The 143090-nt window shown below is 50.8% G+C and overlaps 1 protein-coding gene across 1 annotated transcript; it reads left to right on the forward strand.

Annotated features, from left to right (window-relative positions):
• The first annotated feature begins 4391 nt into the window (after positions 1 to 4391).
• Positions 4392 to 76949, forward strand: VWA5B1 (von Willebrand factor A domain containing 5B1). The gene is made up of 23 exons (XM_039509567.1): positions 4392 to 4520; positions 18260 to 18377; positions 18851 to 19037; positions 19799 to 19960; positions 20386 to 20605; positions 21457 to 21602; positions 22052 to 22183; positions 22676 to 22800; positions 32862 to 33038; positions 42596 to 42706; positions 44406 to 44608; positions 46903 to 47017; positions 50221 to 50406; positions 51771 to 51966; positions 53226 to 53419; positions 57499 to 57721; positions 59550 to 59867; positions 63420 to 63557; positions 64712 to 64846; positions 70046 to 70120; positions 70840 to 70909; positions 72660 to 72783; positions 73290 to 76949. The coding sequence occupies exons 1-23, from the start codon at positions 4501 to 4503 to the stop codon at positions 74055 to 74057; spliced, it is 4143 nt and encodes a 1380-aa protein (XP_039365501.1). The 5' UTR covers positions 4392 to 4500; the 3' UTR covers positions 74058 to 76949.
• Positions 76950 to 143090: the final 66141 nt, after the last annotated feature.

Raw genomic sequence — 143090 nt, forward strand, 5'->3', positions numbered from 1 at the left:
AGATAGGTCTCCCCGGTACACTCAGTAGTACCCTCTCCACAGAGACTGTCAACAAGAGTGACAGTTAGTAGCTATTTTTGTGATTTATGCTGTTATGTCTGTTAGAAAATGAACTGAGACTTATTCCACAAGGACAATCGGAGCAAAGATTGTGTCTTGCTATTTGTGCAGTGCCTACCACAATGGAGGCCTGATCTCTGGGAGGGTTTCTAGACTTTATTGTCATATAACTAATAAATAACTCCCATCCCTTGCTAATTACAGGCTATATTTGAACCACTAAGCTAGAGGGGAAAGACTCTATAGATCACTCCTATTTCTGCGAGCTACCCAGGCCCATTGGTTAGCTGTATCTATATGCACTGATTTCATTTTAATCACCGGTGATCCTGTAAAATGGAATGGGGGAATCCTCATTTGCAGATGTGTAAAATCTGGGGGAGAAGGGAAGCGAAGGTTACTAATTTGTTGCCCCTTACCATCACCACTGCCTCTTGTAGATGGTGATTTTTCAGAGCATGCCAAGACTAGAAAAACTGCATTACATACAAACCAGGTGCTTGTCTATCCAGCAAGAGCCAGGAATTTTTTTCAATACCCCAAACCACCCAGCGATCTGACACAGATTGTGTTTGGAATATACAAACATTAGGGACCTATACGGCTTATACATGTAACAGTGAAGCATGATTTAATTAAATGAGCACTGGGCAGGAAGCCAGGAAAGTCTGCATTCTAATTCTGGCAGTGCCACTGACTCATTATGTGTCCTTGAGACAATCATATAACATCTCCACCCCCTAGTCTGTAAAAGGGGGCTGGAAATGCTTTTCTACAAGGCGGAGAGTCAGGGGTTGATTTTCAGAGATGCTCCACACTCACAACTGCACAGGGCAGGCAAATGGTGAATTAATAATAATAATCATTCCTAGGTCTAATATAGAGCTTTACATCAGTAGATCTCAAAGAGCCTTACACAGGAGGTCAATATCATCATCTCCATTTCACAGGTGGGGAAACTGAGGCACGGAGAAGTGACGTGACTTGTCCAAGGTCAGCTAACAGGCCAATGGCCAATCCACTCTGTCAGTTCTTTTGAGTCCCAGTCCAGTTATCTATCCACTAGGCCACACTGTCTCCCCTACAACTTTTGTTTTTATGCTAAACTCTGTCCATTGTATTGTTATCTCATCCTCCCAATTCATCTCTACCCCACTGGCCACCTATTGTGACCTCTCTGATACCGAGAGTTTACATTCCCTGGGACAGGCTTGTCTTCTTTGTTGTTTGTACAGTGCCTAGCGCGAGGGCCCTTTATCCTTGATTGGGTTTCTGTGGCAATAGAAATAAACAATAGCGGTAATAAGCACCAAATAGGTCCAGGTGAGTGCTGGATGCTCAGTGCGTCTGAAAATAAGGAAATGAATGTTTGTCCAGAGCTTTGGAAGTACAAAGCACTAAGAGTCATGACTGATTATTATCCCTCATTATGAAATGTTTGCTACACCCTAAAATAATTGGTTTAACCCATTCCAGGTATATGAATCAAATGCTTTTTCCAGCTGGATTTCATGCATAAGAAGGATCAGCAACAAGCATCGGAATTGCACCCTCTCCATCGTCTCCCCGACACCAGCACACGCTAACGCGCAACGTTCTGCTAGTAACAGAAGAAGGAGGAGAGCAAAGAACAACATCTCAGCAAATGAAGGAGGGGGGGCCCCCACATCAAATTCCAGTCTGTTTTATAAATAAATATGGCACGGGTGCCAGCTTGGTTGGTATGGATCCCAGTGATTTTCTTCTGACATATGTTAGTTCCTCTGTTTGAGCCAAAAGACTTAGTAAGCAAATATTTAGCAAGCATTTGGAACGTGTGACTTGGGCTGGCTCTAGGAGATTACTTATTTATCTAATAAAGGATATCAACTGTCATGCTTCAGGGCATAAGCCAGCTTCTAACGGATGGGAGCTCAGAAGAAAACTTCTTCTAAGGGCAGTTTATTCCATAATCGCCCACTAAATTTGTTGCATTTTCCTCTGAATCATATTGTTCTGGCCACGGTCAGTGACCAGATATTGGATTAGACAGACCACCGGTGTGATCCATTATGACAGTTCTGGTTTTCCTGTGATACAGGCACAGACATACACCTGGAAATGGAGGGTGAGAAAGTGAGAGAGCCCTAGAATCAGGGAGAGACGAGGAGTGCTGAGAAACAGAGACACGGGGACATCGCCCCAGAGAGATGGTCTTGCACAGAGAACACCATGGTGCATAAAGAATCTATCCTAGAGGGGCCCAATCAGTTAAATGGACAGTTTTTATTTGCAAGGCTTGTCACAGGCCAGGAGATATAAACTGGTCAATTTTCTCAGGAAAATCCATGTTTTCATTACAGTGTGAGCAGCATCCATTTAAATTTCAAAGTTCTGAAGAACAGCATCTCATTGACCATTTGCTCCTAATCCATCCAGGGTAGCTCCAGCAATAGCCTCATGAAACCATAGGTGGGTTGGAGAATCTAGGCTTGCCCCAGGGCTCACTTAGGGCCTGATCCGAAGCCCATTGGAGTTAGTGGAATAACTTCCATTGATGTCCGCACGCTTTGGATCAGGCCCTTACACTGTTTTTTCTCCCCTGATTTTAGCAGAAGTACTTCTGATTCACCCAGGTATTAAGAGAGAAAAACCAGCCCTTCCATATATCTCTGTTGCATCTGAGACTTTTTAGTCCAAAAGGAAACACAGGGATGTTGAGGTAACGTCGTCAGTGATACTACACTTGATCTGAGCTCAAAGAACTTCCTTTCAACTTCCTTCAATGTGTAATACTATTTAATTTATATTACAGTTCCACCTAGGTGCTATAGAGACACACCGTAAGAGGCCTTCCCTGCCCTGATGAGCTTCCAGTCGAAACAGTAAAGACATGCAAAAGGTGGGAAGGGAACTAGAAGCAGGGGTGCCAGAACAATTTGTATAGTGGGGATGCTGAGAGCCATCGAACCAAACTGTAAACCCTGTATAGAACGGAAACCACTTCAAGCCAAGGGTGCAGCCACACCCCGAGCACCCCTAGTTCCAGCACCTATGAAGCACAGACAGGTGAAGCGACTGGCCTAAGATCAAACAGCAAGGCCATGGCAGAGCCGGGACTAGCATCCAGGTCCCCTAACTCCCAGGCAGGCGGCCTATTAAGTGGGTCACCATTTTGGGTGTCAGGAGAAATGGGTTCGACTCGCAGCTGTACCACTGATCTGCTGCATGATCGTGGGCAAGTCGTTTCCCCTCCCTGTGTCTGTTTCCCCTCCTATCTTTTGTCGGATTTGCTCTGTAAGCGCTTCAGGGCAGGGACAGCTTGTTTATACAGTACCCAGCACAGAAGGGCTCCAATCTTGGCTGCGGCCTCTAGGTGGAATAGAAATAATTTCTGCTGATGGAGAGGATGCCTTGGATCTCATGTGTGCCCCACAATCCTCTGCTTTGCCTGCTGAGGTGCCGCCTTAGAGTGGCCACTGCATCCCACGCAAAGGATTCTGGGACAGGTCTAGGAAGCAAAGAGTGGCTGCTGCAGCTGACTGAGCCGAAGCCAGGAGACACAGAATACGGACGGGACGGCATAGGGTTTCAGAAGAAAGCAGGGAACAGTGTGGCGAGGGAAGGAGGGAAGATCTTATTTTTTGCCAAACTTCATGGTCTCAAGACAGTCTCAGAGGAGGCCAGTAATGGCCGACACAGCCTGCTTGGGAGGATTTATAACACTTTTATTTTAAAAGGCTAAGGGAGAGTGTTGGCCGTGGGAGGGGCGGAGAAATGTAATAAAGGAATGTTTGGGGTTTTTTTTCCTGTTAGATTGCTATGAAAAAAACTCACCCTTGGGAGAGAAGTGCCTCGATCCGCGATTCTCGTTTGGGCACTGCGCTGTGATACAGTCTCTTGGTAACTTTTCGATTTCAAGGGCAATATTTGTCTGCTGTAACTTTCTCAACCAGCCTGCCTTCTTGCTTATCTTATCTTTCCAGATGCCATGGTCAGAAGAGGTACCTTAGAGAACCATGGGTACATTAGCTCTATCGGCCTCATCTCCTCTGGCTACACAGATGTGTGAATGCTGCAGAGAGAGAGACTGGCCATTTTGACACACAAATGAGTGTCAGCTCCTTGTCCCTTGCAGCTACGGAGCTAAATGCTCCCAAACAAGGCAGAGAGAAATGATGCAAACTGGAGATTTGCTCCATGTCCTTAAGAGATGGGATGGGGGGGGGGGGGGGAGAAGGCGCTGAGAATGACAGTGGTGTGTGTACAGGGTGATTGTCATGGTTACCTCTCTGACAAAACAAATGGCACCACTTAAGGATGGTCACCCAAAGAACCCTGGAAAAGTGTGTGTGAATCAGCTGGAGCTGGGTCCCTGCGATGTGAAGCAGAAGCCTTGGCAGGATCCCAGCCAGCCCGCAGGAGCTGGAGGGGAACGGTGGAGCTTGGGCAGAGGGACACATGTTGCTGCAGCTTGCAGGGTAAGGCAGCCCCAGAGGACTTAGCTGTGGGGTGTGGGGGTAGCAATGGAGCCCGGACCCCCCCGGGAGCATGGGCAGGACGCGCACTGGGGGGGTGGGGGGGGCTGGCTGGGATAGCTAAATGCCACATGTTGCTGAGGTTTCTTCGTGTGCAGAGCTCGCCTCCCCCCCCCCCCGCGCCCCATGCCTGTCTGCCTCCTGATCGGGCTGGCTCGCTGGCTTCCAGAGACAAAAGGCGGCTGAAGCGGAGCCTGCTGCCGCCTCCCCGCTTGGCCGGCCTCTCTGGGCAGCCGCTCGCCCCAGCAGCCGGGCTTGGACCATGGCCGGAGCCGGCGGGCGCGTGTGAAGTTCATCCCGGCCCCCCCACCCCTCCTCCCTCCAGCCAAGGTAGGAGAAGCAGCCGGCTGCTTTCCGCGGCTTCCTTCCGCGCCCGCTCCCGGGGCGCGCTGGCCGCTGCGCAGGGCCCGGGGGGGGGGCGCATTTCCCAGGCGCTGCGCGGTGCCTCGTCGCAGCGCGCAGCGCCGTGCTGTTAAAAATCCCGGGCACAATATTTCTGCGCGCACGAAATGCGCAAAGTGCCGCTCTCCTGCCCTGCCTCTCCCCGCTGCAGGGCACGGACGTGCTCCCGGCCCCCCGGGCCGGGCGACAGACCCGGCCGGGGGGGGTGACAACCGGCGGGGGGGGGGGGTCGGAATATGGGGAGGGGGAAGAAAAGCCCAACGGTCTCTTCGCCTTCTGCCCCCCTCGCTGGGCGGAGAATTAACTTCACTAGCCCCTGCGGGGGGGGGTGTGTGTGGGGGGGGGGAGAGGTTAGATTCACTAGCCCCTGCTGGTGTGTGTGTGTGTGGGTGGGAGAGGTTAGATTCACTAGCCCCTGCTGGGGTGTGTGTGTGTGGGTGGGAGAGGTGAGATTCACTCCCCCCTGCTGGGGTGTGGGTGTGTGTGTGTGAGAGTCACTAGCCCCTGCTGGGGTGTGTGTGTGTGTGTGGGGGGAGAGGTTAGATTCACTAGCCCCTGCTGGGGTGTGTGTGTGTGTCTGTGTGGGGGGAGAGGTTAGATTCACTAGCCCCTGCTGGGGTGTGTGTGTGGGGGGGGGGGAGAGGTTAGATTCACTAGCCCCTGCTGGGGTGTGTGTGTGTGTCTGTGTGGGGGGAGAGGTTAGATTCACTAGCCCCTGCTGGGGTGTGTGTGTGTGTCTGTGTGGGGGGGGAGAGGTTAGATTCACTAGCCCCTGCTGGGGCGTGTGTGTTGGGGGTAGATGGGGAGCCGCCGGGTGCTGCGCAGGGCATCGCTGGCGCTCCCTGTGGTGCACAATGACCTTGCCAGGGCACAGCAGGCAGCGCAGCAGGGGGTTTGCATTACACAGCTCTGGGGACAAGCCGTGGGAGCCAGCCCAGGGCGGCGGAGCGGGGCAGGGCTAGGGAGGGAAGGCAGCCCAGCCCCACCACACAGTGCAGCTAGGCTTGGCTCCTGCAGCACTTGGCCAGCAGCCCCCCAGGGCCAAGGGCTTTACTTGCAGGGGGGCTTGATTTGCTCCATCCTCCCTCAGGAACCCTCTGCCCCTGCCAGCTGCTGCGGGCCGCTGGGGCCAAAAGCTGGCTTCCCCCTGCAGCGACTAGGGCCCGGCTTCTGCACGAGCGTGCCAGCACCCCGCTGCCATCCAGCGCGGCGTGGGAATGCTGCCCAGCAGGTTTTTAAATCCCCACCCTGGCAAGCTGGCTTGGCAGCCCTGAAAGCTGAACCCAGGGCCTGGGCAGGACAGGCACAGCCCATAGGCAACAGCTGATGGAGCTTCTCCCCCCAGCTAGGGAGCCTCACCTCTGTCCTGAAGAGACCCCCCCCCCCACAGGGATGAGAGCACAGGCCCATCTCTTGGGCCCTCTCAGGCCCTGAGTGCTTTGCTTAGACCAGCCTTCCAGGGGGCCAGTTAGCACCAATGTTGGTGGCCGCTGATCCAGGGGGACGAGTGGCTCCATCCTTGGTGCTAAGTGATGGTTGAAGGGACAGTCTCCCGTGCATCTGAGGCCCGGGGCTTTCTGCCTGCATCCCGGACGAGCTGGCTGCACAGGGCGCCTGTTCCCGCAGGATTATGTGCAGGTCCCTGGCTCTGGGAACCAGGAGCTCAGAGCACCAGGTTGGCCCCCCAGGACAGAGATGAATGACACCCGCTGTGCTTGCAGAGAGCATGTTGCAGCCCAGCAGAGACAGCCGGCGGGCGGCAGCAGCCTAGAACCCCCCTGCTAGGTCCGGGCAGGGCTGCTGGATGGTTGGGACTGGGGAGCAGGGGCTCCTGGGGAGGCTGCAGATTGCTCCTGAAAATCTGCTGGCAAAGACTCGCTTTCCCACCTACGGTCTCGGGCCACCTGGGGCAGGGCTGGCGATGAAGGGCCAGACACCCCCCCCACACACACATCCTCATGGGCTCTAGTGCCTGATGGGCATACAGGTGCGTGTAAGGCCACCCCCCCGCCAGCTTGTAAGTGTCATAACAGACCTGGCTCTTGCCTCAGCCCAGGGCAGCCTTCCAGCAGGGCGCACGTCTGGAGTGGGGCTTCTGCCTGGGAAGAGAGACATTGAAGTCAGCCAGGAACCGTCTCTGCGGGGCTCTTCCTAGGGCTGTTGCTGTGGGATACAGCCTGGCAGTGACCCTTCCCAGGGAGCCCACCGCTTTTCCCTATGAAGCAGGGCCTGGGATAGATCTAGGGGAGAAGATGCCTAGGGTTAAATAATCCCGTGCTTCAAGTGCCTCTTCCACCAACCATCCTCACCGCTGGCTCGCAGCACATGGGAAACAAAGCACCGAGTCCTGGCCCTGCCCCTTCCACCACGTCCAGCAACTTGAGGAGAGGAGGCCAAGCTGCCATAGCACTGAAGGGGAGGCCTGCAGCTGCTGCAGCCTGCTGCTCTGCCCATCAGCGCCTGCCTGCCCCACCCCTCCCCATCCCACCTTGGAATCTGAAGAATCACTACTGGGAAAGAGCCTGGAACATGTGCAGCTTCTGACCTCAGTCAGTGGCGATCCACTCCCCAGATCAGGCAGGGGACCCATCACCAGGCTGGCCAACCCACCCAGCACCATAGGGGACAACATGCATCACCAGCTGACCCAGAAAACTTTTAAGGGAGCCCTGTGTGGTTACGGTTTTGTCAGCACATCACCATATTCCAAGACCCACCACTAGAATGCAGCCCCTGCCTGGGAGGTGAAACGCAGCAGCTGTTTTTAACAGCACACGGCAACACAGAGATAGCAGATCCAAGCAAAACTACAAGGCGAGGCTAAGGCTGTGTCTACACTGCAAGCGAAGGCACAAGTAGGCCTACCCGCGCTCGCTCTACCCTGGCTAATAAGAGTAGTGTAGGCAGAGCAGCAGGGGCTAACCAGCTCACCCAGGGGTGCTCTGGTGTCTAGCCTGTGCTGGAGTGGAGCCCCTGCTGCCGCCTGCACACTACCATTACCCATGCTAGCCTGGGTGTCCCTACCCATACTACAGTCACAGCTCCATGCACGTTGCAGTCCTGCCCTAAAGGTAGGTCTACACTGGAGCTGGAGATGTAGTTTCCAGTTGAGGTAGGTATTAGCTAGCACTGATTGGGCTAGTGTGCTGAAAAGGGCAGCTGCACAGGTGGCAGGACAAGCGAGCTGCCCCGGGGGCAATCCCCAGGTATGTACTGGGGCACTAACTCACCCTGCCACCCCCTGTGGCCAGGGCTGAACTGCTATTTTTAGCGTGCTAGCTGGATCCGAGCTAGCATGGGTGTGTCTACCTGAACTGGAAATGAGACTTCCAGCTCCACGTTTCACTGGGCGTCTGGCAAGGCTGGACCTTGCTTACCTCCGACTTCTGACAAGGACAAATGGCTGAAGGGAACATCCTGTGCTATATAGCAAAGGCACCACTTGGCATCCATGCTGGCGGCCGCGAGGGTCTGAGTGGCTTTGGAGACCAAACCTCTCTCATCCCTAGGGGGCAAGCTTTCCAAAAGAGGGTTGGGGTGCATTGGCCTGGCAGTGGTGGGAAGCTTATGCAATTATTGCTTATGTTTTACTGGTTCTGCAGATGAACAGGTCTTCATTTTCCAGTTCCATCCCGTGGGAATAGCCACTGAATTCACTTTGACATGATAGTAATAATGAATGGCCATAATCCATCAGGTCCGTTCTGTTTTTAGTCTAGACAACAGAACCCAGGAGAGATGCTCATAGATCACAAGAACTGCCCGATTGTAATCATCCTGACAAGCCACTGGATGTCAGTGTTGATTGATACAAATGAAGCTGAAGGAATATTTACCCAGCGGAAGAAAACTGGTCTCTCTCTTCATCAAAGCAGCTTGAATGTGGAGGAGATCTGATCTCCTCACATCTCAGGGCTATGCCTGGTCTGTTCCTGGACAAGAGACCTCCGAGGAAACCCATATGTTCCAGTTAATTAAGCCACTGTTCCCTTAGTCATTATTGATCCAGTCCCCCAGCCTGGCATTAGGGAGGTGGTGTGCTGTCATGGGGCTCATCTTTCTGAAAAGATTTACAATGGAGGTCCCGAGTGCTTGTGGTCATTAAACATCCCAATGAACTTTTTGCAACAGTGGGAGCGATAGCCGTGGTATCTTGGCCTATTTCTGGCTGGGTTGTTACATTCCACCTGGCTAAAATTTCCCCTGTCGTTTCAATTGGATGCAGTATTTTTCACCTACAGCCTTAAACTGTTGCATAGCATTCTTATGTGCTGTTAAAGAGCTTCTGGGTTCCACTGTAGGAAGGGCTGCATTTCTGTGATGTGGCACACGGCCCTTCTCCATTTAATTCCAACTGGGGGGAGGGGGGTTCGTTGAAATAGTTACTCCTGAGAGTAGAACTCTGGTTCCCAGAGCTCAGCAGGGAGATGCGGCTGTAGCCTGTGTGGAGCCCAGAAAAGGTGTGGCAACATAGTGGCTTGTGGCAGGAGCCAGTCGGGCATTGCGTGGCTTAGTTCATGCACAGAGACAGTTTAATATCAGATCCGCTCTGGTGTTCAGACTCTCTGACCTTCTTATTACTTATATTACAGTAGCACAGAGGAGTCAGTCAGGATCAGGCTGCATTGTGCTAGGTGCTGGATAAGTATTCATGAAGACAAGGCCCTTGTGCGATCAGGGTCTTCTCCATCTTTGCCTCCCCTGATGCTACAGGCTGGGGGCAGCAGTGGGGAAATGCTGAAGGCAGCAGGATGCATTTTTGGAAGGGGGGTTGATTTAGGGTCTAAAAGTCCCGTCCTGTCCCATCATCCCGAGCGCAGACTAGCAGAATAGTCTCACTTTAAATGCGAGCTCAGTTGCAAATATTAAAAAGTTATCAATTGATTATTAACGCTGCCGTTCCAAAGCTGAGAGGTCAGCCTGGATGCAGTTACAACCAACCCCCGGGTCAGTTCTCCCTGCCATTCCTAAATTCTGACATCCTCCCCGACAGGACCCAGACTGGGGTGCACAGTGGCTGGCTTAGCCTGCAAGCAGGACCAGCCATTCAGAGAGCAGCAGCCACCATGGCAAAAGCATAAAACATAAGGGAATGTTCCTGCAAGCAACCCCATATTGGCTGCCTGAGGAGTCACACGCCATTGTATCTACCGGCCCATTCGCTAGGCTGTGGCATCATTATTATTAACTGTACTGCAGTAGTGTCTAGGACCCATTGTGCAAACATAGAAACAAACAAACAAAAAGACTAAGTTCTTTTGTGCAAGGACCAAGTGCTCTTGCCTACCTGCAATCACAATCCAGTCTGTTTTTCTCTTGACATTTAATGCAAGCAAACAAGCCCTAAAGAGATCGATCTACCCTCTCTCTTTAATAGAGTAGACATTTAGGAGCAGATTTTTAAAGGCTTAAAGATGCAGATGGGATTTTCAAAAGTGCACCCATCTGCATCTGTAAGCAACTAACCTTTAAAAACCTGGCCCTTAGAACCTGATCCAAAGCTCACTGCAGTCACTAGAAAGACGTCAATGACTGGCAAAGGCCCTCGCTGCTGTGCAAAGTGGGCATAAACCACTACTTTCAAGCTTGTTAGTGTGTAATAAAATTTATTCTTGAAAACAAGGCTCTGTACTTTGCACGTCACTGCTGCCCTTCTCGCTTATCAATCCATCAAGCCACACGCCCATAAAACTCCCCCACCTGAAGAACATCCATCCACCATAAAACCATCCAGAGTGTCAACCTGCCACATGAAAAGCACAATAACTCACACCTCCATCAAACTCCCTCACCATTATGTATGCAGAGGATCAGACCATTAACAATACAGGAAAAGGCACCTCAGCAACATCACTGCATCCAGGAGTTTGCCTGACAAACCACAAGTGAATCTGCACTTCACTGCCCCACTGGCAGTTCCTCACCATCAGTTTGAAAGCGGATTCATGGAACATGCCTGATGTATGGAGCATGCTGGCCGGCCGTGTATAGGGAATGCCAGTCCAGCTGCTGGAGCACTGTAATCTTCATTTACTTTTTGTTATGCAAAAAGTAGCAGGTAGATATGACGATCCCTGTGTTAGTCAATGGACATTCATTGCTGATCAGACATCCCTACTTTACTTTTGGTTACAGCTGTGCCGATAACTGATCTTTCAGTTAGTTCACTGGCTGAACTGAAAAACTGAAGTAGAAAAACCAAAGCAAGTTTTTGGCCAACTTAAAAAAAAATGTTTTGGGTCAAATGCAATGTTTTGGATGTTTTTGATCTTTATGTAATCTTTTTTGTTTAAAAAAATTTGAAGTCAATTTCAAGACAAATAGATGTGGCAAATTGAAAATTTTTGCTTAGAAAATGTCAAAACAAGATTTTTGTTTGTTTGTTTGGACTGAAACAATTCAGTGAATTTGTATCAAATTCACAGAATTTTGCAGTTGACCCAAATCTGCATTTTTTGGAACCCCCTCCCAAAGCCAAATTTGAATGAAACTTTCCCCCCCAGCGCTACACTCAGTCTTTGCTGTGTGCGTAAGTGAATCTGTATCTCCTGGCGGATGCGTAATTAGGGGAGCACGGTAAAAGGGAGCATGCAAGGACACAACCAGCTCAGTATTTTTGGGTGGAACAGGGCTGCCTTTTGCTCTCCTGGGGAAGGTCAGCTATCAGGCCAGCTCAGTGTCTGGAGTACAGACAAGGCCAGAAGGTACCAATCGTAGGGCTCAGACAGCAAAGTGCAGAGCACAGAAGCAGAGAGCACAGTGGGAAGCATGGTAGGCAGAATTCCTAGCTAGCGGAGAGCAGAGTGTGGAGGGCAGTTTCTCATCCACTGCTCCTTACCACATCACTACAAAATCCTTGCAGTGCTGTCTGACTGAGGACTTCAGAGAAGGGTAGAATCATCCTTCCCATCATTTTCCTGTATAAAAATTCTCTCTTTTGGTCCTCCTCTCCGGTGCATACACTTGATGGCGTGCTTGACACAATCTGCAGCACGCAGTCGTTCCATTCAGCTGTGATCAGCTGCACGGTGCCTTGCAGAGCAGCTTTTGGCATCGTCTCTTTGCTGTACTAAGGGCCTTCGAAGGTGAAGCAGCGGAAAGAGTCGTCGGCGCGATTCCTTGGTTACGATGCAGCGTTTGTGCCTCTAGAGTCCTAATGCAGGTCTGAGGAGGTGCCCCTCACAGATGAGAGCAGCTTGAGGCAGATAATAACCAGTCCCCTCCTAGACTGGCTACGGAGGCAGCGTGGCCTAGTGGATCGGGCATTAGGCTGCGAGGGCTTGTCTTCACGTACAGCGCTACAGTGGTGCGGCTGTAGCACTTTAGTGAAGACGCTACTATGCTAATAGGAGAGCTTCTCCCGTCGGCGTAGTTAATCTACCTCCCCAAGAGGTGGAAGGTCGGTATAACTACATAGCTCAGGGGTGTGGATGTCTCATCGTTATACTCATGTAGACTTGGCCTGAATCAAGAGCCCCGTGTTCTAAAACTGGTTCCGCTGGGTGCCCTTGGCTGAGTCACTTTCCCTCTCTATGGTCTGTTCAGACGGTGAACTCTTCGGGGCAGGGACTGTCTCTCGCCGTGAGTTTGTGCAGCACCTAGCGCACAGGGGATTTCTAACAACAATAACAAGGCAGCAATGGACAGGCGGGGAAATGGTCAAACAGAGAGGTGGTGGGGCCGTTAGGTAACCCAGGGATCTGCTGCCCTGTGCAGCAGGGACTCCTCTGTTTTCCAAGATCCTAAATGCTTCATCCGGGTTGGGAGGAGAGGAGCCACCGACCGAGCCTATTCAAAACACACTAACAGCCCCCTCCCTTGAGCACATAACAGAAGGTTTGAATGTGTTTGCAGGTGGATCTGGTGCCTCTTTCCAAGGAGAGCTGGTAACCCGCAGCCCTAGCATGCCAGTGCCTTCCTGCAGGCAGTGGATCTAAACAGCCGTGTATACAGCAGGGGATGGAGGAATCTCAGTGTTCTAAGAGGCTTGGCATGAATAACTGCCCATAGCTAGTCCCAGTGTCTCTGGAGCTCCATCTCCACGGTTCTCCCAATAGACCCTGACTCTCTTCTCAACCGTCTCATTGCCCCCAGCTCTCCCCACACCTCTCCAGTGGGTTCCCAGCTTCCTTACAGCGACCAGATTCTCCAAGTGACAAACCAGGACAGTTGCTGCCGGGGAAAAGGGATGTACAGAATCAGACAGGAAGGTTTTGGCTGGGGGAGGGAAACCAGTGGGCTCATGGAGGAGGTGGAAGAAATACAGGTTGGCTCCCAGTGCCGGGTCAATCTGAATACTTGCACCTGTCGCTCCCAAATTCAGACCTGGCTGCAGCTTGAGCATCCCCCTCATAAGAGGCAGGACTTGGGTGTCCTGCCTAGAAAGGGGTTTCTTTAGTGAGGCTGTTGGACACAGACAGACCTGGTGGTTCTCTCTGGTTCCCTAGCTCCCAGGCTGGGCCTGCAGAAAGGAGGCCCGTGTGGTGGGTGTGGGCCTGAGGCATTGTCTATTCCAAGCCTCTCGGGCCTGGCTAGTGAAACATGTTCATGTTTCAGTTCTGGTAACAGCCACAAAGGCGGCTCATCCCCTGGAAGAACAAAGCCCCTTGTAGCTACTGGTGTGACCTGGGAGGGAGGGGGACGGGACGAGGAAGGGAAGCCAGTAGGAGCCTAATGAAAAAGAGACCGCTTGGGAACGACGGATGGGGCACGCGGGTTTGAAGCCGGCTACGGGGATGCTGTCGCTGCTGCCCACTTGACTGTGAACGAGCCCAGGAGTGTTTTGCTCTGCTGGGTCCTGGGGGATGAGAAACCCTTCTCTTCTGAGAGCCATTGAGCCCTTGTCAATGGCTCTGAGTGCTAGGAGCACTTAGTTAGCACTCAGCCACCCACAGCTGCGGCGGGGAGCAGAGCCACCGCAGGCAGGCAGCGTGGTGTCTGCTCCGGGGGGGTTATAGCTCCACGCTAGTAGGATTCACCAGCCCTCGCGGCCACCAGGAAAGGTTGGGAAAAGCAGAGAGACAGCCTGGAAGCCTTTTCATGCCTAGCTACAGAAGGGACTCTCAGCGATGGGTGTGCAGGAAGAGCAGCGGGGTGGGGGGGATGTAGGTGGAGCTGGGAGGACCCTCCCCCCCTACTTCTCATCACCTTCTCCCCGCTCTTCAGGAGGAAGGCCTGTGGCGAAGGCAGTGGCCTGGAATGCAGAAGCTCAGCTTAGCCACTGACTCCACGTGTGAGAGTCACTTGCTCGCCCAGGGTGCATCTAAACTGCGATTAGACGCCCACGGCTGGCCCAAGCCAGCTGACACGGGCTCGAGGGTCCCAGAGCTCACGCTGCAGCCTGAGCCCATGTCTACACCCACGTTAAACAGCCCCACGATGCCTAACTGCAGGGTAGACACCTCCTCAGTTCCCCCGCTGTAAAGCCAGGAGGAGGAGGAGGAGGATCTCTCGTGGAGGGGTCACTCCCCAGCCAGTCCATCCCCTCATGGCCAGCATGACACAGCAGCCTCTGCTACAGTAGCACCTCCTGTCAGAGACCCCGTGGCCATTTGCCCCTTCTCAGGACTCACCCTCCAGGCAGAGCACTTACAGTCCCCATCCCTACAGAGACCAATAACCAGGCAGTCTAATGACCTGATGCCAGGCCTTCAGCCCCACCCTGGGCCCAGCAGCCCATAACCCCTTGCAGCAGGAGGGCTTTTTACACCCCTTTTCCTGCCGGCAGGGAGGAGAACACAGACCTGCCCTCTCCTCCGGGCTCCAGCCCAGGGACCCTGTACTCAGCAGCTAAGGTCTGCTGCCTCAGCCTCATTGCTGCTTTCCTGGGCCCTTTCCTACCTTCATCTGCCTCTGGCCCATTTCCCAGAGCAGCTCCTTCCAGTGCTTTGTCGGGAGCAGGGTGGGGGTGCCAGCCACTCCCTGCCCACTTCACAGCTGAGACAGAGTCCTCTTCAGGCTCCCTGGCAACCGCTTTGAGCTTGGTCTGCAGCTCTGACCCCAGCGGTTGATGGTCTGCCAATGAGCCACAGCTGAGAAGGTCTCTTAACCCTTTATTAGCGGTTGCAGGGTGGGGTTTATAGGTCCCATCACACCTCCCTTTCTCCCAGGCTTGTCTATATGGATTGTAAGCATTTAGCCCAATGGGGCCCTGAGGCTGCCCGCAGCTCCTAAGTCCTGTCACGTAATAACAACTATGGCCCCCAGCCTTCTCCCCAGATGGGATTGTTATTGTTTGCGTCGCCATGGTGCCTAGGAACCCACGTCCTGGCTCAGGGCCCCGCCGTGCTAGGTGCTGTGCGAACACAGAACAAAAGAGACAGTCCAGGCCCCAGAGAGCTGACACTCTACGTGTGCCCTTGAGAACCCACCTACGTTCTCCCCCAGCAGTAGAATCCCGGCTGTCCCGCTTCTCTGAGGGAGCTGGGGAGAGTGTTCATTGCAGACCCTCGTGCACCGCCACGCTGGCCAGAGCACTTTGATTATTGCTCTCAGGGACTGTGAATCAGCAAAGCATAGCGCTAGAAGTTGTGAGGGATGCAGCTAATATAAATGATCTCATCCTCTTCTAAGCCCCCGCACTTGTCGTTGTCTCACGTCCTCTGTCTGGCCCTTTGGGAGGATGAGAGACAAGGCCGCTACGGAGCAAATGTCCCCTGTAGCTCTTCTTGACTCTCTAACACAGCCTGTGCTGCCTCCTAGCACCTCACCGCACAGGGCTCCTATGTGCTGGCTGGGGTTAAGCAGGCACAGAAGACACTGTTGGCTATGCTACAGCTGCTCCTTCCTCGGGGGAAGCTCCTTCCCAGCTTCCACCTGGCCAGAAGAGGAGGCCAGGTGCTTGATTCCGACCTCACCCCACTTAGCCTAGTGTAAATCAGGAGTAGCTCTGCTGAAACCAATGAAGCTGCACTTGGATAAGTGAGGGGGGAATCAGGTCTCAGGACTGGAGACTGAACCCACCTCTCCAATGTGGCACAGCAGAGAAATCCCATCCGCCAGGCCTGGCTTACTCCTCTGTCCTCCTTTCTAACCTGTCTCCTCCCTTCTATTTTCCTTTTTCACTCAGTTCTTTCTTCCATTTTCCTCCCTTACGGCAGCCTCCTTCCTCCCCGACCTGGCAGATCTCACTTCCCCAATATCCTGACTGGCCTTTGCTATCTGGAGATGGTGTGTCTGGATAGCTAGATTATTCTCAGTATCCCAGCACAACTATTCTGGCTTTTCCCCCTGCCGGCTTTATAGCATCTATCAGATTAGCTTGGAGGATCCTTGCACACAGCAGGCTCCTGGGTTTCTTAGGGTATGTTCTCCCTGAAGTCCTGGTATGTGATTGCAGCCCATGTAGACACACCCCTTAGGGTGCAGCCAGGCTGGAAGAATCATGGTCCTATTGAGCACCCAGCTCCCAGTGACTGGTGGCTCCTTTACACAAATGCCACTAACTTTCCACAGTCTCTGGCTCACTCTCTCACACACGCAGGCACAAGCAAAGTTTTCTTTCCGAGCAGAGACACTGATCTGCAGCTTCTCTGGAGGGTTAGGCAGCAGGGGAGCACCTATGCTTCCCACTGCACATTTCCCATGGAAAGTGGGAGATCGTGGGTGGAGCAGGGCCCTGGCAATCGAAACTGGGTTTTATTTCCAGGTCTGACACAGACTCTGTAGCCCAGGGATAATAGAACCTGCATCACAGGAAGGTTCTGAAGTAAGGTCTGAGTTTGAGATCCTCAAATGGGAGGTGTCCTTATTGTTACTGTTAGTTTCTCATTATATTTTCAGAGTCTTGCTGTCCCTTAATAGCACTCATTTAAAAAAGAACTAGATAAACTCATGGAGGATCGGTCCATCAATGGCTATTAGCCAGGATGGGCAGGGATGGTGTCCCTAGCCTCTGTTTGCCAGAAGTTGGGAATGGGCGACAGGGGATGGATCCCTTGATGATTACCAGTTCTCTTCATTCCCTCTGGGACACCTGGCATCAGCCACTGTCGGATGACAGGATACTGGGCTAGATGGTCCTTTGGTCTGACCCAGAATGACCATTCTGATGTTCTTACTAAGTAGCCCCATCCTGGTAAAGGCCTTATTAACCCCAGGGTTCCCATAGCTCCATCTTGCTGGCCTCATGTGTTCTGTACCTCATCTTGGTTAGCCTTCGCTAGTACTTAAAGTCCCATATCCTCATCTCAGCCACTCCTAGTGGACCCCTGTTAGTCCACTAGTCCCACTCTAGTTGGCCCAGCTTAGCTCTGCTGCTTTTCCACTCAAAGGCATGGGTGAGCTCCTGGCCCTAATGACTTGTTGTATTTGCCTTTCGGGACATTTGCCTCTAAAGGTGCATTTCATAACACAGAGTCGGCCAGGAAATCGATGTCGTTCCCTGCGGCTGGCTCCCCCTTGGTCAGACAGAGCATTGTGTAAATCATCCAGAGCCAGCCAAGGAGCACTCAGGCTGCAGCTATCCCTGGGAATTCCTGACCGTGAGCGAGTCTGGGGAGTTCTGGACAGAAAGGTACCTGCAAGATCCTTATCTGAATTCCTCTGCCAGTCAGGCTGACAGACATGTTGGGAGAAGATTAGCTAAAGCGGAGGTTATTGAGAACAGTTGCAAGGAAAATTTAATTAACAGAAGCATTAGAGGCAACAACTTTAAGGAAGAACAGCTCTGCTAAGGAGGCAATGATCTGAGTCAGACTTTGCAGGAGTGATATGGAGACAGGGGGAGTGTGGAAGAGGAGTCATTGCATTTGCCTTGAAATGCAGGGGGGAAAAGGGAATTAAAATAGCCAGCATTGTGTTGTTGTCTGGTAATGGGCAAAGAAATCATAGGCCGAAAAGAATATCTGTCTATCTCCATACGGTTCTTTCTTTCATGAGAACTTTCATGGTTGTAGTTTGTTATCATGGAGAAACTTTACAATTTCAATGAAAACAAAAGCCAGAGGGGTGTGTGTGAGAAAGTTACCCAGTTCTGCTATAGGCAGAAGCACAGCCGCTGGAAGGAAGTTTGATCCTGCCCCTGAAATACCAGCATGCCCTTGGTACAGTCCATGCAGATTTAACTTCAAGATGTTCCCAGGTATTGGAGCGAATGGGGATTCACGGTGTCTTTCCCATCATGGTGGGAACGGTTTACTCATCTCCACGCCATGGGCTGACTTGGTCGTTCACCGTCACCGGTGAGGAAGTGAATTCCTCATTATCAAGCGGGAACAAAGTTTTTCTCTAGCACCCAAGTGTACAGGCGAAGAACCATTGCCATTTTCACCCTCCACCAGATCCACGAGATGCACGCCACCGTTGGCAGAGCAAGGGGCTGAGGCAGCAGTGCCAAATCCAGGACCATCAGTTATCCCTACAAGTCCTCCTTGCCCATTAGAAAAGACAACGTTACAGGTGCAGCTTGGGGCAGAAGGGTCCCGGGGTGGGTGGGGGGAACATGCCACTAACACCCGTCCCACTTTGCACTGCTGTGGCTCATCCTCACCGTGCAAAGGGAAGAGAGGGAAGCTCAGCAGAACGAGATTAGGAACCAGCGGTGTTTGTTGCCTGGATTCCTGTCTTCAGCCCCGAGACCCCTTCAGTTCCACCTTTTGCTATGAACTCTGTACAGGCCCTTGGAGGCAGATCCGGCTGGGGAAGGTGCAGCCTGCCCTGCACACTGGCTTCTGGGACAGTCATGTATTTGCAGAGCCCTTGAGGCTGCAGATGCTGCTGGGAGGCTGCATGATTGTTAATGCCGCCAAGGGCCTGTATCCGAGCTGCAGCTCTGCTGCCTGTCCCCAAGGCTGTCTGAGGCACTGGGACTGTTTTGGGCTCCAGCAATCAGGGCTCTTTCAGGTGTCTCACGTCCTCCCCCCTCTCTCCAGTCTGCTGCAGGTCCTGACACCCAAGCTACCCCAGAGCCCATAAGCAGGATGCCAGGGCTCATTAACCGGACAAGCAGCTCCCCCCTCCCACTCACAGCCTCCGAGGTCACCTCTTGCGTCAGCGGCTATGCCTTTGGGATGACCGCCTCCCTGACCTACGGCAACCCGGAGGCCCATCCTTTTGAAGGTAAGGTTCCGTTCCCTGGTGTGCAGGCAGCATGGATGGTGCTCAGGGGTCAGTATGGGACACTGGTCACTGCTGGTGTTAATATCAGCCTGAGTCCGGCTCAGCAGCCTCCCCGTTACGGACAGGGTACAATACTTGCTACTGGTGCAATCGTAGGGCCAGATTCTCTCCTGAACTGAGAACCGCTTGGCATAATGGAGGGTATTGGGGAGTCAGTTACAGCCACCTGATTCTCAAGACATAGCAGCTCCAGCCACGTCCCCAGCCCTCGCATAGTTTAGAGCAGCCTAAAGGCTCCTCTAACTTACAACTGCTGGCTACGGTCCCTAAGGGACCATACGCCTGCTGAGAATTTGTGAAGAAGAGCTGCATTCCAGCCTGCCCCTTCTCCAGCCCACATCCCTGCCCTCCCCTGGCATGTGCCAAAGTGGGTGAGGCATGCTTGGAGTAGGAGCCAGCTGAGCTCTCCTCCGCTATCAGAAGACAGCTCAGCAGAGGACCTGTGGCCAAATTCTGGCCTCTTTGAACGGCAAAGGTGCTGGAGCTGGGAGAGGATTGGGTCCCTAGCGTGTTTTTTCTTACAGTTCCAGGCTTCTTGCCTCTCGCAGTGTTTGCTCCTGCCGCTGGTGGTGCCAGAGGAAGGAACCTTTAACAGGGTGTGTCTCCTCCTGGCCACCACACCAGAGCACAGGACCGTTGGTGGGGAGTGGTTGGAAACCTCACCCCTAGGGTGGCTGTTCTAAGAGCCTTCCCTTTGGCAGGTCTCTTTGTCTACCCACTGGATGAGTACACCACCGTGGTTGGGTTCGAAGCTGTTGTTTCCAGGCGGGCTGTGACCGTGCAGATCAAAGACAAAGCCAAGATAGACGACTGTTACTTGGACTGCGGGAGCCTCCCCAATGGAAGAGCGCAGGATGGCAGCGGTAAGGAGACCCTTGTGATTTGCAAGGTCCGGGGGAGGAGTGGGCAGGGGAAGAGGAATCCAGTTGCTTTTAAAGGCTTCATTAGTTCTGGAAGCTCCAGCATACGAGTCTAGAAAGACCCATTAAATTCAGGGAGCTTTGGATCAGGCCCTGTCTGAGTCGCAACAAAGAGACAAGCAATTCTCCTTCCCTGATCCCAGCCCAGAGCAGGATGGCTGCGGAAGCCCTTCTAATGCACCTGATGCTATTGGGATGTTGCTGTGGGTTGTCACTCTGGGGACAGGAAAAGCCATTGCATGCACTTACCACTGGCAGCAGGGGCTGGTGCAGGAGGAGGGAGACCTGGACAGTGAGGTGGTCTCAGAGAGGAGCATCCTCTCTGGCATCTACCCAGAGCGTCTCTCCCCCGTGACCTCTCCCTGCAGGAAGGATCGTGCTGGATGAGGATTTGGAGCGAATCGCCTTTGTGGCCAACCTGGGCGTGATCCCTCCGCTGAAAAGCGTGTCCGTCTTCATCAGCACCTCCTCGGAGCTGCAGACTCTCCCGAGCGGTGCTGTGAGGGTCCTTCTCCCAGCCGTGTGCGTCCCCAAGGTGCCCCCGTGCGGCGCGGAAAGCACCAGCCTCTCTGGACATCAGCTCCGAGCGTAAGGGGGAGCCAGAGTCTCCGAGTGGGTTTGATTTTGAGGAGTGGCCCAGATGCTGTGGTGCTGAGTGAATTTAGGGTGACCAGACAGCAAGTGTGAAAAATCAGGACCGGGGTGGGGGGTAATAGGAGCCTATATAAGAAAAAAGACCCCAAAATTGGGAGTGTCCCTAGAAAATCGGGACATCTGGTCACCCTCAGAGGGATGCAGAAATGCCCCCATTCCTCCAGCGGCCTTCTCTGGAGTAGCCCCGGCCTCCTATCTATACCTCCAGGGGGCTGAATGGCTGTAGGGTTGGGCTTGAATTCCTCCTAGATTGTTAGGAGCTGAAGGCCACGTGCCATTGGAACGTTTCTGTGAAAGCCCATTTCCCCCAGCTCAGCGGCCCCCACCGTATCTTATCAGCAGCCTCCCTTGCAACAGACTGGTTGATTGGCAACACCCGCAGCTCCCCACTTCTGTCCTCAGCTCCCCTCTTGTGCCCCAGCTGCCCCTCTTTAGCCATCTCCCCGTCCGTCTCTCCTTTCCCAGCTCCCATCTTCATCTTCTGATCTGCCTTGCTCTGTGCCCCGCCGGTGCCCCTGCTCACCCAACAGGCTGCTGGGGATGAGTCCAAGGAGCTGAGATGCACGTGCTCCTGGAGCTGAGCTGGAGAGGCGAGAAGTTCGGGCTGGCGGGTTGCTGTCTAGGCCCACAGCCCTGCAGAAACGAGCTGCTGGCTGCATTGGGAGCTGCCGAGGGAGGCAGGGAAGCTGCCAGTTGCTTTACCCCCAGCCGCGGGGCTGTGTTTGCAGTGCAGGGCATGGGGCAGGCCCCGGGTTTGCAGCTCTGACTTGGTGCCCTCTCCTCAGCAGAGATCGACATTCCTGCGGAGCTGGGAGCCCGGATCCGGCTAACAAGTTCTGTCTGGCCCAGCTGCTGGAGAGCGAGGCCACCAACCCCACTGAGTACGAGTTCAGCTTCCACCTGGAGATCCGGGGGCCCTGTGTCCTCGCAGGTGAGAGCACCAGGGCTGCCGCTTGACAACCCCCTCTAAACATTGACAACAGCCCCCCCAGACAGAGTCGGTTTCAGCACGATAACCCTGCCATGGCACCAGCTGTTTGTCTGCCAGCTGCAGCGCTGATGAGTGGGTGAGACCATCTCCCTCCCGGCACTGATTGCTATTTCTTCCTGGGGCTGCACTTCTGCAAATGACGCTTCAGCACCCTGCCCTGTCACATGGTACATTGGGCACCTGGGTGCAGGCAGGAGACCAGGCACATTAGCACACGCAGATCCTTACTCAACCCTCTGGTTCTATTACACCGTGCCCCCTCCCCCATCTCCCCACGCCAACTCTCTCTGCTTTCCCCCTCTGAGCCCCAGCTCCCCCTGAATTCCAGCTTCGCTGAACAGCTTCTCCACCCACTTCATACCTGCGTCGCATCCCCCTTTCCTGTGCAGGAGTCGAAAGCCCAACACACGAGATCCGAGCTGACGCTGACCCCTCTGCCCGCTCCGCCAAGAGCATCGTGATCACACTGGCCAACAAACACACTTTCGACAGACCGGTGGAAATATTAATCCACCCGAGCGGTAGGTGGCCTGTGTTTTCTGTCCGCCGTTCGCCCCCTTTCTGGGGGTCCCTCCCATTCCGTTGTCTGGGCAGCAGGTGCCATTAGTTCTGTCTTTGCACATTGGAGGTAAATGCTCCTCTCGTGGTAAACGTTGAGCCATCTATGTGAACTAAACCTCTGAACCTGCTGGGACGTGCCCATTCCTGTCCCATAGTCCCCAGATGCCGATGTAACCCACACACCTCCTGGGTGTGGTGTCTGTCCCATCTAGTGGCACCGAGACCACTTCGCGAGAGGTATTAATGAGTTTGCTCTACAGCCTTAGCTAAGGGCCATATGGCTTGAGGCTCATGCACTAAGCTCCAGAGGCCCCAGGTTCGATCCCGCCCGCCGACACGTGGGGTCTGTCGGTGTTACACCAGCTCGAATGCTGCAGCCTCCCAATTCTGTCCCTCGGCATCTCTTGCAAACAGTCTAAGGCTGTTCTCTGCTTGTCCCTCTGACCTTCCAGAGCCCCATATGCCTCATGTCTTGATGGAAGAAGGTGACATGACCCCTACAGCATATGAGCAACACCTGAAGGGGAGAAATGATTTCATTAAAGGGACCAAGAAGGACCCCAGTGCCGAGAAAAAGGTAAGAAGGAAAAGGAGTTTGCCAGTAGCAGAGGTTTTATCCAGGACTGGAGAGGACCTTGCCATGTGGGGTTAGAAGAGGCAGCAGCAGCATGGGGTTCCTCTGGGAATGGACCACAGGGCTCTGGTTACATGTTCATCCCAACACAGATCACATGGGACCAGTAATCCCTGCAGTCCAGTAACCTGCCTGCGAGGGTGCAGAGTTAGCTCAGGGGGTCTGAGTGCCTGGGTTAGCCTAGCCCGGGTGCGAACATCCCCACAGCAAAGCCTTGCCCCAGGACTGTGTCCTCACTGTTTCTGCACTCACCATGAGTGTCTGGGGGCAGAGCCCATGGAGCCTTGTGCTGAGATGCTCTAGGATCTCTTCCCAGACAGTTGTGTCAATTGCAGGAAACTTTGCCCTTCGTGGGGGAACTGTGGGAAGGCACCGGAGGACTCTCAGTACTCAAGTAATTTAGCTTGTGTTACTGCAAAGTGTGTGGCTTCCAGCCGGAGTTAAAGCAGAACCCAGGCTCTAGCCCCCTCCCCCTCAGCTCCCCCAAGCCCGATCAGCTAGCCAGGGCTTAAAGCACCTCCTAACCTGGGCAGAAGGTTTTTGTGTGTGGACTGTAGAGAGCCTTGGCCCGGGATAAAACCCAGGTAAGTGCTTGGTTTAACTCTGTTGTGAAGACATGCCCGAACAGGGGCTTAAGGTTGATGAAGGCAGAAAAATTCTGTAGCACTCCTGATTAACTGAGCATGGGGTGAAACTCCGTCATAGAATTAGTGTTTATAACCATTAGTATAGTATTATAGTATATTATAAATATTGAGTTATAGTATTGTTATAGTATTAACTCCATTACTTATAATCATAACAATTTAGTTATAATGACAAACACCTTAGATTGCGAAACAAATAGTCACTGTGTCTGCATAGGTGGTCGGCTCCAGTGCGGAATGGGTAACAGCATGCACAAATGGCTACCTGTGGTCATGTCCCTTTAATGCAATTCTTTGATTTGCGTACACAGTCATGGCACATTGACATGCAATGTAGCTGTGCAGGGGGTGTCAATTGGTATTGGGGGTACTGAGTGCTTCTGAAAATCAGGTCCCAGGTGCCTCAAGTCAAAGACCTAACTCGGAGGCATCCAAAATCAGTGGCCACTTTTAAAAATTGCTGTCCAAGGTCACACAGGGCGACACTATCAGTACCGGTGATGTAACCTATCCTAGCGCCCGGTCCCACGTGTCCTGGGCCTCTTCAGGCTGTCACGACGACAGTTTTCTGGGTGGTTGTTGTGACTGTTCATTACATGTAAGACATGTTGACAATTTTCTTGTAGTTCTTTTCTTTCCTGTGCAATCAGATGCAATGATTAGAGCCTCGTCTGTAGTACGCTGCAGGCTTCTCCTGTAATTCCGTTCTGAGTGTGGCAGGTGGAAGGATACGAACCTCCCACGCTGCTGCTCAGACGCCTGCCTGATTATTCTGTCTTGAGCCTGTCAAATTATCCAGTGGGTGTCTGACTCCAGAACCATTTTCCAATATGAATCCCACCTGCATGCCTGGGGGGACTGGAGGCGTGATCACACTGGGAACAGAGCAGCTAAGTATGGCTGGTGCCATAGCAATATATGGTTACACAGGGCTTTCCGTCCCCTATAGACATGATTTAGTCTCTAACGGAGGAGCCATTGAGTTGAGTGTCCTGGTAGATTACAGGCTAGAATTGCCGCTCCTGAGAGCATGACATTGAGCACCTCTTTGCTTAAATGAATGAACATGGATACTTCAGCATTAATTTCCCTTCTTCATTTTGTTATGCAAATAGTTTGAATTGGATTATGAGACAACTGCTCTGGAATCAATTGGCAGCTGATGAGATCTGATGAGTTTATTGTAATTGGATAAGGATGAAGGGAGTGGGGGGGAAGATATGGGACGGATGAAACATCTTCCCCAGAGCAGCTCTGACTCAGGGTGTGTCTACACTGCAACGTAAACCTGGCTCCGACTCAGGCTCAAGTTCTAATCCCCCTTCTGTCTACACACAAATCTCTCAGACTTGGGCTCAGACCCAGAGTCCTATGACCCCCTCAAGGGTGGAAGCCCATCAAGGTGGTATCCAGGTTTCAAGCCCTATTGTTTTGCAGTGTAGATACGGTCCCCCTCCCAGGCTCGGGTCCCTGGAGTCCACCAAAAGTATCCCACAATTCAGTGGGCCGACTTCCTTTGTCTTCTCTCTTCCACGAATTGCCAGTCAACTCCAGGGAAATGGAAGCACCCCAACCTTGCTCTAGTACAGCAGCTCGGCATTTAACCCTTCCATTTTATTCTGACCTCTGAGCTGCAGCCACACCCTAGGAGAACCTTCGGCATTTGCAGTGGATCCCGACCAGAAGTCCTTCACAGAGCGCACTGCCCCGTGGGCGCAGGAACACCGCCAGATTTCGGTTAGTCTCTGGAGTGAGGCTAGCAAAACAACTGATTTTAGTCAAAGTACCGGGAATGACCATTCATACCCCCAAAGAGCGAAGAAGCTGGCAAGGCTGGAAATTTACCGGACCGGTGACCAGTGCAGGGAATGGAGTAAGTGGCTCAAGACGAAGTACCTGAAAACCAGGGACCGCAACTGCACTTCTGGCAGCTCGCTGACACTGTGCCCATTTTGTGATGAGTTTGATCAAGTGCTGGGGACGGCGTCGAGCACCAAAGCCACTGGTGGGGCCTGATCACCTGGTCAGGACGGTGCCCTGTGAGCCCCAGAAGCCAGCACAGAAATCGATGGGAGCCAGCAGGAGGTGCCGAATGAGGCAAATGAAGTGACGCTGCTGATTAAATGGATCCCAGAGGAGGCTTTGCCACAGGAGCAGCTACAGCACATCCTGGGGCCAGCCTCAGTGGAGCTTTTTCATGCCCCCCCAGCGGAACAGCCCGCTACGGAACTGGCCGCACAAACGGGAGAGAGCGAGAAACTGCCTGTGAGCCTGGTAAGTTTCTGGCTCCATTTTTGTGTTTACTAATATAGGAATGGGAGGGATTTCCCTTCTGTGAACCAATGCAAAAGACTATACACCCTGGGTAGCAACGTGCATCCACTAATGGTGGATTGCATGCCAGGGCCCTGGCATCCTTCCCCAGGGGCGGCTCTAGACATTTCACCACCCCAAGCACGGCGGCATGCCGCGGGGGGCGCTCTGCCGGTCCCGCGGCTCCGGTGGACCCTCCGCAGGCATGCCGCCGAAGGCAGCCTGCCTGCCGCCCTCCCAGCGACCGGGAGAGCACCCCCGCGGCTTGCCGCCCCAGGCACGCGCTTGGCGTGCTGGGGCCTGGAGCCGCCCCTGTCCTTCCCCTCCCGCACCCACCGCTACGTGGAATTCAAACTGGAGACCGAGAAATGCAAACAGTAAAACAAGCACGTAGAAGTGACGTTTTCCTGGGAAGGTGCACGTTTTTGCTAGTTCATTCTGGTTTGTTAAAATAAGAGCCTTATATTACCTTCCCTGTATGTTCGCCACTCGGCCCTAACCCACGAGGTGACAAGCCACCCGAAGAGACAGAACTGTACAGGTGGCGAGGGGGACAGGCAGAGGTTTCAATGAAGCCCAGTTCTGTAAAATGTAGTCCATGCAGTCCCTGGGTGACAAACCATTAGTCCCAAATCTGCCTGGGGGGTGGAATTCAGCCAAGCGAAAGGGGGATGGCACAAGAGGTCTGTGTGTTTGCATGCAGGCCTAACAGGCTGCATTGGAAGTTGTGGAGAGGCACTAAGACATTCGGATACAAACGCAGCATCCTGCTGATTCCCTCGTCGTGAATTCTGACCCAGTCCTGGGTGCTGACAGCTGCAAACTTTTCCCAGAGCAGGAACTCCAGAGAAGCAGTCCCGTTTCAGGGTCGTCTTGGCAGCTCACCAGCCCACTCCACTCGTAGCTGTGCAGTTCAGTCACCATACGTGGGAATACGTCAGTGGCATCCATGCTCAGTGTCCCACCAGCAGCTTCGACGAACACCTCGCTTTGCCAGTCGGGCACCACAAGGACTGGTCCATCCTCCAAAATGTGCAGTGTCTGAAATGATAGAGAAGCGCTGTCACCAACCTCCCCCTAAATTCCATTTTTTGTTTTAAATTGCGGTTTTGAATTTCCCATTCTCTCAGCACTGCTTTCACTGCAATGAATCCGGCTGGGTGCCGGAAGCTTTCGTGGTCTGAGCAGCTCTCTGCCAAGGTAATGACATTCAGTCTCAGAAAGTAACATTTTCTGTTCTGGAAATTCCAAACTGATTTTTTTCCCCTCGGCTCCTGCACTGAGCTATTCAGGGCAATAACGGTGTGTGATATCAGGTGGCAATATCTCCGCAGCTCGCCCACATGCAGAAGCCTGGCTCACTGGACCTTCACGGCGTGTTCCAAGTGGAAGCTTTTCCAGGATTAATTTATGGTTGGAGTTCTGGACAGGGCCAACAAGCAGGTCGAGTACCAAAGGCGAAGGGACTTGGGCGAGAGGAAAAACATGCCGAGAGAGGCAAGCGGAAAGGCTCGGGCTGGCTTCGCAGCTTGAGGACAGGGGGATGACACAAGAGCAGGCACTTGCTTCGCAGTTCCTGGAACAGGACTGGCGGTTAAAGGAGGAAGAGAGAGGGCTACAGAGAGAATTCTTTGAGCAGCTGCTGTCTCTCATGGCTTCCAGGTGGCCAGCTGCTGCTGCACCTGCCCCACGGGCTGCATCCCCTCCGTGGTACCCTGCCCTGCACTCCGGGAGCAGCTTGGACACCTCCATGGCTGGGTGGTCCATGCACTAGGGCCCTATGAGTGGCTGAGCAGGGCAAATGTGCCCCATGCAGTCCTCACTGGTGAACCCCTCCTCTATGGATGCTTTCACCCGCCCCCCCCCTCCATGGCAAACAGGGAAAGGAAAACAGGGGTCTCAGGGGAGATGCAGTAGCAGGTGGGGTTGTCTCGTACCTAGTTTCATTGTTTGCATGTGTTTATGCTCTTTATTCTCGGTAACTTTTAAAGGTTTGGGTGTTGCTGGTGTTTTGGGGTGTTAAGGGCAACTGGCCTGCCCTGCAACAGTTTCCTATTGTACTTGTCCAATAAATGTGTCAAAATAAAAGTTTTGATTTCATAAAGAAACCTTATTGCCATCACTGCCACACAGCGTGTAGTGTGTATTTCACCTAATAAAGGCAAACACGTGATAAGGGACAACTGGGAAGTGGCATGCAAAACCCAAGTCTCAGTCCTTACATCGGTCATTTACATCAATCCAGACTGTCCCCCCATCCCTTTTCATAGTGGTCATGTCATTCACGAATATAATGCATGACAATCAACCTCCCTGTGACAGGTGACACTCACCTCCCAAGTGCCTCCTAGTGGCTGGGAGCAGTACTGCAATCCTTTCCCCCACTCCTGGCACCCCTTGTAGGCGGCTGAACTCGCTAGGCGGGTCTTCGGTGACTCAGTCCTCTTCCAGGGTATCAATGAGTCAACAAACTGCCTCCCCTCAGCAGGGTCTCCAGCCCCATCTCTGGGTCCTTTAAATCCAGCCCTTCATTCTGGCTTCCAAAGGCTTGTCCCGCCCACTACTCCGGGTCCCAACTCTGGGACCCTATAAACAGCAGCCACGTATGGGTCCCTTCCGTTAGTTGCTGCTGCATTCCCCGGGCCTCTTCCCACCTGCTCCCTTGACCTCCACCCGCTACCTTCGGGTTAGAGTTCTTAGGCCTCTCTCTCCTGGGTCCAATAATAGCCAGTTCAGTGCCTGTGGCCAGAGGGGAACCTCCTTCCTCCCTCTGGTCTCAGCCAAGAACTGACCCACAAAGACCCTGCAGCTCCTTTTAGCTGAGCCGGCTGGGCTCCGATTGGCTGCTTCCATGCAGCCTTTCTAGGCAGACCTGGAGGGCCCACCTCCACTGCTCCTTCCTGGGGTGGGGTGCAGTAGGAGCATTGGGCCGCCAGCAGGGAGCCAGGAAGGCCTGGCACACTTTTTCTCACCCCCCAGCCTACACAAGCCATCAACACCCCCCTACCTCCCGGCCACAAGCACATTCAGACAGGTACTGGTCTCCCTCTTCCATTGGCCCATGCAAGTCCATAAGGTGGGAGCACAAAGCATCCCTGACTTCTGTTGCCCGGGTGCATCCAGCTGCAGCTGTGGCAGGTGCACTTTCTGGCTGAGTGTAATGGGCCAGCGGCCCCTCGCTGCCATAGCCCCATTCGGGGGGAAACGGCTCACCTCTGGCTTCACAAAGACTGCGACGAGCACAACAAGCCACAGGGAGGCGGACAGCACTGATGTCATTGGGATGCAAATGGTTCCGTAGACATCTCCAAGGGGATTTCAGCCTGCCAAACTCATTCAACCACCATTCTCCATCTGCTGAGAGTGGAATTAAACCTTCTTTTGCCAGGGCCTCCGAGATCAGGGGCTGGTTTCAAAAGCCAATACAAAAGGCCAGAATAGCAGTGGGGACAGTGAGGCCGTTTATGACAGGGTCACGCGGCGGGAATAATGGCTCCGTGTGTCCATGAATGTAGACTCCCAATTGGCAAAAAAAAAAAACCCCAAACCTCTGGTATCATGAACTCTTCCAGTGCAGCCAACCCGTACGTTCCTAAATCGCCCTTTGTCGTTCATGAGGGCCTGCACAACAGTGGAGTAGCACCCTTTGCAGGTTTTGGACTTGTGCTCCTGGAGGAGGGCAAAGTATGGGCACACGGGTCCCATCAATGGCCCTGGCGCAGTCTGGAAACAAGTGAGCAATTACTTCAGGCGTATCTTTCATGCCCGCCATCTTGGGGTCAACCACACCCCTCACTCCCTCAGAAACCTCTGCCACCATTTTACCCACCGTTGACTTTTCAATCTCAAACTGGTTGGCAATGGACCTGTAGCAGTGTGGGATAGCCAACGTCCAGACGGTGATAGCAACCCACTTCTGGACCGGCCAGGCCACCCTCATGTGAGTGTCTTTGAGCTGGAGGGTTGGATCTGTTCACAGAGCTGCAGAAATACAGCTTTCTTCATGCAACATTTCTGGACCCACAGCTGGTCACCGCAGGTCTGCAGGATGATGTGATCCCACCAGCCTGTGCTTATGGCCCTGCTCCAGACGCACCGGTCGACACAGGGGGCATGAACGGCTGTACCAAGTGAGCAGCATCAGTCAGTTCAAGTCTGCCATGTCTGCATCCTCCCACTCCTGCTCCAGCATTAGATCTGTCCAGTGCCTTCCGGGGGTCAGAAAACGCTGCCAAAACGCCCACCAGCGTCTCATGGAAGCTCTGCCTACATCCTGAAATGGGCTTCAAGCCGAAGCAAGAGAAGTGCTTGAAATGGCACCTCCTTAATGTCGCTGGCTCTGGCTGTTGGAAGGACGCAGCCCAAAAGGCCGGCTCGGCAGGATGTGTTGGCGGGTTGCTCAAACTTCCCGTAACAGGCAGCAAGCTTTCCCACACTGCGCCACCCACCATGGGTGAGAGTGGCCACATTTCGGGAGGGTGCTAGGAAGTCTGGGATACAATTGGTTGGACTCGGGTCTGCCTACTGCAGTGTAGACCCCCAGAGCCCCGAGTTCGGGCCCAGGTTAAAATATTCTTTACCTAGGGTTGGCAATCAGTATAGATGTTCAAGCCCTGTCTCGAGTGCCATTAACCCTGGCCTTGCATTGCGGTGTAGATCTGCCCTCGGCGTCCTGTTTACCAAGGCTTCCCTTGCAAAGCTCCCTCTGAAGTCATTGGGAGGCCCCTGCTTATAAGGCTGCCAGGATTGGGCCCTGCTCGGCTGAGGCTCCTTTAACCTTGTGAGGTTCTGAGTGCCTCCCAGCATCCTCACCTGCAGAACAGCCTAGTGCAGCAGGCACTGGCTTTAGACTCAGGGGACCCTGGGCTTTGATGTGACCATGGGCAAGTCACTTACCAGGCATGATTTCCCCATCTGCAGAATGGGGGTGGTGCTTGCCTGTGGCACAGGGGTGCTGTGAAGAAAAGTGTGACAGGGTCTGCTTTTGCGGTGGCCCAGCGGGGCACTACTCACCCTGTCCTGGCGTCTGGGATGGTTGGTTGTGGGTACAGTGCAGTGGTGCTTTAGCTCTCTGGGTATTATCTTTCAGGGTATTAAAGTCCAAAGACAAAGGAATCTGTCATGGATGGCACAGACACAACAAATCCTGCATCTTGGCAGGGGGTTAGACTAGATGACCCTTACGGTTCCGTTTAAGCCGATGCTTCTATGCATACGATGAACTCAAAAACATCTTCAGCAGGACCCACCCTTCTGCTCAGGGCTTGTCTTCATGCGGCCTGTCCTTCTGTTCAATTTTCCTAGGACGGGTCATCCCATGCACAGGGGACTCATCCAGACAGCAAGCTGTCTCCATCTCTCGGCTGACACCAGGCGTCCCTTGTGAGGTGCTCAAATCCAGAGGTGTTATTCCAGTCTGTATATGGCTGAATAGCAATTACTATGCTGGAAGACACCAATGGCCCCTTTAATCTGCTTTCTGACAGAGGCCAATGCTGCATGCTTCTGAGGAAGGTGTGAAACAATGTGACATTAGAATGAGGGCTGGGAGCGAAATGACTTCCCAACCCCTGCCAGAGCAATTTAGATGCTGAAGCATGAGAGTCGCTAGCCCTTGTCATTTATAGCCAGACTAATGTAACTACAGGGTTCTGTACTTTTTCCTGTAAATGTGATATGCATTTCCACAGGCGGCAGGGGGAGAGAAAGTCTGCCTGTGTCGCTGACAAATGAAGCCTCTGTGTGCAGATCAACCCAAAGTGGGGCTGAGCTGGGGAGAGATCAGCGGTATGTGCAGACCAGTACAGAAAAAGAAGGGTTAGTAATGATGTTATAGAGGGCCCTGGGGCTGGAAGCCTCACTGGCTGTATAAAATAAGACCAATCATTCAGGCAGAAGGTTTGTGAACTTCCCATGAAATCAGAGAGAATCGGCAGCCTTGGTTTTTTCTTTCTTTCTTTCTTTTTTTTTTCCCCAGAAAAACTGTTTGCTTAAGAGTGTGTTTCAATACCGCAGAGCTGGGACAAGGGGCCAGACTCACAGCTGGTATAAACCAGTGTTGCTCCATAAGTCAGTGGAGCTCCACTGATTCACGTCAGCTGAGGCGCTGTCGGCTTTTTGTTCTGTTGTTGTACAGCACCTAACACAATGGGGTACAAGCCCATGACTGGGGTTCCTGGGCATTATGGTAATATAAATAAATAATCATAATACACAGAACAAAGAGGAGTCTAAAAGCATCGTGGGGCCTCTTTTTTTAAAAAAAAAGTTCAATGTTATTGATTTTTTAAAATGAAGATTGATACGTATAGTAAAATGAAAAAAAAGCAAAAAGCCAATAGGTCTGAGGTATGATGTGTAGTAAAGAAACTATGTAGCATGCAGTTTTCTATTGCAATTATACCTGGAGTGGTAGGCCAGGTATTTTAATGTATGTGATAAAATATGATAAAAAAAAAAACAGGTAGAAAAAAACAGAATCAGCAGAAAATAACAGAGCCAGCCATTGTGCCCCGTTTAGATGTGGAACACTGCTTGAGGTTGTCGTGTGTTCTGTTCCTAGCTCTGCCATTTAATCACTGTATGACCTTGAGCAAGTCACTTAAGGGCTCTGTGCCTCAGTTTCCCCAGATGTAAAATGCACATGCTAATAACACTTACCGACTTCATCCAGAGAGGCTTACTCAATAAAGTGTTCGGAGCTCCTCTGCCATAAGATGTAGATTGGTTGTGTTCCCAGTGTGCATTCATGCAGGCAGTCAATCCAGAGGTAGTCTCTGATTGGGGGTCTCATGCAGCATTTGCCCTCCAGAGTGCATCTTCCCTGACAGAAATCAGACATGTCATTGAGCACTGGAGCTGCTCCATGGGCGGCAGGAATGGGGGGAGCAGAGACGGAGCTCAGGTGCTTTTAACACTGTGCCATCTAACATGGCTTTGATTCATGCCTAGAGTTGGGGGGAAGGGAGAATTCATGGAGGGGTTTTACCGATAAGCAGCAACACTGGTGCCTTTCCTCTCGAGTTCATTTCTTGCTTGTTGCAGACGGAAATCATCAGGAAACGTCTCAACAAGGACATCCCTCACCACCCCGTGATCATGCTGAACTTCTGCCCTGACCTGAGAAGCAGCCAGCCAGACCTCAGGAAAACCCAGGGAGAGTTTATATTTCTGATCGACCGCAGCGGGAGCATGAGCGGCACAAACATCAGCCGCGTCAAGGTACCACAGGGGTAAAACGCGACTCCTAAGGGTCTGCAGTTGAGGGGAATTGGCTGAGCATTAAACTCTGGTTAAATATTAGCTAGCAAAAGGGTTTCTTTACGTGCTGATGAATCATCTCTGCCCATCTCTTTTGGCTCTCTGGGTGTCCCTTCTGTGGCTGGAACAAATCCAAAGCAGTTTTGTTTTCAGCACCTCACTGGTTTGCATATAATGTGTTCTTCAGCCATTCTATCTCTGTCTGGTCAAACTTCACAGAGGGTTGGGACAGGTCAGTACTTCGATGGAAGACCCCCAAAGAAACTCAAAACACTGCAGGAAGTGGTTGGTGCTAGTCACTCTGTAGGTGACATTCTGCCACTGACCTGCTCTGTGACCCTGGGCAAGTCATTTCACCAGTCAGTGCCTCTGTTTTCCTACCTGTAAAAGCAAAATAATAACATGTACCTACCTCTGTGGAATGTGTGAAGGACTTTGAGCTCTTTGCCTAGAAGGTGCCATTAGAAATAATAATCATAAGAACATAACATAAGAACATAAGAAAGGTCAGCAGGTCGGGTCAGAAAAGTCCATCTCCAGCTAGCTGCTCTGTCTGTCACACCAGCCCCCAGTGCCCCCCCCCTGAGGACACCACAGGCAGATCAATGATCTCTCTCTCTCTCTCCATCTCCATCCATCCACGAACAGACGACAGAGACACCATTCTACATTACCCATCCTGGCTAATGGCCATTTATGGACCACCATGAATTTATCCAGTCCCCAGTCCCCTTTAAACATTGTTATAGTCCTAGCCCTCTCTCTCCTAAGGAGTTCAGGTAAGTGTGAAGAATGTTGAAGAAGAAAGTGTTTGAATTTTTTTTTTTTTTTATTGCTTTAAACCTGCTGCCTATTAATTATAGATCCCATTTTGTTTTTTTATATGGAATAAGTTCCTTAACTTTTCCTTATCTTTCACTTCTCAACATCACTCATGATTTTATCCCCCTTCCTCTCCTCTTTTCTTTTCTGAGTCCTTTCCTCTTTAATTCCAAACCTCTTCCTCCTCCTCTACCCTCTTTCTCATTCTTTTCCTCTTTTAGAACCTTGCTTTTTTCCTTTTTTTTTTTTTGATATGAGGTGAGAGATTTTGAGGTGACACACCAGAGATTCGGGATTGGCATATCTATATTCTATAATATACCATGGATTATTATATATCTCATTCTTATTCCTATTTTTCTTTTTCTCTTTCCCTTTTTTTTTTTGCTTTTTTGCTCTGCACACTTTTCTGCTTCAGAGCACACTATGTGACATCTTTTTCCATCCATCCTTTTTCACTCAAATTTTTTTTCTTCATTTGTATATGTATAAATAGTAGGGTTGTTTTTATTTTTATAGTTTTTTTTTTTTTTATTTACATTATATTTTATTTTACATTTTGTTGCTCATTTTTTTTGTTTTTGTTTGAAGTTTTCTTTGTTCTTCTTTGTCTTTTTTTTTCTTCTTGACTTATTGTTTAGTTTCATCTGTCCTGCACAGTTTCATTACTCACAGTTTCATCTATTTTTAAGTTGAATAGATTGAACTGTCATAGTTGAATAACTGGGGAAATAGGACTGGAATTACAGATTCTCCCTCCACATTCTTCTAATTTCTCTCCCTCTTCTCCCTCCTGAGAATTTACCATTAATTCCTACTTCAAGGACCTTTCCTTTTATCCCTCAATCCATGAAAGGACCTTTCCTTTTTGCTTTGACCTTGTTATTTACGTAAGAGCTTTTCTGGAAGACCACTATGTCCCTTGTCCACTATGTAAGTACTTTGTCCTGTTCCAAAAACCTTAGCAATAGATTACTAAGACACGATTTCCTAACTCTTATTGATTAGTTTTCTATGTGTCTTTTATTTTTATTCTTTACTTTTTTTTTTTGTTTCTTGCCGTTGTTTCTTTTACTTTTGTTTCAACTATTTTACCACTAACCGATTTTTAACTATTGATTACCGATTATATTTTTTTTATAAATGTAATTTTTTTAGATTGGGTTTTTTATTTGGTTAACATATTTGGTTAAGGACAGGTTACAAACCTTGGTTTATAGTCTTTCACTTTCACAACTTTGACTATCCCTTCCTCTTGAAGTTCTTTCATCTGTCTTGGGTGACTCTCAAAATGCCTGGAATTGATTAATACTCTGTTGACAATCTGTGACAGTTCTGAGTTTCAATAATGTACCTGTTTAAATTCCCTTTGCAGCTGTAACTGGTAAATGAGTTATTTGTGGCCTGTGCTAAACTGTCTTGTAGTTTTGCCGTGCAGTGTCGAAGAGCTGCTGCATTGCACCATGACTATATCAGCGGAGGGTGACATTGAGCTGTCGAGGTAGCTAGGTACAAGTGCATATGCCAGAGGATGTGCCGCATGCGCTGTAATCCAGAGGTACATATGAATAGGGCCCTACCAAATTCATGGTCCATTTTGGTCCATTTCACAGTCATAGGATTTTAAAAATCATAAATTTCATGATTTCAGCTATTTAAATCTGAAATGTCACAGTGTTGTAACTGTAGGAATCCTGACCCAAAAAGGAGTTGGGGGTGTGGGGTTGCAGGGTTATTGTAGGGGGGGTTGCGGTACTGCTACCCGTACTTCTGCGCTGCTGTTGGCGGCGGTGGTGCTGCCTTCAGAGCTGGGCAGCTGGAGAGCGGTGGCTGCTGGCTGGGAGCCCAGATCTGAAGGCAGCACTGCTGCCAGCAGCAGCACAGAAGTAAGGATGGCACGGTATGATATTGCCACCCTTATTTCTGCACTGCTGCTGGCAGGACACTGCCTTTCAGAGCTGGGGCCCCTGCCAACAGCTGCTGCTCTCCGGCCGCCCAGCTCTGAAGGCAGTGGAGAAGTAAGGATGGCAATACTGCAACCCCCCCTAAAATAACCTTTGTGACTCCCTTTTGGGTCAGGACTCTCAGTTTGTGAAACCCTGGTCTCCCCCATGAAATCTGTATAGTGTAGGGTAAAAGCACACAAAAGAGCAGATTTCACAGTCCACGATGTGTTTTTCATGGCCGGGAATTTGGTAGGGCCCTACCTATGGGGTATAACACTATATAAACATGTCATATTATTTTGAGGACTTTATGGTAACTGGCTTTGGCCAAGGCCCATAAAAGTCAATGGGAGCCTTTCCATTGTTTTCAGTGCATTTTGGATCCGTCCTGCAAACCTTACTCACATGAGGAGACTCCGTGAGTTCAGTGGGGCTATTTATATGAATACAGTTCACAGGATTGGGCCCTATGTGAACCAAGATGACTATTTAGTTCTTGGAGGTCCCATTAAGTGCTTTGCAGAATGGCCCCCTCAGGAGTGAGATAATAAAAGATGGGCAGTAAGATGGGGGCTTGGGTATGGCTGGCAAATATTCTTCCTTTGGGATGGATTCAGTGCCAGCTTCCCCCAGCGACTTCAGGGACGTGTACCCTGTGGGAATGGCAGGTTGGGTAGACAAACGCGTGCTAGATGTACTCTAGTGAGCTGCTAACAACGGAAGTGAGGATGCCACACTGCAGGCTTCAGCACCAGCTGTACAAGCAGGTACAGACCGGCCATTCACCCTGGCTGCAATGCAGACAGCCCCTGAAAAGGGTGTAGATCAGGCCGGAGCCTGGCTGTGCACCACTGTCTGGTATAACTGTACAGGCCAGGAGTGAGCCAGATTTCCATCCTAGAAACTCCTTCAGCCATCGACGGGGAAATCGCTCTGGTCACTATTTAATGATTCTTGTCTCTGCCTATTGCAGTCAGAGGCCAGGTCTGTGTTTGCCAGCTGGCCCTGGTAGGTCTCAGTGAGCAGCTGCAGTTTTGGGAGGGGCAGCCCTGGAAAGATTTCTTTCTGGACTCTCTGGGGTCAGTTCACCCCTGCGTGTTACATTTTCCTGAGCCAGCAGGAGCTGCTACATCCCCTAGCCCGGCGGAGGGCAGGTAGGGTTTGCAAAGCCGCCCTTCCCCTGGAATTTCTGCCAGGAAAGGGCAGCTCCAAGTTGCAGGTGGATGCCCTGCTGGCAGAGAATACCTGGGAGAGCCACTGAATTAGCTCAGTGCCAGGGGTGCTGCCACACCCTCTCCTCCCACCGTGCCACCCGTGTCTGGGGTGAGCCAGGTGGATGGAGAACCCCCGACCGCTGCAGGAGCTCAGCCCTGGGCCCTGGTGCATCCCCTTTCCGGGCATAGTCACCTGAGGCCCGCCAGCGGGAGCCCTGTTCAAAGTCTTACCATTGCCAGGCTGGCTCTTGTTTCCATGGGAACAGGATTAGGAAGGCCCCCGCCCGCAGAGAACGAGAGCTCTGCCTGCTGTGCGCTGGCTGCTGGCAGAGTTCTGGAAGGGTTCGTTTGTACAGGCCGCCTGCAGAGAGCCGGAGCCTGCCTGGGGGCCGCGAAAGCCTCGTACCCTCAATCTTACGTACGCACATGTGTGTCCGTGTGCGTGCGTGGGTGCATGCGTGCGTGTTTGTGCGTGCACACGTGAATTTAAAAGAAGTAGATTTAAGTGTCACCCCGTTCAAAATTCCCTTTGTCATTCTTTGAAAAGCAAGCAGTCCCGTTCTGCCAGGCACTCGCACTTCTCTCACCCAGGGCTGGCTCCAGGCACCAGCTCAGCAAGCAGGTGCTTGGGGCGGCCAAAGGGAAGGGGCGGCACGTCGGGCTCTTCAGCGGCGGGCCCCTTAGTCCCTCTCGGAGAGAAGGACCTGCCGCCAAATTGCCGCTGAAGAAGAAAGCGGCGCGGTGGAGCTGCCGCTGATTGCGATCGTGGCTTTTTTTTTTTCCCCGCCACTTGGGGCGGCAAAAACCCTGGAGCCGGCCCTGCTCTCACCTTTGCAAGTGTGAGGCCCACGGGCCACTTAGGAAACAGAGCTGACTGCAGAGCCGACTGTTCCCTGCCATGGTATCGCCAAAGGACTACACTGAGATGTCAGAGCAGCTGGAGATGAAAGATTACTTCACTGATATGCAAGGAAACACTGCTCCTCCCGCCCCCCATTTTACAACCTGATAGTCATTAGGAGCTTCTGTTCTACTCTGTGTGCATTCCTTCCCACTCAGAGGAGTGCTATCTAGTGGTCAGAAAATCTAGATCTAGTCCCAGCTCAGCTACTGATTCACTATGTGGACTAGGGCAAGTCACTTATCTCCCCGGGCCTCAGTTTACCCACCTGCCAAGGGGGATAATATCTTCTTCCCGGGGGTGTTTTAGGCAAGGTTAGTTGTTATAATTTACTTTATATTTTTGAGAGCAGCATCTAGAATCTCCAACTGAATTCAGGGCCCCGTTGTGCCAGGTGCTGTACATACACAACTTGCTTACAATCGAAATAGATGGGACAGACAAAGGGTGCGAGAAAGGAAGGGCTATTACCCCCATTTTACAGTTGGGGAACTGAAACACAGAGAGATTCAGTGACTCACACCCATATCTCCTGAGCCTAGTCCTGGTCCTTAGCCATGAGAACCACTGCCCTATATAACTGTGAAAGATCATTGTTATTTAGTAACTAAACTAATCTGTGCCCATCTTTGTGTAGCAGGGTGCAATCTAGGGAGGAGACGTACTATATCAGGGATTGGTGTTGTGTAATGTTATTTAACGTATCACCTTGAACTATGGGTTCATTAATTCTTACAAGCTAAGCAGGTCAAGCCTGGTCATTATTTGCATGGGAGACCTCAAAAATAATTTCAGGCTGATGCAGGAAGCTGTGTAAATTACACTCTTGTACAAACCCAGTGACTGTCACTTTCCACCTATTTTCTGACATACAGTCCACCCTGTGTAACCCTACCCTAGCAGTTACATCAGTGCTGAATGTAACCCATTATTCTTGATGGCTGGGATTTTTAAAGGAACCCAAGGGAATTAGGCACCCTGGATTTATGTACCTAACTCCCTTAAACTCCTTTGAAAATCCTTGCCTACAATAGCTGCTTTCTAGGGGTGAAATTCACCGGGGTAGCACAGAGGGAACTGTCCCTGGTACTGAAATGGAACTGCTGGTATGAAATGCCCTTGAAGATTTCCAGTCATGTGGCCATCCTGAATGGAAGAAGGATGCTTGCCAGCCCACCCTTTCCCTTCTACTTCTAAAGAAAAGGAGAGTCCACCTTTCAAGGCAACATATCTTGAGAAAAAAAAAACAAAAAAAAAAAGCCCCACTCTCCTGTTTTCTCCTGGCTTCTGTCATTTGTAAATGAATGCAGTTGCTGCTTTTAATGCATTTTGGATGGATTGAACTTGATTGAATAACATTTGCATAGTCATCAGCTTGGACTATAAATTGCATGGGATGAACTTGGATGTGTTAGAAGGAGGAAATGGAGCTGCACGGTATAAAAACGGTGCCATGTGACAACAGAGCTATCCGTAGATTAAAATGAATCTAAAATGAATAGATAGGGAGTAATTTGGTGCTTGTGCTGTGTGTGTGTGTGTGTGTGTGTAATTGGAGGTGGAGGGGGAGGGAATTCAGTTTGGGAACGAAGAGAAGCCCAGACTAAAATGTTAAGGGGGAAAGCTCAATGCTTTTAATTTTCTGCCGCTGATTTCATTCTGGTGATCCTGCTCTAATGCAGCTCACCATTTCAAAACAACTATATACAGGGCGGTAAGTGTGACTGTGTCAAGCATATATATTGGCAAACATGGAATAAGAAGCAGATATTGACTTCTCTTGAGGTGAACATCTAGGTTTATGGATCTGTGATCAATAGTTACCTCAAGGAGCGATACATCTTCCTGCTCGCTGAAAGGTGAAGTCCGTATTTGTAACATACCCTTGAATTGCTTCATTAGAAATATCTGGAAATCTGTTTTTGAAAACTACTTCTAAAGATATCAACTTCAAGATCCTGGGGGAAAAAATCACCTCTGCTGAACCTTTCAGGAAGCAGCAATTTGAATATGTTCTCTCACTAACTCAGAGGTGAATAACAGTTTTCCCTAACTCCTCTGCAGCCAGTCAAAATGCATCCATGTTCATAGGTTAACATTGCTCCAGATCTCTGTATTGTTTACCTCTCAGAGAGTCTCCAATGCAAACTTACTCACTTGTCACATGACTGTTTTCAGCCAGTCATGAGGTGTGTGTGTGTGTGTGTGTGTGTGTGTGTGTGTGTGTGAGAGAGAGAGAGAGAGAGAGAGAGAGAAACAGTACAGGGCTCAGACATAACCCCCACACTGAAGTCACTGGGAGTTCCAGACCTGGATGCCTTGCAGATGTGATGCACTATTTGTAGGAATGAATTTGGGGTGGCCATGAAGCTAGAGAGGTGCTATCAACTTGTGGTCAATAAAGTTCCCATGAGACTTTAAGGATCTGATCCAAAGCTCCATGGCATTTTTCCATGAACTTTACTAGGCTTTGAAAAAACCCTAAGAGCTGAAGTGTTTAACTCTGGTGCTGTGGCCAAGTTACAAACGGGCAGTTACCATCTGATAATCTAAAATTCCCCTTCAGTTGGAAGTGGTATATTTTTAACTTGCTGGCCTTTTGGGTCATCTAATCCATGCCTCCGTCAATGAAAAGCGAGGAGACTCTCCCACTTCCGTTGACCTTAGGAGCTATTCTCTCAGGCCCTGGCTCTTGGGTTTCTGCTGCCCACAGCAAACTGACAACTGTATGATCTCATCCTCATGTAAACACACAACACTAAACCACTCTGGAACACCACAAATCACTGACCTGCACTTGGCTTTTAACCATCCTCTTCTTCACAAGCAAACTCCATATCCACTGTCTCCTGTTTGTTATCAAAACGAGCAGCACCCTTTATCCTGGAGCATTCCATTCCCACCATGCACGATATGAGATCGGTTACATTTCTTTTCTCTAATAAAAAGAACCAGATCAGAAGGGAAAGTTAAAGAGAATTTTTCAGGCGAAAAATCATTCATTGGAAAATGAAGCATCCTTACCTGTGTTGATATTCACACCTTGCATCATTCACACTGAGAGAGCAGTTTTTTAAAAAATTAAAAAAACAAATTACTTTTTTCAGTATTTATGCTGTTTTGTTTATTTTGTGCACTTTGCACAAGAAAAAAACCACGCCAGATAGTTTCTCACACAATACACACGGCTGCGTTCACAGAGAAGATTTCTATCCAAAAATGGTTTACATTGATTTTTTTTAAGTTCATGAAAACAATTCTATTAAAGTTCTGTGAAGCCTCTTATTAAAACCCACCCCAAAATCTTACATTTTTGGGTGCATACTACCCACCTCTGTCCCGAGGAGCTTTTTGGGGGGAGACTAGCAATCAGATGCATGCAGTGTTTTCTTAATGTGTGAATCATGTAAAAGTAAACTAGGCAATTGTGGTCTAGATGAAATTACTATAAAGTGGGTGTGCACCAGGGTGAAAGACCCTACTCAAAGAGTAATTATCAATGGTTCGCTGTCCAACTGGGAGGGCGTATCTAGTGAGGTCCCGCAGGGGTCAGTCCTGGGTCTGGTACTATTCAATATTTTCCTTAAGACTTGGATAATGGAATGGAGAGTGTGCATATAAAATTTGAGTATGACACCAATTTGGGAGGGTCTTTGAAGAATAGGATTAGATTAGAATTTAAAATAACTGTGACCGATTAGAGAAATGAGCTGAAATCAACACAATGAAATTTAACAAAGGAAAGTGCAAAGTACTTCACTTGGGAAGGAAAACTCAAAGACATGACTACAGAATGGGTGGTCGTACTGCTGAAAAGGATCTGGGGGTGATAGTGGATCACAAATCAGTGTGATGCAGTTGTGAACAACGCTGATATCATTCTGGGGTATATTAACAGGAATGTTGTATGTAAGACACATGAACTAATTGTCCCACTCTACTCATCACTAGTGAGGCCTCAGCTGGAGTTGTGTGTCCAATTCTGGGTGCCACACTTTAGGAAAGATATGGACAAATTAGAAGAATCCAGAGGAGAACAACAAAAATGATAAGCAGGTTAAAGAACCTGACCGATGAGGAAAGGTTAAAAAAATCCAAGCTTGAGAAAAGAAGACTGAGGTGGGACCTGTTAACACTCTTCAGATATGTTAAGGGCTGTTACAAAGAGGACGATGATCAATTGTTCCCCATGTCCACTGAAGATAGGACAAGAAATTATGCACTTAATCTGCAGCAAGGATTAGGATTAGGAAAAACTTGCTAACTCTAAGGGTAGCTAAGCTCTGGAACAGGCTTCCAAGGGAGGGTGTGGAATCCCCATCACTGGAGGTTTTAAGAACAAGCTGGACAAACAGCTGTCAGGGAGGGTCTAGATTTACTTGGCCCTGCCTCAGTGCCGGGGGCTGGATTTGGTGACCGTTTGAGGTCCCTTCCAGCCCTGCATTTCTATGATTCTGTGAACCAAGCAGTGTTATTCTCTTGTGTTATTGAACGGCATGCAGCCAAATGCAGGGGAGTGGTGACGTTAACGTGGAGAAGGAAAGCCAGGAGGGTGGTGCTGCCGGTAAAGCTCAGGCTGCCAATCAGATATCAGGCTTCCTGACGTGTTCACTTTTACTTCCTTCACCCTCACAGGACGCCCTGCTGGTCATACTGAAGAGCCTGGCACCGGCCTGCCTCTTCAACGTCATCGGATTTGGGTCGACCTTTAAGACCCTCTTTCCTTCCAGCCAAACTTACTGTGAGGTGGGTGAAGACATTTCCAAACTCGTTGGCACTCACAGAAGAGGGCAGGGGCCTTGCAGCTCAGATGCTGCCTTTGCAGGATGGTATCAGGGTACATGCTACAGCTGATGCCGACCGTGCCCTGCCCTGGGATCGTCTGTTCCAGGGAGCTGGTTGTGTAGCTCAGTCACTGCCCAGCCCCTCTGTGGGAAGCAGCTACACACACCACTAGCCACAATCCTCTGGGCTTGGTCTGGAGTCCAAGTTCCTTCACTTGGGCTGCTATGCTCACCTTGGCAGGTATTAACAGGGGGGTGCTAATATCCCAGATCCTTCTACACTGGGCACCTGAATTTTAGCAACTTATTCTGAGAGGACAGAGACACCAGAACCCCTCTCTTTGTGGCCAAGGTAGTGACCTAGGTTTGGAGGTTCTGACTTTCCATCACATGGCTTTTAGGAACTCACCTTTCCTGGACTCTCTCTGCACTGGCCATGCTGGGCTGTTCCTGAATGAGCTAATGAGCAATAGCATGTGGGAGGGCCAGAATGATCAGAAACCTCCTGAAACAGAAAAGAGCTGATCCTGCAGACTTCATCAACCCAGCCCCCTTCTCCAGCAGGTGCCAGGCCTTTATGCCTCTGAGCCGTCGCCATGCTCACTAGAAGAGAACCACACATCCTCTTGCAGCCCAGTATACTGCAGGGTGGGGGTTTGCACACCATATAGCATCAGACATTGACAAATGGGATCTAGCCTTTCCATAAAAAGGCTACGGTACGTGCCAGTCATTCACGCCTATAACGTTACAGGCATGAGGCCATTACCTCCTGATGTCTGGGTCGATGGCCCAGATCACCCTCAGCTAAGACAAATCCCGAGCTATGGGCTGAAAAGCACTAAGAGTTCCTTAGGGTGTGGATTAACAGGCACAGAAAAATGCACACAAAGTTCTGTGTATACCTTGTACAGCCCTAGACATCCATGCTGCTATCACAAAAGATCCTGTGCGCTGACTTCCACTTTTCCCCATTCATACATACAGTGCAGGACCTTCACTGTGGGGCCCATGCACTCACATGTACCGCTGTCACATATGCACCCTGCAATTGTCTTGATTGCTATTATTGTTCATTTACAGAAGCACCTGCTACGTGCGAGGCTCTTTCCTAGCACTGAAGAAGCAGAGACCCCGCTCTAGGGAGCTCACTGTCTAAGGACACACACACAGGTCTACACAATCGCAGATGCCCTTGCACACAGAGTGAAACTACTCCCTTGCAGAGGGACAGCATTGGCACCTGGCCCAGGCACCAGCCCTCTTTAAGTCCTAAAAATCAAGCTTATCTGGGATTTCTGTGTTGCACATGCCTTGCGCTGCCCTCCGTGTGGGGTGAATTTCACCTACAGAAAATAGCTGCAGATGCATTGGGTGCATGCCTTTCACAGAGGCAGCGTGGCTTGGTGGTTAGAGCAGGTGACCGAACGTTGAGAAGATGTGGGTTGTATTCCCAGCTCTCCCACTGACTTGCTGTCTGACCCGCAGCAAGTCACTTCTCCTCACCAGGCCCCCATTTCCCCCATCCGCTAAAATGGGGGTGTCGTCATCTCGTACCGTGCTTTGGGATCCCCAGACGAAATGGGTTATATCAGCGCTCAGCATCAATCAGTATTTACCACGATGACTCTAGCTAGTGGGTGCTTCTGCTCCCTTTGCAGGAGAGTCTGGCTCTTGCGTGTGAGAGCATCAAGAAGATCCGGGCGGATATGGGTGGCACCAACATTTTATCCCCTTTAAAGTGGATCATCCGGCAGCCCATCCACAGGGGCCATCCGCGCCTGCTCTTCCTGCTGACCGACGGAGCTGTTAGCAACACCGGGAAGGTCATTGAGCTGCTGCGGAACCACTCTTTCTCCACCAGGTATGGATAACTCTGGGATCCTCTGGCATATGGGACAAAAAGCAGCACGTAAGGGACTCGGAGTGCAATGCGAGCAGCAGGCCTCCATCTTATATTTCACAGTCATCCCACACTCAGAATGAAAGGCAGGACGGTAGCTTGTCGTAGCAGGGTTTGGAATGGATCCCAGAAGTTCAGGTGCTTTTCTGGAAGGTCATCCAGACAATCTGAGCCAGGGAAACTGGGCTGGCAGTTTCACTAGAGCAGCCTCTTTGCTGATGTCTTCTGCTTGCAGGATTGACCCGAGAACAGTCTTCCTTGCAGTCTTTTAATACATCTGGTTCTGAGTCCCAGCTGGATCTAGTGCGGGGCAGCATAAAAAAATCAAATATTCTGAAAAGCAAATGTGAAAAGCAGTTTAAAGGAAATGCATGGTATTTATGTGACATAAAGAGAACTTGTGGAACTCATTGCCACAATATATCATTGAGTCACATGTCCTGGGATGGTTTTAAAAAAAGGATCTGACATTTATTAAGGGGGGGGGGCTGTGCTAAGATTTGCAGCTATGGTGGGGATTGAGTCCCTCTGGTATGCATGAAAAAGCGTAAGTATCAGCACCCAACTTCCCACACTTCCTGGGCCAGCGCGCGTTTGAGGGGTGTGTTGTGTGAGGGGGGGTAAGATGTGAACTGAGTGTGCACTGGATGGTAATGTTGCCTTTCCTGGTGATTTCCTTGCACTGATAGGAAATGCAATCAAGCAACTTTCCCTGTATGTTTACTAAGGTCTTGGCCACATGTAGTTATCAGGGGAATAGCAACTGCATTTTAAATACACCCCCTACTTTAATCTCACTTAACTTCCAAGTGTAGACAAGCCCTAAATCCATTCAGAAGGGGCATAAATAACAGGATCTGTTGTTCTGTCCACACAATGAAACCTCCAGGCCTTTCCATGAGATGAGGGGCATCAGCGGGGAGCGAGGAAGGAATTCCCCGCCCTGCAGGGCACCGTATTGCAAAGTCAGGTGGGTTCTGGAGGGGTTTGTGCTTTCCCCTGAAACAGCTGGTGCTGGTCGCCATCGGAGAAGGATCCCGGATTAGCTGGAGCGCCAGGCTGCACACCTTTCCCACCGGACAGGCTGCTGCGCAGTTTCAGAAACCAGAGAAACAGAACAGAAAAAACAAATGATCAGTTTCCCTCTCATCCTCGAAGATTCTCCCTCCCTTCTTGTGTCCATGCCCCCCGCCCTCCCCTCCCCTTCTGTGGGGCCAGTGGGACCTCCAGACCCCTCACTCCGAGGGAGGAAGGTTCTGCTCAGACTAAGCAGCCCTGAGAGGTAATTGCTCAGGGTGTTCCAGATGGGCAGGGCTGGAGAAGAGCAGAGGGGAACAAGGTGCTGGGTGGGCGGCGGGTTGTGTCTCCTGTTCGCCAGTCCTTAGACAGTCCTTTCCTAGGGGCGGTGGAAACCCCTGCTCCAAGGCAGGAGTGTGTCTTAAACAGACGGGGACAAATCCTGAAAGGTGCTGAGCACCTGCAACTTCCATTGACTTCTGTTCAACCCTCCCGGCCTCTCTTAGAACAGCTGCCATTTCCCTGTGCTCAGTTCCCATGGTCATCGGTGGGAGCAGAGCTGAGCCCTTAGCCGATGAAGTGAGACCAGTGCTTCCCTGCCCGGCACTAGCCAGCCAGGCCCCAGCCCCAGGGGTTTTCCTGCCAACTCTTGATCACAGGCTTCAGCCAGGAGCAACAACAACAACAACAACAAGGGAAAGGTCACTTCAGCAGGGCCGGGAAAGCACTGGGCTGCTCTTTCCTTGAGAAAGTTTATTTGAATCCTGAGCAGCGCTAATCGCCAGGTCTTTAGCGGTATCGACCGCAGGACTCGGCTGGGGAAACCAGCAGCCTGTTTGTATTCAGAGAGGGAGGGAACGAGCTGCTGCAAAAGCCGGCAAGTGGAGATAGAGGGCGGGGGTGCCCCAGGGCCAGTGCCCAGCAAGCCCGCGTCCCTTCGGGTGCCAGCGGGGCGGCATCCCCCTCTCGTTTCGTCCCCTTTTGACCGGGGCTGAGCAGTCAACGCTAAACAGCTGGCTGCCTCGCTGCACGTTTAGGCACCTCACTGGGGGCTGATTTCAGAAGGGCCGAGCGCCTGCAGCTCCCGTTGAAGTCTAGGGGAGCTGGGACTGTTCAATGCTATTACATTGCCCAGCCTTAGCTGGGGGTAGGGGTCTGATCCCACACCCGGCCTCCTGCTCTAACGGCCCCTCGCTCCTCGCCCCTGACCTGTATCCTGAATGTCCATCTTTCCCCAGGTGCTACAGCTTTGGCATTGGGCAGCAAGCCTGCCGGAGGCTGGTGTGCGGGCTGGCTGCCGTGTCCAAGGGGAGTGCAGAATTCCTGGCCGAGGGCGAGAGGCTGCAGCCAAAGGTACTGCTCCTCCGGATCCCTCCCATCGCCGGCTTTTCCTTGTGGGGAGGGGGCAAACCACGCAGGGCTCAGAGCTTGGGTCTGTCTGGATCGGTGCCCCAAAGACTGGAGGCTTCTCTGCACCCTAGCAAAGCTGGGCTGGGGCAAGGGAGCAGCTGTCCTGCAAAGGGGCTGGGCTGGGACTGCATACAGAGGAGCGAAGAAGGCGGATGGATGATTTGCTGATTTGACAGACCTGCAGCTGAGCAGGTGGGTGACGGCAGGGGTCACTGAGGGGGTTTGTGTCACTCCCTGAACCCAGGGATCGCTGTGACCAAGAACTGCATTGCAGGGATGTTTCTCAGGCCCTGACTTTGATGTTAACGTCCCACAAACACGGCTCGTGGGAAGAAGGATCAGGATGATCCTGAACACACCAGCACGGAGCTGTTGGACCGAATCCCCCCTCCCAACCTCTCCCTCTCCTGAGCTGAAATTCCTGTAGGCCTCTCTGGACTCAAACAACAACAACATGGTCCGTTTCCCAGGGGAACAGACATGTTGCATTTTAGTGAACATCTCATCTCATTGGGGCGTGGGGGTGGTCACAAGCTGCTCTCGGCACAATTCCTTGCTCTGGGCCTGGCTCGCCAACTCCTACACAGCGTGTGGGCGAGGAGAGAGGGATGGAAAAGAGCCTGAGTGTCAGACTCATTGGGGAGTCAGAGCTTGTGTGCAGGGAGGAATGGAAGCGGTAGGCGCGACACGCTCCTGGTGGCAAACGAAACAGAGGACTTGGCATCCAGGCAGCTAAGTAACTGTGAAGTGAAGTCAAAATCCCCCATTTTGCTCAGCCCAGCCGCCTGGAGGTTCACAGGGTACACGGAAGGGAAATAACCGTGCAGTAGTTATGCTGGTTAAACTGACTTTAACGCCGGCTGGGAAGCAGTTTCGAGGTTTTGATGTCTGGCTCCCATGCTGCCAATGCCATAAATAAGGGGGCTCCCTGCACCTGTCACTTTCGCTCCACAGAGTTGCATTACAAGGTTCATTATTCACAGCCTCACTATTCCCACCTCGCCTGGTTACAGCCTGTCTCACTGGCAGCGTTTGAGACCCGACACCCATCTCTCTCCTACAGCATTTACACTCCAAACTGGGAGTTACGGTTCCTTTATCATCTGCCTCCCCTCCACTTCCATTCCCGTTCTTTTGGGGTTTGTCTACACTGAAATCATGGGGTGGGGAGGGGTGATTGCTGCTAGTCTAAACACACCGGAACTAGCTTGGATTAATCAGTGAAGTCCAGGAGGGCTGTACAGTTACCTGGGAGGCTAGGGCATGCTGCAGCTTTAATCTGGAGCTAACTAGATTAAACTAGCTCAGGTCTGTCTAGACGAGCTGCAGTCACATGCCATGATTGCAGTGTAGACACACCCTAAACCTTTTGCATTTCCGCACCTGACCCCTCTGGGATAGAACGCTCAGCTCTCCCCAGGAACAGTCATTGGGTTCATATGATTTACTGACATCAGTGGGAGACCGAGATTCACCCTTCTTTGTGCATTAACTTTGACAGACTCCCATTGGTTCAGTCCAGCCTAGCACCAGGGTCGGAAATGCCAGCTGTAATGACATGTGTCACGGAAAGGGCCCGATCCTGTTCCCCCTCTAGCCTGTGAAGCACTTTCAGAGACAGAGAAGCACAAGCGCCTGTGTTATAAATTAAGCCCCAAGACAGGAAAGGGTGTTTTCACAGGGCTGTTAATACAGGCCTCACTTGTTATACAGATGGTCTTCAGCCTTCTGAGGCATCAATTAATGGCCCCATCAAGCACATCCTGGTGTGTCTTACAGATCCTATATTGTGGACATTGAACCATATGGAAAGTTTAAAATGCCCTGTGTATAAATCTCTTTTTAACTTCTCTCTGCACTCTGGAAAACAGTTCCTAGTGGGAAAGCAGTGACGGATGGAGAGCAGTGACGATGATCATAATGGTCCCTTCTGATCTTGAATTCTATGATTCTATGATTCTATGATTTGCCTGTAATATAAACATGAATATTAGCCTAGATCTTCAGCTAGCATAACCTGGCATAACTCCATAGAGGTCAGTGGGGCTACGTTGATTTACAGAGAGTGTAATTGACCCCAGCTGGCCCAGTCCTGAGCTACCAGTAGCCTCTTTGTGTGCTTGCGAGAATGGCTCTCTGTCCTTGGAAAGACGTGATGACATGTTGATTCCGAGCGCAGAGATCTCTCGGGGCCTGCACTGGAGGCTTGTTTGGAACGCCTCAGGGAGTTCTCTAGAGAAAGGCAAGCGTGTCTCATGGCTGGGGAGATGGGGAAGGGATGGCACAGAGTTCGAGCGCACTCCACACGGTGTGTGAGTGATTAATGCCTATGCAAAGCAGGGACCTTCCTGCCATCCAAGGTACCAGAGTGTTATCCTGCAGCAAAGGCATCTGCTGAAATTCACACTGAGGATTTTTGGAAACGCACCCATGGTTGGTTTCATTGCCCCCGGTGTAGGGGGCTTGGCAGGGCAAAAAGGAAATTGGCTGGAGTGCAGAGGGCTGGTGGTAGATGGCACGATTTGGAGCAGCCTCAGGGATGCTCTAAGTTGCTTTCTTGGCCCAGACTGGTGTCTGGCAGCTGAAGGATCAGGTGGCATAAACCACCTGCTCACTCTGCTGAGGAGTTTGGAATACTGGAGACAGGAATACTGTAGCAGGTGAGTTCCCAGGGCCCTATCACTCCCCTCTGGTGTCTCTCACCCTCATGGGGCAGGCGGGGATTTCTGCCAAAATCAGTTTGCCCAATCGGCCAGATGTGTAAAGGGTGGATTTTTTCCACTTTCCCCTGAAGCATCATGCGTAAGATGCAGGCAGGAGACAAGAGCAGCTGGGCCATCGGCCTCTCCCTGTGTGCTCAGCCTGTTCTGTCAGCTAGACTCAAGACCTCACATTGTGATGGGCTCTGGAGAGGACAATCGGTGACTCTGAAATCCAGGTGGGAAGGTCTGTTTATGTTCACTGTGCAACACATTGAGACCCCCCCCAGCATGTTCACACACTGACATACTCACCCACGGGTGCATGCCGACACGCTCAGGCATCCATGCACGCGCGTGCTCACAACACGTCCCCGCACACTTGTTCACAACACCTTCCCCTCTGCCGTTGGACAGTCCACATGGGTTTGTGCTCTGTCCTGCCAGATGATCAAGTCTCTGAAGAAAGCGATGGCACCCGTCCTGAGTGATGTAACCGTGGAGTGGGTCTTTCCTGAGACCACTGAGGTCTTGATCTCCCCAGTCAGTGCCAGCTGTCTCTTCCCTGGCGACCGGCTGGTTGGGTACGGCATTGTCTGTGACACGTCCCTGTACATCCCCAACCCCAGAGCTGTAAGTAACCTCTGACTGCCACATTCCCCAGCCCCCACGGGAATGTATGTATGTTTGTGCATTCAAATGTGTTTGGGTGTGCACGTGCATGGTGTGTGTGAATACGTGTGTATGTGTGAGTGTGCCTGGGGCGTGGGTGTGTGTATGCGGGGGTGGTGGGAGAGCCAGTCACACACACTCTCACTCTTCCCCGGTGTGGAGACTTCGCTCTCAGATATGAGTCATGAAGTGAATGTGGCTGTACGGGGCACCGTGGCTGGGAGCTCGACCAGCAGGAGTTCCCAGCTTGGTAGCCACATACTGTTGCAGGGCTGCTCTCCCAAGGCCACGGTGGCCCTGACTTGAATCCTTCTTGGGATATTACGCTCGTCACATGCACAGAAAACTCTGCCACCAGACAAGGTGTCTTGCCGAGTGGCTTGCCCCACTTCCATTCACGGGTCAGCTGTGCACCACTGAGGTGCAGGAGGAAGGGGGGAGTTGTTTGATCCCACTGTGCTGTGTTCTCTTCCTCTCCTTCCCGAACATAACACAAGCCAACAGAAGACCCAACAGTCTTGAAAAGCACCAGCTGTAATCACCTGAGGCATAAGGATGTGAAGGGATGAGGCAGGAGTGTTGTAAGCAAGACACGAGAAGTAATTCTTCCGCTCTGCTCTGGGCTGATTAGGCCTCAGCTGGATTATTGTGTCCAGTTCTGGGCACCACATTTCAGGAAAGATGTGGGCAAATTGGAGCAAGTCCAGAGAAAAGCAACAAAAATGATTAAAGGTCCAGAGAACATGATCTCTGAGGGAAGATTGAAAAAAAAAATGGGTTTGTTTAGTCTGGAGAAGAGAAGACTGAGAGGGGGCATGATAACAGTTTTCAAGTATGTAAAAGGTTGTTACAAGGAGGAGGGAGAAAAATGGTTCTTCGTAACCTCGGAGGATAGGACAAGAAGCAATGGGCTTAAATTGCAACTGTCAGGGTGGTTAAGCACTGGAATAAATTGCCTGGGGAGGTTGTGGAATCTCCATCGTTGGCGATTTTTAAGAGCAAGTTGGACAAACAGCTGTCAGGGATGTTCTAGATAATTAGTCCTGCCACGAGTGCTTGGGAATGGACTGGATAACCTCTTGAGGTCCCTTCCAGTTCTCTGGTTCTACAATCAGGGACAACGGGGGAGGGGAGAAGGGGTATAGGACAATTGGATAAAGGGAGAAGGGGCACTAGACATTGGGTAACTGGGCACTTCATCAAGAGGTGTAGGGATAATGTCCGAATTGCTAATTCCGTGAATATCCTGAGCCCTTTCCAGACCCAGCAAGCCAGAGCGGATGCAGCATTCCAGCCCAATTCTTCTCTTTCCCTTTCTTCCGCAGGACAAGAGGCGGCGCTACAGCATGATGCATTCCCAGGAGTCAGGCAGTTCCGTTTTCTTTCACTCCCAGGAAGAGGGAGCTGGCTCGGACAGCTGGAGCTATCCCAAGGACTCTGAGGGGGGGTTCCCTTCAGAGCGGACCCCTGATCTCTTGGTGGTTGGTGGAGAACCAAGGAGAGAATCTGACCCAGATACTGGTCAGTTTCTCCTTGTTGTAAACCCGATAGCATCACCCACTCCTCTTCCTGATCATTGCCTTTAGCCACTGGTTTGTCGCTTTCAGATAACATCCCTTCAGCTGTATCTCTGGAGAAGTGGCAGGGGTCTCTGGAGAAGTGGCAACAAACCACACAAAGCTCAGAGACTCCATTTGGCTTGGCTGCTTTTTCCAAACATGTCTGGGAATCGAACTGGGAACCCACTGAGAATAGCCATCCCCGAGATTTGCAGCACATGCTGGGCTCTGGCCCTGGGACTATTATTGCAATGTTTACGCTCCGTCTCGTAGCCAAAACCATCTGCACTAAAAGGTTTCCTGGCCTCTTGGTGACCCTCTGCAAGGTTTGGATCAGGCCAAATTCCAATTCCAGATGTAGGATCTTCCTGAACCCCATCCCACTGCTAGGCAGCCCGATGAGTGTATCCCTCTGGGGACATGCCAGGCCCTGTTGCTTCCACAAAGGGAGGGAGAGGGCTTAGATTAGGGGACTGGGAATCAGGACTCTTTGGTTCTGTATTCCTGGATCTGCCACTGACTCGGCCTGCGACATTGTGCAAGTCACTTTGCCTTTCCCTGCCTCACGTTTCCCATCAGCAGAATGGGACGAATGTTGTTTACCTACCTGCCAGCATGGGGAGAGGACAGAGGTGGGCAACTCTTTGCCTAGACATTCCTCAGACTTGCAAAACAGTCCCTTAACAAGGACCAAAGTCACACTCAGTGAGGAGAGAGGAGTCTGGGGCAGACGTAAAACCAAGGTCCTGACCTCATGGGCATTAACAAGTCCCTGGCACTTTTCTCAAGGCTAAGGATATTGATCCTGTTGGCCCAGTCAAATCCCAACAGTGTCACGGCTCTTTTCCCTCCCATGTCAGTCCTGGGTGCAGGGATTCCTGATTCAAATAGGGATCCTTCAGGACGAAAGCCGCTCTATGAACGTAAGTCCATGTACTATATTCCAAAGCTTGGCCGCTTCATGCCTGGGCCACCCCTGCGTATGAGCAGTGTGGAGGGTTCTTTTCCCTGGGTCTCTCAAGCGGAAATCTCTGTTGTCCTTCTCCCTACCTGGTTTCTCTCTCCCCCATCCAAGGTCCATCTTCCCAGCAGAGTCAGGGCGATTCTCTGTGGAGTTGGTGGGAGTGATTGGGCGGGAAGGGGTCTCCCACTCTCTGGGGATGTTAAAGACCTGACTGGCATTGGCTGGTCCCGCCGCTGATCAGCTCTTCCTTCGAACAGGGCTGGACCCTAAATCCTCCTCCAGGCGAAGGGTGTACAGCACCAATCAGATTGCCAACCCCGAGCCTTTCAAGAGGGTCCTCACAGCCAGCGATCCGAGCGCAGCCCTGGGGAAGAATCCCCTTCGCAAAGCCCACCTACAGGATCTGTGCCCGCTCAGCCCGGAGCCACAGCCGTGGCCAGCGGATTTCCAGGTAAGGGCCGGTGCTGGGCCTCGATACACCAGCAGGGGCCTCGCCAGGGTATCCGCGCGCTGCTGCCCCTCTTGTGCCGGCACAGCCTGGGCCCTGCTTTCTAGCTCGGAGGGGCTCTTTTCAGAGCACACGGCAGTGTCACTGCTGAGCTCCTGTTACACGGCGTCGCTCCTGCCCGATGCACCATTTTCTTGCACTGGAGCCTGGAGATCCAGGACTTACATTGTGACTCCCCAGCTCCAGTCTCCAGCACAGAAGCTGCAGGGTAAGAGCCTTTCCTACCCCCCGTCCCCTCAGTTCCCCTGGACACTCTGGCCTCCCGGTACTGTGGCCACATAGGGCCAGGCTTTCAAGTGCACTCAGCTCGGGTGGGAACCAGTAGCCTGATTTCTGAAGGGTCTCAGCGAGCAGGGTGCAGGGTGAGTGGAAGGAGCAGAGCTTTCCTGAAAATCTGGCCCCAGGGGCGAGTGCTGAGCAACTAAACATCTGGCCCTGGGCTCTTCTGAAAATCTGGCCCACGGTGGAGGATTCCAGCTTCCAGACCCCAGTGGCTGCTCTGCGGGGTGCTCGCCTGCCTGCTTCGCCATCTCCTCCTCCCTCTCATCTCCTGCATGACACCACCCCAGAGCTGGGGCTTCCAGTGTTGCTCCCCGGCCCCAGGGCAACCTCTAGGGTATGGGATGCTCTTCAGTGTGCCTCGTCCAAGGCCTCCTCTCCCGAGGCCCTGTCTCCAAACCCGCTGCTATAGTCACACAATGCTCTCCTGCCCACCTTAAAAGCACACTCAGGTGACTCCGCCCATATAATCAGGTGCAGGGGCAGCCTTGCAGCGGCAGACAAAGCTCCCAGGTTGGTGGGGCTCAGATCTGGGGTGCGCTTGTGCTGCAACGCGGTGCCAAGAAGAAAACTTTGCTGCCAGAAATAAAGCCCCGCAGGTAGAAAAATCCTGTCCAGATTTCCAGCGGGGGGCGCACGACCGGTCCACCACTTCTTTTCATAGCCTGGGCTCATGGGTCTTGTTGGCATCTCTACTGTCTCCTTCATCAGCGGGGCCTGAGCTCCGCTCTGTTGTTTGTTGGATCCTAGTTATACCTTTTAATTCTTCTTGGGTTCATATTTCACCAGAGTTTGGCTGTAGCAGCACCTGTGTGCCTCACAGCAGAACACAAAGTTAATCTTGATGCAAATCCCCTGTTAATATACCGCCGGGTCCAAGGCAATGAAAGATAGGCTACAAAAGGAGCCGGAGAGGAAAAGTCTGCCCCAAGCACGTTTCCAGAGAGATTTTGCTTTCATTCACAGTGCTTTCTTTTCACCTAGACACAACAGGCTACAATATCCCCAGAATGAGTTTGCATCAATGTCCCAGTCATTCTGATCACTCCCACACCTTAACAACCATTCATTCCCTGGTGGTACTCCACTGGGCCAGAGAGATTCAGATGTGCCTGAACCCCACCCATTGCACCTGAGGCAGGGGACAGAGGTGGCTTTGTCACATTTTTGCTCCCCCACCATCCCAGAGCCTGCTGGGAGCTAATTCAGCCCCTGGTTCAAGCTAGAGCAGCCTCCAAGCTGCTCTAACTTGTGCCAGCTGGAACAGCTTCCTAGTGCTTGTGGGCCCTTAGGGCCACCTATGCTTTTTACAAGAGAGGGCCGGGGATATGCTGGGAATGCTGAGTGGGAAGGGTCCGAGGTTCAGCCCACAAGAAGGCTGCTCACTTCCCTTCAGAGGTCATTATAAACTGAAATGAAAAGGTGAGGTTCGCTGAAAGGGTGATTTCTGTGGTCTGCGGTGAATCAGAGGCATTCAGTCCCCTTTGAACCTGATCTCAGCGTGACGATTTTCAGGCAAAGGGCTGGAATGGCTTGCTCCGGTGTTTGACATGCCTGAGGTGGTCGCCTTCGAAATCAGTGTCCGCAACAAGCCTGGGCAGACCGGAGCAAGAACAGCTGCTGCTGCATCCCTGTTCCCATGACAACCCTGAACAGGGTATCTGAGGTCTTTGCTATGTTTCTTCTCTGCCACAGGTTACAGAGATTGGCAGGGAGGGGAGGGGGGCCGAGGGAAGGACAAACGGGGCGATGGAGGGCTGTTAAAGAGAGACAGTAAGAGTGGAGGGAACGGATGAGTAGAACACGGGAGAGGAATTATTCTCTCAGCCTCAGGGGTAGAGGGGGACTGGGTGCTAGTCATGGAACGTCACTAAGTCCAGGTATTTCTAAGGGGTGGTTAATTACCACCAGGGTGGATGCTTCATTCCTTCTGTGCTGTAGGGCTGGCGAGGTATGTGTGTCTGCACCGTTACGGCCGGCCAGGCCCCAGTCTCTGTGCACTGTGGGGGATGATGATGTTTAGAAGACGATAAGGAGAACAGGGGTTAGACACGTGTGTTCTGCTTGGTTTTAATAGCTGCCTTGTTCTGCGCCATCTCTCACACTGTGGGTGTGTGTGTGTGGGGGGGCAGCTTGACATTTTCAGAGATGTGAACGCAGAGTTCTTCTCCCCTCCCGCCCAATGCCCACACCACAACTGGAAAGGAAAGGTCAGAGCGTCAGGATGGATGGTTTAAACTCCCAGACACTTCCCTGATCTCCAAGGAGAAAGGCTCAGGAGGGGAAAGAGCGAGTGGAAACGTGCCGGCAGTAGCTCCCAGAGAGAGACTTTCCACTGAGCTCACATCAGATGCCTCCTTGCTTAGGCTCTGCCACCTCAGGGGCATTTTCAGGGGTCAGGAGAAGCCAAACTCAGCTGAGAACAAGGGGGAAGGAGTGTCCCTTCATCACAGGGAATTCCCTCCGACCCAGACAGAGCGGGCTCTGGACAATCGAGGAGCCGTGGGGAGCTGGAAATGAGTTTGGTGATCCGCAGCCAATCCACAGGACAGGAGACGGGCCCATCATCCAAAATCCACTGTCCAAACTGTTCTGCCCTCACTCCCCTCCATTCTTGTGGGCAGTTGTAGAAGAGAGGCCAAGGGTTGAATGGGTTATGGAAACTGAATGCCCCCCCCCAAACCCTAGAGAGGACCCCACCTGGTCAGGGCAGGGGTATTTGCACCGGAGGCCAGGGCAAAGCTTGCCACTGCCATGCTGAGCTTGGTCTGTGAGGAATCAGAGGATATCGGCCTTCAGGGCATCTTTCTGCAACACTAGGATTTCTGTCTCTCTTGCTCCCAGGAATGGAGTGTCTGTACAGAGACCAGCCTTAAAAATGCTGGACAAAGGTATGAATGCTGCCACCTAAGGCCTGCTCTGCACTAGAAAATTAAGCCAGCTTACCTATGCTGCTCAGAGGTATGAAAAATCCCCCCTCCCCCAGAGGGGCATAGTTAAGCCAACCTAGCCCCCAGCATAGGCAGCGCTAGGTCGACCTATCGGGGAGGTGGAGCACCTACCCTGGGAGGAGAACCCCTCCCGTCTGCATAGGTAGAGTCTACACTGAAGCGCTGCAGACAAGCCTTCAGGCTTAGCAGAGTCGCTGACACAGGGATCTGTTTCTCTCCCTTTCTGCCCACCCCCAAGGGACTATTTTAAGGAGGAAGAACGCTGCTCAGTTTTCCCTTTGTAACTAAGTAGCTGGGCCCCAGCCTGTCTATTTTGTCCATCTCTTAGTTGCCATGTGAAGTAATTAAAAGAGCCGGATTGAGGAAATTCACATTTATCCTTCCACTGGTCAGGGGAAGGCGCTGCCTCGATGACTCATTCCAGCCCCAAAGGGAATGCATCTGGGGCATGCACTGAGACATAAATCCCAGTCGGTTGTCAGGGGACCTTTGTGGGGCGGTGGTGAAACACTTGTGTTCAGTAAACAGATGCCATTTCACATGTCAGCGTTTTACATGTCTGACGAGCCAATGGGAGAGCTGGGTCAGGAAGGGACTGGGTCAGACACAGGTGGGTAGGTGGTAGGATCTCGCCTTCCTATCAATCCATCCATTTCCTACACAAACCTCTTCTTTCCAGTGGTCTATCGTCATACCCCCCCCCAACAGTCGCTGTGCCCGTGTCTTTCCTAACAAGACCCCCACCCATTGGCCATGCCCGTCTATCCCACTCTGCCCTTTCCCTGTTCACAGCCTTTCACCACCAGCCCCTACGTCGCCACCACACGGATACGAGGCGCCGGCGCCAGGAGGCCCTCTCTGCTGCACCAGAGCTGCATGTCGTTTTGTCAGGATGCAGACGCTCCCCACCCACAGGATGGTCTCCAGCACATGGTTCCAGGCAGGTGCCTGGGTCAGCCGGAGACCAGCTCTCTCCTGAGATCCTCCTCGGGCAGCCGGAGCCCTGGGGATCAGGGTAAGTGACATCCAGCAGGTTGCTATCAAGAGGGTCCACCTCTGGAGCACAGCTGGCCTAGCCTGTCTGTGCACCTCCCACCATAGCACCTTGGTGCCTGTATAGGTAAATTGGGAAACATTTGGTCAAATCGTAAAGAGGCCAGTGGCAAAACTGCTGCCCCAACACCCCCCCTCCTGGCTGAATATGGAATTGCACCACTTCTTGCCTCAGTTTCCCCACCCCCCCCTTTCTTTTGGCCTACTCCAGCAGAAGAGGGTCCTAATCTTCAGCCAGACCACTTTACAGAGTCTAGCCCCTTATTATCCTTTACTAAAGCCCTGCAGAAATGTAAACAAAACAAACCTTCAGCCCGGCTGGGCTCAGCTGGCCTCCTCCTCCTCCTCCTCCCAAGTACGTCTCATCCTCTCCCGTTTGCCCCTTTGCCTTGTCCAGGCTCCTGGGCATTCAACAACCTCACTGTCTGGGCTGGCAAACTCCTCTCCTCACTCAAGGCTCCAGGCAGGTTCCAGTTCCTTAAGACCCTGGTGTCCAATCAGGCTTCCAGCTCCCCCTTGGAGTAGCTGCTCTGCTCTGTTTCCTCAGGCTGCTTCAGAGAAAGGGAACACTCCCAGCCCCAGTGCTTGATGAGGAAAAACAAAACCCTGCAGCTGGGCTTTCTCCCTAATCAGGCCTGGTGCTGCCTCCTGGTGCCCCCAGCCTGGTTAATTGGCTTCTTAACCCTTTCACAGCATGTGTGGGGTAAACCAAACTTTGTTTCACTCACTGGACCAGCTCCGCAGCTGTAATAAATCAGCTGTGATTGGGGGTGCAGGCTCTGGGTTGGGGCCAGAAATGTGGGGTTTGGGGTGCGGGAGGGGGCTCCAGGCTGGTGCAGGGAGTTGGGGTGCAGGAGGGGGTGAGGGCTCCGGCTGGGGGTGCGGGCTCTGGGATGGGGCTAGGGATGCATGGTTTGGGGTGCAGGAGAAGGATCTGGGTTTGGGGGGCTCAGGGCTGGGGGTCAGGGTGCAGGCTTACCTCAGGTGCAGCAGGGCCAAAGCAGGTTCCCTGCATGTTCTGGCATCACGCTGTGCCGTGGAAGCAGCCAGCAGCAAGTCCAGCTCCTGGGGGTGGGGGCAGGAGGCTCTGCGCCCTGCTTTTGCCTGCAGGCACCGTCCCCCCAGCTCCCATTGGCCTGGGTTCCTAGCCAATGGAAGTGCAGAGCCGGTGCTCAGGGCAGGGGCAGCGCATGGATCCCCCCACCCCCTCCTGCCTAGGAGCTGGACCTGCTAGCTGCTCTCAGGGCGTAGCGCGGTGCCAGGACAGGTAGGAACTAGCCTGCCGTAGCCCTGTAGCATCACCGCCTGGACTTTTAACGGCCTGGTCAGCGGTACTGACCGTAGCCACCAGAGTCCGTTTTCGACTGGGCATGGCAGTCGAAAACCAGACACCTGGCAACCCTATTTGCACTGCTATTGTGTCTTTCATCCAAGGGTCACAAAGTGCATTACAAACACAAATGAAGACTCAAGGACCCTGGAAATTGGTATAATCCACATTTAACACGGGGGAAACTGAGGCACCAAGCAGTTAAGTCACCTGCCCAAGGTCACACCGTGAGTCATTTGCTGTCAGATACAGAATACAGGAACTCACTGACATCGGTGGGTGTAACGGGGAGCAGAATTTGACCCCAAGTGTCCTTATAGTCAATCCTGGGTTCTAACTCCTACTCTGGCATGTTGTCAAAGTGTTCCTCATTTGGGCCACCAGTGACAGCAGAGGATGGGAGACAGCCTGGCCCTTCCCTGTGATGTTAATTCATTATGTGCCTGTTGCTTGCCTGCAGAATCTGCCCAGCACCCTTCCTTTGCCTTTGAAACAGAGACTTCGTCAGACTGGGATCCCCAAAATCTTGATCTCAGCTCCTCCAGGGGGTGCCCGCGCTCCCCCAGGGCCACCTGCAAGGCGGTGGTGAAGGGGTTAAGGAGTAATGAGCCTGTCCAGTGGGAAATCACCTTTGACATCCGGCCCCTGTTCCAAGACAGAGAGAGCCGTGAGAACGGCGAAGGGGATCTGTGGAACGAGACCTTCCACCACTTGGCGGCCAAGTCCATCATCCGGGATTTCGAGCTGCTGGCCGAGAAGGAATGTGAAATCGAACACGGTAATGCCGGCGTCCTTGCCAGCCAGCCTCAGTGAGAATGGAGGCCCAGATTCCCAGAGCTGGTGTAAACCAGTGCAGTTGCAGTAGCCTCAATTATACCACGTCAATTTACGGCAGCTGGGGATCTGGCCCGCAGTGTTATCACATGTTAACGCAAGGTCACATGGTGGAGATGCACCGTGGCCACGTGTTGATGCTCCATGTGATGATCAGAGGAGAGTCCCCCCAAGGCTGGCCTCATGCCCTCTCTGCTTTTCTCCAGCTCACCTAATTGCTCATTAAATATCCCTGCTGCATGTTAGCACGCTCCTTCTCCTCTCCCTCTCCCCTTCTCCCACACTCCCCTGCTTCCCACATAGGGCTGCTAGCTGTATTTTTAGCGGGTTAGTCACGTTGAGTCGTGAGCCCAAATCAAACGCTTTTAGGACTTTTGAGAACCATAACACACCACCTGCTGTTCAGCCCCCTCCGCCATGGAGTTGCAATTCTCAGGGCCTGGCTTTGAATGGAACATCAAATGGTTCCGTTCAAAGAAGTATCGAGAAGTTTAGACTCTACCAGGAAATCTATCACTCCTAGCGGAGCTGTTTGGACACGTCTCTGAACAAGTCTGTGAATTAGCCAAACCTCCTGGGCTGGGGATCTCTTGATCGCAAGTCCCCTTGTGATATTTCTGCTATTTCCCAGTTCTGGCACAGACAGAAGTGCAGAGAACTGTTCCCCCGCTCCTGGAATGTCATTGTTTCTGCCTCCAGTCCTGGCCCAGAAGTGCAGAGGCCTCTGACATGAAAATGAGTGGGCTGGGAAAGGAAACCGACAGATTTGAGCCTGTTTGGCTGTGGTTTGAGTTTGGGGTGTTGCTTCAGTGGCAGGGGAGGGTTATTTTTAATTTGCCCATCCAGGTGGGAGTCAGAGAGCCAAATTCTGCTCCGATTCAAACCCACTGAACTCCGGGGACGTGCATGTGCGGTAACTCAGCACAGAATTGGTCTGAAAACACACTCTCCCAATGACACATGAACCAAAAAGGCATTCACTGATTTCAGTGAACTTACAGCAGGGACGAATTTGGCCCCCGGGAGTTAATAAGGAGGCGGCCTTTGGCACTGTGGAACAAGAGCCAGTGAGATGGGAGAGAGGGCCGTGGGGACACAGGCCCAGGAGCCAGCATACAATACTGAGCTCTGTCAGCTAGCAACGTCCTCTACTGCAGGCTGGTAGCATCTCTCCGTTCTTCATCCCTTTCTTGAAGTAACCCAAGGATGAAATTGTCACGGAGAAGTAAAATCAAATGCACGCATTAAGAAACAAGGAGAGAATCACTAGCCAGCCTGGAAAGGAGGAGAAGATGCGATTATTTAGATGGGAGCTGGGTATGCATGGGCAGCGACTGCGGGTGCGCTGGGTTTGCTGCTGGGCGTGGCATAGGAGCTCTTCTCTCTCTAGCGCCCCCTCCTGTTGGTCACTCTGGTCCCATGATGCTCTGCCTTTTCTCGTGACTCCGTCCCCCAACCTGGTCACACTTTAGTCCCATCCCTTCTGGGTATCAGAAAGTCCAACAACTAAGACTTCAATGTGCTTACAGAAGGTTTTCTTCCTTCACTGGAGGCCTTGTGGTCCTCAAACCCATTTTTGTCTCACGGGTCTCAAAACTCCTTATCCTGTGTTGTCCAGGGCTGCACACCTCCTTCCCAGTGATGGGTAGGGGAATCCAGGCCCCCCAAAGTTCACCCTGCTTTCAGGGCCAGGACTCGCATGGCTGTCCCCTGGACTCCCCCCAGAAATCCCAAACCAAAAGTACAACTTAACCCAACTTCTGCTCTCCTTGGGCTTAACCTTCCACAGCTCCTCAGTTAAATGCCTCCCAGGGCTCTCTTCCTAGACATCGAGATCCTGCCCTGGTATCAGGACTCATCACCAGAGCTTGCGCCTACTCTCTCCTGGCCTCCTGCCAGACTTGTCTACTCACAAGAGGATCCCAGTATCAACTCTTCCCCTGAGTTTCCTCCTTGACCCTCCCAGCTTCTCCACTGTCTAGTCCAGTGATACACAAGACGGCGGCTCGCAGGCCACTCTTTAATGTGTCTCCTGCGGCTCTTTGCAGCACATGCTATTAAAACACCGGGCGCTTTTACTCTGTTATTAACCAATTAAGTTATCAACTTGCACTAAGTTCTTAACTTATTTGCCATGAGACTATTATATATGTATATAAAAAGCAAAATATTTCCCGTCATACTGTTTAACGCCAACTAGAACGTATAGTAAATGAAACAATGAATTCACACGACTGGGGCTTTTTGGGGCTTATCACTAATTTGACTCCTGAACTGCCATGGCCACTGCTCTAGTCCCAGAGAGTGATTGCAGAGTTCCTCCCTGCAGCCCCCTTCTAAGCTTAACTTCCCTTCTTTATAGTCACCACCCCAGCTGGACTTCATCTTTAATTAAGCCTGGGCCATCCTTTCCCCCTGCACTGTATCCAGGTAGCATATTAGCTCTCAGGTCCACGTTAACCTTTTCATTGCCTGTGTGGGCACCTCATCAGAGGAGCACAGCTGAAGCTGGGTTGGGCTGCTAATTGGAAGCTTGTGACGTGTGACACCTCTAGGCTTGGCCTGTTGACCCAAGCAGGGATGGTTTGTTTCATGGTGGCTTGGTTTGTTGGTGGGCTCAGAGGTGTTTTACAGCAATGCATTGTGGCGCATCACTTTCCAGTGGTGTGGTACGGATGGATTCAGAAACATTCAAGGGCTTTCGAAAGGCACTGATACCAGCTGGTGCCAGCCCCAGCAAGTGCTGGCTGTGATCCCAGCTGTGCTATGGTGGCAAAGAAACACTGGGCCATTCAAAGGGGCCCAGTGCCTCAGATCACTGAGATCCTTGAGTTAAGACCCTACGGCTCAGTATTAAGGGACAGAAGAGCTGGCAGCTTGATTGAGCCCATCGGTCAGAGCTGGCTGGCTCCCTAAAGCTGACTCAGCACTCCCAGACAACCTGCCCTGCTTCTTGAATAAAAGCTGGGATGGGGTCTTGGAGGGCACACAGTGAGAAAGGCTTTCTAGGACACTAAACCAGGGGACGGAGGGAGAATGACCACCGTGGGGAATCTAATGGATGGGCCCTCGCACCAAAGCCATCTCTCTCCTTCTTTCCCTAGGCCGTTCCCCTGTTCTCAGCTCTGTCCCACCTGGGAGGAAGCTCCAAACGGGCCGAGTGCCTGGGATGATTCTCCTTGGGCAGTAATATTGGGCTGGAGGATGCAGTGTCTGGCCCTGGAGAATGGCACTATCTAGTCAGCAGCTTGCAGCAGCCACAGAAATTTTCCCCATGCTGCCTCATGCTATTGTGCCTTGATCCTGCCCCAGAGAGACCAGAGCTCTGGGCAAAGGGATATGCCAGTCCCCATGGTCAGTTCAGTCCTGGGCCTGTTTGCTGAGAGTGCCAGTGAGGAGGTTGAGGCGTGTGGGTGGCTTTTGTGATCTAGGCCCCAGGAGAGGGACTGAGCCCACAGAACTCATGAATCATAACCTGACATCTCTCACCCCACAGGGTCTGGGAGGCGGTACCAGGTAAACGCTGTGCAAACCAGCAGAGCCTGCAATGTCATCAGCAAGTACACGGCCTTTGTCCCGGTGGACCTGAGCACCAGTGGCTACCTGCCAACCGTGGTCGAATATGCCAATGCAGGTAACAGGACACTCCAGCATAGTGTCGTTACTGGGCTGGGGCTGGCACGCCTCCCACACTCCCTGCTAATCTCCTGAGCCCCATTGCACAGGAGTGCGAGGGGCCAGCCTGGGGGTGCCATACGGGAAACCTGGTTCAGACAGCACCTCAGAGCTTGGGCAGGGGAAAAAAACCAGGCCTGCCAATGTGGTAATAATAACAAATCCATTCTCTTCTGGGAGGTTCGGGGCAGCTGAGCCCTGGATCTCCAGCTACTCCTTCAGTGCAGGTCTCCATGGTGTTCATGTGTCCATATATCCTGGTCCCAGAGGTCCTTAGTCTTGGGCTATGATTGAGCTCTCCAGCACTGGAGCCCAAGGGTGTGTCTGCCCAACTTGGAGGCCAGGGGCTTTCCACTCCACCATGCAGTCCTGACCGATCACAGCCAGCTTGGGGCCTGGAGGTGAAGGGGTCTCTTAGCCTGGGCTGTTCTGAAGGCCCACAGCCTACGACAAAGAGGTCATTGCAGCAGGCAGGGCCACCCAGAGGATTCAGGGGGCCTGGGGCAAAGCGGGGGAGCTGCAGCGCTTGTACTCACCCGGCGGCGGTCTGGGTCTTTGGCGGCATTTTGGCAGCGGGGGGGCCCTTCAGTCGCACCATGTCTTCGGTAGCACTGAAGTGCCCCCCGCCGCCGAAATGCTGCCGAAGACCTGGAGCGACTGAAAGGTCCCCCCCGCAGCCCAAATGCTGCCGAAGACCTGGAGCGCTGCCGGACCAGGGCTTGCGGGGCTCCTGCAGGGCCCAGGGCAAATTGCCCCACTTGCCCCCCCCTCCGGGCAGCCCTGGTGGCAGGAAAGGGGGTGTGGTTGGTTGGAGAGCAGGAGTTTGACGAATGTACCTCTCTTGAGAGCCTGTGGCCAGTTAGGGGAGTGATGGGCTCTCCGAGGGCTCCAGGCTCTTGGCATAGAGTGAGCACCACAGAAGCGGCCTGCTGCTGAGGAAGGAGTCCCTAGGCCAGACAGGAGTACAGTAGCCGGTCCCAGGGCGAAGGAGGGTGCCATTGCTAGGCTTGGATGCCGTGAAGTGACTGATTTCACCCAACTCACTCGATTGGCATCGTGTTTGTCCGTCCATTGGGAACGGTAATGCTGTGAATTCCCTTTGTTCATACCAAGGGCCAGCATCCAAACAAGGTGGCCAGCGGAGCTCAGGCTCAGGAAGCAGAAGGCACCGAGTCTTCTCCGTCGGACTTGGACGCACCCAGTCGACTTGCGGCCAGGATGGCGCAGACGATGGATTTTACAGCATGAGTAAGATGGCAGCCCTTCTGGGGCTCAGTATTGTAATAATTGATTAGAACCCGTGGGTATGATCTTTCATAGGACGTGCACTGACACATGCTGTCAGCCCTCTCCATTTTTTTGCCTCTGGTCGGTTTTCTTCTTCTGGCCTTTTCTTTAGCTCTGATGCCTGTTTCTTGAAGGGCAGTAACAGCACAGAGTTTAACTCCTATTAGCAATAACAGCATTTTCAGGATGAAATCCTGACCCTAGTGAAGCCAGTGGGAGTTTTGCCATTTGCTGCAATTGGGCCAGGATTTCACCTCAGGAATCTGTAATCTGAGCCGCACCAGGCCAACAGCCACAAACCCTGAGTTACAATGCCCTGGCTAGCTCCAGGGTAGATGAAAGCAGTCTATCTAGGCTATGCCCCATGTGACAAGATGGCCAATGTAGTATGGTGGGTCCTGCACTTTTTTTGGTGTGGGGCTAAGATGCCATCCCTTTCCCCTGCTCTTGGGGCCCTGAGGGCCCCACTAGTCGCCCGGGAAGGTGGTAAAGGAGGGAAGCGGGGAAGGGGTCTGGGTTTGTGCTTTACTCTGAGCCCCAGTCCCTCTCAACCCCTGCGGGTCCTTACCCTCTTCCCCCTTGGGTGGGGTACCTTCGGTCCTTAAACACTGCAGGAGGGAGTCTCCCTCCCCTGCTGGGGCAAGGTCTCCCTTACTCCGGTTTTCTGATCTTCCAAGTCTCACAGCACACCTCCAAGCTCCAGTCCTCTCTCCTTCCTCCTTCTCCCCTGACTGCCTCAAGCAGGGGGTTTTATTAGGTTGCTAACAGGGCCTTAATTGACTCCAGGTACTCCAATTAACCTGTATCTCAACCCTCCCTAGTCCACAGGAAACCACGCCTTAATTAGCCTAGGGCTTATATACTTCCCCTCCACCACTCTCCCACTGCTCCCTGGCCCTCCTGTATCACACCCACCCGCTATAGAATTGTCTCTGTCTTTCCTATGGCTAAGATGAGAGGCGGTTGGCCAACGGAGACTCCTGCGACTGTGGGGCTTGTTTCCGATCCTTAGTCCGTTCACGTCTCCGGGCGGAGTTCCTCTGGGCAGCGTCCGCTGGCTCCCTCGACACCTTCGAGGAGCAATGGGTGCTGTCCGGGGTTCTCTGCTCAGTGTCCCCATCAGGATCCCTTCTTATGACCCTTTGACCGCACTCCTGTCCCTGTTCTTTTATTCGTTGTCCCCCGAAATTAGTGGGTTTCTGAGGCCCTGTGGGACCTACCCTTAGGCTGGGGGGGGGGATCCGTTAGCATGGGGCGGGATTTGCCCGCCCCGTTTCCCGGAAACCCAATAGATACTGCCATATGAAAGGTCTGATGAGGAGCAAAGCATGTGGTCTGGACAGCTAACCATGTTTCCGGCTGGAATCCATCTCTTGAAACAGGGCATCTATAAAAGAACTTACTCTGAAATGCTCAGATCACGAGAAGTAACTCTTGCTGATGCTCTGAGGTTAACTGACAGCACAACACAGGGGACATGAGGAGCTGAGCCTGCTGTAATTAGAGACTAGGGGACTTCAGACACTTGACTGTCTCTGTAAATCTCCTACTAATGAAGATAAGTTAGGTTGGACTTTGTCTCACGCAGTCATGACTGCTGCTGAATTAAAATGATCTTCTCCTTCAGGGATAAGGAAAGAGCTGGAATTCATGATTGTTTGGAAAGTAACTGTGCTGAAAAATATGTTTTCTCTCTCAGAATATATCTAGAATCAGCTGAGCTAGGTCTCTGCACAGGGCTGGTCTAGGGGGTCGCACAATAATGTTTTGAACTCGCTATACATCCAGATGTTGTTATATTGTAATGCAGGCGTTTCTATGATCAGCCCCTGGAAAGGAAGAGTGGCCAGCTCTTCTTATATGTATTGAAATATAACAATAAATACAAACAACAGGCAGGCTGAATCCATAGCTGCGGAAATAGGCTTAGCTTTATTGAAGTAAATGGAGAAAACAGTTCAAGTTATTCGCATCAATTACACTTCACTGATTGACACGTGTATACACAGGTATGTCGGCTCTGCCAAGCTGGAGCAGACCAATGGTCCATTTAATCCTGTATCCTCTCTGTGGCCCTGGGCAAAACCAGATGGTCCAGAGGAGGGTATAACCTCCTCACAATGCACCAAATTGTGCAATCCTCTACCACTGTGGAGGAGAAGGATTCTGCCTGACCCCTACTAATAATCTATTTATTCTTTGGACTGTGAGGATTGTCATCTCTAGCGATTTCTGCCCTAGCTAGAGGGACCCACAGATGCTATTCGGAATTGTCCAATTAAACACCTAATCCTTGCTGACTGTTACTGCAGGATTTGCATCCACTGTCTGAGGTTGATGGTCTTTAAAATTGGGTTGTCACTTCTCCTAGCTCGCATCCCCACACCTTATCAATGAAAGACCCAACCATAATGATGGTAGCTGAGTCCAGCCCACCCCCCTGCCCAGTGCCTTGATACTGGATGCCTCAGTATCCCAATATGCCCACTGTTCAGAGTTGTACTTTGACCAGGTTTTGGCCCCTCCATAAAGGCTTCAGAAATCTGCCCCACCAGCCCTTGTTTGCTCTAGGTTCAGCTCACTGAAGATTAGACCTTGGCACCACTCATATTGTTAGACTTGCTAAATAATCCAGTGGGCATTTGCCCAGGGCCACAGAGAGGATATAGGATTAGATGGACCATTGGTCTGTTCCAGCTTGGTAGAGCCGACATACCTGTGTATACACGTGTCAATCAGTGAAGTGTAATTGATGCGAATAACTTGAACTGTTTTCTCCATTGACTTCTTTCCAAGCTACCCAGCTTCTCAGGGGTAATTTGACCTGAGAAGCTCAGTTATCAGCAGTTGATCACTAGCGTGGTCCCAGTGTGTACTCCAGGTTCCTTGGCAGCACAGGGGAGATACGAGTTGCATTGGGAGGATGAGCACAACGGCTTGGATACTAAACATTTCTGAGACACTGAAAGTTTTCCCATCACCGAGAGCAAGAGAAAGAGGAGTAAACCTCTGGCTAAAAGAGAGAAAAACACCATTCAAGGAAATTCAAAAAGCCAACCAGGTGCAGCCAATAACATCTGATGATGTTGTAACTTGCTTCCCATTTTCTTTACGTGCTCAGATAAATCACATTTCTCAAAACTCTTTGGGTATATTTCAGAGTTTGAGGCTTATAAATGCTAGATTTTTTCCTGGAATGAATAAAATACAGACTGTCTTGGCATGCACATTCCTGTAGCACCTTCCATTCCAGCATTCCTGAGCAGTTTCCAGACCTTAAACCACACAGCACTCTGGAAAATGGGATTGTCCCCATTTTACAGAAGAGGAAACTAATTTTTATGACTTGCCCAAGGTCAAATAGTGACTCATTGGTAGAGATGGGAGTAGGAACGACTCCTGCTCTGCTCCAGGTTCTAGGCCACACTCTCTTCCTGGATTAGAGTTAGGGTGACCAGATGTCCCGATTTTATAGGGACAGTCCCAATATTTGGGGCTTTTTCTTATATAGGTTTCTATTACCCCCACCCCCGTCCCGATTTTTCACACTTGCTGTCTGGTCACCCTAATTAGAGTAGACTAGAATGAAGGTCACAAGAGCCTAATTGGTGGATTCAGATCTGTAGAGAGACACACAATGTCTGATCCTTTGGGAACCTCCTTTTAAAAGGCTAAATAGCCTCAGGTGCTCATGCCTTTCAGTTCAGTAGGACGGTACAGCCAGCTCCACCAAGACATGTTAGAATGCATCTTCTGGGGTTGGAATTTCCTCCTCTTCACCTTTTGAGCTCTGGTTGTCCTAAGCAGAGCTAAGGTCCATTGAAGGAGCCCATCAGGCGCCATGAAGAGAGAGTAGATGTGGCGGAGGTGCACATGAAACAAATAGTGATGACGATGCAGTGGTGATGGGTGAGCAGGATTTGGCGGGGGTTGAGGGGTTGGGAAGCAGGGCTCTCTGTTCAGGATTAGGGTTTGGTAAAGGCGGAAGAGGGGCCCAAGGATGCTGAATGTGGTTGTGATGAGGCATCTGCCCCACACTGGTGGAGGAAGGGTTAAAAGCAGCCCTGGGGAGGCTGCGCAGCAGACAGCCAATCAGTGAGAGGCTGCAAGGAGCAGCCAATCAGGGAAGAGCAGGCCCATATCTAAAGAGAGCTGCAGGGCAGAGGAGCCAGTTCCCCCTTGGGAGCCCTAGGAGAAGGTACTGGGTCCCTGATGGGCTGAGGGAACTGCCAGCACCGGGGACAGAGCAGTGCTGGGCTGGGTCAGGGGAGCGAGAGGGAGCTCCAGCCTGACTGGCTGAAAGACTGAAGCCGGGATACGGGGTAGAGAAGGTGCTAGGGCTATGGGAAAGTGGCCCAGGGAAACGGAAGGTGGAGACAGTGGAAACGGACAGAGCGTGGCTGCCATCTACAGGGTCCCTGGATTGGGACCCGGAGTAGTGGGTGGGCCCGGGTCTCCCCCCTGACTTGCCACTGAGGGGAGTGGCCAGTGAAGGGCCGCAGTTTGCCAGAGAGGCGAGTGTCTGGACAGAGGACTGCTGCTCCCCCAGAAGGGAGGGGGAGAACAGAATGGGGCACGGCCGGAGGGCTCTGTTCTGGAGAGGATGCCGCGATTCTTGAGGCGATGTGCGTCCGGAGCAGAAGTGACGGCAGGTGAGACACCTCCAGAGGAGAGTGCCCTGCGAAAAGACTGTGCTAATTCCCAGAACGACCAGGAGGAGGCGCCATGGCAGTGAGGCGGAACCATTACAGTGGTTAATAGAACTGTCACACCTTGTAATCCTGACATGGCGCTTTCCCTCTCAGTGTAGCTATGGCGATGGTTTTGATTTGGAGACTGGTGTCGAAGGTAGCTACATCCTCAGCTAGTGTAAATCAGCAGAACTCCATTGAAACCAATGCAGCTACGCAGTGTACACCAGCGGAAGGTCTGGTCAAGCCATGGTATCCAGGAGGAGGAGGGAGATGGTAGTCTGTTGTGGTGCCAAGGGTGACGAACAAGCTAGCAGACAGACAGGCAGTGCTGGCTGTTATGGAGGAGGATGGTCATGCTGAGGGCAAGGGGGCCGGTTGTGACCCTCACTCTGAGGCCAGGGTGATGCCGACACATGGTAATGACGTGGAGAAGGGTGATGTGGCCATTGTGCTTCTGCTGTTGCAGATGCAGATGAGAACAGCCTGTCACCAAGCAGTACACCCGCCTCTTCCGGCTGGGAGCGCTACAGTGTCCCGGAAGGTAAGAGCAAGACATGCACAGGATTTCTCAAGGTTGCCGTGGCACCGCTTCATCCGACTGAGGTTTCAGGTTGAGCTGAAATTTTTTTAAACCTGCCAGGATCTAAGTTCAGGGTTCTGTGCTTCTCCTGCCACCGCTGGTCACAGCCAATGGCAGGGCAACATCTTTCTGTGCCGAGCCAAGGGTTGGTGAGAAAGCTCAGACTTCTGAAGTCAGGTGTCGGCAGCTCCGTACCTGAGAAAATGATTTTCCAGCTATTGCATTTTAACATGTATTAGCTGGTACATCTGGTGCCTGCCCTTGACTTTGGCTGGTGATTTGGGCTCTTAACTGAATTATTTAGAACTACTTTGGCCAACATTTTTTAAACACTGGTGCCTAAAATTAGAGACCTAAATCCATATTTAGGCAGCTAAATCAGTGCTCTGATTTTTAGCGGTGCTAAGCATTCAGCATCTCCCAGATAGCCTTTCATATGAACAGCTCAACATTTTTTTGGAGTGGTGGTGAAGTATCATCATCTCCATTAGACACATGGGGAAACAGAGGCAGAGTGAAATGAAGTAACTTGTCCAAGGTCACAAAGAAATTTAGTATCAAAGCCAGGAATAGAACCCAGGAGCCCAGCCTCCAGCCAGCACTCCCTGAACTCTCTGATTAACGCTTCCTTGATGCTAGATGTTTCCTCACTTCAACGTTGGCTCTGTATTTCTCCCCAGCTCCGCTGCAGAGTCCGTCTGCTTCCTCTGCTCACTCCCAGAAGTCCATTGATACCCTTTTTTCTGCCAGGTAAGGGGCAGCAGAGCATTCTCTGACTCAATGAGACCCCAGGATGGGATATTCCACTGCTCAGTGTTTTCTTCTGGCTGTGGGTTTGACAAAAAGAACCCACACAAGGGAAAACCTGTAGGCTGTTTGGGGGTGTGTCCACATCAGGCAGATGGGCAGCTGGTTACACTGTAGAAAGGGGGTTTGGTAAAGGGAATTTCACTGACCAAAATGCTCTGCAGCTCATTCTTGCTTTGATACCGTGAAACTCATTGGCTGGTTTACTGGGCCAGGCAGACAGCTTGTGAGCCAGGCTTAGTGACAATCAGCCAACAAGTTGAGCCCAACAATTAGCAGACAGACAACCAAGCTGCCTCTTCTTTTATTCTTTATTTTTAAATGTATTGTGCAAATGTGGTGCTTGTAAAAGGAAGGGAAGTACTGGGCCACTGGGCCAGTGATGCAGCCTGTTGAAATCAGTGGTGTCACTGCGAGGAGGATTTGGTCTGTGTAGACACAGGCATCACATGGCAGCAGCAAGACAAGCTTTTTCAGATTGCCCCACCAGGGCTCCTTAACTCTGACTAGGAATTGCCACCAGTGAGGGGAGTTCAGGCTTGGTCAGTGTCCTGGGTCTCTGCTGAGAGGAGTGAGTAGTGCCAAGTGTGATGTGGACACCTGCCCACAGATCCCCAAATTCATGTGACGTCAACCAGTGACCAGCCAAAAAATGGGAACATTTTGCAGTCACTGTCTAGCTAGGCTGGATTTAAACCAGGGACTTAATGGTGAAAGATTCTCTAGCCTACTACCATGCCCCTTAGCCATCCAGGGAGGGAAGGGTGGGGATATCTCCATGTCATCTGGTATGGAGAAATTGTGCAAGTCTAGGCAGGGGCGGCTCCAGGCACCAGCGCTCCAAGCGCGTGCCTGGGGTGGCAAGCCACGGGGGGCGCTCTGCCGGTCGCCGCTAGGGCGGCAGGCAGGGTGCCTTGGCAGCTTGCCTGCGAAGGGTCTGCTGGTCCCGCGGCTTCAGCGGACCCTCCGTGCTTGGGGCGGCAGAATGTCTAGAGCCGCCCCTGAATCTAGGCCTATTGAAATCCAAGGGGACAGAGGCTCCTAAGTCACTTAGGCATTTTTGACCAAAAAAATCCAAATTTTCCCCTTTTCTAATGACTTCAAGAGATGAGGGATCAAGGCAAAATGCCCCCTCTCTTCCCCACCTACCTACAGACTCCTCACACTCTCTTCTGGCTACCTCCCTGACTCTGGTCTTTGGAAACCCCTGTCAGAGTCCCTGAGTCACAAGAAAAGGTTCAGGGCTCAGGGTTCCCATGTTTTTGACAAGTTGAAGCATTAGCTTCTGGGCCACTCAGAAATGATGGTCCTCAGAATGTCCCCTCCCAGTCTGATCTTTTGGAAAGTCTAACAGGAGATGTTCCTGGATGGAATTTGCCTTCCTATGGGCATATGCTAGCTTGAGGAGACTTATCTGTGTAGAGTGGGGAGAATTTCCCATACCAGAGGCAAGGCCGTAGGACAGTCTAGTGCAGAAGAGAAAGTGGAGAGGGGGTTGTGTCTGTTGTATGGGAAGCCAGTTGAACTGATGTCTCAGAGCCAGACCGAGCATATGTTTCTCTGACAGCTGCGTTACCGCATGACTTAGTGTAGGAAGCGGAGTGTCAGTTACTGGGAATGCTGAGAGGTGATTGGTTAGAGGGAGGCAATGGGTCTGGTAAATGCCTCCTTTGTTATGTCTGTCCTGACACAGATTGACCCTTCATAAAACGAGACTGCTGACTCGAGCAGCCAAAGGTTTCATGAGTAAATCCCCAAGTCGGGTGAATGAACCCAGCTCCGAGAGCAGCAATGAAAGCATTGACTACCTACCCCTGGTAAGCAACCAAACCAGACCTCAGGCTCATGTCAGTGGGATGACGGGAGGTGTCGGGGGCTCTTCTGGCGCGCGCGCACACACACACACACACACACACACACACACACACACACACACACACTTGCTGATCAGAACTCAAGCTGACACCCATCTCCTATCCCCAATCCCCCAGTTGGGCTGGAAAACTTCCCAAACTGGTAGGGGCAGAAGAGGCCAAAGCAGAGACCACTGCATTGGGGGAAAAGGGGTAAAATATGGCCCAGCTGGGGCCACCTCTTTCCCCAGAAACCTTTTGGACCCAGAACTGTGGAGGGAACCCCCCTACTTTGGGGCACGAGGGCCCAGGTGGTGCCTCTCCTGTCAGTCTGGAGCCCTGGGCGCCCATGGGGTGGATTCTTGGTGGGTAAGTTGCTCCAAAGCCCTGGCTGTGCACACAGAACGCGTTCTTCCCCAGGGCCTTACCTCAGCGCCTCCCTAAGGAAGTGTTGCCATCCCTCTCCACAGGTGTCTCTGCAGTTGGCCTGCGGTGCCTTCCTGCTGAACCCGGCGTTCTGCCACGCAATCAGCATCCCCATGGAGAAGCTGAAGTGGACATCTCCGTTCACCTGCCACCGGATGGCTCTTAGCCCCTCCGCCAGCTCCTACAACGCTAAGAAGTCAGGCCCACCTTGGGAACCCAAGAGCCCTGGAGGCAGCCGGCAGCTGCTGGCACCAAACGACATTCCTAGAGAGAGCTCCTCAGACAGCGACTTCACTCCCGGTGCAGCGCTGAACGGCTATGGCGAGGCTACGGGAGACGCAGGCCGGCCTCGCCACTTCTCTGGCAGCGCAGTGGAAAGCCTGTCAAAGGCCCTGAAAGCTGAGAACGAACTCTCACCCCCTGCCATCACCATCCGCCGCTTCTCCTCCCCTGAGAGCTCCCAGTCCCCTCGGGAGCCGCAGAGTGACAGTGGCAGAGGCTCGGAGTCCGATAGCTCCGAGCTGCAGTCCCTGCTCTTTGACATCGAGCTGCACCAGTGGGCTGAGCCAGAGGGGATGCTCTGGGCCACAGCAGTCGCCCTGGCCTGGCTGGAGCACAGCTCAGCCTCCTACTTCATCGAGTGGGAGCTGGTGGCTGCCAAGGCCAGCATGTGGCTGAACCAGCAGGAGTTCCCAGAGGGCCGGAGCCTGGGGACCGTCAAGGCCGCAGCCCGCCAGCTGTTTGTTTTGCTCAGGCACTGGGACGAGAACCTCGAGTTCAACTTGTTGTGCTACAACCCCAACAACGTGTAGGAAGGGGGAGTGCGAAAGGGTGGGAGTCAGGCAGTCAGCTGAGAAAGCCTCTGGGGTACAGGGACTGGTCCTTAAAGAAACACAGTCTAATGGCGAGCTCCACCACTACCGTGCCATGCCATGCACCTTTATTAGGACAAGCCTTTCTGCGGGCCAGAAAACAACCATTCAAACCCCAGCACTAAGCAATTATTATTTTTGTTGTTGTATAAGCAGAGTATGATTCACCTGTAGTACTCTCTGCTGCAGATATTAAGGCCAATATCTAAACAAAAGGATTATTCATTTCTGTGACTAGGAATAGCATCTCCAGTGACACGAGGTACTAGGCACCTTCCGTTCAGGCTGGGCTTCATCTGATCCCCAGCACCAGTCCCAGAAAGAGAATCCCAAATCTTCATTCAACCATCTCATCCTTCACGCTTCGCCATCCAGCCAAGCCCTTCCCTTTTCACCCAGTCACCATCAATCCTACGTTCATCTTTTCACCCAGAGCATTTCCAGCCGTGATTCATCGTTCCCCAGTCTCCATCTAGACTGCGTTATCGTGAAGATTAACATGTGTCTCTTGTCTCAGGGATTTGTGTTCGAGCAGCCGCTCTGCCTCATGGGTCAAGGTTACTGGAGATCCAGATTGCGGCCAAGCAGCTTAAGATGGAACAGCAACTCTGGGGATGGGGAAAACAATGGAGTGAATTGCCAGGTCCTCCCAGATCACTCATTCTTTACAGCTGTGGAGTTGGACTGGGATTTTCAAAGGAGCCTACAGGATATAAACACCCAAATCCTATTGTAATCCCAACTGGGTGCATAACTCCCTTAGGCTTCTTTGGATAGCCTGGCCTTGGTTCCAGGACAGTCTTACAGGTTGGTTCACAGCTGACAATGTGCCCTAGACTCTTTTGCATGCAGAGTGGGGGTAGGCTGGGGCCAGACTGCACAGCCAGCGAGCAGCCAGAGGAATGCAGGAGGTGGATTAAAGCAGATCTGTTCCCCAGGCACTTTCAGGCCCAGCGGAGCAGAACTAGTAGAATGCACCTTGGATAAGAGCAGTTAAAGCTTTTCAGTCCCCATCGGTGCATCGAGTACATTCCCGCTAGAAGGGCATTAGCAACGTATCAGCGATCAGACTGATATTACATTGACTCTGACCAAGAAGGTCTAGGCCTGCATTGTATCCACGTCTTTAAGCCTGTGCCACTTTGCCCAGCGGCTTTGAAGCCTGTGTTCTTACCCTTGGATTTTCTGACCCTCATGCAAAACAGTCTGCTGCTCCGTGGAGAGCTTCTGCTAGCCATGCTTGTGGGTCAGGGGTTTGGTGGAGCGCTTTTGCCATTGGACTGGCCACCTTTCCCCCCCCTGCCCCCTTCCCATGCAGGCTGAGAGCCACTTTCTTGTGCCTACTGCAGACGTGTTGCATGACCTTCCCTCCGATCTCCCCTCTTGAGTGTGTGGGCAAAGCCCAGCATCCGTCTCTTGACTGCTTCTTTTGAACAGCTTGGATTCCATCATAGCCTCGCTGCTGAATTTGTTTCCATTCTCGCAGTGCTGTGTTTTGACTTGACAGCCATACCCCAGCACGGCATATGACAGGCAGCATCTGTGGATACCTGGCTCCATGCTTCTTAACACAGAGTGACAGCTGATAGCAAATTGAATTGACAGACCCTTTTTTGACTCTAATTACTCAGCAGGAACCGTTCTGAATCAGTTATTCATAGTGGAAGGCAACTTTAAGCCAGAGACTCCAGCTCTGAACAGCGTCACCAGAACCGGTCCCATTAACTCCTGCTAATGCCAGTAACCCACTTTGGCTGACAATTGGCAGAAGCATATTAATTAAATGAAATACATTACAACCTCCTTAGTTCAGAATTGATTGAAAATTAAAGACCGGATTCTGCCCGTGGGCTCAGCGATAGGACTCATTGAAATCAATGGGCGTTTGGACACACGTATCCAAGGACAGAATGTGACCTTTCCATGACAAACCAATCAGCGCAACTTGCTTGTCCTAATCAGTGTGCAAACAACTGTGGCTGTCTCATCGGTGGGGACAGATGGTGAGCGCATCCTAATTGCCACGCAGGGAAGTGGGTGATGCCCTAACATCAGGGCGTCTCCTGCATTCAAATTTTAGGCTGACATTCAGGAGAACATCCCTATTCAAGACAACGCTTAAGCATGTGTTTAGGTCCCACTGAAGTCAATAGAACATAAGCACCTGCTTCTCTATATCTGGCCCATAGTCATTAGCTGCTCCCTGGCTACAGAGACTTGGAGGTCTTGGATGAAAGAAAGCTAAAGATTTGAGGTTGATGGGTGAGGAATGGAGCTGGTCAAAGTTTGTCGACCCAAACATTTTCCATTGGAAAACCTGGTTTAGTTGAAGTTGACATTTTGGAGGGAAAAATGTTGACTTCAATGAATTTGGGTGATTTGGTTTTTTTTCCTGACAGGAAAATTCTAAAAATAATTTATTTCATTTCAGCTTCGAATTTTTGTTGTTTCTTTTTTGGTCCCAGGAAACTGACCAATTTCCCTTTTCAGTTTTTGGTTCTTTTGCCCGTCTCCCCCACTTCTCTCCCATATTTACCCCTCCCCCTTTTTTCCCTTTGGAAGAAGGCAGGAGAGGTGAAAAGAATGTGAGAAAACGAGGGAGAACCCACTTTTCACAATTTGTTTGGGTTTGTTTTGTAGCTGGAAATGATTAGAAAGCGGAAAGCAGGGCTTTCCCCCACTTCCTTTTGAAACCAAACCTTTCATTTGGAAATTTCCCGTGGAAAATGGACATTTTTCAACCCAAACATACTCAGTGGGCATTGGCTGCAAGAAAGCAGGGGCGGCTCCAGGCACCAGCACGCCAAGCGCGTGCTTGGGGTGGCAAGCCACTGGGGGCGCTCTGCTGGTCGCTGCGAGGGCGGCAGGCAGGCTGCCTTCGGTGGCGCAGTCTGCCGAAGCCACGGGACCAGCGGACCCTCCGCAGGCAAGCCGCCGAATGCAGCCTGCCTGCCGTGCTTGGGGCGGCAAAATGCCTAGAGCCGCCCCTGCAAGAAAGCTGCCAGTTTCTGACCAGCTCTTGTGAGAACAGCTTGCAGGGGGTCAGAACTGATTTTGTCACTAGAGCAGGTTACAGGAAACTCCCCATCCCTGTTGCTGTCAATCCAGGACAATGATGTCTTGTCCACTCAGGCGGTGGGAGTGTGTTCCAAACCTCTCCAGGGTCTTTCTTGGTTAGGTTTCAAACGAGTCTCTGAACCTGTTGGAATCCCCCGCATGATCTGAGGGGCACCACCAGCCCAAGCGTTGCAGCAGCCACCCCTGTGTCATTGGGTGATGTTACCTCTTCATCAAGTGGGAGTGTCACATTCCCTTCCAGGCAGGTCAGCTGCTCCTCTTGTCTCAAGTACCATATCATGGAAGACAGGGAACTGAAGTTTAGCTGTATGTGCAGCTGTTAGCCTGTTCCTTTACCATCTGGCAAGGGCCCGGCTCCGGGCCATGTGATGTGAGTCTGAGTGTCTTTTGGTAGGTGGTGTGACCTGACCTGTTTGTGAAGTGGTTTTGCACTGTCCTGTCCTCTCACCTCATGCCCCTGTTCCCCTTGGCCAGCCCCAAGGCTCCGCTTTGTAAATACCAGTAGCATAAATCAATCCAAAACATCCTGCGTTGTCTCCTTTGTCCCACAGGGGAGAACCTGGCTCTCTCAGCAGACCTAGTGAAGCTAGTGGGTAAGTGAGGCCCAGACTAGAGGCCCAGAGGGGTACAGCCACACAGGTTGTGCTCACATGTGAAATGCAAAGGCGTGAGGTGTGCACTTAGGAGACGCATAGATCTGATGCACAGGTCATGGGGTGGTGTCATGATCGCTCTATCCACAATGCTGCAGTAGCTGATAGAAGCTTATTTCTATGCACTCAGGTCACTTTAGATACTTCCAGGTTATGGGTTTCTCAAGATCATTTAAAACAGTTTTGCAGTTAGAAACTTAGCAGGTACTTAATACAGGAGTCACATGCTCCTTTTACACAGCTCAAGAACTCCACAGAGCATACAGACCTTGGAGGCATAACCTCGCCAATCACAGAATCCTCTTGATGCAAAAATATGGCCTGGGACGTAGCATTCAGAATCTCCAAAGAGAATGTAAGCCTTGCCAAAGGCAGCTAGTAACATGGCTAATGTATCCTATTACATAGGGTGTATTTGCTACAGCATAGGAAGAATTGTGGCCTGTTCAGAACAAAACAGTGAAACATGCACCTTCTGTAGCATGTTATGTAACAGCAACAGCGTATGGTAACATAGGAACAGCCTTGACAAGCGTGGTTAGTGTGTCTCGGCTTTGCCCCGCAGCAGTTCGGGGAAGCAATGCATCATGCCTGCGACTTTTGGCGCCACATAACTTGCTGTTTATCGGCAGCCCTGAGAGTCTAACAGCAGGCACTCTCACTGCTCTGCTCGGTTCTCAGAGATGCTGGCCGTCTTGAACTGCCAGCTCAGCAGGTTTCAATGCCTATGCTGTCATTCAGATGTCATTAACCCCAAGGGAAAGGGACCTTGAATTCAGCGCTCAGATAAGCTATTATTTGGGAGTAATTCGCTGGGTTTTTTTAAAAACCTACCCGCAACTCCTACCTCTCTCTTTGCCTTTTTTCCAACCCCCCACTCACCCGCCCGCCCCCCACCACACACACTTCTGGGCTGTCACTGCAAAGATGTTAGCAATGCCTTGAATCAGCTTTACCACTGGACTTGACCCAGACCTCAGCTTCACCGATCGACAGTTAACCAAGCTGGTTCCAATCAGTTCTCCGAAAAAAGATACTGAATCGGTGGAGATTTGAACCACTGCCCTTGTGCAACTTCCTACAGCTTTAAAGCTCAGTTCTGGTGACTTGAAACGACCTGCAAACATTTGACTGTTCCACCTTTACAGACTCCTTAAGGCAAAAGGCTCACAATTCGGCCGTCTGAGGTCTAATTTTGGTATCAACAGAGCAGCTTTAGCATGGACAGGCTAGGCCGAGGCCCTAGCTGTTGATTGTACATGTTGGGTATGTTCAGGATAGCACGTTTCCTGGACGCTCAGGTGAATATTTAAACCCTGCACCACTTCATCCCTCACCGACTGCTGCCATGAAGTCCCATAGCAGAGCCTCCAGGTTTTGATGTAGGTTGCCTGGGCTGGCCACCAGGGGGTGACCTCATTTCACAATCGCCAAGATACCGCTCTCTATTTGGCCCTTAATAACAAGGTAAAGTATTAAAGGCATAAGGCTCATCCTTAGAGTCTGGGCTGCTCTGCGGCTCAGAACCTTAGAGCAGCATACGCCATGTCTCCCCTGCAGCACCAAGGCCCAGCTCTGTAGAAAAGCCAGCTCCCTCTACCCTGACATCTGTTCAGCCGTGGAACATCCTCCTGGATGGACTGTCTCTGGATGACGGGGTTAGCAGGATGATTAGTGCTTTCCCTGAATCTTTTACCTGACCCCTGGCGTACAGCTGGCTGGCTGATTTGTACTTCCCATGTTGCAAATCCTTTTATCCAGTGTAAAAACCCATGACTATGCTGAAATACTTCACATTTAGGCAATGCCAAGGGCACCAGAGCCTTTTACAAACACTATCTCAGCCTCACAGTCCCTTGTAAGAGGGGTAAGGATGATGATCTCCATTTTACAGGTGGAGAAACTGAGGCACAGAGGTTAAGTGACTTGCCTACGGTCACCTGAAAAGCCTGTGGCAGAGCCAGGAATAGAACCTGGGAGTCCCGACTCCCAGCCCCCCTGCTCTAAACACTAGCAAATACTCCCTCACATACTGTAAGACAAGGTGGCAGTTCTCCAACCACCCTGTTGTCATCTGATCTTGGATTCAGTCCCTGTTGCCAGGGATGCATTGACCCCACACCCGTGCTCAAGTCCGAGTTCTCTATTGCTGTATTGCTGCTGGTGAAGTGTATGGTGTAATTTAGCTGTCAAATTAACCGGGTGGCTTTCTGCAGTCTGCTGTGGTTCGAGTGACATGGCTGGCGATTGTCCTCTGGATCCTCAAGTGCCTATGGACGTGACCTCACGCTCTAGCATACAAAGTGACTGTGGTGCCTGTGACATTGTCCCGCTCATTGAAGACCTGTTGCCTTGCGCTCACTTTCCTGATATATAGCAACATCACCTCGTTCAGTGAGCTTTGATTTTCATGTCGAGGGTGGGTGGGAGGGGGAGGGGGGATGCAGTGTTTCTGCTTCCGGCCTGTTGTTCACGTTGCAGTTCGTTTGTCACGGGTGTAATCTCATTGATTGGGGTCTGTCATTCTGCAGTGTTCGAAATGTCTCTGGGTGAGACAGCAAAGGTCTGTCAGCTGGCTCCTCGTGGCGGTTGCGTTCTCTGTTACAGAAGCATGGTTATCCCAGTAAATCGAGGTTTGCTTGTATAGCCCAGCGCCCTCCTGAGTGCTTTCTTTCGCAGTGCTCGCCCCCGCCAGTTCTCCGGAATGCCATCCTGGCCCCAGAGCCTCTCCTGTACAGCTGCTTGTATGGTTATCAATGAAAAGGGGGGAGGGTTGAATGAAAAATGGATTTTCCAAGGAGATGAACCTGGTCACTTCTTTCAGCGCAGCCCACACTGAAAAGTGAAATCAGACTTTGCCTGCATCAGGCCAGCACTTCCCCACTGCCAGCCAGGCTCACTTTGTAAGAACATAAGAATGGCCCTCCTGGGTCAGACCAAAGGTCCATCTAGCCCAGTGTCCTGTCTTCTGACAGTGGCCAATGCCAGGTGCCCCAGAGGGAATGAACAGAATAGATAAAAGTGATTTGTAGCAGCAGAGAGGGGCTCAGTGCATGCACGGTCAGCCCCCTGTAAGGGATTCATGCTCAGAGGAGTGGCTGCAACCCCCAGCCCCTCTCCCTCCCCCTCTGAAAAGGGATGTGATTGTGGTGCGAGAATGGAAGGTCCCCCTTGAGCTCCCTGGCTGCCGCTCACCAAAGCCTTCAAGCATGTGGCTTAACTTAATGTCAATGGGACTTGAGCACAAGCTTAAAAATTAAACACTTGCCTAAGCGTGTTGCTGAACTGAGGTCCAGGTGCTTTGCTAGGGGATCCGGAGCCTGCTGAAATCAGAGCCAGTGGGACCCAATAAATATGGATCACCTTCAAGGTTGGATCAGAGGAGGCCTGCGATTGAAGCGTTTCAGAAGAGACTGGAACGTGGAGCTGGGTAATTCTGGATTCTGCTTAACACCCGGCCTGCTTAGCTTTTCACTTTGTCCAGGTGTCATTTGCCAAGACTTGCAGTTAGCTTCAGAGCCGCCTGTTCTGAGGCTGCCTTTTCACCTCTCTGAGCTTGGAACCCAACAGTTTTGATGGTTTCACTTGTAGTTTGCAATGCTCCAGTCTCCTTTAAAAGTTCAGGTTCACCTCGGCCTTCCTGCACCAGGCCTAAATGGATCTCCCGCCTCCTCTAGCATCTCCCGCTGCTCCCTGCTAATGGCTGGAAGCACCATTTCAGAGACTCCACTAAGTGGGTTTACAGCAGGTCAGGGAGGGGAAGCTGTAGCTCCCCCCGCCCCCCATGCTCCTGACTTCCTGACTCTATGAACTAATACCAGAGCATAGGACCTTTCATCCCAAGCATTATCAATGGAGGCCAACCTTTTCTGACCCAAGGACCTATCGTTAAGCTCCTAAATCCACAGTTACCCAATGAAAAACAATGAGCTCATTTGCAGAGGTGCTGAGCACCCATTGAAGAATCCCTGGTCTAGTTTGCAAGCCCCAAAGGACTGGAGTTCTAACTGCAGCAGGGGTCAGACCCTGAACATTGGGGAGCAGATTCAAGCCTTTAGAGATTCACCCATTGCCAGCTCCAGCACCACAACTCCTAGAATTACCCAACAAAGTTTGCCCCAGTTTTAGCTGTCAGCTTTTGAAGCACGCTGGAGATCTGCCTTCAGCCTACACCTTCCTTCTTTTCTTAGCATGGCAATTATTATAGGTATTTATAAACCACCCATCTCCATGGTGCCTGTTAATGTTTGCAAAATGCTTTGAAAACTCCAATCACTAGGTAGGAATGGAGTATTCTGACTTATTTTCCAGGGGCTTTCACCAAGCCAGTCAGGGGGCCTGATTCCCCCTCTCACTCGCACCAGGTCTATCCTGGCATAACGCCACGAACTTCAGTGCCATCACCGCCGGCTTACACCAGTGCTGCTGAGAGGAGAATCGGGCTGAGTGTTGCCATGTGGCACTGGGATTTGCACAGCTGCAGCACCTGTCAGGCATCATGAACCTCATCTGATTTTTGACACCCCCAGTTGCAACACAACTCAGATACATTCTCGGTAATGCCCTGTCCCACCGAGGCGTCAGCCCCCTGCAGTGCACCTCTTGCGCCACTCCACTCTGAACAGCCCCTTGTGATGGGAGAACTTCCACTGGGAGCTTGGGAGACACCTTCTCCTTGAGCCTGTCTCATGGGCATGAGAGGGGCATGGTCCCAGCACTACCCCTGGCAGCAGCACCAGCTGGGAGGGGCTGGAGCAGGGAGGGACGATCCCTTTTAAGGAACGACTTTGTTTAGTGCCCCTGTCTGAATTTTACTGCTGATTTCCTCCCGCCCCTCGAAGAGCCGTGAGCCAACAACTGGCCCATGCCATAGGTGCACCAAGGGGATAACAGCCAGCGATCGGTTCAGGCCACAGGCCAGGCTCTAGCCTGATCATAGCTAGAATCAGCACAGAGCTGCTAAGAAAACAGCTGCGGCGGAGGCTGTGTGAGAGGAGCCCAGTCTATGCTCTCCATCCCCAAACGAGTCACCAGGGGGTGCTCTGCTGCTAGTCTAAACCGCAGCAGTCATCAGCCAGGGCTAATCATAAATTGTTTGTCTCTAGGGTGACAAGCCACCGGGAAAGAGCAGCATTTTTTTTTTCAAGTGGCCCTCGAAAACCACTGATATAATGAGTGTCTTCTCAGCAAGGAGGGGCTGCTCTGCTCCCCCTCGGTGTGCGCCAACCTGGGGCTCGCTGGGACAAGAGCTAAACCTGGTCTTTTCTGAGCTGCCCGTTTCCTGGGAGAAAGTTCAGTGCTGACCACGAGAGCAGCGTTATCAAGAGGATTCCAACCTGGTTCCAAATCCAAGCCCCAGTGTAAAATCCCTGAGTTCAGCTGACACCAGATTTCTACCCAAATTCTCACCAGTGCTCCTACCCTGAGGCAATTTCCCACATGGCCCAGGGAGCTCCGCATCTTTTTGCCTTTCTGAAAACAATCGGACAGGTGAGGGACCTGGCTCCTCCCACCATTCCTGTCATGCCCAGGGCCATGAACCGAGCAGCAGGATGCAACAAGCAACAGCAATGCAACCAGTGGTGCATGTCGTCTCATCCAAGCCCTGGCTCTGAGAGGCTGCAAAAATCAGCTCTGCAACGGGACGCTGAAAGTAAGTGGGACTAGATCCTCAGCTGGGACCAAAACGAAGCTATGATCTGCTCTTCCATTTTACACACCCCACATTGGCCTTTGCTCCCAGCAAAGCTCAGCTGTGTGTGGGTTTCCTTTCACCCCAGCTAAACAGGGACAAGCCACCGCCACCATCCCTGCGAAACAGACCAGAGTGAACGCTTGCTGCCAGAGGCTTGGGGGGCAGAGACAGGAGCGTGAGGAGCGGCAGGGAAGGCGGCAGGGGTAGACAGGGTGCTGAGTGGGATGGAGAGGGTGCTCTGAGGCTGCAGAGAAGGAGCCGTAAGAACCAGGCCTGGAGATGAGTGATGGGAACCCGCTAATGGGTGGCTAGCGGTGAGCTCAGAGAGCACTGAAAGAGCTGAGGCTGGAGCAGACGAGAACCTGTTCACTGGCAAGAGGGCGGGTTCGAGGGAAGGCTGGAAAGCCCTGGGACCGAGCAGCAGAGGGAGAAAGTCCATGGGGAGGCAGCAGGCAGGGTGTGAGACTGGCTGCAGGGGCAGAGGCCTTGGGCTGGGGAGGGGAGCTGGCTCAGGGGCAGCAGGGAAGGTACCTGGAGGTAGAGGGGAGAGGTGAACAGGTACAGCCCAGATGTGCGCTAGCCGCAGGGGGCATTGGCTGTCTGAGGGGAAGGGGCACACAGGCCAGCTGCCGTTAATTGGGTCAGGGTCAAGAGTGCGACCTAGCAGCAGGTGTAAAAAACAGTTCCCAATAATTGGTTGCCAAGAGGCAGCTGTGTGTTTGTGTAGGGGTGTGTGTATCAGTACAGACACAGACATGCCTCTCTCATGTGGCTTTATCTTGCTCTCTGGTGGTTGCTGTTGGAGTGATCTGCATATACACCACTGTGGGGAATAGAGGCGCTTTGGGGCAGGGATGGGACAATCAATTTGGATAACATTAGAAACCGGCCCTGTCTGTTAAGAACGTACCAAACCTTGAGTGTCCAGGACAAGCCAGCCCGGGGGGGGGGGGGGGGAACACTTTCAGACTACAATCTGCAGATGGAGCTGGAGAAGCAGCGAGATTCCTGGGGCTTAGCCGTGCATTGAGCCGCACCCACGTGCCCAGCCCGACAAGGGACTTTCCTTCTGTTCCTTTTGGTGATTGTTCTTCCTCCCTGGACCGGGAATGATTTCAGACCTGGGGGGCCTGGCCAGCTCTGTGTCAGGAACCAGAGACGCTGCACACGCAGACAGAGGGCGGGTGAAGGGGGCTGACTGCAAACCTCCCCTGGAGGCTGCCACTCACCGCTGGCTTTTAGCCCTGAGTGAGGGCAGGAGACCTCGCTGTGTGGGGACCACACTCTGCTCTCAGCAACCCCACTGATGTCAATGGGGGCTGCACTGGTACAACAGAGAGACGCCTGGGCCAGGTTCACCCCTGCGCTGGCACAGCCCCCAGTGCAGGCAGGGACATAGGGGACGCAGTGTGTCCCTCTGCTCTTCAGGGCTTGCCAGGGCTGATGCAGCACACAGCTGCTTAAAGGGCTGTCCTAGCTTAGCTGCTTCATTGAGCCCTCTGTGGCTCTACAGGGGGGCAGACCTGCCCCACTCTGCTCCCCTCCCCCTTCAGCCACACACCTGGGCTCCAGCCAGGGCCACAAGTCGCTCAGTGTGTGTGCGTGGGGGGGAGGTACTGCAGAGGCAGCATCCAGCTGGTAGAGTGGGCTGTGCACCTGGCCATAGGATCCAGCCAGCCAACATACGCCCAGCTGGCACCCAAGGACCCCAGGGAAATGATAAACTGGGGCCTTTGCCACTGGAACAAGAACACCGCCTTTCTAGCACCAGCCAGACCAGTCCCCCCATCCCATTGCCTCGCTCTCCCTGGACAAATCCCACTCCACCCTTCCTGCCTTTATCCAGGAACCTCTGAAGTGCCGCTGACCCAGATCCCCTCTATCAGGTGACCTGAGAGGCTTTTATAGCACTTGAGTAGGGTAGCTCCTGGTGGCTGCTTTGTGCCTTCTCACTTACAAAGAGCAGCAACCAGTGAACTAAGGGGGAGGACGTCCTTGCAGGTTCCCCCCAGAAAAAACACATGGAGGGCGCTGTAATATTGGTGCATCACAGCACCTGTAGGCTGCGATGGTGGGGGTGGGTTTGGATGTGGGCAGAGGTCCTGGGCAGCGCAGGACCGGTGGAGGGAGGCCATGTTCTGAGCAAGGTGGAGGTCCTGGTCTTGCCAAGGGGCTGTGTAATGGAGGGGGCGGGTACTTACCACCAGAGCAGCCCCTCACTCCAGGATACAGCCCAGCTGGGGTTCCCCCACTCTAGCACCTCTGACGATCAGCTTCTGCTGTGGCCTGCATTGTCCGTGGCCCAGCCGTCTAGCCAGGTTGCTGGTCAAGCTCTGTCCCCTGCTGAGGTAACAAAAGGCCAATCCTGATATCCAGTCTTCTGACCCTGGTCCTTACACGCTTCCTCTCAGGGCTTTCAAGTGTCCTTAGCCCCTCCTTGGGGGCTTTGTACCAGCTTCCCAGTGGCTGGTCAGGGAACCCAGGTGTTTCCACTACACGGGGTTCCAGTCCAGGGACCCTATAACAAGCAGCTATAGTCTGCTCTGCTCTGCCAGACCCCTCGCTGCTGCCTCCAGAGGTGACTTCTTCCAAGCTCCCACCAACTGCAGCCCTCACCTCAGGGCCTCCCACTGCAGCTAGGCCAGGCCTAGATCCTGCTTTCCTCAGCCTCGACCACAGCTTCCTCTCCTGACTGTACTGCCTCAAGCCTTTAGCTGAGGCCCTGGTGTTGTTCACCATACTGGCAGCTGCCCCCACTCCTCCCACCTCTTCAGGCTGAGGCAGCAAATTCTAGCAGTGATGGGGCTCACTGAACAGGGCTGGCTGCCCAAGCCTCCTGGCCTTTAAAGGGGCAGGCTGCCCTGTTACATGAGGCCACCCAGCAGGGCTCCTGGGATCCCATTAATCTTTCAGGAACTCAGCAGAGATGGTGTCAGCCCGAGGGCATGTTCCTGCTGTGCGTTTAGTAGAGCCCGTGTTGAAGGGGTGGGGTGTTGGGGGAGAGGGGAGTTGGATCTGCTGCTCTAACCACTAGGCAGCACTTTGCTCCACCAGCTGATTTAATACCTGCCCTTCATGCCTAATAACCAAGTAACTTGCCAGACTCCAGCCCAGCCCCCTGTGCTGGTTATAGGAGGGATCCAGGCAGCTCCAGTTGGCTTGGGGCTGCAAAGAAGACTGGGAGGCTTGGTGAAGTCAAGGGAGGAGCATTCCCTGGTTGGGCAGAGAGCTGCAGGGTCTCCATGTCAGCCCAGCGAGTATCCTGGAGGCTGTGGCCCCAGCCCCTCCTGCTTTGTGCTGAACCCCCACCCCTGGGATTCCCCCTCCCAGGGAGCAGGGGAATGTAGGGTGCAGGGTTATCACATGTGTCGTGCAATAAAGGAATCCCTGTTAGTGGAGTGCCAGGTGCTGGGCCCTGTTGCCAGTGGGACTCTTGGGGAGGGGGGTTCAGCCTCTCACAGGACGGGCTGCCATGCATTGCCACTCTGGTGCTTTCCGTGTCTTTGGTATCAGTGCAGACGGATTGCAAGCATCGTCTTTCTCTCCCCCCAGCTCCCTGCCTTCCTTTCATCCTCAAAAACCAGCCTCAGATACATTCACCTGCTACCTGAGTCCTGCCAATTAAGCCTTTCCCTGCAGCTACCGACCTGTGATCAGGCCATCTACAGGAAGATGAAACGCGTCTCGATGCGACTGTGTGAGGGATGCGTGTCTTCCAGTAATGGAGATGGGTGAACCGTCTGCCAGGCCATCTGCGGCCTTTTTGGAGGCCGTGATGCTGTCAGCCCGGTACAGAGAGCCGCGTGCGAGGGGCTTGCTCCATCTCTATTCTCCCCGTGCCGGAGGGGATTTTGGGGCGGTTAATTTGTTTTCAGATGAGAAATCACATTAACAGGGAAACTACAATGCAGTTGCCATGGAGACCACAAGTGCCTTTATTAAGAGAAATTAGTTTGGATCCAGTTGTCAGGCATATCTTAATAAATAATCCCCTTCAAGTGGTGTAAATAAATATTACCGTCTATTGTCTGCACAGAGAGAGAGACGTTCTTTGCATGGGGCGGGGGGATCCCATTGAAGTCGGTGAGAAAGGAGGGCTCTGAGCACCATGCAGGATCAGCCCATCAGAGACGAGAAGGTTCAGACTTGTTTTCCAGATTCTTATGCTGTGTAATTTATTTGGAGGCCAACAAACAACTGAGACTGAAGCAAAACAAACCAACCTCTGAGCAAGGAACTGCAGATTTAGGACAGAGGGAAGGAAGGAGTCCTGGGGGCAGGCTGTGACTGCTGTAATAGGGGATTGGATGGCAATGGAGTCTTGCACCTCTAGCTTGCAGTCTGCTTCAGGGCCACAGTCATCACCAAATGCTCCCACGCAATGGCTGTTTGGCCTGCAGACTCCGATGCCCACCCATCTCCTTAGGCTGCAGACCCCGAGCTCCAGCCAGAGCCGCAGCTTCAAAGCACTGGCTGCACGGCTACTTTTAGGGAGCTAGCGCTGGCCCTGCTGTCATCCCGGGCTGGGAGGTTCACTGCTGCAGGCTCCAAAATACTGTGTAGACGTACCCTTAAGTGACTTCAGAGCCAGAGTCTCAGAGGCATTTAGACTTGAAAAATCCCACCAGGTGCCTAAATATACAAACCTGGCCCTGCCCAAATCCCATTTTTGACAGTGATTTAGGCTCTTAGGGCACCTCTCAATGAGACTAAGGCCACGTCTACACTACAGATGCTACAGCTCACAGCTACAGCCCTGCAGCAATAGCACTGCAGAGTTGACCCTTGCTACAGTGATGGAAGGGGGTTTTCCATGAACATAGTTAAAACACAGTAGCTAGGTCAATGGAAGAATTCCTTCTGGCAACTCAGCTGCATCTAAGCTGGGGGTTAGGCTGGCTTAACTACGGTGTTATGGGTGTGGATTTTTCACACCCCTGAGCTATGTCAAGCTAAATTTTAAGCGTGGATCAGGCCTTAGGCTCCTGAGAGGGAGATTTTCAAAGGTATTTAGGCGCCTAAAGAGGCAGATAGGCACTGAGTGGGATTTGCCAAAGCTGCTTAGGTTCTTTTTTAAATCCCATCTACAGATGCCTAAATACCTTTGAGGATCTGGCCTTAAGTCACTTTGTAAATGGGACTTCGGCCTGGTCTACACTTCAGAATGAGATCAACCTAGCTACCTTGCTCAGGAAGGAGAAAAATTTGGCAGCCTGCGTGCTGTAGTCCGGTTGATCTAAGCCTTGTAGATGCAGCTAGGTCAGTGGAGGGATTCTTCTGTTGCCCTAGCTTCTGCCTCAGAGAGAAGGATTCACTGCATCGCCTGGAAAACCCCTTTTGGCTGGTCCACTGTCGCATAATCATTTAGGTGCTTTTGAAAATGTTACCCGTTATCTTCTTAAGAGAGGGATTTTCACGCTGACTGCAGCACGCTCAAGCCCCCTCGAAATGCAGCAGGTCGATATTTTTCTCAGTACCTTCTTTGCACTGATGGCAGAGTCGTTTTAATGACGGTTTCCCCATCCCCAGCTCAACTCCCCGGGCTGCTCCTTCCTGCGGAGAAGTTGTAATCTTCAGTTTAGAACCCCACAGCCTGTCCCGCTCGGGGAGGGGCTGGGACGAAATGGAATCAGCTGGTTAATGACCTCACTCCAGGGGCACACTCCATCACTTCACGATTTATGTCCTTATTTATTAATGTATTTATTAAGCACCAGCTGTGTGCTTAATAAATAAATAAAGACTGGAGCATGTGGGGGGAGGGGAGACTGGGCTGGGAGGGAGGAAGCCCATGGAGCTTTGGTAATTAGCAAACACAGAGTGTAATGAATCTAGGACGTCTAGCTTGTCACTGGAGCTGAACAAATACTAGGTAACAAATAACTGGTTTGATGGGTTTCCCCCAAACACATTTGTTTTCAAATCAATCCAGTTTACTGGAATTCTTTGTTTTAATATTTAGAATTTGAGCGCTGCTGTTCAGTGGCCAGAGACACTGTCACGGGGTACTGCTTGTGCGGCCCACTGGGCCCAGTCTAACTCATTCCTAGTGCATGGCCGCAGAGGACACAGAGCACTCACTGTGTCTGGGCCCCAAAGGGGTTTGTGTAACTCTTATGATCACATTCCTGGTGCAAATGCTTGTGGAAAGCTAATTTAAAAATTTGCTTTCCAGGAGTATCGAGCTTAAATCCATCTCTATGAGCATTCGTACATGTAAACTCAATCAGGGGGATGTTAGGAAGAGAACACAACAGGGGCATGAATACAAAGGCAGATTTGTGCCAAAATGTGAAGAAATATCAGTTGGGAAAGACTTGTCCTATTTGCTGAGCCCTCATTACTATGCTGCACGTTATGGCCACTTAGAATTACACAGCAACTGCTGTGATAGAACCCAGATCCTCCGCTTCAAAAGCGCCAACCGTTACCATGTCAGCTTAAGGAGTCTCTCCATCAGCTGGTAGCAGTACAGGGCTGAGACACACAGTTGAGCAGGTCTAATTCCATCCAGCAGGGGGCAGTGGGACAGACAGACGGACATGCACACACACAGGACCACTGGGGGCCAGATTCTCGGCTGGAGTAAACCTGTGTAGCACTACCATAGCCAAGGAAGCGGCACTGATTTACGCTAGCTGAAGATCTGGCTCTGTCATGTTTGAAAGGGGACAGTGAGCACCTTGCAACTAGCAAAAAATGACACAGGTTCCTTTAGCTTACTTGGTAATGCCATTTAACAAAGCTGGGAGTAATTACCATGCAGCCCGTCCTTTGCTCTGGGCTCTGCATAACAATCGTAGGAGGGGATGGGACTGAGTACTGCTATAGGCTATGGGGTGACTACCTGTCTGGTGTTTTAAAGCAAATCCCTTATTTGGTGCCTAACCTCCTGCAAACGGTACAGCAACATTTGCTACTAAGAAGCAATTTGATCGGATCAAATCTGGCCAAGTCTCTAGTGATTTTATTACCAATCTGAGATACCTTAAAGGAGCCTGGTCAGGGAGCTGAATCTGCCAGCTGAGATGGAATTCAGTGGCTTCCCAAACCCAAAGACCTCTGCTGCGGGAGTGGGAGACTGCAAAACGGAATCTGTGATCTCTGAAGAGAGAAAAACAAACCAGCCAAGCTTCGTCCCCCTCCTGTGCTCTCTGGGTTCCTGCTCGCCTTGGGCCAAGGCAGTGGAGAAGAGCTGGTTGGGAATTTTCCATCAGAAGGCTTTTCTGACAGAAAATGCACTTTTGGCAAGATTGAAATTTTCTGCAGGAAAATTTCAGTTGTGCTGGAAAATTTTGATATTTCCACGGAGAAAATCGAAACAAAAGCTTGAGGTCCCCAGCAGCCTTCCTGGTGGGGCTCCCCCAGGCTTCTCAGCCCACTGGTTCTGCAGCAGCCCATGTGGGGGCTGCCACACAGCCAGGGATCCTGGGGTTTCCAGGCTCCTTGGGTCCCTGGAAGCCAGGGGAGTCGGTGAGCCTGAAATTGGAACAGAAAAAAAAATCTGAAACATCAGAATTTCCCCCAAAAGGGGAATTCCAAGTTTCAACCAGCTCTACTATGGAGACTTTGCTTCATCCCTTCATCCCATCCCTTCTCTTTGACTGCGAATGGACCTGAGCCAAACGCTGGCTGCACTGGGTCGCCCGTAACCCAAGGTCTCTGCGTAGCTCCTGGATTATCAAACGCCGAGGGAGGGGACGAGCTGGTCAATGAGAGCTGTGAGGTTTCCACAAGGTGTCCAGTTCATTTTCAGTGGCATGGGCCAGAGTCTGCAGCGAAATTGGGTTGGATCGGTGCAACTGAGAAGAGAACAAGCATGTGTTATCTTTATGTCCAGAGATGGAGTCAGGGCATGGTCTTTGCTCCTCCCACAGCTCAGATCTGTAACTCCAGGACCCAGGCTGCTCCCAGCTTCATTTAAAGACACGGAGGAAGCTGGACTGGGGGTGGGGGTCCAGCCCAGTCCATTGGGCTAAGGGGAAACATTCACTCTGTTTCATGCAGGGATTATGGTGGGAACGGGCTAGATGGAAATGAACTCAATGCAGGTAGGAAGGGGGCTGACTGGGAGGAGCTCCCCCTGGCTCATGCAGGGTTAGGAGGAGAAAGGGAAGGAGTTAAATCCATGCAGAGCTGGTGGGTGGGCGGCTGCAGATTTACACAGGGAAGGGAATGAATCCTCAGGAGTGGAATGCAGAGCCAGAAGATGCGTTTTAACACCCTCAGTGGCCAGAAAAATATTGTCGCTGCGTTCTCTGTGCTTTAAGAGCAGCACTCTGGGCCCCGCCAGCCCTGGCTGGTCTTTCTCTGTCCTAGTTACTAGTCTCATTAGTCTTGGCAGAATATTTAATGCTAGAGATTTTCTGCAAAGGTTTCTCCCCTGCGTTTTAGTGGGATGTGTCTGCAATAGCAATTACCACACTGCAGGCTTTTCATCCCTGCCCTGCAAACGATGCAGTGTGGAAGAGACAAAGGAAATTAGAATAATTAAACCCGCACCGTCTGCCTGAATCAAAGGGACTCCGCTTGCTGTCAGGGCGCTAAATTGGACGCCCCAAAAGGACAGCCGGCTTGTGCTAGGGAGGGGCTGGAGGGTGGCACCGGGTGCTGCTATGTGTGTTAAAAGCACAGAATGGTTTCTCCAGTTCAGGCATCCCCTGGGGGAAAGGCAGCATGGGGCAGCACAGGTTCCCTTCCAGGGTGGGCTGCGCAAAGGGATTTCACAAGCGGTCCCATCCATGACTTAGAGAGACCCTTTCTGGCAACACTAATGAGTCTGGGAGCTAAGGAGCCAGCAGGAGCAACAGTGAAGAATCCCCTTTACATGCATTACACCCGGGTTCCGGCTCCTCATAGCCACTGGCGGTGCTGCAAAATACCGTGGGTTGAATTCAGCCCTGTGTAACTCCAGGGAGGTACACGCTGCAGCAGGAGGGGCCATTTCCAGCTCAAAGAGGCACAGCGGTGTGGTCTTACTGTGGCTTTAAGAGGCTGATCGGCCTCTCCAGCGTGTGGGAGCTGACCGTGGGAGGAGGTGGGTGGGTTTAGGGTAGACAAAGATGGACCAGAGTTAAGATGCTCTGTCTAGATGTTAACTATGTATCTAATAAAGACTGTTGTGAAGTTACTAACAATGAATAGTTATTACGACCAATGGATTACTCAAATATAAAACACGAGCTCAGACAGAAGTATGTGTGCGTGGTTAGCTGCCCCCAGTACGATCCCATCCAAGCCCTTAGGCCCTATGAGGGGCGGCTAGCCCAGCCCCCCGCCATGGCTACACATCTATATTTGGTGTGCGAGCTCCATCAGGTGTCTCCTCGAGCTGGGAATTCTGTCTCCAGCTCCCACGTGTTAGTGAACCCAGGATCTGAACAGTGTCCCATGGTAAGAGCTGCACAAAAGAAGCCAGTTGCAGTCTGCCGCAACCAGAGCTTTTGGTCCTAAAAAAACGGCAGCTACGCTGCATATTCATGAACACCCTCTGCTGTGGCTCTATCAACGAACCCTCTGCAGATAGAGAGCCCTCCTGTAACAGCAAGGACTGCCACGCTATAAAACCCAACCACCTGCAGTTATGAAAAGCTGAAGCAAGCCAGCCAGAATGGTGGGCAGATAATGCAGGCCAGGGGTTGGTGGAGGGAGTATAAAAACCTACATAGAGCAGAGAAGTCTTGAAAGCAATGACATGCGCTGAGCTCTCTGCACAGTGATGTCAAAGAAAATACAGCCTGGCATAAGGGGAGGCCACTATACACTCCAGATTAAGCACCGGCATTCTCAGTCCTGATGCAGCATCATGCTGAAAACGTACCATTTAGCAACAGCAGTATTTAGCATGTCCAAGGTGGGTCAGGGTGCCGTGCAGAAGGCAGGTCTGCTGAAAGGTAAGTGCCCCTGCCCTGAAGAGCTCACAGCCCAGATGCATGAGCTGGCACAATCCAGAGGAGATCAAAGACAGGCTGGAGTCTTGTTTTATGCAGCAGCCTGAATGGGGCTTTGCTAGCTTTTTAAATCCCATCCGGCTCTCACTAAAGTCAGTGCAAAGACTCCCATTGCCTGCAGGGGGAAGCCAATCAGGCCTTTGGTGGCTATTCATTGGGAAGTTGTTCTGAGCTCACAGGGTAGCCCGAGAGAAGGCATGAAGTCTGAAATGGGTGAAGGAGCCCTTAAGCAGCAGTCAGGAGACGGTCAGAAGCTGCTAGCGATCAGGGCCGGCTCCAGGCACCAGCGAAGGAAGCAGGTGCTTGGGGCGGCCAATGGAAAGGGGAGGCACGTCCGGGTCTTTGGCAGCAAGTCCCTCGGTCCCTCTCTTCCTCTTTGAGCGAAGGACTCCCCGCCGAATTGCTGCCGAAGAATGAAGTGGTGCGATTTAGCTCCCACCAAAGTGCTGCCGATCGGCTTTATCTTTTTTTTTTTTTTTCCCCACTTCGCCACTTGGGGCGGCAAAAAAGCTGGAGCTGGCCCTGCTAGCGATGTAGGAGGAGACCAGAGCAGTGGTGTAGACAAGGGCAGAGCTAAACGTGAGGATCAGCCACTTGAACTTAATGTGGAAGGAGAACGGAGGCTCTATCATGCACTTTCTAGAATGCCGTGTTGCCCTCTGTAACGTCTGTGGGACATCCTCTCCAGCTCCCGAGCCAGCACTATGGAAAACCAGAGATCCCATCCCAGCTTTTACTCTGAGCCTAGTGGATGCTGGACCAGGACTTTGGGAGATTAGCTAGTGCTGTTTGATTACCCATGCAGTGCAAACATGGTCACTAGAACCCATCATTGTGTCCTTCACCATCTTGTCTCAGTGCTTCGATGTAGGGAGCTCTCAGAAACGAGTTACCATCCTATCTTCAGTTCCATCAGTGTCCAGCGGGTGGCTACTAGTCAGCATGGGAACTAAGCCCCCTATGGGATTGACTGAATTTTTGGAGTGGGCAAATGATGGGTGAACTCTTGAGAAGTTCAGTTGCAGTCAGAAAAACACCAAGAAGTTTGCATATTCATCTGAGCTAACCAAAAGTGATGCTGCAAAACTGAGCTCATGACTACCAATTCTTTCATGGTCCTCTGGCACGTCTGGTTCTAGTTGCAACGAGAACGCAATAGACCAGAGACCCCATGGAAAGCCTGGAACTAGGGGCTGACAAAGGACATAGAGGATTGAACAAGGAATAATGGAAAGAAATAAAGAAAGGGCTGAACGATGGCCTTCCAAATTGCAACACCATGACCAAGAAACAATTCAGGGACTGATCGCAAAAACCAAAAGCCAGCAACTAAGTCCATGCCTGCAGCAGACAGGTGCTGGGCATTAGAATACAGGCAACTACGGGGACAAGTTTCAGGGATATGTGACTCCTAAGCATAGAGTGAAAGATGGATCTTAGAATGTAAGATTCAGGACAGGAGAGGGGGTTGAAGATGATCATGTGACCCATAGTATCTTCACTCAAAGGACAAGTCATGGGTGGAATTAACACTGGGTTGAATTATGCACTGGGAATAACATTCCTTGTGACGTCAGCCCCCCTCTTTCTGTTTGTGACTCAAGCCAATTTGTCTCTGAATTGATTATTACTGTTATTGTTGTAGTTGTATTCCAGTAGAGCCGACAGGCATATGGCCCCCTTCGTGCTAGGCACTGCACAAACTGAGTAATAGATAGTCCATGACCAAAAGAACTCATTCACTGGCCAGTTTGGACAAACAATTTCCAGCCTACTGGACATTTGCAAAGTGTTTACTTCATCAATGCACTATTTGGGGTGTGTTACCTAAGTCACTTGGTATTGAGTCTGCCCTCTCATTGGATGACAAAGTTTTTACATTAGAGTGATGACTAGCCAATGGCAAATGGCAATTGAGACACTGCCTAGTGTGGATTTTCAGACCAATAATAATTTGCACTCACATTCATGAGACGCTGGCGATTTGTGAATGTTTCAGCAATGCCCAGGGCTCGTTAGAAAGCAGCAGAATAACTAATAATACAACCCCACAGATCACGCTGCACTGAGCTTGGCAAATTAGTCTCAACAGTAGTCACCAATCCAGGTTTCTCTTAGCACTCACCCAGCTCTGTTCTTCTGGAATGTTTTGTAGAGGTAGTAGGAGAAGCAGCAGCTGAGAACATATTCCCCAAATGCACCAGATGGGCTTTCAGAGGCAGAGATTAGAGAATGACAAAATCAAGGGAGGTTCTGCTTTGCAAAATCGCCTCAGCTGGATTTTGCTTTTGCGAAATAAGATGCTTGTGAAATGCCAACAGATCGTGGTCATTGGGATAGAACCTGGAGCCTAGTGCATGAGTCTCTCCCGCGTGAGTTAAAAGGCAACTGGCCTTTAGCTAAGGCGTGTACATATGTGTGTGTACATACACACACACACACACACACACACACACTTCCTCTCTCTCTCTGTGGGGTACACTTGGATCTGGGATCCCATACTCAGGGGTGCAGCTAAATGATTCTGGCTCAGGCCCCCACAACTGGCATGAGGCTGAACCCAGATCTGCCTGTTTCATTCAAAACAACAGCATGCTCTAGTAACACAGAGAAAGGGGACGTGATAAAAACAATGCCAAGATGGCTGAAGTGAGGTTTTTTCATTTCTAATTGGTCCCTTTGGGAAGGCTTTTGCAAGCTCCTTGCCATCACTTCAGTGACAGGGCCAGATCCGACACCGCCTCCCGGGGAGCAGCACACGCTGCTGCTTCCAGAGGCTGCGCCTCAGAAACCCAGACCCCAGGGTCACTTAAGCAAAATGCCTTGCACGCTTGTTTTACAAGTCCCGCTCCCTCTCCCACGCTCTCAGCTTTTCATCCGTGCAGCTTTGTTCTCTGGCTTTTGATGGCTGGCGATCACGGTGTGCACTGAAATGTGAGGAAATGAGAGAGACTTTTAGCAGCCCAAACAGCTTCCCATCAGATAGCGAATGGCTCTGCTACAAGGAGTGCCATGGATCCTGGGGGTCTGTCCCAGTTACCGGGACCTCTCGGGTCTGTACACCTTGACTGGAAATCTCCCCAGAGCGAGCATTTAGGCTGGAGGATCATGGTGGTTGGACGCTGTCACTCCCAATCCCCTCTGGAGGGAGGGAGCACAGAGGCAGCAAAGGAAAAGAATTACAGCATTTTGAAACATTCACCCAACCTATTGAAACCACGAAAACGGCTCATTTTGTGGTCACTTTGGTCTTGAGCCAAAGCCCATTGAAGTCACTGGGAAGGCTCCTGCAGCCTTTGGTTCAGACCCTTTGAGTTTCAGACTCAAGACTGAGCCTGGTCTAATCAGATCCCAACTGGTGTGTCCATCTCAAGACTCCGTTTTTCCAAACCACTGGGACTTGTGGTTAAACCAAGAGTGGTTTGAGTTTAACCCAGGGTTTCTAAACAACCTCTGGAGTGGATCATGTAGCCCAATGGAATGGGGTCACCACATTGTTCTTGGTACCAGTGGAGGCCCTAGGAGACCCGATCACAGACCAGGACCCTGTTGTGATTGGGGCTGTACAAACAGAACAAACAGACAGTCCCTGCCCTGAGACCTTACACATTAGAGACCGTTCCCTAAAATACAAGGGTAACCATCAGGGATAACCTGTGGAAAATGCATGAGAGGCTGCAGCTGAACTGACTATTCCCACACCGGGAATTGCATGAGATCTAGCACATACAGCAAGTACCTCTTGTCCCCTGCCTCTAATTGTGTCTCAAGGTTTCTCAGACTTTTCCAGCAGCTGCCATTTTCTCAGGGAGATTGCCTATAAATAGGCCTCCTGCGGACCACCCCACTTCCATTAATGATCCTATCACATCCCAGTGGCAAGCAATGCTGCTCCCTGTAGGAAAGTCATTACTGTATTTTTGCTGCCTATCAATACACTTTAGAAGCTGGGAATAAGGAGGAAGAACCAGTACCACGTGACCTGTCTGCGGACCTCCATCAAGGCCCCTACGGACCACCAAAGAGCTACAGACGACAGCTGAGAACGATTGGCTTACAGAGATTTTTCTGTTTCTGATGCAAACACTTGGGGGGGTGTCTACACTACAATCAGAGGTGTGACTGCAGCAGGTGTAGACAGATCCAAGCTAGCTTTGATCTAGCTAGCTCCAATCACAATGGCAGCAGGGGCTGTACCAGCCCACCCAGGATCCTGGGTACATACTTAAGTGGCTAGCCCATGCTGCCACTGCTATGGTCATTGGAACTAGCTAGATCCAAGCTAGCCCCTGTATGCCTATGAGTGCTGAGGTCACACCTCTGGTTGCAGTTCAGATGTACCCTGGGTGTGAACTAAGCTACCAGGCAGTACAGCTGGTTTCAAATGATGCTTATCGGGGCAAGTGAGACATTGTTCTTAAAAGAGGTTTGCAGCGCCGGCCTGGGCCCCTGCGCAGAGAAGGAAGCTGGAGTACGAAAGGAGAAAAAGCAGATGTGGAGGGAGGGAGGGAAAAAAGAGGGGAGGAGGAGGATGAAAAAGGCCCCGATGAAATCTTAGCTGAAATGGGAGTTTGCCCAGAGAGAAGGAGAGAGGCGGGGGAAAGGGGAAGGGAGCTGGAATGAAATAAGCGGAGAGAGGGAGAAGGAGCATCTTGCTGACCAGTGCTTTCTCCCAGCCTCGCCCACAACCTGCCCTGTGCTGGAGGCTCTGAATTACTCACTGAGGCTTTTGTGTGGGCATTGAGCCAGGATTATAATTCAACTGCCTCCAGATCCTGAAGTGAAAAAAACACCTCAAACCCCACTTGGTAATTCTGTTAGCAGTTTCTGCTCCACCGCCTGCTGTTGCCTCAGTGCCAGTAATGATGCTATTAACAGTGGTGAAATATGTCTATCAAGAGATCTCAGGGGCTGGGGAGAGGGCTGAATAAGTTTTTTATAGCAGTTAAGTTATCTGGGAATATTACACCCCCTCCTCCTTTGCATATGCTACTAATGCCCCTGATTGATTCTTCTCGCTGGCTCGTACTATCTGTCGATTCTCCCCAGCAGTGATCTCATGGGTAGAGGATCCGAAGCAAAGGGGCATCAGAAGCAGTAGCATTCGGGCCACGGTTAAGGTTGTGGAGGGTCAATAGCCCCATCCCCAAAAGTGGCTCCTTTTGGAACCCCATAAACTGGATACACAAAGGAATTAATTACGTGGGGAAGTTCAGTGTCCTGCTAATTGATGTTACAGGTGATGAATGACAATAATATTTTAATGATGGAGTTGAACGTTTCACTGGGCTAAAGCTTGGCTCACAAAATACCTGCTTGAGAGACTATTTTTTCCATAAGAATCTCTTCTGTCCTTTCACGTATTGCAATAATACTGACAGACAGATTATAGACAGAGCTGGTAGCATGTGTGCACGCAACCACCTGCTAGGCTTACTTGTTCTAAAGGCCTCTGTCCTCTCCTGTGACTTGAAATGTTTTTTAATAACAAACTTTTCATTTTCTTCCCTTGCTCCAGTGAAATCGCCCCCACATCTTAATTAAATCTGAGCCTCGGAAAGCAGCTCAGTTCACAACAATCCACCTTTCCTTCTCCTTCTGCCTGTGGCTGTGTGTGTCACTCTCCTCCTGAAGCATGATAATGGAGTAACAGCTGGGTTACAACTGCTGATGATGCAGCAGCCTGGGTGGCTTTGCACTACTCTCTCCCTGGGCTCACTTGTCAGGTTTGTTGAACAGTTCTGGGAGAAAGGGTCAGGCCAGGTCATGGCTTGTCCCCAGCCTGTGAAGGCCACCTGGTCACAGCCAGACTCGCTTAAACCAACAGAGGCCCTCAAAACACCCTGCGCTACAGCTCCCAGGGGATTCCCTTTGACTCTCTGTCCCTCCTGCTTGCAGGATTTTTCTTTCCTCTTTTAACGGAGCACCAGCTCTCAGAGCTTTCTCCCTAAAAGCCCTTCTCCCCTAGTTCCCTCACTGCCTCGCCTCACCTCACCGGGGGATTTTAGCAGCCTTTTCCCCCAGACACTCCTTGCTGTTTCTGTTTCCCCTTAGGGGCAATTGGGTTCTTTACAGGCCAAGTTGTTGCCCTGCCCCTTAAATGGCAAAACTGGGAGTATCTGTTCCAGCACATGGGCGCTGGATCTGCTTCATTTAAAGGGGCCGGTCAGCCAGCCTGTGACAGACCATTTAGCAGGGGAGTGTGGAAGGTGCAGTGTACTGGATGACCTGGGCTACGAGTTTTCAGCTCAGGAGGGCAACGAGGGTTCGATATGTTACTCCCAGAAGATTTTTGAGGTTTGAAAATTCCCTTAATATTCCCAGCTGTTTTTCCTTTGTGCGACTATCTCCTGCTTCCACCCAAGACCCGAAGCAGAAAGGTCAAAATACAGCCAGACAAGCTCTTAGCATGGTCTTTCTGGCCCACACGGCCAGGCATCTTGTGAGTAACTTGTTACCCAAAGGCTTCCAGCCCCAATTTTGAAGTCTGAAGAGATACGGATATTTCCAGTAAGCTCTGGCTGAGACTCTAAGTGCTTCTCTGAACAGAGCCACAAATTCTTTGAGGTTCTTCCATCATTATTTTCAGGAACATGCACGTGGCGGTCCCAACCCCCTAAGTAGCATTCCCAGTGAATGCTCACTACGAGTTTCACCTTATTGCTGTTGCCATAGCTACCGCCCACAGAAATCTGGGCAGATAAAAATAAATAAACAAACAAACCTGGACCACATGATTTAACACCTGAAAACAACGTGAGATTAGTCATGGCACCATGTGCACAACTAGTTCTGATCCAGGTCTGGATTTAGAATTTGCTGCTGCCTCTGACTCAGCCTGGTGATCTGTGTTAGTTGGAGGGGGCTGTGTTGTCCCACCCCCAGCTCTGTGTTTTCCATTTCTGCGCTAAACTCGTAAAAATAAAAACAAATACACCCAGTCTCCCAAAGTGACTCAGGACCTTGAAGGTGTGAGCTGCACAGAAAGCAGATCCCATCTGCTGCACCTGCTCAGGAAAGTGAGCTGTTATGGTGGCTCTGCCTCTGTCACATACAGCATCAGCTCTTAGAATAACAGGGGTGGAAGGGACCTTACCTCAGGAGATCATCTAGTCCAACCCCCTGCTCAAAGCAGGACCAATTCCCAACTGGCCCCTTAAGGATTGAATTCACAACCCTGGGCTTAGCAGGCCAATGCACAAACCACTGAGCTATAGAAACCAGTCACAACTAGCTCAAACAATTTGCCTGTGGCCATACGGAGGCGGTAGTGTCAGAGCCAGGATTAGAACCTGATAGCTCCCGGGGCTCCAAGATGCTCTGTTTAGGCCACTAGCCTCATTAATAATTATTTGTATTACAGGAGTGGCAAAAGGCTCCAGTTGAGATCAGGACCCTGTTGTGCTAGGTGCAGCACAGAGATGGTCCCAGCCCTAATAGAGAAGGTAGGCGAAGTGTGGGAGGGAGATAGTGATACAGAGCACTAGCAGACTGTTTAGAATGATAGCTTGCAAACATCATGTTCACTCCAGTCTGCTCTCGCTGGGGTTGGAAATCCTTCGCGATCTCCCAAAGGAATCTACAGTAATATATTTCCTGAGGTCCTTTCTTTCAGAACCTATGGGCTGGTCTACACTAAGGGGAAAAATCGATATAAGATACGCAACTTCAGCTACGTGAATAACGTAGCTGAAGTCGAAGTATCTTATATCGATAACTTACCCGTCCTCACGGCGCGGGATCGATGTCCGGGGCTCTCCATATCGACGCCGCCACCGCCGTTCGGGGCGGTGGAGTTCCGGAATCGATAGAAGCGCGTTCGGGGATCGATATATCGCGTCTAGATGAGACGCGATATATCGATCCCTGAAAAATCGATCGCTACCCGCCGATACGGCTGGTAGTGTAGACGTAGCCTATGTCAGAGAGTCGCTAGTATGTTGCTACTTGTGAATACTCTGGTCTCTTGCTCTGCAAGCTTCCCAACTGTCCGGGTGCACCATACCATGGGTCTTCAGGGTCTAATACGCAGCTCAGTGAAAACTTTTACAAGGCTGCGTGCCTTCCTTCAGCCAGCACCAGCGCCGCAGTGTTGGGGTATGATGTTGCAGCGCATTTGGTGTAGTTTAGGGGGATGGACATGCTTACAGCAGGGTTCTCACATGGTTTGGTCCTATCCAACCCAGCAAAACGTGCACTTGAGAGGAGGCCTCTTGGGTGGGGATTAGTGCAGTACAGGTGGCCTCGGGTTGAGAGTTTAGCTGTGGAAGGGATTCTTGGGTGAGGATCCCTGCTGTAGAGAGGGCTCCGGAGCAGGTTGTGAATCCAGAGTGAGGAAAGCTACGCATCCTTTCTGGAGTGACTCACCCAGCGAGGAAGAGAGTTTGTTTTGGATACAATCCCAACCTTTCTTCCTTTGCTAGAACAGAACATTTCTGAGATTTCAATTACCAGACAGCTTGCCATTCCGCTCACGTTCGCAAAACAAGAATAAGCAGGAGAAGGAAGGGGGTATAATCAGACCTTCCTTTCAGTGAACGGCTGTCTCGGAGGGCTGATTTGTTTGTAACACGGATATGTTTGATTTAAAATAAATTGTATTTTGATAGGTTTGAATGGTGTGTTTTTTTCTCTTTCTCCTTTTGATCATTTAGACAGAGAATTTCCTCATTTATTCTTGGCTTCCAGCAGCTGCTGTCTGGGGGAGCCCATAGATGATCTCAAAGCAGCTGGATGGATCAATGAGCTTAATAAGCTGCACTTCCTCATAAATGGTTACCACGGGAGGCTCTGACCTAAACTGCTAATTAACATTGGCACTAATTGGCCTGGTCTGCTCAGTTAATCCCCTGACACCCCCCACCCCACCCCCAGCCTCATTATATCTGTCTGGTGTCTCCCTGCCCCTCCCCCCAACCATGTGCGCAGCAGGATGCAGTTGGATCGAACAAGCCGGGAATGCTCATGTCATCATGGGGCTCCTGGCCATGGCACCAGGAGGGCAGCTCGAGACGAAAGGAGATGGGGTTATGCAGCATTCTGTGGCTCAGAAACCTTAAAGACTTTGTGTAGATACCACAAAAACCACCTGCCACACACCTGCACCCACCCATGAGCGCACATGCACCCCACCCCAGCCACAGGCCCTGTGCTCCGTGGTCTCAGCTCTCATTTCACAGTTAGTGGCCAGCTAGATTTCATTGCAGCAAATCCCACTGTGCTATGGGATGTGAGGGGTAGAGGAATCTTCCAGGATACCCCCATGGTCTCCTTTGTTCCTCCTCCTCCTCTTGTCCCAGGTGCCCTGATCTGCAGCCACTGGGGCGTTCCAGAGACCCACGGCCTCAGGCTCCCAGCCCAGCCCAAGGAGCGATGATTTTTTAAAAAAACACATTGCACACACATTAAATGATTTTAAAGTTCCAAGTCAATCACCTTCGAGTGTGCTGTCACTTTAAATGTGTGACCACAGACTGCCTCCCGCCCTCTGTCTCACTCCCCCCCTTCCCCACCCCCCCACAAAACCTAACTACATCCCGGAGCCAGCCCCCATTTTCTCCTCAGAAGAGGGAGTTCCCCGGCTACAAAAAGCGACATTTTGGGCTGGGATAAGATGGTCTGAGCCTCACCTCCCTGTAATGAAATTGTCTGTTCAGTCCAAAGGAGGCGGCCGACGAGAGCCGGCTGGGGGCAAAGATGACAGACAGAGGCAGGCTGCTGTGGGGATGGCACAGAGACCCCAGAACCTCTTCCCTCTGCCGCACCGGGGAAGAGTTCCCACTGCATAACCCCTATGGAGGGTGCAGCGTCCGCTCCCCTCTGGCCCTGTGCTGGCTTGTTCGGAGCTGAAAGGGGCAAGGTCGTTCCAAAAGTAGGGACGCTTGTACCTCAGGGCGGCTAACAGAGAGCAGTCCCTGGGCTCAGGAGAGCAACTGAACTTTAAGGGACAGACTCCTGGCCCGCGCCCATACCCACGAGATGGCATCGCATCAGGGAGCGTCTGAGCACCTGATCATGAACAGAGAGTAACGACAAATGGATCGTTCCTGCGTGGCCCGGACTCAGGGGCCTGACTTTTTTCATAGGCTTTGGTAAAGCTTGTCACACCACTAAAGCCTTATTGAACGGCATCGAGCCAGACTCAGTAAGCCCTAAAGGCTGTTGCTGTCTTGGAGATCTAACTGGAGCGGAGTGATACTTGCTGGCAGGGTGTAATCATATTCTTTGGACGGTTTGCACCCCGGCCCTGATACTTCAGACCAGGATGACAGCATGCAGTTGGGCGACACGACAAACCTTTATCTAGATACCTTGGGTGCTTATGTGGCCCTATTACCTGGTATCTGAGTCCCTCGCAGTCTTTAACATTTTACTTTCACCTAGTTCCCAACCCTCTTGGATTGGCTGGGAGTCTACTGGAATCGGCATCGATCTCCCAGGAATGACTGAATGCAATTCTGGCCGCCCCTGAGCTTAGGAGCCGGAGTGACATGTGGGTTGCTACCGGGAGCCTCCTGACGTAAGCACCGCCTGGGCAGAGCCTGCATCTCTCACCTCCTCCCTTGCTCCAACCCCCTGCCCCTGCCAGGAGCCCCCTCCGGCACCCAAACGCCCTCCTCTAGTCCACACCCCAAACCTCCTCCTGCACCCCAACCCCCTGCCCCGGCCCGGAACCTCCTCCTGCACCGGAAACCTCTCATCCCCAGCCCCACCCCAGAGCCCACACCCCCAGCTGGAGCCCGCACCCCCTCTTGCACCCCAACCCTCTGCCCCAGCCCAGTGAAAGTGAGTGAGGGTGGGGGAGAGGGAGCGATGGAGGGAGGGGGGATGGAGTGAGCGGGGGAAGGGCTTCAGGGAGGGGGTGGGGCAGGGGGCGAGGCGAGGGTGTTCTGGTTTGTGTGATTAGAAAGTTGGCAACCCTACTTTCACAACACCCTGCTGTGGAAGGCAAAGGTGTTATTCCCACTTTACAGAGGAGAAACAGAGTGTCTCGGGTTATTTAGACGCCTAACTTCAACTGAAATCAATGGAAATTAAGAGCCTAGATACCTGTGTGGATCTGGGTCTTAGTGACTTGATCAAAGTCTCACAGGATGTCTGTGGCCAAGCAAAGAATTAAACCCAGGTTTCCCACACCACAGGCTAGCTCCCTATCCACCCAAGCATCCTTCCTAATCTTAGGCACAACATTCTCATCTGGCGGAGGTATCAGCAGCCAGCAGTATTGAGAACAGTCTGAAAGGAAGATCTGACAATGACAATCCAACCCCCGTCCCTGCCAAGAAAACGATACTGAAGCCGGCAAGCCTGTCCCAGAACAATCAGATTCAATGAGTGCTCTTGAGTTCTGAGTCCAGAGCTGGGGCTAAATGCATTTGAAGTTATTTCATCCAAAAACGCTCCTTTGCTTCTCTCCTCTGTTGCCAGCAAATACTGGAAATGAGCCTGTAATGATCTTTTCATAATTTTATTTCCACAAAAGCCTGCAGGGGAAGAAGCTGCAGTGCTGACCTCGACTGTTTCGCAGTCTATTATCTCAGTGTAAATATAAAAGCGTGAATAACACCATCTCTTAAGGGGGTGATAACACTTTGGACAAGTGCAGGGGAAGGCATCTCTGCCTTTCCTCTGGTCTTTCTTTTATTTCCCCTGCCTTTGTTCGGTGAACACTGCTCTCTCTCAGTGGAGAGATGCAAGACAAGACCCAGCAGCACGTCTCCTCAAATGACTCGTATGTTTCACAACAAAACTCCCGGTAAGAGAAATGTTTGTGTTCTAGAATAGAAATCCCTAAGCCAGGCAGTAGCGGGATGAGTCAACGGCTAGGAATTAAACCCAACCGTTTTATGGGACATTTACTAATTAAAGGAGAAATGACCCTCTCCTTCATCACATAGACAGGTTGGAGATGGGAGAATGAATTGTCTGACATTGCCAGAGCTTATCAGGACCATCTCAGACATTGACATTGGCAAGCAGATGAACTCATAATGGATTGAGGCATGGGACTCAGCTAATATTGGCTGAGTTGCTATCAGCTGTTGGTAAAGATTAACACAGCCTTTTTTCATTTTTTATTTGTTGAGTTAATACGTTTTTTCCTAATGATTATTACTTTACTTTGTTAACATCTGTGGAAGCTTTAGTCGAGCGTTGGAAAGAAGGCGCTAGTTAAATGAAAAGCTGCAGCCAGGCAGTGGGCTGAGCGGGGAATTGTGGTGGGGGTTTATATCATTGAAAAATCTCCAAGATGGAAATTTTTGTGTATCTCAGTTTTTGGGGGCCCTGCTTGGAACACCCAGTGTCTGATTTTATAGAGGTGCTGAGCATTCACAGATGCCTTTGACTTGTGTGGAAGGAGTGGAAGGCGAAGCCACCCAAAAACTGGTGGCCACTTTTGAAAGGGTTGGTCATACCTCGTCTGTATGTCTGTTTCTTCATCTGTGAAATGGGCTAGTAATGATTGCCCGCCTCTGAGATCCCGGAATGAAGAGCCCTAGGTGACTGCAAAGGATTGTTTATTATTATTATTCAGTCCTGAAGAATTTCTGTTTATTGCTGTTCATAGGGTACCAGACAGCAAGTGTGAAAAATCAGGACAGGGGTGGTGGTGGTGAGGAATAGGAACCTATGTAAAAAAAAAGACCCCAAAATCGGGACTGTCCCTATAAAATCGGGACATCTGGTCACCATAGCTGTTCAGATGAGAACAAAGAATCTGAGTGATGGTACAGTTGGAGGAATCAAGAAAAACATCAAACCTGGGAAAGATAACTGGAGACAGAGGTCAATGCAGAAGATCTTCCCCTGGGCCCTTCCTTCACCAAGCGGGAATGAGAAGAACATGCTGGAGACCGACCGATGGATGAACTGCAGGTGCAGAGAGGAAGATCTGGGAGTCACAAAGCACTGACAGATCTCCGGAAATAATGCTGGTATGAAATGGGAACTGCACTAAAGCAGCCAACCTTCTGCATTCAAAAGTGGCAGGGCTCATTAGGTGAGGTCAGGAGAGAATACAGAGAGGAAGTAGTTGGGAATAGCTGGGATGTAACCGAGAGAAGGGAAACTGAAGAGCAGAATGAATTTCCTCCCCATGGGACCTGTTAGAAAGTGGAGTGGGCTCCCAGGGGAAGTGGTGAAAGCCTCATCACTTGGGTTAGTGAAAACTGAACTAGACAAGCTGCTCACTATACACCTTTGGGAGCAACCCTGCAGTGCCCGCCAGGGATTGGCAAGATGTTGCCATTTTCACATTCCTGTTTGCCAAAGCCTGCCCTCATTTATACCCATTCAGCTCCACTGTGGCGAATGAGGCTGCGGGGGCAGAACGGAGAGCAGGGCTTAGCCTTCTGTGATTGTGTTGGTTAACTTAATTCCCCATTTTTGTCGCGCCGTTTAAAGCATCGTCACCGTAATGCAGGTTAACGAAATCCAGAAAGTGAATTGTTCCTCAAAGTCTTGGAGGGAGTGTGATTAGATCTATGGCAGCTTCATAAGCCTCGCTGGTTTCCATAGCGACGGGTTCAGTGCCAAATTGGCTGCAGGCCGCCTGGGGGATGAGGATGAAAGGCAGTGTGGGGGGGAAGGGGGAAAAGGGAGAACTGAATAAAGGACTAGAAATGAAACATCAAGCAGGCATAAATAGATGGAATCTTTGGGCTGTGTCTGCACCTGGTCATGCAGCAAAATGATGATCTTTAGTCAGAATAATACTTTGCACTCCCAGAGCACCTTTCATCAAGGGAGCCAAGGTGCCGTGCAAAGGCAGGTGTCCTCGGCCCCCCGTTACAGAGGGGAAACTGAGGCACGGAGTGGTTAAAGTGGCTTCTGGTTTTGAGTGCCTGACTTCACACCCTGGATTGCGCCCATTGACTTCGGAACCTCTGGAAAAAATTAGGCCCAGGGTGCCTCAGACTGGGCACCCGAAATCAGAGGCCAATTTTGAAAACTTTGACCAAAGTCTCTTGCCCAAGGTGACGCTGTGAGTCACTGGCAAAATGGGAATGAGAACCCAGGACTCCATGCACCCTGTGCCCTGCTCTAAGCACGAAAGCTCCCTGTTAGGAGTAATGCAAGAGTGAGCAGAGAAATTCAGATATTTCTATTTCTGAGACAGCAGGGAGTGAACACTCTGAGCCCAGTCTGGGCCGTTCCACCCAGGCACCAGGGAGCGAGCACAGTAAGAATCCACTATGGGACATAGGACCCAGGTAGCAGTGTTATTTCCTGTTTGTACAATGCATCCAACCCACAGGTTGCAATGAAAAGCTCTGCACTGCCCTAATGGACAGTGTCACACTGGCTAATATCCAACCGCACTGGGACTCTGGAATTTAAGGTGAGAGCTGACTCAAAATCCTATATTTCTAGTTAGGTGCTGGTGAAAATGTGGCCATGTTATTGGAATCTCTGATGCAGCTGGGGTAGACTTTGGTTCCTTTGGCAGAATGTTTGTAAAAGGAGTACAGGGCTGGAGTCAGTGCAGGTGGTGGGGCGAGCGATCCATTTTACCCGTTTTCCAAAATAAACGCATGTCCAACTTTGCCTTCCGATAAGGGCTATCCCAGGTAAGGTGTCTGATGCTAATCAAGTGTGCGGCGTGGCTATAAATATGCTCCTCCACTACATGTGCTTGGTTTAGCCTCATGCCTGATTCAAAGGAATGGTCATTCTTTTGGGAACTCTCCTTCTCATCTGATCGCTCCTTAGACTGGAAGATCATCTGACACTTGTCAGCTTTTAAAATCATAGAATAGAATCATATAATCTCAGGGTCGGAAGGGACTTCAGGAGGTATCTAGTCCAACCCCCTGCTCAAAGCAGGAGCAACCCCAACTAAATCATCCCAGCCAGGGCTTTGTCAAGACAGGCCTTAAAAACCTCTAAGGATGGAGATTCCACCACTTCCCTAGGTAACCCATTCCAGTGCTTCACCATCCTCCTAGTGAAATAGTTTTTCCTAATATCCAACCTAGACCTCCCCCACTGCAACTCGAGACCATTGCTCCTTGTTCTGTCATCTGCCACCACTGAGAACAGCCGAGCTCCATCCTCTTTGGAACCCCCCTTTCAGGTAGTTGAAGGCTGCTATCAAATCCCCCCTCACTCTTCTCTTCTGCAGACTAAATAACCCCCGTTCCCTCAGCCTCTCCTTGTAAATCATGTGCCCCAGTCTCCCGATCATTTTCGTTGCCCTCTGCTGGACTCTCTCCAATTTGTCCAATTTTTATCACTTGGACCTAAATATACTGCACTAGGTGGCCACTGATTTGGCCACTGAGCTACCATCTTGAACATGAGAGGACTCTGGCCCAGATCCTCAAACGTATGTAGGTACCTGACTCCCACTGAAATCAATGGTGGTTAGGAGTCTAAATACCTCTCGGGACCAAGGCCTCTGCCTCTTCATCTATCTTTAAACAGAATCTAAAACCTCCCACGTCCTTTGCTGTCAGCCATTAGCTCGGGACTGCAAACTCTACCTGTCGTATGTGTTCTGTCATGCACCTTGCCGTGTTTTGGCATAATAAGGTGTGGCAGTATCGCCTCCTCCTCCTCCCACTCAGCGTTCACGGGGCATTGATCCAAACTGCTCCTGATCTCAATTCCTAACGAAGGGCGCTCTCTCATTACTTCCTTCTTCTGTCCTCAGAAGCCTGACCCCAAGCGGCGCTCCATGGTGAACGAATAATGGGGAGTGAAAGCAGCAAGCGTCGCTGCCAGCGATTAGTCCAGCTAGGATGGAAGAGGAGTGAGATGCCTCTTGTTATTGCTAATAATCAACTCACAGCCTTACGTTTACGCAGTGCCCTCCATCCCCGTGCCCATGGGCCTGGTCCTGTGTGCTGAAATTTCCTTTGCAGCCGGACGAGCTCCAAATCGTACACAAGAATCATTTCACACACTAGCGATATGCAGACGCCTCTGCGGCGGAAAGCAGCAGCCGCTGTAACAGCCAACAGGCCAAGGAGTGAGTAACATCTGTTCTACCTGCTTGGAGCTGCAAAGCAGAGTGAGGGATGCAGAATGTAATGACCTAAGTCAGCACGTGGCTAGGGTATGAGAGTTAAATGCCCCAGTGGTTGCCAAAAGGGCTGAGAGTTTAATGCGAGTGCCTGGGGGTCTGTGTCCTTTTGGAAGGACAGCACCTCCAGCGGTGCATCGGCCTCCACTTTACTTTAGTTACACGGTCCCTACCAGACTTCAGAAGCGGATGAGAATTCTTTTGCCATCCAGCCCCAGAAAGGGACCCTGGAGACGGCAGGGTTCAAAGCAGTGAACCGGGGCCTGCCGGTAACGACACGCTTTAGCACCTCCTTCAGCTCCCTTTGTTTGCGCCGTGAATTGACCTTGTGATGGAACTAACTGGGCCAAATTTGGCCCTTGGTTACACCTGTGCAAACTCACTGGGCCAGCTCCCCAGCTGGTGTAAATCGGCATAATTCCACTGACTTCAGAGGTGCTGTGCTGGGGATCTGGCCCATTGACTGAGGGCAGAACCGGGCTTCAAAGGACTGCAGTGATTAGCAGCCTGTCGCCTTCCACTAGGGTGAGCAGACAGCAAGTGTAAAAAATCGGGATGGGGGTGGGGGGTAATAGGTGCCTATATAAGAAAAAAGCCCCAAAAATCAGGACTATCCCTTTAAAATTGGGACATCTGGTCACCCTACCTTCCAGCCCCAGAGACTCTAACTCGGTGGGAACAACGTTCACTTGGACCCAGGGGCTGGAGGGAAGTCTTCTCTTTTCCTGCTTTATTTAATGGCCTGGACTAAATCTCTGGAAATCTCCAGGATGGCCAAGCCCATAATTAAAAACCCCCAACTGGCCGGCGAGAAATGCAGTTCATTGTGTTATTTGTTCCAAATGTTTTTCTTGAAGGAAAGAAGGTCCCAGGAACTAACATTCACAGTCTAAAGCCAAATTCTCAAAAGCGGCCTCTGATTTTGATTGAGATACTTTGGGCCTGCTTTCGTCAAGGCAAGGAGCTGCCCCTCAGCTTCGATTGCAGCTGCAGAGATTCAGCACCTCTGAAAAAAGAGGCCAGAAGTGTGTCAAATTGGGCACTCAAAAACAGAGGTACCCAAAACGGAACGTTAGCCCTGGTGTGTCCCGTCCTCACATGGGACAAAGCTTCCAAACGCCCTGCACCTTTCCTCCTGTTCTAAAGTCACTACAGGGCAAAAATCTGCTCTCAGTAGCACGGGTGCTGCTTCTGGGGAAGGGAGAGCAGAACTGGCCCACCTGCTCCGTGAGGACTACACGGGTATTGTCATATGTGCCATTTGTTTTTCTTTCCAGTGGCAAATTTGACGGATAGTAATGTTACTAGACCAGTTTAAATTCCAGTGCTAATCCAGATGGAAAGTACGGTATCCTGATTGGACAGCTACATTTTGTAAGGACTGTGGGTTAACTCTCACAAGCCCCAGGGACGGGCAGCCATAACGACAAGTAGAAATGATAGCAAACATCTCTTTCATCCAGAGATCACCAACCACCGTACAAAGGGATCAGTATCATCACTCTCATTTTACAGATGGGGAAACTGAGGGCAAAAAGAGGGGAAGGGACTTGGCCAAGGTCCCACAACAAGCCAGTGGCAGGGTCTGGAGGAGAACCCAGGAGTGCTGATTTTTAGTCCCCTGCTGTACCACGAGACCATGGTGCATCACAAAAAGACAACAACAACAACAACAAATCAAGAGAAATAATCCCAGTCATTTAACAACGTGAGCCAGCCTGGCCCAGGGCGTAGAGCAACCTGTGGGGTTTCAAAACTGCAATACTGCAGCCCAAGCACCTCCCTGACAGAACCATTCCCAAGAAGGAATTGCGGCTGGACCGACAGTGCACCTGCACTGTGGCAGAAGTGGGCGCCCGCCTGCTTCTCTTCTGTGGTATTAGCATCCCAGGCGGGTGGCAGTTGGTGCGCCTCCCACACCCTGGCAACAATTTGCTGGCTCTGCTGCTGCATTGTTATGTAACTCTCCTACAGATTACATAACCTGCTAGGGGTGCGAGGGGACGCAGGATGCAGGCAGCATGGAGAGACTATATCCCGCTGATTGAAAACACATGGAAATAGAGTCATTACCATTGCTCAGGCTCTTGGCAAGCCAGCCTGGAGGTCTAATTGCCCTCTGGGCACAGCACACATGTTTGGTAAGGTTCTGGTTATGAGTTAATGGAGGTAGAAACCATCTGGCATCCTTAGAGAGACAGGGGAGAATTTAGTGCCAGCTATTGATGAAAAAACAAACATACTGCAGTATTCTGCAGTGAACAAATCCTGCAGCAATCACCGCATCAGGATCTGCAGTGACTTGGACGAGTATTGTAGAGTACTGGAGTGTGTGGAGTACTGAGTGGAGTACCACAGCATACTGGAGTGTATTATAATGAGTGGAGAACCATAGAGTACTGGTGTGTGTTATGAGTGGAATACCATAGAGTATTGGAGTGTGTTAGCATGAGTGGAACTCGGGGCAGGGACTTTTTCCTGTCCCTGGCGCAAGAGGAAAGGACCAGTCTTCTGGCTAGCTAGAGTCTCCCAACTGGTTCTGAAGGGAGAGCATCCTTGGCCTCTCTCCCACCAGGCCATTGATGGTGAGCTTTATGCAGGCCAGTGGATGGGCCATGGCTAGCTATCCTACTGGAGACCTGAACATCAGCAGGTGGGGGCTCTCCATTTCTCTGCCCCGGCACAGCTTTGCTACACCAGCCCCTGTGTGTGTCAACACTGGGTTGCCAGTGACCACTGTCTAGGTAGACCCGGGCTACCCATGTCCACCATGTCCAGAAGGGATCCCAGTCCCCAGCAGGTGGGGTAGATTCTAGGTATGTGCCAGGAGGGAATGTCAACAAAGCAGGAAGCCCATTGAGGTTCCAGCCACCACGTTTTCCAGGACCCTGACCTGCAGCCCCACCCCTCCCTGCAAGAGGATTCCTGTCAAACAAGTAGATAGAAATAAACAGAACAACGAGCGAGGGAACCCCGAGAATTCCTCTTCACCATGCCGTGGTTTCCAATTAAGCTGAAAGCACTGCTGAGACTGCAGGCCCACTTTAGTGCAATGGCTACTGTCCGTGCATCTACGTGCCCTGGGATTGCAAGTAAAAGAGAGAGAGACCTCCATGGCTTCAGACCAGATACGGATCCACCGCTGTGTGACTGCAAATGTCCAGGCACAGGTCTAATGTGCGGCTGCATCCCTTGCCCAGCCAGCTCCCCATCTGCTGAGTTAGAATGACAAAGGTAATATATGCCTAATGCATTATAGCTGATCTCTCCTCCAATCCCCTCCCTCCCAAGGTCACGCTCCTCTCAGTGACCGTGCTGAGCCAACTGGTTTGAATGTAACACCGGGTCGGTGTTTCCAATCTGGCGATCATCCCAGCAGGAATCCAAGTTTCAGAAAACTGGTGGCCAGCCCAGAAGAGATGTGTAAAGTGTGTGTGTTGGGGGGCCGAGGAAGGTGCGTTAACTATTAAGTGGGTTTGATTCTAGATCAGTCAATCTCGGCCAAAGTCTGCATGGATTTATACCCAGGAAAGTCAATAGGATTACACAGGGTGTCAATCAAAACAGCACTGAGAGAGTCCAGAGGGAATCAAGGGCCAATTCATGACACCAGCGGAAGTCCAGTGATCTCAATGGGGCAAGAGGCCGAGAGAGACACAGAGGGTGCCGGGAGTGGGGACTCCCTGCCCTAGAGCTCATACATGATTCTGGGCAGAAGAACAGGCTGGAATGGAGCTAGGTGCTTTCCAGCCAGCCAGAGAGGAGGGGCTGTAGGAGAAGCGCCTTCGGGGCCTGGGAAGGAAGTGGAGGGTAGGGAGCTGGTGGCAAGGGCACAGGGGGGGGTGAGGAGTTTCCTTGGCAGCTCTAGTCTCAGAGAAGTCGATGCCCCTTGGAAATCTAGGCTCTAATAGATGGGCCATGCTTGTAAGCAGGTTCCTGCGTAAGTCACGCTCCCCTCGGAGGGAAAGGAAGTGAATCGCCCTAGTCAAGCAGGAGCCCAGCCCACAGAGCTCACTCGGAGCCCCAGGGGCTGTGTGTGTAGGAACCTCTCGGAAAAGACGGGGTTAAAACCCAAACCAGCTCGGTGCACGGGGAGGGGGTGAGCGAGGCTGGTGAACAGCCTGTAACCTACCAGTGCTAAGTGTCTGGGATTCAATTGTCTGTTTCCCTTCAGTAATGGAGCCCTAGGGGGGATCGTCCCAAGTACAGATCATTGTTAATGACTTTTAATTAAGTAGAGAAGAGTGGGGGGTGTGGAAATTCTCTCTCATGCATTTTGCATTACTCTAGCATTCACAAGGCTGGGAGCGACAACTCTGGGTAATAAGGGCGATACCTGGGTTGGGATTTAATCTAAGGGATGGGGACGCTCCTTTGGCTATGCACCCCCACTGCCACCCTCCGGCTGGGGAGGAATACCCCCCTCACCCTTTTAATTAGTACTTCCAGCCTTAGGGACATCCAGAGGCAATCTGCACTGTGCATGAGCAAGCATCTGTTTGCATGTGCATGCTGTGCGCCCTCATGTACCGGATGTGGCTGTGTTCAGCTCCGAACTTGCTTGGAATCACCTACCCTACGGGGATTGGTCCTGCTGCTGTCAAAGGGTCCTGAACAAACAATGCTGTCCTGCTCTGTGTCTCGTTTTGCTCCTCGCTCCCTTCCCCCTCTTCCCTGTAGCAATGGCGCTAGCCTGGCTGCCCCCACTCGTGGCTTCTCCCAGGCCACCCGCTCTGTCCTAAATGACCTCCTGATCCCAGTCTGCCAGGCCCATGCCCTCTTCTACTCGTCTATTGGCCCGCTTCTTCCACAAAGCCTACAGCCACCCTGCTCACTCCAGCCAATGGCTCTCTGCACTCCGTGACACCGGGGGAATCTGTCTAGGAACTCCACTTTGCGTGTGTTGAACCCGCGTGTAAACAGGCCTGAGGGCAGCGTGCTGTATTGTATTCCAGACAGTGCCCTGCCCAGGAAAAGGGCCTGAGACCTCACTGAGGACTAGCACTGAGAAAATCTCTCGAATCCAAGCTCAACCCTTGACTTTGAATGACCCAACTACGGGCCCACCCCCATGGAAGAGTGGTTTTTTCTACATAGGGACCTGCAGGTGGGGCATGCATGATGCAGAGAGGGGACTGGAGCATCCCACAAGAGCACATGGCAAAGAGACCGACTCTACTTAAGAGCGGGAATCTGCTCGGTGCCGGAGGGCCGAGCAGCGCCACACACAAGGTCTTGTAGGAGAGCGAGCACAGGAAGGACTCTGCCCCGCCGGGGCTGCTGACCTACCTCAGACTTGCAGAAGGGGTGATCTCAGCCCAGGGGAGGGGAAGGGGCATCTCAGGACTTTTCTTGTTGTCAGAAATCAGTAACTAGCAGATGCTTTTAAGAGTCAAGTCACTATGGTTAAGAAAGCCCTTTGCTATGCCTCTGTCCCTTACTGTCCTGCCATGTTCTCCCTGCAGCTCTGCAGCAGCATGTAGAAGTGACTGTGGAGCTCAGGAGAGCTCAGACACTGGTTTAGAGTCTAGGGCAGCAGTGTCCCATGTCCCTAAAAAGGACATCAGACAAGAGGTCTGAGCCTGGGCATATGACCTAGAGTCCCAGAGCTAGATATCCAGTTGGTTTTGATGTATGAGGGACCCAGCGATCAGGTTCACTTGCAACCAGCTGGGTACGGTGTGAGGTTGTAACAGCTCATTTCCTCCAACTCTCCCAGTGCATCTTGTCTTAGGGGCTGCTAACGCTCCTCGGAGCAGGGACCGCACAGCGCCGATGTTGCTGTCTCTAAAAGAATCTCTCTCGGGGCCAACGCACTTTTGCACTTCACCAGCCTTCCCTGGCAGCATGTGCCAAGGTGGGCAGAGTTAGATGTTGAGCACAAGTTTCACATATGCTTGAATGGGTAGCTCTCCACTGTGTGTGGGCTGGGGGAGGGTTGACACCGTGCTCAGATGTAGCTGTTGTTGTATGTTTTTTTTCTGGGGAAGGTGGCCTTGCCAATCATTGGAGAAACCACCAGGCAGTCTGTTCACATTGAAAACAGTGGGTTCAGCGGTGTCCTCGCATCCGGCCGTGGAACCCCTGGACTGCGGCAGGATGTGCTGGCGCACACGGAACTGAGGGCAGAATGTGGCTTTCTGTCATGAGAAAGGAAGAAAGATGCCAGCTCTGCCTAGGGATGGTGGGGCAGGGGCAGCTGATGTGCACCACGAGAGCATTCATTAATTGTAACATTCCCTTTCTTTTCCTATCCTAATCCTTGCGATTCGCATGCTGGCGACTGAAACAGCTCTGCTGCAGTTCCTGGGAACTGGCACAGAAGGTTACCTGGCACATTTTAGTTTTGAGGTCTACTCCCAAGAGGAAGGACACCAGAATCCTAGGAGTGGGGAAAAGTGTTGGACAGATAGCCCGGAAGCCTCAAATCTCGGTTGCTTACGTCTCTGAAGTTTCTAGTGTCCACGGCCCATTCTACATGTGTAGCGAATGGATGGTGGGAGAGGTAAAATATGTTTGTGTGCACAATGGAGACACTTTTCCAGGGGCAGAGTTGGCATCTATAAGCTATGCCCAGAGTGTGCCTGGCTCAGCTGGCATGCACAACCGACAGCTCCTGCGTCTATGACACACTCAATCTGTTTGGCAGGCCCCTTTATATAGCTGAACAGCTCCTGGCTCCATCCTGTTCAGGTTCTTATACTGTTCTCAGATGCCATGGTGATGGGCACAGTCTAAGGGAGGAGATTTATACAATTCCTTCTGATTCAACCCTCTGTTTGGACAAGACACCCAGAGCTCTACTTTAAAAGGAAAATATTTATCATACTTGGAATCAGCAGCTTCCACCCTAAGATGACTGGTATTTAGGGTGACCAGACAGGAAGTGTGAAAAATCAGGATGGGTGTGTGGGGATAATAGGCGCCTATATAAGACAAAAGTCCCAAATATCGGGACTGTCCCTATAAAATCGGGACATCTAGTCACCCTACTGGTATTAAAAATGCAAGGGATAACCTGCAGCCCCTGGATGTAAACTACCAACAATTTCCTTCCAAATCACTTCAAGGCAAAGAAAAGAAGCTGTTGCCATGACTGAGAAAATCAGTCACTTGACATGTTAGACAAAACGAAGATGAATTGCACATTCCTCTACCATGGTCTCAGTGAGAACCAAGGGAAGTGGCTGTAGCAGGAAGAGCACAGAGGCAGTTGTAGCCACTATGTGCAAGCCTAACTGAGATGAGTAACGCTCGGGAGATCCTGAGCTGCTTCCCACTCAAGTCCCAGCATTTAGGGCGAGTAGCTTCTTGGAACTAATTTCTGGCCACTGGACGAAACTCCAGCTCAGAGACCAAGGGGCTGGATGCAGTGCTAACTCATGGGCAGCAGTTTAACGGTGAATGAAAGTAACTAGGTTAACTAATGAAAGTGGAGCCAAAAGAAACAGAGCCAAGCTCAACCTTGGCACAAGCGCGTGCAACTTCACTGACCTCTGGGTTGAATTTGCCCCCGAGTCTCCAGCTCCCAAAGCACCATCTCTGGATGAGGTTGGATGTGGACTGAGCCCTGCACTGCTTCTTCCAGCAGCAGTCTTCTCAAGGCATCACTATTTGCTCCACCGTATGTGCCATAGGCAGGAACGAGGGGTGATGGGCCTGCATGTTCTTAGAAGGTCTCTTTGGGAGTCAGGAAAATCATATGAATAGGAACAGTTTAGAGATGTTGGCCTCTCTGGAGGCTGAAGACTTGAAGCTACTGACCTTTCCCACGTCGGGATGAAGGAAGGGCTAAACCCTCACTCGCTGTGGTTTAGCTGGGTAGGGTGGAGTTTTTGCTCAGAGATTGTTACCGACTCTCAGCCTCTGGAGGTCAGGCTCAGAAGCCAGGGAGGGAGAAGACACGCCACACACTGCCCAGTCGGTTCCATTTGCATTACCTCTGCCCGTGCTGTCGCTAAAGACGAGACGCCAATATTTTCTAGAACACAAAGCAAGAGAAGAGCCAGAGACTCCTGAAGTGCGCTAGGGGCTTTGTTATTGCCATTCAAACATGGAAGGTGCTCAGATACACCAGCGATGGGTGGCAGAAGAAGCCCCTAAGAGAGGTGGATGGAACAGCATGCAGGGCGGCCAATGCAGCACCAGTCACACAGTCACCTTAAAAAGAGTGAAACTCAACACCTCCACCCCCAAAATAAGTGTATAGGCCATCAGGTGTGAACAAAGGCTCTGGAGACTAGCTGGTTCCGACCCTATGTTTCCCTGGACATAGAGGTGGTAACAGCAGCCGGGGCTTGCTCTCTGCCCTGCTGTTGAGACCTGAGACCCCAAGAGACAAGCCCACAGTGGGTGCCGAAGGATTCTCTCTCATTGAGCTGCTGTTAAGTAATTAGACTCAAGAGCCGAAAAGATCAGTTAGCAGAAAAAGAAGGTGCTTAAAGGGCTAAAACTCCCGCCGCAATCCCCTGGTGAGTGTTGAACAAATAGATCGCTGGAGAGGAACAGCACTTGCAGACTTGCAGAGCAAAGCTGCTGGGTGAGTGAAACCTCACTAAATCCTTTTCCATTTTACCAAAACGGAACATGTTTGTAAGAAGCATTAGGCCTTTTGGAAAAAAACAAAACACATCAATGTGCTACAGCCCCCTGGCTTCACTGAACACATTACCGATTAATTCTGAAAGCAAATGGAAGACAGGCTCCACAGAGAACCAGAGCATTCTCATTTGAAAGCAGCTTGGACTGTGCTTTTATAGATTTTGACAAGAAAATTGAAAGACAATTGTTAATGGGGAATTTCTAAAGGGCTCCTCATCCACTCAGGTATCTTGAGCCACCACAGCCCTAGGGGAATGGCCCACTCCTCTAGATTTCAGCTTCCTGGGACACATATAGACTGTGAAATGCTTGGGATTGATGCATAGAGCTATGGGGATTGGGAGCAGCAACATGCCTAATAGAGGGGTTGACAAACTGGGAGGAGCGTGGAACCGCTGGAGAATGGTGGGGAGATTGGGTGCAGCATGGGATTGATGGATGGGGCTGCTATGATTAGAAGATGGGTGCAGAGGGATGGGGCGGTGATGTTTCACTCCATATTATTTATGAAAATATGCTTATGATATGAATATGACATAACTGAGATACACTTTATGCAGGATGGGTCTTGTAAGGGACCATTGGAAAGGTTCTGATTTACTGAATGTGATTATCCAATTTGTATGCATGTATCATTTCTGTATCTAAAGTTAGAAATATGGACTAACAATTACAACTGGGTGTGTATTGGGAAGAAGCCCACCAGAGAACAGGCCATCAAATTTGATGAGCCATCAGGAAGGAATAACTAAACCATGAGGATACTAATTTCTCTCCCTCCTGGGAGGCATCTGGGACATAACTTGGACACTACTAGGTCAGGTGATCTTGTCACCTGATACTAAACATTACCTGGATGTCTTGTAGTTTTCCACTGGAAGGGAAGGCGGGGAGGTCAAGTTTGGGAAATAAAGGATTCCCGCCTTATGTAAATCCTATGTAAGGGTGGGGAGGAAGGCAAACAGGACTCCTCCTCTCCATGGTCTTTCTGCCCAAGAAGAAATACTGCTAAAGCCACCTGCAGGGAAGACGGGGTGGGGACGAAGAGTCCAGACTGAGACAGGAGTCCAGTCTGAAAAGAAATAGAATTGGAACTCTGAACCACAGAAACTTTGCAACCTGCCTAAAATGACATTTAGGGTAAGAAATTACATTTTGCAACCTGTTTCTCAAGTATGTTCAGCTTAGCTTGCGTACTTCGTTTTATTTGCTCAGTAATCTGCTTTGTTCTGAATCTCTTGTATTCACTTAAAATTCACCCTTTTGTAGTTAATAAACTTATTTCTGGTTTATAATATAACCCAGTTTATGTAATTTCTAACTGGGGGGGGCGGGGGCAAGAAGTTGTACATATCTCCCTCCACATTGAGGGAGGGGGCGAATTTCATAAAACCTTTGGGTTTGTTCCCCTTAAAAGGAGCAGGCACCAGAGTGCTGGGGTGAGCCCCTAAGGCTGAATCTTTCCAGAGTGGATCTGTCGGTCTGTGCAGTCCTGCCTGGATGCTTGGCTGGAAGAGGCTTGTGAACCTAATCCAGCAAGGCCAGGTAAAGGGGACCCAGGCTGGCAAAACAGGCTGACTCAGTGGCACCCCAGCACATCAGGTGACCCCCCCCAAAGGGCCCAAACCCGTCACAGGGACATCAAGAATGTTGGAGCATAGAACTGATGGCTGCAGGAGATCAGAAGTTGAGTGGGGCCATGGGGTTGGGCACTGACATCAGTGCATTTAGGTGCTAACTGTCATAAAAACATCACCCAGTGACATGAGTGAAACTTGTACTTGGCAGGTAAATGGTGTCAAAGAAAAGAAGAGTGACAACAATAAAATGTACTCAGTCCACCTGGGCTTGTGATCAAGAAGAGGCTGATCATCCAGCCCTAATGGAACAGGAAGTCTGGGAGACCTACGGTCACGCTGTGCATTGATTTCTTCCTAAAGCAGAAATCTCCATTCAAGTCAATGGGGAGCTTGGCTGAAAAATCAATTGCATAATATAGTCCCCCAAGATCTATTGGCGTAAGCTGAAGTCACTATAGGGATTGGGCAGGGCAGAGGTGTGGGGATGAGATGGAAAACAGGAGAAGTTTATCCACGCAGCCGGGTCCATTGGCAGGGGTATCTTTGGATCAGGCACCTGGATACAAATTGTGATTCTTAACTTACTAAAATGTCACACAGCTCAGGGTAAGTTCCACGAGCGGATCCAGTTCATAGTTACTGTTGCTATAGCAACCACCTCCTTGGTATCTATGTGTTCAGCACATCACATGAGGACACCAGACAAGGGTAAGGATGGATGGGTCACACAAATGACATTCCCCTCAGGGCCTGATGCCTTTTGAGGCTTTTCGGCTGCTTTCTTCCAGGGAGGTGCTGCATATCTAAAATCCCATTGACTTCACCGGGAGGTCCAAGTCTCAGGAGAAGGTTGTTTGCAGGTGCTGGTCTGTCCATGCTTCCTTACACAAGTCTAGCTGGATGCTGGAACCACTTTCACACCATGGACTAGGATGTGCTGCATATGGGTCACTGCAGTCTCTCATGCCAATTTGTCCTCTGGGTAGCCTTCCTACAGTTTCTACTGCACTCACAGTGGACGCCTTTAAAGGCTTTCAATGACTGGTCACGTTATTACATGCATCACTTCACTGCTTCAGTCTGGGGTCTCAATCCTGCAAACCCTCCGTCACAGGGGCAGTCTTGCTCATGCAATTAATGCCACTGGAGTCAACGGGGCTCCTCAGGGTAGCGAGATCAGCAGGATGGCCCAGGTTTGCTCTCTGTTCGCTCCCTATGATACACCATGATGGGTGCATTTCTCATGTGTGCTGCTTCTTCTCTCTGGAAATCTCTCCCCCCTTCTAACATGTTGAGTCACAGGCCAGAAAGGACCATTGTCATCATCTAGTCTGACTTCCTGTATAACCCAGGCCAGAGACCTCCCCCACAATAATTCCTAGAGCAGATCTTTTAGAAAAACACCCAGTTGAGAATCCACCACAACCTTTGGTAAATTGTTCCAATAAATTACCCTTACTGTCAAAAATTTACACCCTGCGTCCGGTCTGAATTCGTCAACCTTCAACTTCCAGCCATTGGATCGTGATACGCCATTCTCTGGTAGACTGAAGAGCCCATTATTAAATATTTGTTCTGCATGTAGCTACCTATAGACTATAATCAAGTCACCCCTTTGCCTTCTCTTTGCCAAGTGAAATAGATTGAGCTCTTTGAGTCTAGCACGACAAGGCAGGTTTTCTAATCCTTTAATCGTTCTCAGGGCTCTTCTCTGAACCCTCTCCCATTTATCAACATCCTTCTTGAATTGTGGGCACCAGAACTGGAGACAGTATCCAGCAGTGGTCGCACCAGAGCCAAACACAGAAGTAAAACAATCGCTCGACTCCTACCCAAGATTCCCCTGCTTACGCACCCCAGGATCGCATTAGCTCTTTTGGTCACAGGGTCACACTGGGAGTTCATGGTCAGCCACAACTCTTTTTCAGTCTCTGCTTCTCAGGATAGAGTCCCCCATCCTGTAAGTTCTCTCTTCAGCTGTCACCTGGAAACCTCTATTTTCTGCGTGGTCTGTGACTCCGAAACAATACATACAAATGCAACGTATTGTATAATATTTTACCAAAATCTTGCTAAACAGGCACATATTTCTTTTGTATTTTCCCTTCCCGTCACTGCTGATTACTAAGGTATTTATATATAAATAGAAGCTGTCTCCTCTAATCTGCCCGCTTGTATTTTTCTGACTTACTCAATGATGGCCCAGCCTAATATTTCTGGCGCTAAAACTGATTCCATGGTAAGGATCAGGGCTGGGATGACGCTGGGTGCTTGGGATGCTGAGACCATATTGATCTGACTGGTAAATTGATCTGTCTTTTTGCTTTTTCTAATGAACCATTGATCGTCTTAAAAGGTGTGATCTCTGATGGGTACCGAGGGTAGCAACTAATGCTATGGACTAATAGAAAACTGTGAATAGCCCTGGTGGTTAGGTACCATCCCAGAGAGGAAGGAGCAGGTGGGGTGTGGGAGAAATCACTATTCTGATTACATCTCTCTTCTCTTACATCTCTCAATTCAGACCTGGGTAAAAAGGGTTTTCAAAGGGTAAAAGATTTTAAAAATCAAATCCTATGAAGGATTACATTTCAGCTCTAGAAGTCTGCAAGACTGCAGGCTGCTAAAAATCACAAAGGAACCAAGAAGAGAAAAAAGCAAGATGGTCATTAGAATAGCCTGATTTAACAGAGGCTGGCACCTAATTTGTTCCGTTTGAGGTCCACGCTGCTGCGGTTGTAATATTTTCTTGCATAGGTATATCCTAGAGGCAGTAGGTCTACAGGTGAGAAATTATTTCAGTCAGCGTGAATGATACGGTGAACAAACCTTACTCAGATACACTCATCTTCCAAATGAACTGCACCACAACTAACAAGCATTTCTCCAAGATGCAACTGCCCATACAATCAGCTAAACTGAACTTGTAAGACTATATGCAATAGCACTAACAGGCAATTTCCAATAATATGCAAATGCTTAAGTCAGCTGTAATAAGAGGAGCTACAGCTGCTCAGTAAAGTTAAGTGGAGAAGATATTCAATTAACTTCATGGAGCTTTTGTAACGCATTTTGAATGTGGGCGTAGGAGCCATTTTAGATACAAGTGGCAGACGCATGGGATTCAAATGGCCATTCAGACTTTGCTGGGAGATGGAATCACAGCTGAGGAGAAAATATGACTATTTATTGAAGCTTTCCATGTTTAATTTTTCTTCAATTTTTTTTTCCATCTACCATTAACAATTTAGGTGACATGCTGACTTTAGAGGGACACCAGCAGCTTGTAAAGAATTACATCTGTCTGCAGGGGCGGCTCCAGACCCCAGCATGCCAAGCGCGTGCTTGGGGTGGCATGCCGCGGGGGGCGCTCTGCCGGTCACCGGGAGGGCGGCAGGCAGGGTGCCTTTGGCAGCATGCCTACGGAGTGTCCGCTGGTCCCGCGGCTCCGGTGGACCTTCCGCAGGCATGCCTGCGGAGGGTCCGCTGGTCCCATGGCTTCGGTGGACCCTCTGCAGGCACGCCTGCGGGAGGTCCACCGGAGCCGCGGGACCGGCGACCGGCAGAGCGCCCCCTGCGGCATGCCGCTGTGCTTGGGGCGGCGAAATGTCTGTCTGAAAACCACCTTAGGAGGGAGTCCCCACCACCACCATTCCCAAGAGGAGGAGGTGGATGGTGGTGGTCGTGGACTCCCTCCTAAGAGGGACGGAGTCCCCACCACCACCATTCCCAAGAGGAGGAGATGGATGGTGGTGGTCGTGGACTCCCTCCTAAGAGGGACGGAGTCATCTATCTGCCATCCAAACCAGGAAACTTGAGAAGTGTGCTGTTTGCCTGAAGTTAGAACTCAGGATGTGACGGAGTGTCTTCCGAGACTGATCAAGCCTTCGGACCACTACCCCTTCCTACTTCTCCACGTGGACACCAAAATGATTAGGGGGCTGGAGCACATGCCAAGAATGACCTTGAGTGGGTCACTGCAGACTATGTGGCTCTGGGAAGAAGGATAAAGGAGTTTGAGGCGCAAGTCATGTTCTTGTCCATCCTCCCTGTTGAAGGAAAAGGCCCAGGTAGGGACCATCGAATTGTGGAGGTAAATGCGTGGTTGCGCAGGCGGTGTCGGAAAGAGGGCTTTGGATTCTTCGACCATGGGATGTGGTTCCAGGAAGAAGGATTGTTAGGAAGAGATAGGATCCACCTAACAAAGAGAGAGAAGAGCATCTTCACAGGCAGGCTTGCTAACCTAGTGAGGAGGGCTTTAAACTAGGTTCACCAGGGGACAGAAACCTAAGCCCTGATGTACATGGGGAAGTGGGATACCGTGAGGAAACACAAGGAGGAGGGTGCAACAAGGGAGGCCTCCTGATTCATACTGAGAAAGTAGGGCCATCGGCTAGTTATCTTAGGTGCCTGTACACAAACGCAAGAAGCTTGGGAAACAAGCAGGAAGAATTGGAAGTCCTGGCAGTCAAGGAACTATGATGTGATTAGAATAACAGAGACTTGGTGGGGTAACTCACATGACTGGAGCACTGCCACAGATGGATATAAACTGTTCAAGAAGAACAGGCGGGGGAGAAAAGGTGGAGGAGTTGCATTGTATGTAAGAGAGCGCTATGATTGCTCAGAGCTCCAGTATGAAACTGGAGAAAAGCCTGTTAAGAGTCTTTGTGTTAAGTTTAGAGGCAAGAGCAACAAGGGTGATGCCGTGGTGGGCATCTGCTATAGACCACCAGACAAAGAGAATGAGGTAGATGAGGCTCTCTTTGGACAACTAACAGAAGTTTCCAGATCACAGGCCCTTGTTCTCATGGGGGACGTCAATCAGCCTGACATCTGGAGTATTACGTCCAGTTTTGGGCCCCCCACTACAGAAGGGATGTGGACAAATTGGAGAGTCCAACGGAGGGCAACAAAATGATTAGGGGGCTGGAGCACATGACTTATGAGGAGAGGCTGAGGGAACTGGGCTTATTTAGTCTGCAGAAGAGAAGAGTGAGGGGAGATTTGATAGCAGCCTTCAACTACTTGAAGGGGGTGTCCATAGAGGATGGAGCTCAGCTGGTCTCATTGGTGGCTGATGACCAAACAAGGAACAATGGTCTCAAATTGAAGTGGGGGAGGTCTAGGTTGGATATTAGGAAAAACCATTTCACTAGGAGGGTGGTAAAGCACTGGAGTGGGTTACCTAGGGCGGTGGTGGAATCTCCTTCCTTAGAGGTTTTTAAGGCCTGTCTTGATGAAGCCCTGGCTGGGACGATTTAGTTGGGGTTGGTCCTGCTTTGAGCAGGAGATTGGACTAGATACCTCCTGAGGTCTCTTCCAACCCTAATCATCTATGCTTCTATGAAAATTGTGGATCTACTATAGTTAGATGTAGCACCCAAAATCTCTATCACTAAAATAATTTGGTAAAGACTTTTGTTTCCAAGCTCAGCTGAAGTACTTTTGGCCTGTGACAAGAACTCAGTGTATAGTCCGTTTCACTGATTCCCTGTATATTCAGGTAGTCATTTGCTTCCTTGCTGGAAGGCCCTTACAAAACAAGGGAGCAGAACACATTAAATATTTAAAGAAGTAAGTAATACAATAAAATGTAACCCACACTTTGTAACAGGGGCTTTGTCAGAAGTGTGATTTGTTTAAAGATTTCTCTCTTTACAGAAAAAAATTCAAGTTAATTGCAGCCTTTTTAAAAGGCTATTTCATCACTTGCCAGGGCAGAACAGGTTGCTATGACAAGGCACACAAGGTTTCTGGACCAGTTAAACTTCCCAAGCAGTTGTCCTGGGCCACTGATCAGTAAGAAAATTGTTCAGACTCAAGAGTTCCAGCAGAACCATACACCAATCTCTATTCCCCAGCAATACCCTCCAGCATCCAGGATAAGCAACAAAGCATTGTGAAGCACTGCAGGGCAAGGGTGATACAGCCCCTCACTGGACTGGATTGCAGCCAGGAATGTCATAACAACATTCAGCATATGCAAGGAACGCGAAGAAACTCACCTGGCTTCAGGTTTCCTCACAGACCTCAAACTCAGACAAAACAAGGTTCTTTCAAAAGGTTTCAAAATTTAATGAGACTTTTCACCAGGCTCAAGGGCTGAACTCCAGCAAGCCTGTGAGAGGAGCTTTAAATAGACTGGGGCCCAGTTGTGATTTTTTGTAGAAAGGATGCAACATTCTGTGACTGCAGCTGCATTTCTCTGGGACTCTGGGTTGACAGGAATCCAACATTCCAGTGCTATGGAGCTGCTCAGAATAAAACCAAGATATATCTGTTGTTCTTGGGCTTTCCACAAAGCAGTGAGAAATGTATACGTTTAAACAGAGTTTCTTCATGGAATACTACTCCCTCCCTATGAAGCTTTTTAATTTATGGACTGTCTTGATTTTATAATTGTTATTATTACTCACTTTTTCCTTCTCCTTACTTTGTCCCAGGCCTATCAGTCATTTTAATAACTGTTTACAACATATAACATCTTGCACAACAGTTGCATGACTTGTATCAAAGGACTCTTAAATCCCAAAGTTTTTGTGTGTTCTATTCTGGAAGTTATGAAACCCAAGAAACAAAGGAAATGCACTCTCCAAAGCAGCAACATAAATTGATTAGTGACAGATAAGCCTCAGCAACTGTAGAGTCTGCATAAGCACTCCAAACTTGGAGTATTTATTTCAACTGGTCCCACTTGGTGGGTCTATAAAACTGGAGTCCAACCCGCAAATGTTTATAGCCAAGTGCAGCATGTCATTGCAATCATTGGGACCATCTGCACATAGTAGCCCTTCACCCACTAGCAGGGCTGGTGCAACCATTTAGGTGACCTAGGCGGTCTCCTAGGGCGCTAGGATTTGGGGGGCAACGACCGCAGCGGCCGGATCTTCGGCCGCCCCGATCGCCGCCGGCATTTAGGCTGGGGCAGGGGAGCGCGGGGAGGGCCGCCTGCAGCAAGTAGGGGGGGGCAGCACGCAGGGGAACTCCCTGCCCCAGCTCACCCCTGCCCCGCCTCCTCCCCGAGCACGCCGTGGCTGCTTCACTTCTCCCGCCTCTCAGGCTTGTGGCGCCTAAGCTGATTGGCGCCGCAAGCCTGGGAGGCAGGAGAAGTGAAGCAGTGATGGTGTGTCCAGGGTGGAGGCAGAGCATGGGTGAGCTGGGGAGGGAGGGGGTACCTCAGGGCGGAGGGTGGGAAGCTGCCGGAGGGGGGGCTCCTCAGGGACGGGGGAGGGGGCAAGGTGGAAGTTTCGCCTAGGGCGAGAAACATCCTTGCACCGGCCCTGCCCACTAGTAAGCGGTCACCCTGGTTAGGTAAGAGGGCTGGACAAATTATGGAAACCACCTCTCTTTTACTATGTTTAGTACTGCCTGCTTCCCGTGAAATACCTCGAGAACAGGCTCTCTCAGAGCAGGCTGGCACCTATTCTGTTAGTCCTAGCCAGAGCTGGGAAGTGCGGGGGATGGGGGTGTCAAGAAAATAATGGGAGGAAACAAGCAGAACTGACTGGAGGACACGCCCATTTCAAAGCCGCTTTTGAGATTTCAAAATTTGTTTTCAGTCCAAAAAAATCAAAGCATTTCGAACATTGTCCCAAAAATGGAACGGCATTAAAACGTCTGGTCTGGGACCAAAGCCTGCACTTTTCGTGTTGGGAAGAAGGGGGCATACGTGGTGTGGGACCTGGGAGATCAAACTTCCCAATATGGCTCCTGTGGCACCTTGGTTGTTAGCTAAAGCTGCCCCTCCAGCATAAACACCAAAGGGGTGGGGGAGGGAAGCTGCTGTTACACCACCTGGGAGGCCTGGGATGAAGCCTCCTTGGGATCCCCTTGTGCTAGAACTCACGTGTCAAAGAGGAAAATCCCCAGAGAAAACATTAGACACTCCTTTCTAGCCAGCCAGCCATGGGAGGCGATTTTGCAGGGGCTCCGCTCTCCTACTGGCAGGATGCCGGCATCCCCATTAGGCAGCTGGTTGGCAGGGAGGTGTGGGCCAAGTTACGGTTCGGGTTTGAACCTGAACTGCACATAGGGTGACCAGACAGCAAGGTTGAAAAATCGGGACGGGAGGAGCCTATATAAGAAAAAGACCCCAAAATCGGGACTGTCCCTACAAAATCTGGACATCTGGTCACCCTAACTGCACGTTTCCAGTCTTTTAGATAGTCAAGATTTTTTTTTTAAACTGTAACACACACACACACACACACACCCTCCAAAGTTGGTTTCATAACAACCTTAACTTAGAAGACGTTAACAAGGCGATTTTGGTCAATGGAGAATGATCTACTGCAGATGAGGAGAAGTGTCCCTAGAAGTGTCCCTGTACAAAGACAGATCTTTGTACAGTCTCCTCTTCCATCAACAACGCTCTACCACGGAGAGCCAGCAGCGAGTGAGGACTTCCTTCTCCTAGGCCTGATTTTCCAGGGCCTCTCTTGCAGTCAGACTCTAAACTGCAGACACACACTGAGGCAGAAGGCCTGCTTTGGCCAGGGACACGCTTCCAAGTCTGGGACACGTTCTGTTTGGGGTAGTGGGGCTGGCCTTATTCCGGTGGGTGCACAGCAAAGGGTGGGAGGAAGGAAGACGGGAGTAGCCTCTGAGCAGGACTCAGCCACACCGCACACACCAAGTTGCCATGCTCCCACTGCACAAAAGGGATTTTAATGCACGAGTCCTGAGTACCTCATCCGGGGCATGGAGAGCGAGTGCCAAGGGGACGGGGGGAGAAAGCATTTGCTGCACCATGTTAGAGGGTGTAGCAATGGCTTCTGCTCTGTGCACTCCACAGGGCCCCTGCCTAAATCTGCTTTGGGGGGTGGAGCAGGGTTGTCTAGTGAACAAGGCAGGGAACTGCAGGAAAAGAAAGGATGGTTTCACAGTTAAGGCAATCAAATGCTTTAAGAGAACTGGGTTCTATTCTGCCTCTGCCACAAAGAATCTGTGTGATACTGGGCACATCACTTCAACCAAGTTTTTCAAAGCTGATCACTAATTGGATGTTCCTCCTTTTCTGGGTGCACTTGAGACCCTGGGGCCGGATCTGCAGAAGTACTGAGCACATGCAACTGAAGTCAATGGGTGCTGGGCTACAGAATGCTAAGTACTCTGGAGAGTCAGGCACTAGGCCTCTCAAATTGGGCACCCAAAATTAATGGGTACTTTTTTCTTTAATCTCTCTGTGCCATAGCTCTCCATCTGTAAAATGGGTACAAGAATAGCCCCTCACCTGACAGGCATGCTGCTAACATTCATTAATGCTTGTGAAGCACTCAGACACTGCAGTGATGAGCACCACGGGTGAGCCCATGAGGAAATTAATATTTCAGTCTTCAGCCCTGAGTTTCAATAGCGTACAGTAAATAAGGCCTGGGACCATACACTGAACAAGGATAAAATAAAATATTGGATAGCTGCTCAGTTGTTGAGCGCCAGGCATCCTGTGCACTGAATGAGGCAAGGGCCCTGTAGGAAAAAAAAAATATGATCATGTCATTAGAGATTATCATCATGCACATGCACAAGGGGGCTGGAGTGAGATTGCACAGGCTGCTGTAATACTGGTATTTCCTAACGTATGAGTGCTTGACTTTAAAATGTTAATAACGTGCTTTCAATGTCATTTTATTATAGTTCCAAATAAGCTACCCATAGGCTCTCTGGTTTGTTTTGCCTCCGTGTTGGTCTGAAAATCCTCTGAAAGGCAGGAAATTACAACTGGTATTTCAAAATTGAGGGTGGGGTGGGAGAGCCTCTCCTCCCCTCCTCCAGGGCTCTCATCCTCACGCGAATATTTCCTGCTTCCCCACAGATTTTGATTGCCCAGCTACAGGCCTGAGTGACTGGCTGTGTGCGCTGGGGCAGTGTCTATGCTGGAAGGCCAAGGGAGCTGTTCACGAGGCACAGGTGGAGGCTGAGTACACCAGGGGGCTCAGGCTGTGCATTGACATTGCCGTAATGAGAGCTTGTCCAGCTTTTTCTTTTTTGGTGGGTCAAGAGTGCTGGGGGCCAATATTGATGTGAGTCTGCACTTGAGACTTGGCTAGACACACAAGTGCAATTTGTTCGTTACACAAAAGCCGCAAACACCGGGCAGATATGCACGGCTCACCCAGCCTCATCACCAGTCCTCCAGCTCCTCCTTTGTGCTAGGGCAGTGATTTGGGTTCTGCTTATGGACAACACCGCTGGGGAGCAAGGGTGTTTGGAAACTTCATACCAATATGAACGTCCAGGCTGCGTGGCAGCTCTTTCTGGTCTATTTTTCTCAACTCATTAAAACCAAAGCAGAAGACTGATGAACAGCAGAAGACCCCAGAATTTCAGATCCATGCAGCACCTTGCTATAAACATTTCAAGTGTACCAAGTACTAAATCCTGTTCCTCCAAGCAGCCGGAACAAACCTGGGCAGAGATCCAGCAGCAGACAGCAGTTCCAGGTAGTAACAATCAGTACCGGTTAGAGCGCAGAAAATAAGTGTCCTGTAAAAATAAATCAAGCTGGGATCACAGAACCTCAGTGGCCTCTAGTGGCTGTAGAATAAAGAGCCAAGAAAAGGAGGGTGAAGGCTCCGGCCCACTGCAAAGATGTTGGAAAAGAGAAGCCCTCAAACAGGTGGCTCAGCTCTGGAATCAAGAGGTCAGGGGAAAGCATAGGGGGCACAGGGAAAGTGTCACAATCACAGCATTTCCATTCAGACCCTCCAGATTTGTTCAATTCTCCTTATCCAGGAAGTCCGGCGGGCTGCAGCAGATCCTGCCACAGAACAACCCCCTGCCCTTGGGATGGGCTGAGGAGAAAGTCCACAGCGCAATGAAGATGGACAATTTCGTTTTCTTGTTTAATGGTGGCAGCAGCATTTCTTGGTGAGTGTTGCAGAGCCAAATGCATTACCGATATATCTCCTCTGTCGTCAGGGGAGTTACAAGGATAAATTTGGCCTGGGTTCACCTCTCTTAAGGGATCAGAAAAAGAAAGGTCGTGGTCCTCTTACAAGCTCCACCCACAAAGTAAGCTCCACCTGCATGAGATGTCACTTACAGTAGACCGGGAACATGCCGTCTAGGCTCCTTGGGTTTGGCTGCCCCTTGGTGAGACTGATACGCCCCACTGGGCTTCTTGAGGTTGGTCCCCCTTTTGGCTCTTCAGATGCCCCGTTGGGCTCTGCCGGGCGCCTCAGTTTGGGAGTGTGGAACGTTGGATCTCCCCAGCCCGCTCGCTGGCGGCTCCAAAATGACCCCTCTCACTGTCGATTTTGTATCATCCTCATCCCTCTTTCTACCTGCTCTAAGCAGTGAAATAGTGACTCGTTTAAATGTCGGCACTGTCATCGCTGTATCCGTGTGAGCCCCTCCTAAGATGAAGGGGGCCGCTCGCACCGAGACGTGGAGCTGTCCTGTCAGTCTGCAGAAGCAGCAGACAGGTAGGATGTTTTCAAGGCGTTTTCAGCACCACGACAGCTAGAGACGTCGGGGGGTGTTTTTTAAATGAAAACTTAAGATTCTGGAGAATAAGTTGACAGCATGAAATAGGCACCGGTTCACTGTAGCCCTGCGTGCCAGCTGAATCCAAGCCCTTCCTCCATTCGTTCGCCACTGAACGGTGAGCGCAGTGTGTCCGGTCTGTGCTGCGCATCCTCCCCCCACCACACCCACACGTTTCAGAGATGTTATGTGTTGATGACTGCAGTGCTGGAAAGGCAGATGGCATTTCAGTGTGAGCTCAAAACGCCCCCTTACTCATCGCAGCTTGGTAAAGCTGGAGCTGGAGTCTGGACAGAAGCTTCGATGGTTATGTCCACGCAGCAGCTGGGAGGGGTCACACGTGTTAATTCAGTTCAAACTAGTGCACTAGAATTAGCAATGTGGCCGCAGCGGCACAGGCTAGCAGCCTGAGTACAACCGTAGCTATCTGACATCCTAGGTACATCGCCCAAGCAATGCTCATGTCGCCATGGCCACACCACTAGTTTTAGGTGGAAGCTCGAGCAGAGCTAGCATGTGTACATCCATCTTCCCAAGCTGGGAACTACACCTCCCAGCTGCAGTGTGGATGGGCCCTGTAATTGTAAGTGATTCAGGACAGGAGATTTTCACCTCTTGCAGCTGCTGCCTTGACCAGATTAGAACAAGCCTGTGCCTAGTTATAGGGTTCAGCTTTGATTCCACGGGGAAGTCTATAATCCGGGTGCTTCGCTGAACTATCCAAGGCTCTAGTCCAGGGGTGGCCAACCTGAGCTGAGAAGGAGCCAGAATTTACCAATGTACATTGCCAAAGAGCCACAGTAATACGTCAGTGGCCTCCCACCCACCGGCAACCCTGCCGATCAGCGCCTCCCCCTCCTTCCCTCGCACCTCCCGATCAGCTGTTTCGTGGTATGCAGGAGGCTCTGCGTGGGAGGGGGACGAGCGAGGGCACAGCAGGCTCAGGGGAGGGGGTGGGAAGGTGGGGAGTGGGGGCAGGGCCTGTGGCAGAGCCAGGGGTTGAGCAGTGAGCACCCCCCGGCACATTGGAAAGTTGGTGCCTGTAGCTCCAGCCCTGGAGTCGGTGCCTAGACAAGGAGCCGCATATTAAATTCTGAAGAGCCGCATCTGGCTCCGGAGCCCCAGGTTGGCCACCCCTGCTCTAGTCTCTGCCAAACCGGGGCAGAAGTCTCAAGAGGCTCTCGTGAGAGGACTGGCACTTCTGATTCTAGTCCTATCTGTAAATTCAGCTAGAAACACTGAACTAACTTGGCCCAGACTCTGCCGTCCTTGTTCTACTTTGTATTTCCAGGGTGGGACCAGAACCGGAATCCCTAAGAGGAAAAGTTTTCCTTGTGGCATTTCATGGCTGCCCATCCCAGACGAAACGCACTAGCGTAAAGGCAGACAGCAAAAACGACAAAGAAAAAAAAAGTCAATCAATCAGGTGCTACAGGCTTCAGTGAGAATTTGGTTCTAAATGCAGGTGATGCTTTGTGGGAAGAGATCTTATTTTATCGGCAATACAAATACCGTATACAACTCATGCAACAAAGAGAATTTTTTTCTACCCATCGTGGGAGTTTAGAAAGCACCTATCAGCAGAGCACGTAGGCACAGAATTGAGGAAGGCAGGTTGTAATTACCCACACTCGAGGTTGGCCAGGATACAAGGGCTGACACACCTGCAAAAAATGCCAATAGGTTTATATTTCCAACCCAACCCTAACACAAGAGTTCTTAAGATCCAGGGTTTGTTTGAATCCATTTAGAACACAAAGTTAGATACATAAGTACCAGGATGTATCTGTCCCACCTCAGTAGAGGAGGACACCAATCTCCACACAGCCAGGCTGGCTAGAGTAGTCAGGATGGGGTTAAACTAATAGCAAAAAGGGAGAATAAGAATAGGGAAGATCTGAGCACTCAGTCAACACAAAATCAAGATGTCAAGAACAAAGTTAATCAAGGAACCAAAGGACATGCAGAAACTATATTTTTTTAGTTGCCTACACACCAAGGCTTGGAGCCTGGGTTATAAACAAGAGGAATTGGAATGGCTAATTTCCATGCATAAAATTCGCTCTAGTTGGCATTACTGGAGCCTGGTGGATGATTCGCCCAATTGGAACGTTAAAAATCAATGGTTATAACCTATTTCGGAAGGACCGAGTGGGCAAAAGGGCGTGGGGAGGGGAACTCTGTCAAAAATGGCCACAGCTTTTTCGGAATCACTGATAACTCGGAAGAAAATGATCTTGAATGCTTCTGGATCAATGTCCTGGCAGATAAAGCACAAGACTCGGGTGTTAGTTGGAGTCTGCTGCAGACCACCAAAGCACATCAGGGAACAGGATAACGGCTCCTTACGCACCTGTCTATAATGTGTAGGGGGAAAAGCTGCATGATCATGGGTGACATAAATTTGAGTGATACCCGCGGGAGGTCAAATGTTGCCAGTACTAAAACGTCCTTGGAATGTCTAAACATTCTAGATGACAATTTCCTAACACAAAAAGCGCGGTACCCAACCTGGGGGAATTCTATATTAGACCTTGTCCTAACAGATAAAGAGAAACTGGCCACAGAACTAAAAAGGAATGCTAGCTTCGGTACAAATGATTGTGACTTGATCACATTTATAATGTGCAAGCCGAATAAGTCCAGACTAGTAGTATATATATACTTGGTGCTTTAAAAGGGCCAATTTCACAAAGCTGAAAACAATTATGAGCCAAATCACCTGGGAGGAAAAATTTAATCAGAAAAAAATGTGAATGACAATTGGGAATTGTTTAAGAACTTACTAGATGCTCAAAAAGCCACAATCATACAATAAAGAAAGAAGACTGCGCTGGTTAAAAAGCTAACCTGGTTTAGAGGGGAAGTGAAAGCAGCTGTAAAAAATAATATAGAACAAATGGAAGAATGGGAACGCTGATAGTAATGAATATAAATCACAAGTTAGGAATTGAAGAAAACTGATAGGAGAAGCAAAAGGACACAAGTAGAAATCTATAGATATATTAGGGACAAAAACAATCTGGACAATGATATTGGTCCATTACTAGATGGAAATGGTAGAATTAATAATAAGATAGTAGCATTCAATAAATATTTCTGTTCTTATTTAAGGAAACACAGATGACAGTCTCATCATATGGTGATAACACTCCTTTCCCCTAATATCTCTGGATGGTGTTAAACAGCAGCTATTCAAGGTAGACATTTTTAAATCAGCAGGTCCAGACACCTTGCATCCAAGAGTTTGAAAAGAGCTGGCTGAGGGCAGTGCTGTCACAAGGGCGAGGCGAGTGAGGCACTTGCCTTGGGTGCGCAAAGTGGAGGGGCGCAGCTCTACAACGATCAGCGGCGCTTTGGCAGCAGCTCTACCGCCGCTGCTTCTTCGGTGGCAATTTCGCAGTGGGTCCCTGAGTCCCTGTTGGAGGGAAGGACCTGCCGCCGAATTGCTGCAGCCACTTCATTCATTCTTTGGTGGCAATTCAGTAGGAAGTCCTTCACTCCGACAGGGACTCAGGGACCTGCCGCCGAAGAGCCTGGAGCCGGCCCTTGCCTCGGGTGCACAAATTCCTTGTTATGGCTCTGGCTGAGGAGCTCACTGGACTGCTAGTATTGATTTTCAAGAAGTCTTGGAGCACTGGGGAAGTTCCAGAAGACTGGAAGAAAGCTAATGTCACGCCAGTTTCTAAAAGGGTAGGGACAGCTTTAGAGGGGTATAATGTTCCATCTAAGGCAGAAACAGACAGGTAGACTGGTAAGGAGGAGAACTGGGGGCAAGGGAATCCCAACATCTGAGTCCCATCTGTTAGTTTGGGGCTTAGGGTTTTGATGCATAGTTGGTGTTTTAATAGGATGGAATTTGGCCTTGATAGGTCACTTTGTAATATTATAGTTCTGTAGGCTTCCTGTTTTGTTTTGTCTAAATCTTGGCCTGAAATCCTCTAAAATATGGGAAATTCCATCTGGTATTTCAAAATCTGGGGGCAGGGACACCCAATCCCCCGGGCCCTCCCCCATCATGTAAATGTTTCCTGCCTTCCCATAGCCTCTCCTATAGTCTCCCCACTTTTGATTGCCATGCTACTGACCTTAGTGATTGGTTGTGTCCTGTGGCTGTTCATATGCTAGAAATCCAAGGGAGTTTGTGGTGCACATATGGAGTTGAGTATATTTTGGGTGTTCAGCCATGTGAATGGATGACACCGTAATGGGTGTTATTTGCAGCCTTTTAGTTGTAACCTGTTTTTTGTTTGGGGGAACATTATCGTTTGCACGTCTTAACCTAAGTCTGAGCTTCACGGAGATGCTGCTAGACTCCCTTCAGCCCGTACAAATTTGTCACTGCCCTTCATGAGTGATCCCCTAAATATTCCTGGTTGTGAACATGTCCTGTTGTAACAGAGAGAGAGAATTCCACGTCACTAAAAGCTTTTGTCTTGTTTCACAGTATTTATCAATATCAGGACATCATCATTCAACCCACTGGGCATTACACATCAGAGCCTATTAGCACGCTCAGCAGCCTACAATTACCGATCATCACAAAGGATATTCCAGCCAGAGGAAACAGATATAATCAAAACCCGCTGGAGAGAATTGCCTTTATGAACCATGCTGTGTCCTGCTCACGGTAGCCAGAGGATTTCTTCTCAATTGTCCAGGATCCTTAACCACATCCTTCCTTCAACCCTCGTCACTCCCAATCTTATTCCAGTGCAACAAGCATTCTCCCCTCTTCAGTGCCCACTCAGCATTGTTTCTTCTTCCTAATCTCTCCCTATTTCTCCCAGTATCGGTCTCAATACATCTCCACTGCTTCCAGGATTTCCCCCCTCTCGCTCCTGATCACTGTCTCTTGGTTCCAGAGTCCTTTCCCCATCACTGTCGGTCTTTTTCCATTCCTCACAGTCTCTTTCACATGTCACTTCTGATCTTTCTCAATTCACCCCTGGACCCAATGTCCCCTCCTCATAGTGTGATGAGACTGGACTCAAATAAGAGAGACTGGATGATATGTTGTGCAGGTGCAGGTCAGCCACCCTGCATCTCTCCCATCTCCCTACGCTATGGAGAAAAGGAAGAGAGGGAACTTTGGTCTGGAAGAGGTAGCCACAGAGAGGTGGAGTGGGGAAGGGGGGGACCGTAGCCAGTAATGAGGGTGAGAGACCATAACCAATGTCTTTTTATAACGAGCGTTCACCTATAATAGGCAGTGTTCCCTACTAGACTGAGCAAGGGACTGGACTCTGTAGACTCCTGAGTTCTAATCTCAGCTCTGCCACTTACTCCCCACTGTGGCCTGAGCCAAATCACTTAACCTCAGTTTCTCCATCTGTGAAATGGGGGTGGGAAGGTTAGCAAATTAATGCTTAAGTGAGAACATGAGAAATGCTGTGATCTGTGGGGTTCTAAAGGCTAGCCTGTCCTGTGCCTTCCTTTACGATGTGTACGGAAAAGGGGGAGTTAGGTCTGGTTTTTACACAAGATCTTTAGGTCCTGTCTAGCCTGGAAGACTGTAGAAAGGCTAGAGAAATGACAGTGTCTTAACAGCAAAGAGAAAGTTCAGTAAGTGAGGTGAGTCTAGGGGGGATTTAGTCAGCCTGCTTAAAGCTTTTCTTTCTGCTAACATTTTTTTTAACTTCAAATCATTAACATTTTGGAGAAAGGAAGCCACTGTCAAAGATGCATCTACCTTCCCCTCCCCTCAATTAAGGTGAGAAATAACAACATATGTCCTCCAAGGACACCCACCACCACCGCAAGTCTTCCAACAAAACCAGATTTCGTATTCCAGATATTTCAAGAGGGTTAAAAAAAAATCATCATATTGAACATGAGAAAACAAAACCACTCACCTATCAGGCTCTTTTTTTGCAGCAGAGAGCAAGCAAAGGGAAAAGAAAAACAGAGAATTCCAGGGTTTTTTTAAAAGAAGCCCTTTGAAAGGTGCCTTTTCTATATTCTCACAGATCTGTCCAAAGAGACAGCAGTATAGTACAGAACATGGAACGTGTCACATTTCGTTCACACATCCTTTATCTTGTGTTAATCGTTGCAAATTGAAATTTCAGCAAATCAGCCCAAGCAGTTGATGGCCATCTCCACCGTGCACTAAGGATTTTAGACTGATTGCAGTAAAATATATATTCTTGCTCTCTGTGCAATTGTAGCAGAAACATTTTAACTGCAGTTTTAAAGGGACACTGTCAGTATGAATATTTTAAAAATTGACTTGTGCGTAAGTATTCCTTCCCCCCCTTAGAACCTCCTTTTTAAAAAGCCCTTAGCTCTATACTTTGCATGTAACTTCCTTTTTGTAAAACGATAAGGAGGTTATTATATTGGGCGTTTACACCTGTGTGACTACACTGGTGCAAAAACATCCCCCTCAAAACCAGAATAGCTAGGGTCTTAGTTGTTATTTGTAAGAGTAGGTACATTTTCAGACAATGTTATTTCCAAATTAACTGAGTCCCTATAACTAGCTTTCCTGCAATGTAATCACACACTCACGTACTGCTCAGGGGATGGCCAATAGATCCATGCAGTAGCTGAAAGGACTTTGCTTCTCAGATAATGAAGCAGCCCCACTAGGGAAAATAACCATGTAAATGGCACTTACACTACAGTCCTGCTCCCTTTGAAATCAATGAGAGTTTTGCCATGCTCTTCAATGGAAGCAGAATCAGGCCATATACATTGTGCATGGTGGCTCATTTGCCCTAGTGACCAGGAGCATATCCTATGACTGACTAACTGTCCCTTCCAGAGAGACTTGGGCAGGAAAAAGGAACTCCATGTTAGGAGGGACTGACTGCTGTTTAGGGTGACCAGATGTCCCGATTTTATAGGGACGGTCCCGATTTTGGGGTCTTTTTCTTATACAGGCTCCTATTACTCCCCAGCCCTGTCCCAATTGTTCACACTTGCTGTCTGGTCACCCTACTGCTGTTTCTCTTTTCTTTCCACATCATGTAGCCAGAGCTGAACTGTGTGGAAGTCATTCTCCAGTTCATTCTAGTCCCCTATAAATAGCCCCCCAAACTGGATCCACTTTGCATTCAAGAGGGGAATAGCACATTTATTTATTTATGAAATGTTCTCTGGGGCATTTGCAGGAAGCCATGGGGGTAGGTTTAAAATATGAGAGGGCAATGCTACAAATCAATGTACCTTCATATCCCTTTTTAAAACTCATGAGATGCTGTTGGCTGTTAATTGGCTTATTTTACTGATACCTCATCCTCCCTTCCTCCTTGCTTCCTGCCACTATTTGTTTTGTCCACCTGCTACCAACACTGTAAGCAATTTTGGAAAGGGTCTGTCTTTTTAATACCTGTTAGTACAGTGCCTATTACAATGGAGCCCTGATCCCAAATCAGAGTATTACAGTAGCACCTACAGACAAGTAATAAAGGAAGTTACAAGTTATTATGGACTCACTGGATCCCATCGCCAAAAATGTTGTTTTGTCCTCAATAAGACTGAGCAACACTGGGCCTTGCGGATTCCAATGACCTACCCTTTTCCACACTGTCATAACCCTGATCTCAGAAAGCAATGCCTATATACACTGGACAGTCAAAATAAATATAAATAAGTACAGCTGAGCAACAGAGATGGTCAGAAAATGGAGTTTCCATTCCACAGAAAATTCCAACTTTCTACATTTTTTTGTTCTCACTAAAAACATTGAAGTCTTTTGATTTCAATGAAACTGCGTTTTCCACTAGAAAACTGTGTGCTGGAAATTTTTCAGTCCACTCTACTGAGCGGGTTTTCCTGGAGAAGAAATGCAAAGCAAGGAGCGAGTCCTCAAATCAAATTACAGAGATTCACAGGCTAACAGGTGTGGCCAACTCTTGAGACTTTATCATGAATCTCTCCATATTTGGTGTTTCTTAAAGCCCCGACGCCTGGAATTGTGAGAATCTAAGCGTTCTTTAAAAATATAAATGTCTAACCCTCTTGGTTGCGGAGAAAAGCTGGAAAATACAAATCCTAAAGGCTTTATTTGTCCTCTGGTGCTGAAAAGATCCAGAATGTATTTTGTTTTCAAAGTCTATTTTTCAGCCAATCTCATGATTCTGGGGGCTGCCTTACAACTGAGGAATTAGACCAAGACCCTCAAACTCATGTCATATAGGATACTAACTAGCGATAGGCACAACTTTCTATCACTGGATCTGCTGCTCACCTCATGGAAAAAAGCTCCAAGCCCACTCGGGACTTTGCTATTGATTCTACATATATAGAGCTCCGATACTAGTGAGATAAGCTAGATAATTAGGGTGACCAGATGTCCTGTTTTTATAGGGACAGTCCCGTTTTTTGGAGACTTTTTCTTATATAGGCGCCTATTACTCCCCACACCCCATCCCACTTTTTCACAGTTGCTATCTGGTCACCCTATAGATAACCAGCCTCTGAGCCACACTACTCCCACCAACCAGTGCCTCTTGCTTTTCCAACTAGCAGAGCACAGACTGTTCGCATAAAGTTACTACCTCCTTTCTCCTCTGTATTATAAATAAATCATTTTGCAGTAAAATGCTGGCCTAGTTTAACATGCCCTAGTTTAGTGGGAAATTAATATTTATTTCAGAGTGTGCTATATTCAAGTGCTCAGCAGAGAGGAATCTTGGAATCCGAGTTTTGAATAATTAACCTGTTTATCTTTGTTCTGGTTTTGCCCAAATTCCTTGAGCCCGGCGGAGAGGAATGTGCGCGGCCCCAGCAAAGACGAGCCTTCCTGTCTCAACACAACACACTGACCTCATTTTTATGTGGGTTATTCAAACTGCTAATTCCACCACTGCCGCGGTCGCTGCTCAAGCAGGCGCCGTACTGTACGTACGAAGCACGGCCAAGGGAGGGGGAGTCGGAGAGGTACCTGCTGCACCCAAGGTAGCTACCTTCCATGCAAAGAGGATCGCTGCCCACAGGGGCCATCTCAGACACGGGCCCATCTAAGGGGCATTTCTAAGCCTCCTTGACTGCAAAAGAAACGTTGGGCAATATTTTAACATATTTCCTAGCACATCCTCAAATGCTTTACAGAGTCTAACAGGATAGGGGCAGGAGCTCCCCAGATCTGTGGAGATGCTGCATGCTCGGTGTGCAGATCAGCAGACATGTTGCACGGAGGGATTCTGCAGTGCCATGAGTGAAGTGGGTGAGAATGAGCTAGCTGGTGTCTGCAAGGGAACACGGAGAGAAGGAAATTAGGGGTAATTCCCCACAGACGAGGCATGGGCATTGTGTCCAGGAACAGCATGGATCATACATGTGTCACCCGAGCAGCATGCAGCACCTGCTACTTCCTTCACCTATGCATAGGGTGACCAGACAGCAAGTGTGAAAAATCGGGACAAGGGGTGGGGGGGGTAATAGGAGCCTATATAAGAAAAAGACCCAAAAACCGGGGCTGTCCCTATAAAATCGGAACATCTGGTCACGCTACCTATGCAGCAGTAGTGGACAGCTGACCAGCTGCATAAGCCTTATCCCTGAGAATTCCACCCCAGGTCCGCTGCACTTGATTGTAGTTTCATGCAACCAAAATACTTTCACTCTGACTTCTCTCCCTTTAAAGGGGGAGGGCCCAGAGTCCAGAGGAAAGCTCATACACCCCACCCCGCTGAAGTGCTGACACCTCTGGAGAGGACAGCGGCAGCCAGGCAGACCACAAGTGAAAAAGAGAAAGACACAGATCCTGGCCAGGGACAGAAGAGCAAACTCTGCGTCTTGGGGTGTTGAAGGTCCATGCTCAGCAGAAAGGAACTAAGGACTCATCGGTTCATTCTAACCAAAAAGAAACCAGAGGACGAGGAAGGCTTTTAGCGGGGAGGTAGGCATTCCCCAGGCTGTGGATGCCTTCTCCAAGATGCACCAGTTTCAGCCTGGTCATCACTGACACAGATTGTCGGCTGCCCACATGAGATCAGTGCTAGGCTGAGACAAAAAAGATTGCTTCTCCTGCACTGGCTGGAAGGCATCACCTCTAGTGACAAGAGGAGAATTAACATTTCATGACCTGTTCAGGCACAGCCTCTCTGTGCAGACTGTCAAGAAGAGGGCCAGTGGCAAGGTGGGGGGAAGAGGTCTTTCTAAATATGGCCATCTACCCATTAAGACCACCAGCTCATTTCACATAGGCTACCAGACATCTGTCAAATGATTATAGGATATTGACCAGTATGAACCTGGATTGGATCCTAGGCACCTGTAACCTAAAGGATGAAAGGTTATATCTGCACCTATGCACCAGCCTATCTGGTGCCCTGATTGTCTGTTGCTGTGTGTTCATGTGTACAGGAGAAGGCTTATATTTTTATACCTGGTTGCTATGCTGTGAGCATTGAGAATCTCCAAGAACTAAAATACAGGCAGTGCTGCATAGACGTGCAGTGGAATTCACAGATGTGCCCTGACTTCAGTAATGTTCATGCTAGTATGAAAAAAAAATCAACTGGTTTTACTAAATATTAAACAAAAGCTGAAGCCCAGGGGTGTTTAACGGTTCATTCCTGCCTCTTTTGAAGACATTTTGCAGGGAAGCTGGCGTGAATCCTGGCCTGATCCCAATGGAGAGATGCAGGCTGGAGGGAAGCGGAGGTGTTCAGAGCATTTTCCTTGCCTGCTGTCTGGGCAGACTCCGGACAGCTGGGATTACCCATGTGCAATTACTGCCAAGTGTGCGTGTGATGCAATCAGCACTTTCGTCTGCAGCTTGCAGTAACCTTAGAGTTTTTTCCCCTTCTTCGCTGAACTGGGTGGAGTGAGAGGGCTGAAAAGCTTTGAAGGAGACCCTTGCTGAGAGTAGTTCCGTTAGAAGGGAGGCTCAAACTGCACCCAGTGCTTCAAAGTCATGCAACAGTAACATTTCCAGTAGCCCTCACTGTGCATTTATAAAGTGCATGTGCAGGCATACACACACACACACACACACACACACACACACACACCTCTCCACCACAACCAAGTTGCTGTAAGGAAATGCTTTGCGGTGCGTATTACCAAAGTAGCAATTCTCCAAGTGCCACAAGGTATCAGCTAAATTATCCCAATTCTCCCCTGATCTCAGTTATGTCCACAGGCATCAGCCATGTGCTGGCCTAACAAGGGAATTGAAGGTTCTGAGTTACTGGACCACTCAGCAAATTACAGGAAAATAACTTGCATGGCTTCACCTGCCCTGGTACCAATGCACTTGTGTTTGAATATCAGTGTAAGTTACCATAGCAACTCCAGCATCACGTGATGCCAGTGTGTGCTCTACATATTGCACCTCAGAGAGAGAAACAGAGGGAGAAAAATATCTGGTCCATCCCAACATGACAGCATTAGATCAATGGCACAAGAGCGAGGCCACGTTAATCACATACACGTATGACTAACATAACTGTAGCATTACCATTGCACAGTGGCTGGGCCGTGACCATTTTCAGCTGCCTGCTTCACTCTTCATCCTCAGATGGCTCAGAGCAAACGTAGAGAGACAGAGTTTTCTACATGCCTGTTGATGTTCCCTTTGCCTGCTCATAGCAGGTGAGAGAGAAGTTATTCACCAATTGCAGGAAGGAGATGGAAAACAGAGCCCCTGCATGTTTTAAACAAGACTTGTGGTGGCTTTTGGTTTGGTTGGATTTTTGTTCTTAGCCCTGGTCTACACTGGTGGCGGGGGTGGGAATTGATCTAAGTTACGCAACTTCAGCTACGTAAATAACGTAGCTGAAGTCGACGTACTTAGATCTACTCACAGCGGTGTCTTCACCGCGATAAGTCGACTGCTGCCGCTCCCCTGTCCTGGAGTACAGGAGTCGACAGGAGAGTGCTCGGGGGTCAATTCGATCCCCACTGGATCGATCGCTGCCCGCCGATCCAGCGGGTAGTGTAG

This window comes from Mauremys reevesii, linkage group 21 (genome assembly GCF_016161935.1).
Source record: "Mauremys reevesii isolate NIE-2019 linkage group 21, ASM1616193v1, whole genome shotgun sequence".
Taxonomy (NCBI): Eukaryota; Metazoa; Chordata; order Testudines; family Geoemydidae; genus Mauremys; species Mauremys reevesii.

Excerpts from the sequence above, each read along its gene's own strand:
- VWA5B1 (XM_039509567.1), top strand. The coding sequence starts at position 4,501 with ATGTTGCTGCAGCTTGCAGG. Across the intron at positions 19,961-20,385 it reads AAGAGCGCAGGATGGCAGCG|GAAGGATCGTGCTGGATGAG; the intron begins GTAAGGAGACCC and ends CTCTCCCTGCAG. Across the intron at positions 44,609-46,902 it reads AACCACTCTTTCTCCACCAG|GTGCTACAGCTTTGGCATTG; the intron begins GTATGGATAACT and ends ATCTTTCCCCAG.